Here is a 144179-nt window from a genome sequence, read left to right as displayed (position 1 = left end):
TGATAATGCAAAAGAGACAAGGGAAATTAGAAATATGGGGGAAATTATTAATCTTGTTGGAGAAAACAGAATGGCAATGAGGAAGGCCATCACTTTGTTACTTATTACCACAGATGTTAATTTAGTTCAAGGAAGGAAGATATCAATGAATTGGATATACAGACACACACATTCAGATGACTTGAAGCATTTGAGGAATTATCTTAAATATTATTAGAACAACAAACTGTAAATTTGCATAAAGATTTATCCTGAAGAAACTAGAATTTATTTCTGTAATCAAGAATATATTGAAATGTAACTAAAACCTTTGAAAAACAGTGAACTTATCTATTCTAAAAAGGATATTTTTGTCAATTAAAGCTCAAATTAAAACAGTAGTACAAGTTTTTTGTTTTTTGTTTTTTTAATCAACCAAACACTAGGACTTAGATCACAGTTTTCCAACATTCAGATTTACTTAAAGTAATCTGAGAAATTTTCCAAAGAAATGTCATGTTAAGAAGCTTCAATAGATTGAGTGTTAAATCACCCCTTCGCAAATTCATATGTTAAATCTTAACCCTCAATGTGATGGTGTTTGAAAGTGGGACCTATGAGTGATGAATAGGTCAATGGGTGTGCGGATTCCCCATGAATGGCATTAGTGACCTTACAGAAGAGACCCCAGAGAGCTCCCCAGCCCCTTCCACCATGTGAGGACACAGCAAGAAGACAGTTTTCTCTGAATGAGAAAGAGGGCTCTCACCAGACATGGAATCTGCTGGAGCCTTGAACTCGGATTTCCCAGCCTCCAAAACTGTGAGAAATAAATGTCTTGTTTAAGGCACACAGCCTACTGTATTTTGTAGTGAAAGTCCAAATGGACTAAGAAAGTAGCCATATAAATTAGCATTAGATATGCTTGGTGTTACCAAAAATCAAAAGAGCCATGAAGGTTAATTTCCATCTTATGTAAAATTTGATCAGGAGGCAATTCAGGACTGGTTTGGTGCTTTTGCTCTATGAATTATGCAGGGAGTCAGGATCCTGCATTTCTTTCCCCTTTCTTCTTCACCCTGTCTTGAATTTGGGCCACATTCTACCAGTTCCCTGGGGAGCTTCACCTCCATCCCCACATCCCAAGCAGCGTTGCGAACACTTCCTGGGAATTGCACAGAGAACTTCCCCATCCATTGGCTGTAACCTAGCCACAGCTAGATGTAAGGAATTTTAGAAAATGCAACATGGCAGAGGGTACCAATATGCCACCACAATTTTTGGTTTGATAAGCAATCAGAAATACCTAGGGAACTAAGAGATCAATGAAATAAATATTTGGATATTTGAACCTGTTTCTCTTCTTTTCTGTGTATAAGAATATTCAGTTTGAAGGATGAGCTCTAAGTTTTAAACATAGTAAAAGAAAGATAATTCTCCAAAATTCTCATTTAACTGATAATTCTATTATATGTATAGCATCCACAAATAAAATTTTTAAAAATGTAAAAAGAACAATTTTTAGCTTCCATTTCTCTATGAAGCTATTTCTCTTATACTAGGAATGAATATATTTTGAGTAAATAAAATTTTCTTCATAATACTGTTTTTGAAATTAAATTACAAGCTTCAATTTTTTTTTTTTTTTGCATTACGCGGGCCTCTCACTACTGTGGCCTCTCCCGTTGCGGGGCACAGGCTCCGGACGCGCAGGCTCAGCGGCCATGGCTCACGGGCCCAGCCGCTCCGCGGCATGTGGGATCCTCCCGGATAGGGGAACGAACCCGTGTCCCCTGAATTGGCAGGCGGACTCTCAACCACTGTGCCACCAGGGAAGCCCCAAGCTTCAATTTTTGAATAGAATACTGGGAGGGTTTAACTGATCAAATTTGACTAGGTTATCTATGCCAAATTAAATGTGATGATTTGGCAAATGAAAGGTTATCCATGAGAAAGAGAAAGTAAGCAAGAATTACTTTTCCCAGAATTCCCTTCCCTCCATGAATTGAGCTCAGGTTTGGCCTCAAGGGAAATTTTCAGAGATTGGGAGACAGACGCATCAGTGATTATGTTCTGAAGGTTGTTTTTGGAGAGACGCCATGAGAGACAGATGCAGATGGGGTCCCGTTTTTTTCCCATTTCTCTTCTCTAGCATCTCCTCCAGCTCTTCTTGAGCTTGACCTGATCATAAGGTCCAGACCAACCACCAGAGTCTCTGAACCCAGAGACGGAGGGGCCACACCAGCCCCTGGACTAGCAGCAGGGAGCACCTACTGTCCAGCAGGTTTCAATTAGTTCTTACTTGTCAGGGCTGCTGGGTGTCATCTCGGATCCTTCGTAGTTCTCTATTTCCTTAAATCCTCCCACAATGATGTAAGCTCTAATTTCTATAACAGGTTTTTATTTCATAATATTCCATGATATTCTCAACTTTCTCATTCTACCAATGTTTTATGCCTGACTATTTTCATGTAAAATATATTTTAAAAATATTCATTTTATGTAATATAGAGATTACCATGTCATACGGGTGAAGGTAGTCTTTTAATTGAAACAATTTTACAGTCATTGATTCTTATTACTTTACTTTGTATGTTAAGTGAATTCAGCACAGATATCTATTTCTTATAATAGACAATGGAGCATAATCTTAGAACATTGTTTCTATTTGTCATAAATCAGCAAATAGGTTATTTTATTTTTCTTTACTTTTCCAAATATCCAGCTGCTTTATTTACTCAGAGTCATGCATTTTATAATATAACATCTGGATATACACATATTATACAGCTTGATGATCTGCTTCATAGTTTCTGTTCACTCAGGAAATTAAGTGGCCTCAAGAGAAGATGCTCCTTTCTCAGGGACTGTAATGGTCAGGGTAGCCAGTGTTATACTGTGGTAACAATAGACTCAATAATCTCAGTGGCTTTCAACAAAACATTGTTCCTCACTCCCACTAGGCATCCATAACTGATCGGCTGCAGCTTTGCTCCATGTTCTGCCCCCAGGCTGATGAAGCAGCCTCAGTCTGTAGCAGAGGGAAAATAGTGCTCATCAAGTTTCTGCCAGGGAGAAAATAATACCTGCACTTCTTTTCATTAGCCAGAGCAAGTCAGAAGGCTAAGATTGATGTCGGTGAGATGGGGAAGGGAGGGGAAAGGATATTTTTGGTATAATAATACACTGGAGTCTATCTTTCTAGATATTAATTTTGTATCCCCCCCTCCGCCACCCATGGAATGCAGGGCATTCACGTTCCTCATCAAGAGTATCAAGCCAAAATCCTAACAACATCCTCCATCACATGCCAATCTCTACATCCAGCCTGGAGCTGTGTCCTCTTGCTAAGGAGACCCATGAACTAAAGCCAAGTTAAATGCCTCACTCACTCTTCGTATTCAATGGAGCAACAGGAACACTATAACTGCAATAAAAGCTCCCGTTTGGAAACAACCAGCCATCACTGGTCTGTAGTAATCCCCCAAACCTGTTTGGCAGTATTTTGAGAAGTTCCTACTCTAAGGGTGTGTGATGTTTAGACCTTGACTGTACACATTGGGAATGGTCACTCCCTCTCCCAGCCTGCCCCTTGCCCCACACACCGTGGCTCTTTTCTCTACTTTTGGAGGTGTTCTTCCTTTTTCACCATCTTACTCTGTAACATGTGAGAAGGGCATTGGCAATATGCCCTCTGTGGGGACTAAGATAGACTTCTCATTCTGCTCCTTCTGCTTTGAGGTTTGGAAAGCTAATACTTGTTTTACATTCTGAAGGGTCATACTCTCTTTGGGACCATACTGATGACTATTAGAAATACAACTCCCTCAAAAACATAGTTATGTTTTCAATTTTTCCTGGAAGAGGAAGCAATTTTTTAACCATAATACAGTGTACACTGAGATGGAGCTTATATTGTATGTGTGTGTATATATATTTTACAGAGAGCCCCTGATGAACTCAACTTAAGAGCTGTTTCTATCTGTCTTTTATATTTCACTTTATATGAGATAACATTTAAAAAGCACTTCAAAATCAAATTGTGCAGCCAAGGTTTCCTGTAGACACCATTCCTTACCAAATGGTCACTTGACCTATAAATGAACATAAACAATGGATGATGTCTCACAGCCTACTAAATCTGTTCACTAACAGTTTTACTCATCAGCGGCTAGAAGATGTATCAACCTTCCACTGGATTTCACACATCTTTCTTCCTCTGTCTACACAGCAGTGCACAACAAATATAAGCCATCTTATAAGCCATCACCAACCAGTCAACATACCTCCTTACTGTGAGCCAATAGTATTGCCTGTAAAACCAGAAAAAACTTTAGTTACTAAAACTATATTTTCATATAACATAATTTCCCGCATTGTTCTTTCAGTGTGTTCTATGTAATTTGACATTTTAAAGTGTGTATTAACAATTAAATGCAAATTTCTAGGCACCCTTGGATTCCTATAGATGTCCTCATTTTAAATAATTGTTCTGTCATATTTTGAAGATTATGCATTCACTTTTTTCCAACTGTATTCCTGAATTAAGTTTGAAAGGAATTATCTAGGTCTCCTACTTTTTAACTATTCATTTAACATAATTGCTATATATCCTTGCTTCTAGATATGCCTTTTATATTTTTATCCACATGATTGATAAAATTTTGAAAAGGACAGGCCAAGGATAAAGCCAGTGGCACCCTACTGGAAACCATCTTTACACATTGACATTTATCCATTAATCATCTCTTTGGGTTGAGTTTTTCAATCAGCTACTAATCCATCATTTTGATCTGGCACTTTTCTAAATCTTGTCACAAACGCCTAGTCTGACATGATTTGTTCTTTGTGGGTCTGTATTCACCTCCTTCTCTAAGGAACCATCTTTCAATGTTAATGATGTGTTCCTTAGAAAGGAAGGCAGTGTTATGCTACAGGGCAGCAGTAAGCAGAACCTTTGTCCAACGTTTTGAAGTGCAATCATAATTTGTCAAACTTCAAACTTGTAGTACTTCTAAGTTTCACCAAGTTTCCTCAAATGTTTTCAAGAATATGCTCATGAACTCATTTGCAATTTTCTGAGTAACTTGAATATTAATCCATGTGCTTTAGCAGACATTCAAAATAGCTATGTGTATTACTAAAATTCTCTTCACCTACCCCAGGTCTCAAAGTCTTTTTTAACTACTGCTCATTTCTATTTGTCTCTGAGAATAACTCTAAAAACTGATCCTCATTTTTTCAGGCTGTTATCAATGGAACAAACCTCAAGCCATGTGTTTTCCAGTCTTTGCTGCAATTATATCTAAAACAGCCATTATTTCACATTGTCATTCTTATAGTCAGTTTATTTGCTGAATTTAGGTTAAACTAGAAAAGCATGCACTTTAAGATTTAGATGTCACAATGCTTTCATTAAATTTAAGAAGGGAAGACAGGTCTTGTCCCAGAAAGAACAGTAAATGTGGGTTCACATACGTTCAACCCCAAACTTTCTAGTTTGGTGTCATAAGATTTTTTGACCTATAGCTTATTCTGTTAGAATTATAATTATTTTCTAATATAGTGTGCAGCACCAATGGTAAAACAATGTAAACTATGTTAAAGTACTGTGTAAATGGAGAATATAAACATATTGTTATTGTTATTACTTGGTAATATATAGTTGATATAAGAAACAAGAATAGGAAAAGGGAAATGAAAGCAGCATATTGAAAATTGAACGACTAAATAAATTTTATGTACTGAGACTGTATGCCATTAATTTAGCCCATTATGTAATTAACATTTAGCAATAGTCTATTCATCCTTCTTTAGTAATTAAAATACATTAATGATAAAAGAGCCAAAAAGAGCCAACAGTGGCATAAATTGAGTGTGAAAGTTAGAAAATTTTGTAGTGTTAATATGTTACCAGTTGGCACTGTGACAAAAATTTCAGTAAGGTTCTTTTAACATCATAAGTCACATTTTAAATATTTTTGTAGTTTCTCAAATTTAAAAAGTTTAATTTGATTCCACATTGAAAATATTTGTGACCTGAAACTGAGACTATGTTTCCTTTAATCACTGTTTTTTGAATAATTGACATCAAAATTGACTTCACAATGAATTACAGATTATTGAACAGGCAGAGGTTATAGTTTTATTAATTTTCTTTATGTTGATTACTTATAGGTATGATTATTCTTAAATTAAAATCTTAAAGTGAGAAGTCACAGAAATTTTAACCACAAAGGTTTTTATTAAGACAGTAATTTGGGTACCCAAATAATTGCAAATTCATGTTATGCAGTGGGAAAATGTCTACATAAATTGTTACCTACTTTGTTCAGTTTTGTGTGAGCACTGAGTACGTAGTGCCATCGTGAAATAGCTTTTTTCTTTTAACAGCTCAATTGAGAAATAATTCATATAATGTGCCTATGTAATCTACTTTTTCCTTACATGTTTATAAATTTTTCATAGTTCTTTTATATTTTATGCATTTTGAAAGATAAGGGAAATCACTGTTAACAGTATTTAAACACATTTGAGACATCAGTGACACAAAATAATAATAACAATGAATACAATAGTATCTTTAACTTACTGTTCATTTTAAATTAATGGCTATTTTATAATTAATAATATTTAAAGACAGTTATTTCTTAAGAGAAAATGTATTTTAATTTCTAAGGCACTTAAACTATTTAAAGAGAAGAGATCTTTAATTGGGAAATTATTACAAGTTAGTCACTTTTTTAAAATATTGCAATGTAGTTGAGTTTTAGTTCTGAAGCCTCTATAATTCCATTTAAATCAGCATTACAATGATACTTGGTCACCCTATCATGATTATTTGACTTATCCAAATTAAAGCCTGTGCCATGGATTTAATACATAGTAATATATAGCAAAACATCATCAACGTAATTCATGACATTCTTTACTCAATATTAGCTATTTGTGTCAGTTTCAAACATTTCTTCCAGAATAACCATTCAAATGGATAGGCAATAGCGAATGCCCACCATTTTTCTATGTGAGCACAGACAGAATGAAACACCTAATGACAGTTGTGTGTGTGTGCATGTGTGTGTGTGCATCCATGCCTGCATGTCCCTTAGTTTAGGACAGCTTTTACAAAAATGTACTTATTTCTTTCTGTTCTGGATACTATGGGGGAAACTTACCAAACCTCCACACCTTTCCTCCCTCCACAGAAGATAAAGGTAGAAGGACAATTATTTTGAATTTTCTTTGTTTCCTCTCTCACTCCTCCCCTAAGATGGACAAGGGTACGCAAGGATGAGGGTTGGAGAGAAGGAGGAGGGACTCTGAGAGCTCTCTTTCAGAGAATTTGACATCCTCTCCCACGTGGAAATGCCTTGTCCATTCAGCTGACACTTGTCCTAGACATAGTAATATAAAGGTCACTTGGCTGCAGACCTAAGCCTCACTCTCCAGTTAGCTGTGATTTTAGCAATAATTAAGCTGATATTTTGTTCGATTTTTATCATCCCTATATCTTACTTTTCAATTGATTCCAAGCTATTAGAAGAGAGAGGAGTGTAATTAATTGGCATTTCTAATATCATTTGACAAAACTGTATCTTCTCCTTCTTAGTATCCCTCACATTAAAAATTTCTGATTGAGAACTGGGTATGTAACCATATAAAGCCCTACTAGAAACTTATTTACCAGAGCATTTGGGTAGAAAACAATCTTTCCACTACTACTGCCATGCCAGGAGATTAGGAGATGTGGTTTTCAGTGGAGCTGAGCTTACACGAGAGAAAATGAAAGAAGCAGAATCTCCATGAACACAGGTCAGGGCCGTGTACACTTCTGTTTTTCCTGTTGTTTCCATTTACCTGAGCAGATGAGTTTCTATGCTTTTGTAGACTAGCTTGAATTGGACTTGTGTTATTTGCAACAAAGAGAGGTTTCTAACAGAAATAACTGTGAACAAGGAATGCCAATGCCAGAACATGAAATTGGCTGTGTTGAAGGGAATCCTTGAAAATGAGGATGTCTTTATTTCCAGCTAAATAACTGCATATTTATGTTTTTCAGTGACAAACAGCTACATGAATTGTTACCTACTTTGTTCAGTTTTGTGCATTTATTCAGTACTCAGTGCCATTGTGAAATAACTATTTTTTAAAACAGCTCTATTGAGAAATGATTAATATAATGTGCAATTTGCTCATTAAAGTATACCATTCCCTGTATAACAAGTGTATGTCAATATATTTAAGGTTATGTTAAGGTTTTGACTTGCATTTCCCTAACGGCTAATGATGTTGAACGTCTTTGCATGTGTTTTTTGGCCATTTGTGTATCATCTTTGGAGAAATATCCATTCATATCTTTTGACCAATTTCTATCTTTCTTTATCTTTTAATTATTTAGTTGTAAGAGTTTATATGTATACTCAAAATGCAAACCCTTTATCAAACATATAATTTGTGAATAAGATAAATTTATTTTTTCATCATTTTAAAAGATGAGTTTTAGTTTTTTAAGGCACCTCCATGATGTTCTCCCTGGTGGCTGTATCAGTTTATATTCCCAACAACCGCGCAAGAAGGTTCCCTTTTCTCCGCACCCTCTCCAGCATTTATTGTTTGTAGATTTTGTGATGATGGCCATTCTGACTGGTGATGGCCATTCTGAGATGATATCTCATTGTAGTTTTGATTTGCATTTCTCCAATAATTAGTGATGTTGAGTGTCTTTTCATGTGTTTGTTGGCCATCTGTATGTCCTAGCATGTGACACAGCAATCCCACTCATGGGCATATACACCAAGAAAACCATAATTCAAAAAGACACATGCACCCCAATATTCATTGCAGCACTATTTACAGTAGCCAGGACATGGAAACAACCTAAATGTCCATTAACAGAGGAATGGATAAAGAAGATGTGGTACATATATACAATAGAATATTACTCAGCCATAAAAGGGAATGAAAATGGGTCATTTGTAGAGACATGGATGGACCTAGAGACTGTTGTACAGAGTGAAGTAAGTCAGGAAGAGAAAAACAAACATTGTATATTAACATATATATGTGGAATATGAAAAAATTGATATAGATGGTCTTATTTACAAAGCAGAAATAGAGACACAGATGTAGAGAACAAACATATGGCTACCAAGGGGGAAAAGGGGGTGGTGGGATGAATTGGGAAATTGGGATTGACATACATACACCGTTGATACTATGTATAAAGTAGATAACTAATGAGAACATACTGCACAGCAGAGGGAACTCTACTCAGTGCCCTGTGGTGACCTAAATGGGAAGAAAATCCAAAAAAGAGGGGATATATGTATACATATAGCTGATTCACTTTGCTGTACAGTAGAAACTAACACAACATTGTAGAGCAACTATACTCCAATAAAAATTTTTTTAAAAGTCAGCCAATAAAAAAAAAAATGATTGACTGTTTAAAGAAAAAATTGTAACATATGTAGAGGTATAAATGTATGAAATGCATAACATATGTAGAAATAAAATAGTACAAAAATAGACAGAATAAAAGTATAATATTTGTTTCCCATACTATAGATGAAATTGTGTATATTTTGAAGAAACAGTCATAAGTTAAGATTTATAAAAATACTAGAAAATCCTCTTATAGCGTCCTATAAATAGTAACTCAATAAAGTTAACTCAATAAATAACAATAAATAAACTAAATAAATAACATGATGGAGTTATTAAAATATATCAATTTAATGCAAAGAAAGGCAAGAAAAGAAAAAAATGAGTAAAATTATGTGGTGTAGTTGATTTGCTTTAAAATGCTTAGCCAAAATTAAAAAGATAGAAAGAGAAAAGAGAAAGAGAAAAAAGGAAAAGCAAAAAGAAGCAAGATGAAACAAGTATGGTAGTTGTACTGAGTTCTGGGGTCTGGCTGATGGTTATGTGGTGAAAAGTTTAATGTTGTCTCTATTTGTGTGTGTGTTCAATTTTTTAAATAAAATGCTTAAAACACATAATTAGGGCTTCCCTGGTGGTGCAGTGGTTGAGAGTCCGCCTGCCGATGCAGGGGGCACGGGTTCGTGTCCCGGTCCAGGAAGATCCCACATGCTGCGGAGCGGCTGGCACCGTGAGCCATGGCCGCTGAGCCTGCGCATCGGGAGCCTGTGCTCCGCAACGGAAGAGGCCACAACAGTGAGAGGTCCGCGTACCGCAAAAAAAAAAAAAAGAAGAAGAAAACAAACAAACAAAAAAAAAAACGAAAAAAACCCCACATAATTACATGGTTTACTTTTTGGTTTGCCTTTTTTTTTTCCTTTGTGATACCACAAATTATAGATTATTTCACAAAAGCTAAAATAAATTCCAGCAGACCAGCAGAGGCAGGGGAGATGAAGAAACACAGCTGGGACTCACGAGGTACTGGTGATTATGCAGTACTGGGAGCCCTATGACCCCAGGCCATCCCTCCATAACAATGCCAACAATTACCTCCAATTTGGAGTGCTGTTCATGGAGGCCAAGGGGAAGAACTGAGTATGTGCCATTTTCTGTGATGACTGAGGAAGAAGAACCTGTAACCCTCTGGCCACATGGTCTCAGAGTGCAAGCCTCCTCAAATCAGGAGGGAGCATCCTGAGCTAAAGCTGGCTCTCAAGAAGACCAGGCATAGCCAGTGATCAAATGACTCCCGTGAGTATCTTACATTTGATTTTACTCACTAAGTCTGAGCAGAATTTTCTGTCGCTTGTAAACAAAATCTCCCAAATGATACATTTTCAGGGACCAGTTCTAGAGGAAGCCAAGTTGATTGACTAAGGGAGCCTTGAAATCTTTGTTCTTTAAGTCGTCAATGTTTGTGGAAGAGTGAATGCAGTGTGTTGATTCCTCTTTCTGCAATTTACAAGCAACAGTTTTTGTTTTATTGTTTTGTTTTATTTTTAACTGCAGCTCTCCCGTATCTCTTCTATGCTGCATTCTGAATGCCTTGCGGTGGTAGTTAAATGTATTGTTTGTTTTAATTGCTGGACCACAAGAGGTGGCATGTTGAATTAAAGAATGCCTAGCAGACAGAGGGAAAATACACACACACTCGCACATGATAGTTTCTTTTTTATGAGCAGGAGACATGTTTGAGATTTTATTTGGGGAAGAGGGTGGTGACTTGGTGGCAGGTGGTGACTTGGTGGCACTCCCTCTCTCTGTGTCTCTCTATCTCTTATGACAGAGATGAGCAAGGCAATGAGTCTTGATGTACCAGAAAACTCCATCCCCTTAAGCAAAGTGACAAGGATTGACACATCCCCTGAAAAAGACCATTCTGAAATATTTTACTGGGAGCTTCAAGAGATCTGGAGAAAGGATCCTTCTTTTGTGAGAATTTCTGATCTGATTGGTCAGATCTGATTTGATGCCTGGTGGTCATGATACCATGTCTGATCTGGAGAAAACATATGTGACAGCAGGAGAGAAAATGGATGCCTCTGACTTAGAAACACCTGTTGCCACCATTCAAACTATATCTGGGTGTTTTGGTCATTTTATGGCTTATTGCCATTTATGCTGAGATTGTTACTTACCAGAAATTAACATCTGAATTATACAGTCATTTTCTGGAAAGGTTTGGGGAAGAGATTGTGGAATGTGAACATCAGATAGACCTGTGTGTAGCAGTGAGATTGTAAGGCTGCAATGTTTGGAGACTGAAAGTGGGATCCTTCCCTCTCTGTGTTCCTTTCAGTTCCTGGAATGTCTACCACCTGGGTTAGGATCCCAGGTAGAAGACTAGGGAAACTGACCGGGTCAAAGTAAATACTCATAGACACTCACATGTAGTCTTCCCATAATGACTAGACTTAACCCAGCATACTTTCATTTGTCAGCCTTATGAAAACAGAGCTTCCAATCAGCTTTACAAATACCTCACTCTTTAGATATTAATACAGAGATAAGGACTCACAGACATTTAAAGAAATATACTAATGTCAAGAGTGTCCTCTAAAAGAAAGGGGGAAGATGAAGACAGATTGAGTGGCTGCTCAGAAAAAAATAGAATGCAAGGAGAATTTTTAAATATTCCACTTAAAAAAACATTAATAGAATTGTAATTTACCTATGAAAGATTCAAACAGGAAGAACACAAAATGAATGCAAAAAGATGTACACCAAAGACACACACACACACACACACACACACACACCCCAGGAATTTTAAGAGAATATTCTGTCAGATCTACAAACATAAAATAAATCACTTAGGATGAACTAAGAATCAGATTGACACCAAAAGGTAGGATAGCAGCATTGGAAACCAGGATACAATGAATTCATCCTTTTAAAATTCTAATAGAAAATTATTTTCAAATTATCAGTCAAGAGCAAGGTTAGAGTTTTCAGGCATGTTAGGGTCAGAAAATTGACATCCCACTTACCCTTCCTCACCAAGCTATTTGTGTGGGGCTTCCCTGGTGGCACAGTGGTTGAGAGTCTGCCTGCTGATGCGGGGGACATGGGTTCGTGTCCCGGTCCGGGAAGATCTCACATGCCGCGGAGCGGCTGGGCCCATGGGCCATGGCCGCTGAGCCTGCGTGTCCAGAGCCTGTACTCCGCAACGGGAGAGGCCACAACAGTGAGAGACCTGTGTACCGCAAAAAAAAAAAAAAAAAGGATGTTGGGGGAAGTGGTTTGGGTCTTCAAAGGGAAGGAAAGCAATTCACACAGAGATGGAAAACAAATGTTTGGTAAATAAATGTTTGCTGGGCCCTCAGAGGCAATGGGAACCAGAGGGGACTCTGAACTCTTGGTCCTGCCAAATCTCACCCACCACATCCAGTTCACACTTTTTTGCAGATAGCTGTATTCTAGGAACAAGACCTTTATCTAAATTCTTTTAGGCAGCTAAGGGTGCAGTAACAATAGAAACTTCCCAAGTCTTCTGTTTCCTAAAAATAATCAGCTCAAATGAATCCTCATGCCTAAGAGACACATTTTGGGGCAGCAAATTTTGCTTCCCTACATGATGATGAGAGAAAATGTGGCAGCGAATGTTGCTATGTTTCCAATGAAAGAAGCTAGAATTTGGCAAAATGATTAATAAAGATAGAAAGTCAAGGAGAAGAAGCTAAGAAGGAGTTGATTTGGGAAAATTTTTAAATAGGTTAGAAAGATTGTAGAACTCTGAAGTTAGTGAGTAGAAAGTTTGAAATTTTATATCAGTAGATCAGTAGAACAATTTCGCCCAGTGGCATGAATGAGGAAGTCATTTGTGATTAGATTACAATTGAAATGAATAAGTGAATATCATTGGATGAATAAAGTCTTTGGAGAGACTATATAGATTAAAGCCATGTTACCAAACTTAGGTTTGGCTGCTCGCTGTTCAAAAGCCAATAATCGCGACGCAGATGCCATTGGAGAAGAAAGATGCTTTAATCAGAAAAGACAGCAATTTGGGGAGAAGGTGGACTGATGTCCTGAGACCAACTCTGAAGATTCCGCTCTGTCATGACGGCTTTTAAAGAGGAAAAGGGGGAAGAATCTCAGTGAATCATGGAGACAGGAGTTTGGGTTCTGCATCCTTCTCCATTGTGTTCAGACTGGCTGATTCCCTCTTCAGATGTTATCTTGCCTGCCTGATCTGCCTACAGGATTGTTAAGGTGGCTCTTGAGAGTAGAGAGCTAGTCATTCTTTACTTAATTCTTCATTCTTACTTCTTTTAATCTAGGAAAAGAATCAACAGGTTAGGCAAGGCATGGTGTGCACTCAGGAGAGCATAAGTCAGGAGTTTGGTTAAATTGCCTAGTGATTTTATTCCTATGATTAGATTCTTTTAAGGTTAGAACAGAAAAGGGAAAACAGGAAGGGGGCAAAAGAGCTGCTTTCAGGCAGGGTTGGAAGATGTAGGTAAGATAACAGCCACATTTAATGGGTGGGTGCCAGCTAAGGAATCTGAGAAAGAGTGGTTATAATAAAGAAAGAAGAGGGTGGTGTCACAGAAGTCAAGAGGAATGTAAGGATTCTCATCTCTATAGTTTGGGAAGGTGACAAGCACCTCAAGATGCTGAGTAAACATTTGTGGAGGGAATGGATTAGTGGGCGAATCAGTCATTACCAAACAACAGGGAGAGACCGCGTGGACAGCAGGCATGGAATCATTTAATAGTTGTGCTGTCAGCAGCGGGGTTTATGCACCAGGAAAACTGCAGAGAAGATAAACTAAGAAAGTGAAGGGCAGTGGATTCTCGTGGAAAGCAGGTCTGATTAGTCTGATTGAGCAAAACCATAAAAGAGTACAGTTAAAATAGGAGGGAATTGTTCAGTTCTCACTCCACTGAAAATATCCCAGTTAAATCTGATCATCTCCTTTTAAATTATGAAAAGTTTACATATGAAAAGTGTATGTAAAAATCCAGTTTCAAAAATCAGTAAAGCTTACATGTTTTCTAACAAAAAGGGAACATGCAACTCTATATCGAAGAGCAGTTTCTTATATGACACCACTGGGACGAACAAGTATCTAACTTCTGTCTTTTTCTTCTTCTGCAGGAATCACAACTACTTACAACTCCCAGGCAGAGTGTACAAAGGCAATGGATTCATGATGAATAAAGAAAATTAGCACAGCATCTCTGTGCACATTGTCGACCAACAAATGCAGAAGGCTGCAAATAAGAAAAAGTGTTTTTCTGGGGTCTTAAGAACTGCAATTTTGTAGGCACTGAGGAATTGAGTAGCAATGCAAATATGCTGAGAGGAAAACAGAAGAGGACGAGGGTCTGTAAAGTCAGCAGTGGAAGGTGTTCCAGAGAAGTGACACAGGTTACTTTTTACAGAACTGTGAGGGTGCCTACAGGCATTCTGTCACCTATGGCAGCAGATTTGTTGCTAAGCTGTGGTCTCTAGGGCATAAAGAAAACAGGTGGTCCCAGGAGGGCTGGGTCAAAAGTTTCTACTGCATCCTGGGGTGGGTATGAGAAAGTTTCTTCATCCCAGCCCTCACTCCCTTTTAGCTTGCTTTGACTTTTGACCTGAGCGATTCCGTTTTGTGGTTCATGGTCCACAGCATCAGAGAGTGTGGTCTTATCATAACCATTAAACATATAACTGGCACTTGAAATGCTTAAAAATTAATAGAAATTAATACAATGAATGAATCAAGCAGAACTCTAAACCTCATCGTTATATAGTTGATGTGCTAATTGTATAATTTAAAATGTTTTGGCAGGTATTCAAAATATAACCATATAGTACAAGCAGATTTTTTAAGACAAGAGAATTGTTGGCACACCAACTCAAAATAGTGCAGTCGATAACATTTTAAGCCCATGGATCGAAAACAAAATAGGTCACTTAAGCACAACATTTCTGGTTGATCCCTAGCTCCCCACTTGAGTTGTGAAAGCTGAAATCAGTAATCAAGTTCTCAGTTCTGACAATAATAAAGACATGATGCTCCTCAATGAAATCAGTCCTTCAAAGGAAAGACCAGTATAATAGTGTAATCAAATGAAGAAATTAATCAAAAATTTTAAAGAGGAGAAATGTTTTGAACAAGACTTTAACTGTATTCTCCACTAGGAAAGATACAGTTAAAACAATGTCATCCTTGCAGAAACGTAACAGGAATAATACTTTCACTAATGATTATGAGGGAAGGTGATATTGCTGTGAGATTTGATTTAATAATTACCTATGAGCTCTTTATAGGGATTTAATACTGAAGTTTAATTTTATATTTAGTTATTAGAGGGATTTAGCAGTGAAGTTTAATTTTTCATTAAGTTATCTAACTGTTTCTTTAGGCTGTATCGCGTTTGTCTGCTAACAGTACCCTTCATATTGCTTCATACCAATTTTCACAAACTGAAAGTGTGTATTTGTATAGGAATTTGATTAATACCTAGTATTGACAGAGAATTTTCTATGGGGCTGTACATTTCTGCACAACTTTTCAGCAGAGGCTGTTACTGCCTTTGTTCTCACCTCTGTTCACAAGGATGTGTGCAGAGACTGAAGAACCTTCTTCCCATGAGGCAGGAGGCAGGCAGGCCTAAAGTCACCAGTTTTACTAAATTAAAAAACAGAAGCCCAGTTATTTGAATTTCAGATTAACTATATATATTTGCTTAAGTATGTCCCATGCAATGCAATGTTTGGAACATATTTATACTAAATTATATCCTTTGTTTATCAATAATTCAAATTTAGCTGGGCACTTGTATTTTACCTGGCAACCTACTAGCTGCCTATTGTTGCTGAAATAGAAACATACAATATAAAACTTGTGAGTTAAGTTTTATCTGGGGAACTTACTGAGGACCATAACCCAGGAAACAGCCTCTCAGGTAGCTCTGAGGAACTGCTCTGAAGAGATAAGGGAGAGGCCAGGACATAGATGAATATTTTTGCTAAAAAAATATAACATGTAGTTGCATCTTAACTGTCTAGGGGCCAGTATAGCCAAAGTGCAGAGTGCTTCCTGTTTTTCTCCCTCCTGAATTCCCCTCATGGTGCACTATCAATGGGTGACTGCAATGGCTAATGGCTTGATCCTTGAAGAACTGGAATGGTGGGCAACAGTTTGTTCTTTGTGTCATTATAGACAATTCATTCTCCCTAAGTTCAGGTTCCTCTCCAGGAGCACAGGCCACTGCTTTGCAGCCAGCACCTGGCCCTCTCACAATTGCCTTGTGGCAACTGCCCCTCAGGAAAGCCATGCAGATGCTGTTATTGCCGTGACAGAAAGTCTTCCATCTCTGACCACAGGTCTCAGCATCCACAACACTGATATAGGCTGTCTTAGCTTAGAAATAGTTTAAAATCTCAGACCCAGCATGGCTCTTGACAGTCATCTCCCTCAGTAAAATATAGGAGCCTTTGACAGCAGAGACTAATTTTGTTTTGTTTCACATTTATGTCTGGCATATTGCCCAGTACCTCTCACTGGATAAATAATTGTTGAAAAGGTGAATAAAAGAATAATTGAATGAGCTATCAATTGAGTTTCAGCTGCTAAACACTGTGAAACTTTGTAATGCAAATTAGACTATATTTCTTTGTGTCCCTTTCTCTATCTCCATCTTTCCTCCATCTTCTCTCCCTGTTTAAGCTCCATTTTATCTTCATCATCATCTCAGGCTCATAGTTCCCTCCAGCCCAGCTCTAGTTCTACCTTATAGCCATTCTTGCATTTAAAAACCAACAGTGTCTGAATGGGCCCAACAGAACAAGTATTTGGTGGGAAATACTAAGAAATCTCAGAGTCTAGACATATTCTGAAGCTATGCTTCAATTCTGACATCCCTATCCTAGCTCTCTTGTATAATACTTCACTAGCATACTTTAGGAACATCTAGAACTAATAAATGATACCTACTAATTAATAGATTAGTATGGCAATGACTGACTGACTGTATAATCACTCAGTCCATAATTGAGAGCTAATTTCCTTTGTAATAATCTGGTCCTAATCCTTTATTGCACTGAAAAGATACAAATGAGCCTTGAATTGAGAATGTACTTATATTCACAAATCTAGCGATCCAGAATCCTAACTTAATGCAGACAGTCATGCACGGTTTTTTGAGATACACTGAGATGTGGTATTAAAAAACAAACAAACAAACACAGTATGAACATGGTCTATCCACTTGGGTTACTTGAGAATACATCTCTATTTCTATATCCTTCCATCTCAAGGTCTATCCATGTGTTGTTAAGGTCACTAAAATGCATGATTATTTTTCAGATGAACATGCAACCCCAAAGAAATTGTCTACTAGTTGTATTCCACTTCAGAATAAACTCCTCCACCTGATGGGGTCTTCATCACTTTCCTTTACCTTAAAGTTTACTCCAGGAACAAACAAACAAAAAGGAAGCTTGGTAAAGACTGACTAATTCCTGTGCTTTCTTCTGCTCTGCTGAAGGTTTTCTGTATTTCTTTTCTTCCTATCTTCTACTGTCCTTACACAGAGTCGGCCTATTGCATGAGAATGTGAGTTCTGAGGCCAGGATGTCCAATGTATTTTCATGGCAAACCATGGTCTAACAGTCAGAGCTTTAGAGTCAGAGTAACCAAGACTTGAATCTTTAATTAGGTACCATTTGTTTAGTTTTGTTTTTATTTCCATTACTCTAGGAGGTGGATCAAAAAAGATCTTGCTGTGATTTATATCAGAGTGTTCTTCCTATGTTTTCCTCTAAGAGTTTTATAGCGTCCGTTCTTACATTTAGGTCTTTAATCCCTTTTGAGTTTATTTTTGTATATGGTGTTAGGGAGTGTTCTAATTTCATTCTTTTACATGTAGCTGTCCAGTTTTCCCAGCACCACTTATTGAAGAGACTGTCTTTTCTCCATTGTGTATCCTTGCCTCCTTTGTCATAGATTAGTCGACCATAGGTGTGTGGATTTATCTCTGAACTTTCTATCCTGTTGCATTGATCTACAGTCCTGTTTTTGTGCCAGTACCATACTGTTTTGATGACTGTAGCTTCGTAGTATAGTCTGAAGCCAGCGAGCCTGATTCCTCCAGCTCTGCTTTTTTTTCTCAAGATTGCTTTGGCTATTCATGGTCTGTTGTATTTCCATACAAATTGTAAATTTTTTTGGTCTAATTCAGTGAAAAATGCCATTGGTAATTTGATAGGGATTGCACTGAATTTGTAGATTGCTTTGGGTAGTATAGTCATTTTCACAATACTGATTCTTCGAAACAAAGAACATGGCATATCTCTCCATCTGTTTGTGTCATCCTTGCTTTCTTTCATCTGTGTCTTACAGTTTTCTGAGTACAGGTCTTTTGCCTCCTTAGATAGGTTTGTTCCTAGGTATTTTATTCTTTTGATGCAATAGCAAATGGGATTGTTTCCTTAATTTCTCTTTCTGATCTTTAATTGTTCATGTATAGGAATGCAAGAGATTTCTGTGTCTTAATTTTGTCTCCTGGAACTTTACCAAATTCATTGATGAGCTCTAGTAGTTTTCTGGCAGCATCTTTAGGATTTTCTGTGTATAGTATCATGTCATCTGCAAACAGTGACAGTTTTACTTCTTCTTTTCCAATTTGGATTCCTTTTATTTCTTTTTCTTCTCTGATTGCTGTGGCTAGCACTTCCAAGACTATGCTGAATAATAGTGGCAAGAGTGGATATCCTTGTCTTGTTCCTGATCTTAGAGGAAATGCTTTCAGTTTTTCACCATTGAGAATGACATTTGCTGTGGGTTTATCATATATGCCTTTAGTACATTAAGGTAGCTTTCCTCTATGCCCACTTTCTGTAGAATTTTTATCATAATCGGTGTTGAATTTTGTCAAAAGCTTTTTCTGCATCTATTGAGATTACCATATGGATTTTATTATTCAATTTTTTAATATGGTGTATCACAATCCTTGCATGCTTGAGTTAAATCCCATTTGATCATAGTGTATGACCCTTTTAATGTGTTGTTGGAATCTGTTTGCTAGTATTTTGTTGAGGATTTTGTGTCTATGTTCATCAATGATATTGACCTGTGATTTTCTTTTTTTTGTGATATTTTTGTCTGGTTTTGGCATCAGGGTTATGGTGGCCTCTTAAAAAGTGCTTGGGAGTTGTTCACTCTGCTGCAATTTTTTGGAATAGTTTGAGAAAGATAGGTGTTAACTCTTCTCTAAATGTTTGCTAGAATTTGCCTGTGAAGCCATCTGGTCCTGGACTTTTGTTTGTTGAAAGTTTTTAAATCACCGTTTCAGTTTCAGTGTTTGTGATTGGTCTGTTCATATTTTCTATTTCTTTTGTGTTCAGTCTTGGAAGTTTCTACCTTTCTAAGAATTTGTCCATTTCTTCTATGTTGTTAATGTTATTGATGTATAGTTTCTTGTAGTAGTCTCTTATGATCCTTTGTATTTCTGTGGTGTCCATTGTAGCTTCTCCTTTTTCATTTCTAATTTTATTGATTTGAGTCCTCTCCCATTTTTTCTTGATGAGTCTGGCTAAAGGGTTATCAATTTTATCTTTTCAAAGAACCAGCTTTTAGTTTCATTGATATTTGCTATTGCTTTCTTCATCTCTATTTATTTCTTCTCTGATCTTTATGATTTCTTTCCTTCTACTCACTTTTGGTTTTGTTTGTTCCTCTTTCTCTAGTTGCTTTAGGTGTAAGGTTAGGTTGCTTATTTGAGATTTTTCTTGTTTCCGAGGTAAGATTGTATTGCTCTAAGCTTCCCTCTTAGAACTGCTTTTGCTGTATCCCATAGATTTTGGGTTGTAATGTTTTTGTTGTCATTTGTCTCTAGGTATTTTTTCATTTCTTCCATGACCCATTGATTGTTTAGTAACATATTGTTTAGTCTCCATGTGTTTGTGCTTCTTACAGTTTTTTTTTTTCCCTGTAATTGTATTCTAATCTCATAGCATTTTGGTTGGAGAAGATGCTTGATATGATTTCAATATTCTTAAACTTACTGAGGCTTGATTTGTGACCCAAGACGTGATCGCTTTCAGATGGAATGTCCTATAAATATCAATTAAGTCTATTTTGTCTAATCTGTCATTTAAGGGTGGTGTTTCCTTATTTATTTTCATTTTGGATGATCTGTCCATTGGTGTAAGTGGGGTGTTAAAAGTCCCCCACTATTATTGTGTTAATGTCAATTTCCCCTTTTATGCCTGTTATCATTTGCCTTATATAATGAGGTGCTCGTATTTTGGGTGCATATATATTTACTTGCTATATCTTCTTCTTGGATTTATTTCTTATAAATCTTTGCTATGCCACCCATTAGTCTGTGACCCCATGGGAGTTACTTAAGTCGTCCAGTCTGAGTTTTCTTGACTTTAAATAAGAATAATGTAAGGATAGCAATTATGAAGATTAAATAAGATTATACATATGAATGGTTTGCCCAGCAAGTGGCACAAAGAATAAGAAAAATAAGTCAGAGAACATATTATTATGTGAGTTCAGATCAAACTGGTGTGAGTTACACCAAGGGCCTAGATGTCATCTTGTTCTTCCATGGAACTGGCAAGTTATTTCCAAGAACGTTTCACAGAAGAAGTTAGGAAAATCAAGTCAGCACTGGACTAGTAGTATCAGGCATCAGATGTCTGAGATAAGTACAAAGCTGGAAACATGATACAAGAAAACAAGGAAGCCAAGGAAGAATACAAGGTACAAGGAAGCCAAGACATAGCAGGATGTGGAAGTGTCATGAAACGAAGTTCAATGTGAGATAGTTCCTAAAGCCAGCAAAGGCTGTGAATAAGCCAAGGATGCTGAGGGCTGGCTCTCACAGGATGTGGCTGTGTGCCATGATTGAGGGTGGGTAGGCAGGTATCAGACCAAACTAGCCTGATATATAACAACATTGACTCTTTTGTACTATAGGAAACAAATGGTAAGAAAATAATTTTAACAGACTCTCAGCAAAGCACAGTAGCATTGAAGCATTTTAGCCTTTAAAACCCAAGGCAATTTTCAACATAATTTGTTGTTATCTAAACTGTGTTCTTTAGAGTGCCAGGATTCAACACAGGCACATCAAGGACAAATGTGAGAGCAAGACATGACACTTACATATTTCAGAATAACATTGAGATTGCACATCTGGAGAAACACATGACATAAAAATCAAAACCTTCCCACCATTGGCTTTTGCATGCATCAATCTGCCTGACAGGGCTATCTAAGTTATTATATTTCTGACTGGTTTGTTTGCACAAAAGAGCATGATACAGTCACTCTACCAACAATTTGCTGGTCCTAGGACCGTCATTCTACAACTTGTCTCTTCCTGATTCCTGAGGGCTGAGCCATATTTGCATTACAGTTCAACATCTATTGTGAGCATATTTTTGTAATATAACCTTTGAGAACCAAAATATACAATTATTTTAAAAATATTAGTCCAAAATGAGCTTTAAAATATGAAATATTATGCTATGCTTTATTCTGGGATTTTTTTTTCTAAGCTTATACCAAAATTTCCATTTTGCCTTTTAAAAATGTAACTAGTTGTGGCATTTGGGCTCTTAGTTGCATCATGTGGGATCTAGCTCCCCGACCAGGGATTGAACCTGGGCCATGCTGCAACTAAAGATACTACATGCCACAACAAAGGTCCTGCAGTTGGCAACAAAGATCCTGCATGTGACAACGAAGACCACGTGCAGCCAAATAAATAAATAAATAAATATTTAAAAATATATATATATACATCTAATTGGGTTTTTGAATCTAATAATTATAGTTTTTGTTGTGGTCGTTATTTTGAAAACATGGAGACATCTTGCTCTTTATCACTATGATTTTAATATTTGCTTAATGTACTTCATGCACTTAAATTCTTTGTGAAAAGGTAACAATTATTCAGAAAAAATATACTAAGACTTAAGTAATTTCTTAGAATTATCTTAGAACCATGTTAAAACCATTTTTTCAAAAAATGTATAATTTAGGAAGAATTAGATTCCTTTTCAAATTTCAAAAGTGGTAGAGAAGAAAAGAAAACATACTGGAAAAAATATTTCAGTTCTAAATTAAGGCAGTCACATTTTTCATAAGAACATACAGAAGACATGACAGCAGGCATTCCTCTCAACCTACTTTCCCATCTTTCAAAATTTCACTAGAAACCAATGTGAATTTTTGGATAATTACATATGTTATATATTTTTAAAAAATATATTTTCCATTCTTTTGAATAATTCATAGAAAAATAATTTAAAGATAAAACAATAAAGAAAAAACAATGCCACTTCATAAGTTTACCTACAAATATGCCTTTAAACTGTGTTTCTTAAAATTCCCCAGAAAATGACTTTGCTTCATTCACAGCAGAATCTAGATGGAATAAACTTATTTAACAATAAGATTAATGACGTCCATAATCTGTCACCTCTCAGCTTTTCCCCTAATCTCACCTACAAATCACAGGCAAGCACAGAATTCCATAAGCCATAACACATCTTTAGGGACCAAATGTGCTAGTCACACAGCACCATTTACATAACATTTTCCCTGGGAATTTTGTGGTAGGTTTATCATGAGCACTTAAAAATAAATGTTTAAATCTATTATTTGTTATGTATTATCTGTGATGTGGAGTCACTTTAAATCTTTTTCTTAACTGATCTTGAATGACTTTGTCTTAGAATTTAAAATTTTTAAAAGGACTGTGGTCCACAGATGGATTTTGGGCTTCAGCTGATCACGAGCATTTTTATTTGCATTTCAAGGACTTTGAATAGATTGTAAACACAGAATTCTTCCTATTATTGTTATCAAACCAAACTTGGGTCCACTCACCCGTGCACAGTAAAGTCAATCTACTGACATTGAGTTGTGAAAGAAAGTGAAGCTTCAGTATACTGCAGGGTGCCAAGCAAGGAGTCCATTGCAGCTAGTGCTCAAAACACCAGAACCCCCTGACAGGTTTCAGCAGGCATTTTTAAAGGCAAAGTGAGGGAGGGGCATCCCAAGGTATGTGATCAGCTCGTGAACAGTTATCTGTTTGGTTGATGGTGAGGTAACAGGGTGGTGTCACAGGGGTTAACATTATCAATCCTCAGGTGCCAGTAGGTCTGGAAGCTATCGCTCATGGTCATCTAGTAGTTTGTTTCTTCCATCTGGTGGGGTTTTGGTATCTGTAAAACAACTCAGGAAATGTTCATCAGCTACTATTATCTAAGAACTTCAGAGAGGAGATAAAGCAGAGGATATGGAGAATAGGTCTATCCTGGGAAGGCCGCATAGGGTCCTGTTTGGTTACATTATTATTATTTTAGCTTATGCTTTAATAAAATGATGTTAGTAACTGTGTTAATTCCACACACAAAAAACTTTAAATATCTTAATATTCTTTAAAAAGAAACATAAGCATAATTACCTTTTATTGTTTTAATTCTCAGTGTAAGTTTTGAGTTCATTGTTTTAAATAGTGAAAAATTTATCATGTAATATTTAATAAAACTAATTTTTAAAGATGAGAATTAAAATTAAAAATAACTCATACTGAAATAGTTTTCAAAAAATGGCCATAGTCAGGCATAATAATCTTTGCAAGATTTATATATATATTTTTGTTTGTTTGTTTGTTTGTTTTGCGGTACGTGGGCCTGTCACTGTTGTGGCCTCTCCCGTTGCGTAGCACAGGCTCCTAACGTGCAGGCTCAGTGGCCATGGCTCACGGGCCCAGTAGCTCCGCGGTATGTGGGATCTTCCCGGACCGGGGCACGAACCAATGTCCCCTGCATCGGCAGGCGGACTCTCAACCACTGCGCCACCAGGGAAGCCCTATAATTATGTTTTCAATGCTGAGTTATTTTATTATAAAAGTAACACTTATTTGCCAAATGGTCCATTGATCTTTTCCATTTCTGACCAAGTGGTAACATTTCATTTTGAAATGTTTAGAAAGAGTTATTTTTATGTATAACATTTAAACTATTTTATCTGTATTATTATCCTCTTGTAAAATTTGGTAATATCCACACTCTAAAAGAAAAAAAAAAAAGTGAAATCGAAGTATAAAACAAATTGGCTCATCTTAGTCTTAATTATTAGAAGAAAAGACTATTTACTCTTTGAAAAGTAGTTTGTTAAATCATTGAGACCCTGTTACCGAACTCAGGTTCGACTTCTTCCTGCTCAAAAGCCAATAACTGAAGAGGCAAGTGTCAGTAGAAAGGAAAGATACTTTAATCAGAATAGTCAGCAATCTGGGGAGAAGGAGGACTCCTGTCCAGAGACCAGCTTTGAAGATTCTGCTCAGCCATGAAGGTTTTTAAAGGGAGAAAGAGGGGAGAATCTCAGTGAATCATTGAGGCAGAAGGTTGGGTTCTGCATCATTCTTCATTGAGTGAAGACTGGCTCACTCGTTCTTCAAATGTTATCTTTCCTGTGTGACATACCTGTTGGTTTGCTAAGGGGGCTGTTGAGGGTAGAGAGCTAGTCATTTTTTAATTGATTAGTTCTTTATTCTTACTTCTTTTTGTCTAAGAAAATAACAGGCTAGACAAGGCATGGTATATATTTAGAACAGCATAGGTTAGGAGTTAGGATAAACTGCCTAGTAATCTCATTGCTATAATAAGGTTCTGTAAAGGTTAGAGGGGAACAAAAATGTGCAAACAGGAAAGGGTCAAAAGAGTTGCTTTGAATTCCCCACTGTCAAACATCATTCCATTTCTATGGGACTAGAGGTGAAAGTCCATCTTCTGTAACTTCTTCATGCTGACAAAGGGTGCCATATTCTCTGAGTGGAAGATGTCAACATGGGTCTGTAGCATCTCTTTGCTGACAATTTTAGAGCAAGCTACACTTATTTTGAAGCCCACAAAGATATATTTAGATTATTATGAGCAATAATGTTAATTCCCTTCTCTTGAGGCCAGTTCTTGGAAGTGTGCTAGCTATACATTCAGTGCTTCTCAAGATGGAGCACATTATGTCATGGCTACAGTCTGGTCATCATGCAATTACCTTTTTTCTCCTCTGGTGTCAGTTATAGTATCTGTAAAACAACTCATATGTGTGCATCAGATACTGAGTCTGTGACTTTGTTGTCCTAATCTTTAACTGCTCAAGCCTTCTCTTTTGTGACTCAGGGAGGCCTTGGAAATTTCAGTTTTTCTACAAACAAGAGGCAGGGGACATAGAAGGGCTTTTGTACTTGTGGGTGGGGACCGTGCAGGGTTCTGCTCAGTTCCAACCCTACTGGCCAGGTAATTGTTATTAATGATATCAATAATTTCATGAGGTTTTTTGAGGTGTCCTGGGATCCTAGAGTGGAGAAGACTCATAAGGAGTAGAGAAGTGTGTTTCTTCAATCTGCTCTGGGCTGCAGAGCACCACCTGCAGTCCTGCTTCAAAGAGGAGCACAGCTGCTACATGGACATGGTGGTCCCACTCATTGAAATTACTAGTTGTAAAATAATGAAAACTTATTTTTCATTATAATCTTATATCTTCCAATATATTAGTACACCAATAAGGACAGCTTTGGTTGTTTACTATTTACTAATACTTCTTCTTAGAAGACTGGATTTCTGATGTCTTAAAATTAGGCACCAAATACAGAATGCTAGTTAAATTTGAATTTCACATCAACAACACTTTCTAAACCTTTAGTATATTTCAAATATTGTGTGGATCTTACTTACCCTCAAAAAATGTCTGCTTATGTTTATTTGTTAAGGCTGGCAGCCCTATCTTCAAATACATACACTGGGAAGAAAAACTCTTTCTCTACTGATGTAGATCTGACAATAGATAGATTAACAGAGAGAAGCTTATTAAGTGTGTGGCAGCACTTGGATGAAAAGTTTCCCTGAACAGTCAGGGATGAGGGCTTATATGCCATGCCAATTTAATAGAGGAAAGGGGCAGGGTAGGGCTTCTACGGGATACAAATAAGATTTTTAGGGGGCACAATTGGGCTTTTAGGGGAACAAAGAGAGGGTAGGACAGTTTGTGGTAATGTGTGTTTATGCACTTTCTCATCCCTGTGCTAATGGTCAGACTCCTTCTTGTCTGGAAGGAGGCTACATATATACAGAGGCTACATATACCAAATTCTTACTATGTGTATAATGCTTATGTGCATTAATGCATCTATTCCTCACAATGGATTTATAAGGTTTGTACAATTCTTATCTTTATTTATTTATTTATTTAGTGAAACAGTGAAACATAAGGAGAATGTCACTTGATTAAGTTCACACAGCTAGGAACCAGAGCTTAAAGATTCAGAAACTTCTCAACCTGTCCCTGATCAACTACCACAGCAGAAACCAGTGTTAGCAGGGCAGACAGCAGCCACCTAGAGCCTTGGAGGTGCAGTCCTTATCCTGCAGAGCCTTGGGGTTGTGACCCATGCCTGAAGGAGCTACAGAGACAGGACTGCCACACTAATGGACCCTGAAGGTGGGGCCATCATCCCAGAAGGCAGGGCATCAAACAAAAGGGGAATAGTCTTATGTTTAAGATCTAAGATATTTGCCTTACCTGGCACCCATTTTCTTCCTTTTGATTTCTCCCTTTTGAGGTAGGAATGCTGTCCCTTTCATTCTGGACATACACAAGTTATCTGACTTCACAAGGTCACAGATGAAAGCGGAATTTTACTTCAGGATAAATGAAATGTCGTGTCACCCATATCTGATTTAGATAATATTTAAATGATGCTTTGAACTGTAGACTTTAGAGTTGATACTGGACTGGGTAAGATTTTGGAGGCTGTTGGAATGGATGGAATGTATTTTTCAAGTGAGAAAGACATAAATTTTGGAAGGCCAAGGGCAGAAACTTATAGATTAAATATTTGCCCCCGTGAATTCATATGTTGAACTTTAACCTTCAATATACTGGTATTTGGAGGTGGTGCCTATGGGACATAATTATTGTTAGATGAGATCATAAGGGTGGTTTCCCCACGATGAGATTAGTGTCCTTATAAGAAGAACAAGAAGGACCAGAGTTCTCTCTCTCCTGCATGTGAAGATACTTCCATAAGAAGGCAAGCCAGGAGGAGGGCTCTCATCAAGAAACAAATCCATCAGCACATTGGTCTTGGACTTCCCAGGCTTGAGAATTATGAGAAATAAATGTGTGTGCTTTTAAGCTACTCCGTCTATGTTATTTTGTTATAGCAGCTTGAGCTATATATGCTTTAGTGTATTGACACCATTTGAGATATTTGTCTGAGACATGATAGCAGGAAATGGTTTTAAAAAGAGTCTGTTCAGATACTATTTGGCTTTTGAGAGGGGAAAGAAAACAAAACAAAAAACAAACAAACAAACAACAGCAACAACAAAAAATACACTGAACATCATTAGCCTCTAGCCAGGCTAACTAAGGAATAAAGAAAGAAGATAAAAATTAATGATGTCAGAAATTATAAAGGAGACATCACTACCATTCCTATGGACATTAAGAGGAAAATAAAGGAATACTATGAACAACTCTAAGCCCACAAAGTTGATAACCAAGATAAAACAGACCAACTCCTTGAAAGACACAATCTGCTGAAATTCGCACAATAAGAAACAGACAATCTGAATAGGTTTATATCTATTAAAGAAATTGAATCAACAATTAATAACCTTTAAAACCAGAAGGTACCAGGCCAATATGGGTTCTTTGGTGAATTCTACTGAACATTTAATATCTTATCATGAAATATAAGATATTTAAGTTATGGGATATCAAACAGAAGGGTAAACACAAAGTACTGTACCTTTTCTTCTTTGGAAGGGGTTAGTGTGATTCAGTTGTACACAGGATAGCTATATCATGTTGGACAGAATAATGACCTCGTTATTGTCTTTACTTAAACATTAAGTATGTTTTAAGGAGATGCATATGAGTATCGAGTTGACAACAGGTGGGCATGTGATGGTTAATTTTATATGTCAACTTGACTGGGCCAAACAAAGTAGAGAGTCCAAAAGTTGACTTGTACAAAAAGGGTTAATCGATTTTTAACAAAGGAACAAAGATAACTCAAGGGAGAGAGGATAGTCTTTAAACAAATGGTGGTGAAGCAACCATATATCCATATTCAGGGCAGTAGATTTAAATCCATATCTTACAATTTATATAAAATTAACTCAAAATGGATTATGACCTAAATATATGTAAATGATAAAACTGTTATTAGAAAACAGGAGAAAATATTTGTGTCCTTAGGTTAGGTTAGGCAATGGTTGTAAGCTGCTACAATGTGACACAATTCATGAAGGAAAAACAATGAATAATTAGATTTCAAAAAATTAAATAAAACTTTGATCTGTGAAAGACACTGTTAAGAGAATGAAACAAAAGGCCACAATCTGAGAGGAAATATTGAAAGTCACATTAGATAAAGAATTTGTAACCAAAGTATTTAAAGAACTTCTAAAATTTAACAAGGAGATAAAAACTTTTGAAAAAATGGGCAAATAATTTGAACAGAACAAAGAAGATACACAGATAACAAATAAGCATGTGCAATGATGCCTGACATCATTAGTTACTAGGAATGTGCAAATTACAACCACAATGAGATACCTCTACACACTTTTTAGAGCTGCTAAAATTAAAATTATTGACAGTATCAAGTGTAGACAAGTTTGCTGAGACCTGGAAATCTCATACATTGCTGGTTGCAAAGAAGAATGCCATAGCCACTTTGGAAACTACTTCAGTGATATTTAAATAAAGTTAAATACATACTTATCATATGACCCATCATTGCCACTTCTACATATTTCCCCAGGAGAAATGAAAACTTACATTTACACAAAAGATTGTAATGAAAATTCATAATAGTTTACATATAATTGCCAGAAACAGCATAAATGTTCTTTAATGGGTAAATGGACAAACTGTGGTACATTCGTACCATGGAATACTATTCAGCAGTAACAAAGAACAAACTGCTGATATATGCAACAACATGGGTTAATCTTAAATGCATTATACTAAGTGAAAGAACCCTAGACTCAAAAGGCTGTATACTCTGTGATTCCATTGTATGACATTCTGAAAAAAGGCAAAAGTATAGAGACAGAAGTTGCCAGAGGTGATGAAGTGGGGTGTACAATACAAAGGCTTAGTGGGAGGGAGTGAGGGAACTGTTCTATGTCTTGACATGGTAGTGATTCCGTGATTCCATGTATTTGAGAGGACCAAAAAGGATTAATTTTACTTTATGTTCATGAAAATAAAATAATAATTTTATAAATGGGTGCATGAGAGCTAAAAGTTTATATCATTTAAAAATCCTTGTCAGTGTCAATACCTTGGAAAAAAGTGGGAGCATTATAAGGAAGAACAGTCCACTAAGCTGTACACTTGATCAGCACTGCAAGGTTTTCAAATGTTTTTGGATTTTCTTTCTCTGACATCAAGAATATTGTTTGAGTGCTCTCCAATATATAGGATAAATGATCAGATATACTTCACATGGTTTAAGCACTTTACTTCATAAGAGGGAGATTAAAAACAAGTTTTTTATTTAATGAGGAGAGGAGGGAGAAAGTGTCTTCTAATGGTGAATCCTTTTCTAAAATAAGGTAATGAAGTAAATAGAATAAAGGAAACCACACTTCCTAAGGATATTTTTCAAAGTATTGCATATTCTAAATTTTCTGTAATGCACATCAGTTACTCTTACAAACATAAAAAATTCACATTTATTGTCATAAAATAACACTTCTATGTAAAACAGGACACTTACTGCTTTGTTTCAAGTCTTACTATTAATAAGGCGTGTGAAAATGAGATTTCTGATCCTTTAGGCACATCTTGCCTTATTGCTTAACACTGAATCCCACATATATCTATCCTTTAAAGTATTCTGTTTTATAATCTATCACCTACAAATTTGAATGTAAATTATTTTACTTTAGAACAATGTATAATGGTATATCTCTCAGAGGATAGCTTTTATGCTTCTACTATGTAAAAATACTAGCTTGCTTTTGACTTTTAAAAAGTTTTAGCATTTCTTCCTATATCTATATGGCAAAAATTCTTCAAAATCAAAAATTATAAAGCTGAATTTAGCATATATTCAGTAAGAATGAAGAGTAATCTGGAAACCTAATTTCATTTAGGAACGTAAAATGTAAGTTTTGCTATAAGTTGTAACATTGTCAAACTAATATTGAAAAGGATGTCTGGTCTGTTCTGTGTCCACGGATGAAGGACTGTGCAGTGTTGTCCTCAGAGCGCAGTGGACATCCTCTTTTTAAAATTATAGTATGATCCATCACTGCTGTTTTTTTATCTCATTGCGATCCAGCATTTTAGAGAATATATATTAAATAAGAATTCATGATCTTCAACTTCAGTAAGTACTTTCTGCTAATCAATGTGTAAAATTCAATTTCACAAGTTATATGGGTTTTTATGATAAACTGGACTGTATCACAGGAAATGACCATTTTTTCAATAAGAAAATAAGATATCCTAGTGGATTCTAATTTGTTACTTTATATAAAATAACTACTGATTTTCAGACATATACAGTCAATGTAATTTAACCATTTTGCTGATGAAGAAGGCATTTGAAACTTCACCTGACCATTGAACAATGTGAGAGTCAGGGACACTGACCCCAACAGTGTAGTTGAAAATCCACGTATAACTTTTCACTCCCCCAAAATTTAACTACTAATAGCCTGTTGTTGACCAAAAGCCTTACTTGAAAACACAAATAGCCAATTAACACATACTTTCCATGTTATATGTATTATATACTATATTCTTACAATAAAGTCAGTTAGAGAAAAGAAAACGATTTAAGAAAATCCTAGGGAAGAGAAAATATGTTAACAGTACTTACTGTATTTATCAATACCATATGTTTACATCATCTGCTTCTAAAACGAATAATCTGTCAGTTCATATGTCAATATTGTCTTATATGATACAGAACATCATAGATGTTCTACATATTACTGATAACACTGGACATCAAAAGTGAAAAGATAATGTGAGAAAGAAATTCATATTTATTTAGAGGTGTAACAATTTATGTATTGATAATGTAGAAGTACCAGTCATTGCTTTATGTTATCTGAGTGTAAGCCATACAATCACTTTATGATAGACTAGCCTATACACTAGTGAATGAGTCATTATAATTATTTTGTGGCATACAGTGTTATATACGTAATGTATTATTAGTACCGGAAACATTGTTACTTTTCCATTGAAGTATAGTCGATTTACAATATTATATTAGTTTCAGATGTACAATGGAATGATTTGATATTTTTATAGGTTATGCTCCAGATAAAGTTATTATAAATTATTGGCTATATTCCTTGTGCTACACATCACATCCTTTTAACATGCATTTTAAACCTAGTAGTTATACCTCTTAATCTTATCCACTTGTTTTGTCCCTGTATCCACTCCACTCTCTGCTGGTAACCACTAGTTTGTTCTCTGTATCTGTGAGTCTGTGTCTGTTTTGTTATATTCATTCATTTAATTTTTTAGATTACACATTTAAATGAAAAATACAGTATTTGTCTTTTTCTGTCTTACTCATTTCGCTAAGCATAATACCCCCCAAGTTCATGTATGTTGTTACAAATGGCAAAATTTCATTATTTTTTTATGGCTGAGTAATATTATATATATATATATATATATATATATATATATATATATATATATATATCTCACATCTTCTTTATCCATTCATCTGTTGACTTAGGTTGCTTCCATATCTAGTCTATTGTAAATAATGCTGCTCTGAACATTGGTATATGGAACATATATCTTTTCAAATTAGTGTTTTCATTTTCTTCAGATAAATACCCAGGAGCTGGATCATATGATTGTTCTATTTTTAATTTTTTTAAGGAAACTTCATACTGTTTTGCATTTCCATAGTGGCTGAACCAATTTACATTCCCACCAACAGTGCACAAGGCTTCACTTTTCTCCACATCCTTGCCAACATTGTTATTTGTTGACTTTTTCATAAGGCCATTCTGACAGGTGTGAGGTGATACCTCTTTGTGGTTTTGATTTACATTTTCCCGATGATTAGTAATATTGAAGATCTTTTCATGTGCATGTTGGCCATCTGTATGTCTTCTTTGGATAAATGTCTATTCCATTCTTCTGCTTAGATTTTAACTGAGCTGTTTTATTTTTCTTTATATTGGAGTATAGTTGATTTACAATGTTGTGTTAGTTTCAGGTGTGCAATAGAGTGATTTAGTTATACATATTCATATACCTATTCTTTTTCAGATTCTTTTCCCATATAGGTTATCTAAAAATGAGTTGTTTGTTTTTTTGATATTGAGCTGTATGAGTTCTTCATGTATTTTGGATATTAACACATTTATCAGACATGTCATTTGCAAATATCTTTACCCATTCAATAGGTTCCCTTTTTCTCTTTTTGATGGTTTCCTTCATCATGCAAAAGATTTAAGTTTAATTAGGTCCCACTTGTTTTTTGGGGTTTTTTTTGTTTTTGTCTTTTGTTTTCCTTTACCTTCCTTGAGAAGACAGATCCAAAAAATATTGCTAGGATCAATGTCAAAGAGCATGTTGCCTATTTTTTTAAAGAAAATTTATGGTTTAGGTCTCACGGTTAGGTCTTTAATTCATTTTGAGCTTATTTTTGTATATGGTGTGAGGATAGTTCTAATTTCATTGCTTTGCATATGGCTTTCCAGCTTTCCTAGCATCATTTATTGAAGAGACTCTCTTTTCTCCATTGTATATTCTTGCCTCCTTTGATGTGGATTAATTGACTACATGTGCATGGGTTTATTGCTGGGATGTCTATTCTTTGGGAGTGGGGTATGGGCTCTTTATTCTGCTGCATTGATCTATGTGTCTATTTTTGTGCCAGTATCATACTGTTTTAAATACTGTAGATTTGTAGTGCACTCTGAAGTTAGGAAGTGTGAAACCTGCAGCTTTGCTCCTTTTCTCTCATGATTTCTTCATTTTTCAGGGTCTCTTGTGGTTCCATACAAACTTTAGGATTATTTATTTTAGTTCTGTGAAAAACTTTATGGGTATTTTGATAAGGATTGCATAATATCTGTAGATTGCTTTGGGTGGTATCGGCATTTTATCAATATTAATTTTCCCAATCAAAGGACATATCTTTCCACTTATTTGTATTATCTTTAATTTTCTTTGTCAATGTCTTATATAGTTTTCAGAGTATAGGTCTTTCACCTTCTTGGTTAAATTTATTCCTAGATATTTTATTCTTTTTGATGTGATTGGAAATGGGATTGCTTTCTTGATTTCTATTTCTGATAGGTACTAGTATATAGAAATGCAACAGCTTTCTAGATATTAATCTTGAATCCTGCAACTTTACTAAATTCATTTATTAGTTCTAATAGTTTTTGGTAGACACTTTAGGGTTTTGTATATATAATATCATGTCATTTCCAAATGACAGTTTTTTTACCATCCAATTTAGATGTCTTTACTTCTTTTTCTTATCTGATTGCTGTAACTAGGGCTTCCAATACTATGTTAATTAGTAGTGGTGAGAATGGGCATCCATTTCTTGCTCCTCGTCTTAGAGGAAATAGCTGAAGCTTTTCACTTTGTATTATAACTTTAGCTGTGGGTTTGTCATAAATGGGTTTATTATGTTGAGGTATGTTTCTCTATAAAACTTTGTTGAGAGTTTTATCATGAATAGATGTTGAATTTTGCCCAATACTTCTCTCCATCTACTGAGATGACCATGTGTTTTTTGTCCTTCATTTTGTTAATGTGATGTATCATGTTGATTGATTTGTTGGTACTGAAGCATCCTTAAATGCCTGGAATAAATCCCACTTGATTTTAGTGTATCATCCTTTTGATATATTGTTGAAATTCCATTTGCTAATATTTTTGTTGAGAATTTTTTAATCTTTGCTCATCAGGGATTGGCTTGTCACTGTCTTTTATATAGTGCCTTTGCCTTGCTTTGGTATCAGGGTAATGCTGGCCTTGAGTTTGAGAGTGGTCCCTTTTTTTCAAGTATTTTAAATAGTTTGAGAAGAATAGGTATTAACACTTAAATGTTTGGTAGAATTTCACTGTGAAGCTATTTCCTGGACTTTTGTTGGGTGTTTTTTGATTACTGATTCAATTTCAGTACTTGTGATTGCTCTGCTCAGATTATCTATTTCTTCCTGACTCAGTTTTGAAAGATGGTATGTTTCTAGGAATATAACCTAGAGGTTGTCCAATTTGTTGGCATATAAGTCTTCATAGCATTCTTTTATGATTTTTGGATCTCTTTTATATCGGATGTCATTTCACCTCTTTTATTTCTTATTTTGTTTGGGTCTGCTCACTTTTTTTCTTAAAGAGCCTGGTTAAAGGCTTATCAATTTTGTTTATCAAAAAAGAAAAAAAAAGCTCTTGATTTCATTGATCTTTTCTATTATTTTTTGGCCTCTATTTTATTTATTTCTACTGTGATCTTTATTTCCTTCCTTCAGCAGACTATGGGCTTTGCTCTTTTTCTATTTATTAAAATTCCATTATATGGTAGGTTAGGTTGTTTATTTGAGATTTTTCTCATTTCTTGAGGTAGGCCTGTATCACTATAAACTTCCTTCTTAAAACTGCTTTTGTTATTTCTCATAGATTTTGAAAAGTTGTGTTTTTTTTCTTGTCTCAAGATATTTTCTGATTTATTCTTTGATTTCTCTATTGATCCATTGTTTCTTTTAGTAGCATGTTGTTCACTCTCCACATGTTTAGATTTTTCCCATTTTTTTCCCTAGTTTTGTACCTTTGTGGTAGGAAAAGATGCTTGACACAATTTTTACCTTTATAAATTTACTTAGACTTGTTTCGTGGACAAGCATGTGATATATTCTGGAGAACACCTCCCATGTGGACCTGAAAAGAATATGTATTCTGCTGTTTTGGAATGGAATGTCCTGTAGATATCTATTAAGTCCAACTAGTCAAATGCATCACTTAAGGCCACTGTTTCCTTACTGATTTTCTTTCTGAATGATCTGTCCACTGATATAATTGAGGGATGGAAGTTCCCTAGTAATATTGTACGATTGTCAATTTCTCCCTTTGTGTCTGTTAATATTTCCTTTATATATGTAGGCACTGCTATATTAGGTGCATTTATCTTTACAAATGTTATATCCTCTTTTTGTCGTAATTGTTTATTATTATATAATGCCCTTCTTTATTTTTTGCTATACACTTTGTTTTAAAGTCTTTTCTGATGTGAGTATTGCTACTTGAACTGTATTTTCATTTCCATTTGTATGAAATATCTTTTTTCCATCTTCTCACTTTCAGCCTGTGTGTCTTTAACTCTGAAGTGAGTCTCTTGTAGGCAACATAGAGATGGGTCTTGTTTTTTTTTATCCAATCAGCCACCCTATGTCTTTTAATTGGAGCATGTATATACTTACTACCATTTTATTACTTGTTTTCCACTTGTTTTTGTAGTTCTTTTCTTCTTCTTTTTGTTTCTTCTCTTGTGGTTTGATGGTTTGATTTAGTGTTATGCTAGTTTTCCTTTCTCTCTTTTTTGTTTATCTGTTATAAGATTTGATTTGTGGTTACCATGGAATTCATATATGTTAACCTACAGCTATATCTACTTGTTTTAAACTGGTGGTCATTTAAATTCAAACACATTTTAAAAGACCTATAATTTTTACTCCCTTTCCCAACATTTTGTGTTTTTGAGGTCATATTTTACATCTTCACATCTATCCCTTAATTGTTTATTGTAGTTATAGTTGATTTAACACTTTTTGTCTTCTAACATTTGTACTGCTTATTTTATTGCTGATCCACAGCCTTTACTATATATTTGTCTTGTGAGATTTTTCATTTCCTATAAATATTTACTTCTTATTGTAGTCTTTTCTTTTTCATTAAAATAAGACCCTTTAATGTTTCTTGTAAAGTTGGTTTAGTTTTGATGAATTCTTTTGGTCTTTGCTTGTCTGAGAATCTCTTTATCACCCCTTCAATTCTGAATGATAGTCTTGCTGGGCAAAGTATACTAGGTTGTAAGTTTTTCCCTTTCAGTACTTTAAATATATCATGCCACTCTCTTCTGACCTGCAAAATTTCTGTTAAAAAACCAGTGGATAGCATTATGGGTTTTCCTTTGTATGTGACTCTGTTTTTCTCTTGCTGACTTTGAAATTCTCTCTTCAAATTTCACCATTCTAATTATGATTTGTCTTGGTGTGGGTCTCTTTAGATTCATCTTTGTTGGAAGTCTCTGTGTATCCTGTATTTGGATATGTTTCTATCTTTAGCTTCAGGAAGTTTCCAGTCTTAATTTTATGAAATATATTTTTGTCCTCTTTCTCTCTTTCTTCTCCTTCTGGAACCCCTACAATGTGAATGTTAGTAGGCTTAATGTTGTCCCAGAGGTCCCTTAACTATCATCACTTATTTAAAATTTATTTTTCTTTTTGTGTTCTGATTCAGTGAGTTCCACTATTCTGTCTTCCAAGTCACTTATGCATTCTTCTGTATCATCTAATCTGCTCTTAATTTTAACTAGTATATTTTTCATTTCAGTTATTGCATTCTTCATCTCAGACTGGCTGTTCTTTTATATATATTCTAGTTCTTTGTTGAAATTCTCATTGTACTCCTTTATTCTTTTTCCAAGCTCAGTTAGCATTCTTATTGTTATTGCTCTGAACTCTTGATCTGGTGAATTACTTATTTCTGGTTCACTTAGATTTTTGGTTTTGTTTTTACTTTTTCTTTAATTTGAAACACATTTGCCTGTCTTTTGTTTAACTTTTTCTGTTTCTATGAAGTTAGGTAAAACAGTTACCTATCTCAGTCTTAAACAGTTGTCCTTGTGTGGGAACATCTGAGTTGGGGCCAGAGGAGTTGGGGCCTCACTACTGAGTCAGTTTTGCTTTTGCTGGTAATATGGGTATCTGCCCTGATGTTAGTTTCATTCCTCCTAAATGCAGGCAGGGACTTGTGTGTTGACAAAGACTGTCTACACCCTTGCCAGAGGCAGGGTTGGGTCCCAGCTGGTTCCATTCTGAGCCTCTATGTGTGTACACTTGTCAACAGTGCCTCAGACCTTAAGGAAACAATGCCAGAGCAAAAGGTGCTGGAGCAGGCACCCAATGCATGCTGGGATGTGTGCTGGGGTGGTCCCAGCTAGTTGACCAGAGCTCTAGGCAGTTTCCAATCTGCTGCCTCCACATTGTGACCATGAGTAAGCAAGTATGTGCATGCAAGTATGTGCATGCATCCAAGGACTCATGCACTGGTAATGGTTGCCTCCACCCTGTTCACTGGCAGAGTCAAGTCCATTCCTTCTATGTGTGCATACCTCCCTTGGCCACAGCAGCCTCTGCTCTAGTGGAGAGCAGTGCTGGGGCAAGAGGGGCCGGAATAGGTGCCCAGTGTGCACTGGGTGTGCACTGAGTCAGTCCCAGCAAGCCAGCTAGAGTCCCAGGAAGTTTTCAATGTGCTGCTTCCATGTTGTGACCCAGAGTAAGCAAGCTTGCATGTGTGCTCTTCAAGAGCAGAGTATCAGTTTCTTACAGTCTTACAGTAAGTCCCAACAGTTTTCAAACCAGTTAAGAGGGCTCATCTTTCTGGTGTCAGACCCCAGAGCTGGGGTGCCCAATAGGTGGCTTGAACCCCTTGCTCCCCAGGGAGTATCCCCAAGCCCATTATATCCCCCTCCTCTCCTGTGTCCCCTTCTGGGGTGTGGGTCCCTATGAGATTGCTTCTCCTCCTTTCCTATCATACCGCGTGTGTATCTTTCTTTACAGCCTTGGTTGTAGAAGAGCCTCTCTGCCAGTCTCCAGATTGTTTTCAGTGAGAATTGCTCCACATATAATTGTACTTTTGATGTGTTCATTCGGAAGGTGAGATCAGCATTATCTCCATCTCCACCAGCTTTTTAAAATGTGTTATGTTCTTAAAAGGGCACATATAATTGGATTATGGCCCACCTGACTAATCCAGGATGATCTCATCTTGATAGTCTTAAATTACTTATATCTGCAAAGACCCATTCTCCAATAAGCTCACATTCACAGGCTGTGCATAGACATATCTTTTGGGAGCCATCATTCAACCCACTACAATTGCTAATAAAAAAAGAAAAACTTACATTCAAAAAAATATATTTGTTCAAAGTTTTAAATACTTATAACAGTTACATGCTGTGGTAGAGTTACAGAGGGAGGTACAGAAAACAGAGCATGCTAGTGAAACAGTAGTCAATGTTGTTTTTCTTATTTTACAAAAAATCAAGGCTGTTGTGATATGAAACTGAAGATATTTCAGACAAAATTTTTAAACATTATCTGTTGAAGCTTCTGACTCTTGATGCTTTTATAGAGAACTATGAACTGTATAGTTGAATCATGGTTTATAAAAAGGAACAAAATGAACCAAGATTGGTGATATTTGGTGATATGAAACTGAATATATTTTAGACAAAATTGCACTAATTTTTTTTTTTTAATTTTTGGCTGTGTTGGGTCTTTGTTGCTGCATGTGGGCTTTCTCTAGTTGTGGTGAGCAAGGGCTACTCTCCATTGTGATGTATGGGCTTCTCATTGCGGTGGCCTCTCTTGCTGTGGAGCATGGGCTCTAGGCACACGGGCTTCAATAGTTGTGGCTCACGGGCTTAGTTGCTCCGCAGCATGTGGGATCTTCCCAGGCCAGGGATCGAACCAGTGTCCCCAGCATTGACAGGCAGATTATTAACCACTGCGCCACCAGGGAAGTCCCTGCACTAAATTTTGAATATAAAGTTTTCAAGCATACAAGCTTTGTGAAAAAAGAAAAGAAAAAAATGTGCATTTTTAATTTCTGGAAAATTGAAATCAACTTTTCTCCTTCTACCATATCTTATCATGCAGGTGTTTAATAGCTAAAACTATTGAAAAGGTAAAAAACAAAACAAAAAAATGAGAAAACCATTATACGTCATTCTTGGATTTTTCAATGACTTCTATGGAATATAAAAATATTATTTGTGTATCTTTGTATATAGATATCCCTCAAATTTACAATATAACTTAAATTTCATGATGAATCCTGTAATCAAAGGTATTAATATTTAAAGAAATATTGGAATACCTTAACTATAAGAACCATGGCCAGAGAATATAAGAATATACATATATATATATGTGTGTGTGTGTGTGTGTGTGTGTGTGTGTGTATGTATATATGAATATAAGAGTATAAGGATGGCCAGAAGACCTTCATTCTGAGTAATATGTATTTGTGTCTCATGTAGATGTATCAAGAAAAAGTCCTATTTTGGAGAGACAAGGAATTCTTATGTCTCCGAAATCCAATCCATACAAATAACACAATTAAACATGTATTTCCGATTATGTCAGGGTTGAAAAGACCTTAAAGGTGATGGGTTATATTTGTAGATATTTGTAATCTTCTTTTATAATAATCAAATTTAAGTACCTTCCTTCTCTAGCCCTGAACATGATTTCTTTTGTACAATCCCAATTACAAGCAAATCATTGTTTCTGGAGTTTCATCAATATTGGATTAGATCTTGCTTGATTAATTCTTGAGGCCTATTTTCTGTAGAGACTGCTTATCGATCTGCTGGTACCTTTTGGGGCCAAATAGAACCTTTTCTACATGCCAGCCTTTCTAATAATCTACATTTCTAATTTTCTGCCCATATTCTCCTCTTTTCCAAGCCATATACACTCAGGTCATTTTTCTGGCTATTTGTTTTTAAATATATTCTAGGGTTAATATTCTCTTTAAAGAGTAATATTCAAAACAGAAAACCAAACTCCAGTTATGGAGAATTGTAATTACCCATATAAAACTGAATTTAAATTTTATACTTTTGACAATGGCAGTAGCTATTTTTAGTAGTCATATGATTCTATTATGTAATAATTTTCTTACTGCCAATTGTCTTTTCCATGATTTCTTTCTGTAATTTCTATTGCTAACCTCCATGGCCTCATCCTATTCTTGTGTACTTATTTGATGCTCATCTGCAATACAACTCACATTTTTCCCTAGATTTATTCTAATGTTGTAATTCCTTGAGATATTATGAATTTATTCTTTTGTCATCCCAAACTTGGGCCCTTATACATAACTTCAAATAATGAACATATTTGTTAAACATACCTTGTAAGTCTTCAGCCAGTTTTATTGAAAAAAAGATGCTTAAGAAGGCAGGTTGAAAACAAAGTCCTCTTCTATGACAAAATTGATGAGCAACTTTTAATGTAAGCATTTCAAACCATTACTAACTCCCCTAATTGAGCAGAAGCAAGGCCATATTTCTTCACCATTTCCACAAAAATATCATTTACCTTCATACTATATTTCACACATCTTATTACACATTTCCATTGTTTAGCAGGCAAGAAGCAATGCCAGAAATAAGATTAGTGTGATATAATTTATTCTTAGTGAACAAAAACCTGTTTTAGGATAGACATAACACTCCTTTAATCGTGCATTAGACTATTTTTCCAGTCTCATTTCAAGTGTAATTTTTACAAAGTGAAATTAATAATCATTCTACTTTGATAACAGGAAAACACCACTGCTGTTTTTTTGTCTTCAAGCTCTCTTTTCCATTCTACATTAATCTCCAAAAATCACTTATAGCACTTAAATTCTATTATTAGGATTTTTCAAAATGTATATGGACAAGAGTCTTTGACTGCATTCATATGTGATCTCTTAGATTATTCTTTTTTTTAACTTGGCCTTCAGCCCACAATTGGTTCCACTCTTTAAAAGAACATGATCTCTTGAAAGAACAATGGCCTCTTGGGTTAGCAGAGAAAACTAAAACAAGAGAAGTTGGTTCTGCCCTTTTTATTACTATGCACAATTGACCCTTGAACAATATGGGCTTAAACTGCATGGGTCCACTTACATGTGAACTTTTTCCAATAAATATTGGAAACATTTTAGGATGTTGGCAACAATTTGAAAAGAAACTCAGACAAACCCCATAGCCTAGAAATAAAAAATAAATAAAAAATTAAGAAAAAGTTAGGTATGCCATGAATGAATAAAATATATGTAGATACTAGTCTATTTTATTGTTTACTACCATAAAATATACACAAAGATTTATAAAAAGTTAAAATTTAACAGAACTTATACACACAGACTCTATGTGATCCCACTCACAGTTGAGAGAAATGTAAACAAACAAAGATTCAGTGTCAAGTCAAAACTGCACAAAGTTAACTGTAGTACGTACTGAACTACTGTAATAATTTTGCAGCCATCTCCTGTTGCTATTGTGGTGACCTCAAGAGTCGCGTGTACGTGCTTAAAATGCCATTTACATGAATCACCTCCACGTGAACAGTTAGTCACTCCAGTAGATTGTGTATTGCAAAAAAAGTGATCTCTCACAGTTCTCATGTACTTTTCATTGTGTTTAGCAATACCATAAACCTTAACAACATCATGGGACCCATGAGAAGTGCCACTAGTGATGTTGGAAGTGCTCCCAAGCAATGTCATGACATTACAAGAAAGAGTTGAATTGCCATAGATTGAGGTCTGCAGCTGCAGTTGGCCACCATTTTAAGATAAATGAATCCAGTTTAAGGACAACTGTAAAAAAAAGAAAAGGAAATTTGTGAAGCCATCGCTGATACTACACCAGCAGGCATGAAAAACTTGCACATTTTGTGAATACCTTTTTACCTTGTATTGAAAATGCAGCTTTTACATGGATGCAGGATTGCTATAAGAAAGGCATACCTATAGACTGTACTATGATTTGAGAAAAAGCAAAGTCAGTATACAACAACTTAAAGCAAAAGGAGGGTGAAGGATCTAAGGTTGGAGAACGTAATACCAGCAAAGGATGATTTGATAATTTTAGAAAGAGGTTTGGTTTAAAAAATGTCAAGGTAACAGGAGAAGCAGCTTCTGAGGACTAAGGTGCAGCAGATGAGTTCTCAGACACCATTAAGAAAATCCTCAAGGAGAAAGGATATCTGCTTGAACAGGTTTTTGGTGCAAATGAAAGTACCCTATTCTGAAAAAAACAAAAATACCACAAAGAACATTCATTAGTAAGGAAGAGAAGCCAGCACCGGGATTTAAGGCAGGAAGGGATAGGCTAAGTCTACCGTTTTTTATAAATGTGGCTGGGTGTAAGATCAGGATGGCCCTTTCCCTGTATCTGCTAACTTCTGAGCCTTGAAGGGAAAAGATGAAAACAGTTGCCAGTTTTTTGTTTTGGTTTTTTTCGTTGTACAACAAAAAAGGCTTGGAAAACAAGAACACGTTTTCTGGATTGTTTCCATCAAAGCTATGTCTCTGAAGACACAAAGGACCTTGCCAGTAAGGGACTGCTTTTTAAAGTTATTTTGTTATGGGACAAAGTCCCTGGACACCCAGAACACTTTGAGTTCAACACTGAAGGCATCAAAGTGGTCTGCTTGCCCCCAAATACAACACTTCTAATTCAGCCTCCAGATCAGCGGGTCATAAGTTCTTTTAATTCTAATTACACACACTACTCTGAGGAAAGGATTGTCAACACTATGGAAGAGAACCCTAATAGAGAGAATATCATGAAAGTCTGGAATATGCCATAGCTGTTATAGAAAAATCCATCAAGCCTAAAATAACAAATTCCTGCTGGAAAAAATAATCACATCCAGATATTGTGCATGACTTCACAGGATTTATGACAGAGCCAATCAAGGAAATCATGAAAGAGACTGTGGAAATGGCAAAAAGGGTGGGAGGTAGCAGTTTTCAAGATACAGATCTTAGAGATATTCAAGAGCTAATAGACACCACATGAGAGGAATTGACAGAAGACAATTGATGGAGAAAAGCACTTCCCAACCTGGGCCAGACGATGAGGAAGAAGATGAGGAAGAAGCAGCGCCCGGAAACAAATTGTTGCTGGACAACCTGGCAGAAGGGCTCTGATTACTCATGATTGATTTCAACTCCTTTACAGCCTGGACCCTCTATGATATGGGCACTGAAACTAAAGCAAACAGTGGAAGAAAGATTGGTATTGTATAGAATCGTTTTTAGAGAAATGAAAAAGCAAAAATGTCAGACAGAAATTACGATGTATTTCCAATGAAGCTACATGCAGTAGGTCTGCCTCTCAGCATGCGCTTCCACCTCTGCCACCCCTGAGACAGCAGGACCAACCCTCCTCCTCTTCCCCCTCCTCAGCCTACTCGATGTGAAGACAGTGAGGATGAAGACCTTTATGATGACTCACTTCCACTTAATGAATAGTAAATCATCATCATATCATACAGTTAATAACCTTACCTGTTGTGTATGTGTGTGAATGTCTTTGCATGATAATCTGTATAGCAAGAACTGTAAGAGACATTTTTTGTGTGCATCGTCATCATCATTATTGCCTGAGTATTCACCCTGTAGAACATCAGGTGCAAGACTTGGACTGAAGTGGATAGCCTTCAGATATTTAATATAAAATTAATAATGTGTTATTAATAATGTTTCTTACTATGCTATAACTTTGTGTAGAGGTTAAGAATGATCCTCAGAGAATTCAAAAGGGGGTGTGGCTTGCAAAATTTTGTTTTCAGACTTGTGGTCTTCAGAACTGTGAGAAAATAAATTTCTGTTGTTTTAAACCACCAACCGGTGATTTATTTATTTTTAAACATCTTTATTGGAGTATAATTGCTTTACAATGGTGTGTTAGTTTCTGCTTTATAACAAAGTGAATCAATTATACATATACATATGTTCCCATATCTCTTCCCTCTTGCGTCTCCCTCCGTCCCACCCTCCCTATCCCACCCCAGTAGCCTTAGAAAACTAATATAGCCATCATTTGTATTTAACTAAAACCTTACTTTTAAAGTATGAAGATTCCATGTTCATGGCTCAAAGAGAAATAAATACAAGAGAAAAATCAGCCAATGATCTAGGTTGCTTGACACAGTAATTACTGTACTAGAAAGTTAAGAAAGTAGAAATTAGTAACACATTATGAAAAAACTCTTTTGTCTCTTTACAGAGACTAGAAGCTGTTCAGTGGCCTTTTAAAACTTTTGACCCGAGTGATTTCCTATGATGGATGATTTTAACTGCTTATGTCTAAGCCAAATTATGAACTGTAAGATCAATGTATGTAAAATATGTTTAAAAATAACCTCAACTTCTGGTCCTGGAACAACAAAAAGCAGTCTTGACTGGTAGTTTACTTAATGTGCGAGACATGTGTCAGCTAATCCAATTTTTAGGTAAAGTAAGTGAAATTCAGAGTGGTTTAAAGAAGCTACTTCAGGTGTGTTGCTATTTAAAAAAATATACATTAGGCAGGTCTGAGGGTTCCAACCCTGTGGTCAGTAAACTATCACACAGCTGCCACAACCCTTTAAATATTAAAATGATGCAACATGAAGTAGACATGCCATGAAAATAAAATTGGCAATAACAGTAGGAGAGGAATAGGAATTGCTCTAGCAACATATACAAATTTTGTCAGGCATGTTGATTGTCCAAATGAGATTGAAGGCCATTAATTTATAAGAACACCCAGCTACTGGTTTGAAATTTGAAGAGAAACATATGGTAAATTTGAAGTTAAATTATTACTAATGCTCATGGAGAATTTCAAAAATAATTATATGGGAATTTTATATTCAAGACTTATAACTAGGTCAAGGCTGCTAGATCAAAAATTTTATATCTATGGTTTCTTATTAAAAACACATGATCTGGGCTTCCCTGGTGGTGCAGTGGTTGAGAGTCCACCTGCCGATGCAGGGGACACGGCTTCATGCCCTGGTCCGGGAAGATCCCACATGCCGCGGAGCAGCTGGACCTGTGAGCCATGGCTGCTAGGCCTGCACGTCCAGAGCCTGTGCTCCGCAACGGGAGAGGCCGCAACAGTAAGAGGCCCGTGTACCGCAGAAAAACAAAAAACAAAACATAAAACAAAACAAACAAACAAACAAACAAAAAACACATGATCTTAGATGATAATTTAGATAAACACATAATGAGGGTATGGATATTCTTAGGCATTTTTTTCTTACAAATAAATTTTAAAATCAGTATCTCAAGTCACTGTGTGTCATCACAAATAAGACTGATAGTTTGATTGGCATGTCATTGCATTTGCAGATCAACACTTCTTTCTTCACTTCCTAAGAATATTTGCTTAAAATCATAAGTAGATTTTGAGTTTTATCAAGTAGGCTTTTACAACTATCAACATGTCATTTTAATCTTTTCCCCATTAGTCTAATAGTTTGATAAACTGATGGAGAACATTTGCCTTGGTAATATATTATATATATATATATGTATGTGTATATATATTATAATTTTCACTACTAGAGAAAAATTGCACTTATGGTCCCATATGAAATAAAATTCTACTCATATTTGTTCTATATTTGTTTTAATATCAGAGCTTTTCTGGATTTATAAAATGACATTTTCTATATTCAACAACATTTATTGTTTCTGAGGAACTTAGTTACAGGTGTGTTAGAAAGAACTTATAAATAAAACTATTTAGGATTAGATCTATGAACTTTGGGACAATTGTAATTTATTGCATTGTCATATTGTTCAATTTTTATTTTAACAATTCTTTTCAGGCAATTTTGATCATTAAAAATATTTTAGAACAATTCGCCTTTGTTGATAGTTTCAAAATAGTTAACATGTACATGTATTATATAAGTGCTCATTACAAATCCAAACAAAACAATTTCCTCTCCTACAGGAGCATCCTTGTTTTTCCTAAATAAATATTTCTGTTTACCTTTATTTTAAAGATATTTATCCATAAGGTTGTCTATATTTAAAAATAAGGTGTCAATTCTGTTTTTTTCAAATATTCATTGTGGTTATTTTACTAAAATTTAACAAACATTATTTCTAATTTTTCTTTTTACAATAAAAGAATTATTTTGTTCAGAATGTTTTTTGCATGTGATCACACATTTGTTCATGTTTTATAAGTACTAACGGGTAATATTCTTATTGCTGTTATGTTTTAAATATTTTGTAAATGAAAGTTAAAGCTATGCAGCAGCTTCCCACTAGCCATCCATTTTACATTTGGTGGTGTATATATGTCAATGCTACGCTTTCATTTCATCCCAGCCTCCCCTCCCCTCTCCAGGTCCTCAAGTCTGTTCTCTAAGTCTGTGTCTTTAAAGTTATTTAGATGCACATTTTGTTAAATTCCAATTTGTTGAAACAATTTGGTTTGAAGATTTTTTTAATGCATTATTATTCCAATGACAAATATGGACTTTGGTGACTGATCTGCATTCGGGTTCTGGTGGCTGGCTAATGAAATCTATTGACATCTCTCACTTTGCACAATGCTTGATACATATGTAGTACTCAGTAAATGATGCTACCATTAGTAGTTCTTATCTATGTTATTATTACTTTTATTATTCCCAAAGACTATCATCTACATGATATGCTCTCTCAAAATTATTGACATTTGATTTGTGTCTCAGGATGTAAACATATTTATGAATATTCCAAGGGTACTTGTGGAAAAGGCATATTATATTATTGTAGTACAGGCTGAGTTAAAAAATACTCATACTAACACTATTGCAGTAACTATTCCTAGAACACTCTTCCTATAACTACTTTCCTTTTTTAAAAAATCTCATTATGAGAGCTTGAGAAATGTAAGAGTTTCTCTCACTATTTTTCTTTAAGTTGTCCAGTTATATGATCTTCACATGACTTAAGTGTCTTTCATTCCAATGATTTTGCTACTCTTGTTTATTTCATTATTTGTTACATGGCTCAAAAGTTCCATAATAATGGTACATAATATGAAAAGGATACGTAACATTTAGTGTGAAAGATACTGTTACAGAATACCTTGTTTCATGTAATTTTCTTCCTCACTAACATATTCACAACTGATGTGGAGCATTGTTCTAACAAATTTAATGAATTTTTAAAGGAAGACATTCTTAAGTGAGGAAGTTTAAATATATATGTATTTTAAAAGCACTTGCCTTAAAGAAACATGATTGACATATCTTGTTTCATTACTGATGCTATGAGAAGAAGGTACAATAGCATCCGATTTCACTACGAAATACATGCTATGAAACAGGAAACTCAATTTAATTGCATTAATTGAAAATTTGTAGCTTGGAATATGTACTAACATAATGCTAATGCTTGTAGTGCTACATATTTAAAGTAATATTCCCTAAATTCAAAATTATTTCAAGTGGGCTGAAAAGTGTTTTTTTTTCAAATAACAGAAAGACCCACATTTGCTATGTTACTATAGAAAGTACATACCATTTGACAGTTTCTACTGTGGGATAGAATAACATTTCTTTCTAATGAACATTACTGATTGTAAGAAAGTCTTTATATAATGTGCTATCAATAACATGAGAAGATTATGATATGAATAGGACAATCTTAAAATTGTTTATCATTAGAAAAAAAGTTTCAATACCCATTTTATTAGAAAGAGATTTAATCTGATTTAAGGAAAAGATAAAATGAAATAATGTTCCTTGATCTTGGTGCAGAGCAGTGTGGGTGATGGCCCATAGGATTACACAGCAAGAGGTGATCAGTGCAAAAATTGGAGGAAATTTTCTTTAAGTACTATTCCAAAGTTGTTTCCAATTACTTGCTGAAGTAAATTTGGAAACTAACCACAAAATAACATTGTAATTACATCTAGTTGAATTCGAATGCATATTGCTGATAATTTGCAAATTGATATTTATTTCTGAAGAGTATAGCAAAGTGCCTGTTCATGGTGGGATCCCCTCAGGAATCACACATTATAATTACTTGTCCAAATATTTAGTCTCATTTTTAAGCTTAAACATCTATACCATTTTAATTATTAGCAGGCAAAAATGGAAACTTTTTCCATCCAAGGCAGTTAACTATGCATTGGTTTGAACTCACTTCTGCCATCTAGAGTGAGTTTATTTATCCTCAACTATGCACTTTTGTATTTTACTTATGAAATTCCCGAGGAAGAAAAAATTACCTCTAGTTATTGAGAGGCCTGAAAAAGGTGGTCTCAACTAATACTTCCTGCCAAGATTTAAGTGTTCACACCTGACAGAGCAGGTAAGCAAAACCCCTCTCCAAGAACAATGCTCATTTGGCGACATAACGTCAGGGGGTGTACGACAACATCAAGGTTGCACTGGGACCCTGATTTCCTTAACTGCATAAAGAACCAGCACAGAACAAAAACTCTCTCCAATTTTGAATCTCTTACCCTTGCACTGTATGTAGCACACTCAATAAGTGTGCTCCAAGCTGGTATGGAAAATGTAAGAGGGAAAATTCCACCTGTGCGCCCTGTAGGACTGAGCAGTCTCCTCCTAGGGCTGTCTGAGGACTCCACAGCCCTGGAGCTGCTGGGAACAATTGCATCATCAAATAGGCAGAAAGGGAAGGATATTTTCTACCTAGCTCCCCCACCTCTTTGAGAGCTGACAGGACTTCTGTATAAAAACAAACAACAACAAAAAAACCTGGAAGAGTTTAGCCAAGGAGTCTTGGAATCCTATCTTCTGCTATGCTTGATTTGGGGCTCCTTAGAAATAATAAAAGATTACTTACAGTGTAAAAAGACTAAAATATAAATATTCCTCCAAAATAGTTAAAATACTTTCACACACATTTGCTGAAAACAAGAAACAGTTAAGTTTGTACAGATTGCCTTTCTTGAAAGATAATTACCAGATATGCATTTTGATGTTGTCAAATATATATTATGCAAGAGGTGGAGGAATGGGATGAAAAGTGTGAAATCACTGCAGTTACTGAATTCATTTATTTTGCCTTATGCACATGGGTATATGGGGATAACATTTGTGAAAATAGAGTCTTATAATTAGAAAGATGTTTTGTAATCATGAAAGTGTCCTGGCAAGCACTTTGTTTTAAAGAAAAAATATTCTTGAGGGAGTAATACATCATTAAACCTGTGCAGTGTGTTGGGGTTAACAGTTTGCTTTATTTGGCTGGTCATTCAATCAACCGAATAACATACTTATGGACTCAATGAGGAGTTTTTCTCTCTTGGGGCTGCCTTCCATTTCCTAGGAAACAAACAGTAAGCATCAATCAACTGAGATTGAAATGCAGTAATAAAGAAATATATGCATCCCAGAGAATGCATATGCAGTGCTAAACTGAGGAAACTCATGGGAATAAAATTTAAGTAGAAAAGGCGATGTAAGCATAATTTCAGAGATATTCAGTATTAAATCTATAAAAAGATGCATTAACCAATGCTGTCATTTTTAAGTTTATGGCTTGTCCTTCATTTTCATGGAAAAGATAAGAAAGGAAAATAGTTTGTCTTAAAAATTCAGCCCATAAATTATATATGAATGTGGCATTTCTACACTTTGACGTAGCACACTTTATCAGGCACACAAAAATCATATCTGAGTTTTTGTTACTTTGTTGCTTGGTTGATTTATTTGTTTTCAGGCTAAATGGAATTCAAGGCAATAGTATCAAAGGGAACACAGGGCTGTTCCTATTGTAAACCACAGGCCACTGTGGTGTTTATGGGAAAGTATAACATAAAATATTTGAAATAAAATATTCATGGACTTGAGATTTGCTTTGATAAGTCCATGAAAACCATGGAGCCCTTCCTGAAAAATGTATATAAACATATAGAGTTCACATAAGCACATACAAATACAATGTTTCACATAATTTTTAGGAGGGCATACAAAGAAATAATTACAAAAGAAAAAATAAAAAAATCTTTTGGAAAAGCCTAACAAAGTATATGTGGAAAGTACATGATAAAAAAATAGTAAATGTTGTAACAAGAGATTTTAAAAAGAAGAACTATAACCTGTGTCTGAATGTTTATGTCTTTGCCTGAATACTGTTAACAGTGAAAAATTTTACAAACTAATTGCTCACTGTAAAAATTTTAAGAAAACATTTGAAATTTTATAAGAAGATAGAAGTGTTAACCAGAAGAAGAAATGTGAAAAATGCTAAAACCCAATTAAAAAAATTAATTGATGAGGTCAAAATATGCTAGAACAAGAAAATTAACTTCTAGTTTTCTGAGACTGTGTTATGTGCCAGGAGTTATTTAAATACTTAACACATATGAATCCATTTGTTCTTCACAGAAACTTTTGAGGCAGAAGAAGAAATTGAGGCATGGAGATGTATGACACTAGAAATGGGATTATCTGGAGGTGATATAAACACATAAACTGTACCAGAACCAGAACTCAGTATATTATTCAGTGTATTATATTACCTTTCTGTATAAAATTATAGTAATTAAAATGGAAACTGCACAATTAATAACAGGTTGATGGGCAGAAAAAGTACTTCTGAAATAGAACTGCTTATATAAAATAACACTTTGTATATGAAGAGGGAGCCTCATAAGTAAATCAACGTTATTTGAGCACCACAAGGACAAAATAATCAGATTATTTAAATAATAATATCTTAAGTAAAAGTCAGATTTATTACTTCTTTGTTCAAATCTTATGGTTTCTGATCTCACTCAGTGTTTAAGACAAAATTCTGCAAAGGTCTTTGTAAGATCTAAATCAACTGGCCCTCTGTCAGACTCTAGGAGTTTTCTTCCCAGGATCCAATTCCATTGCTCCCTTTCAGCAATAGAACCCCTGAGGGTTTCCTGGACAATGGGCATCCCATATGGGATTATATTTCCCAGCCTCCTGTGCAGCTAGGATCGCAATGTGGTTAAGGTTTAGCCATGCTGTGCAAGAGAACATACTGTGTTTTCATATCTTGGCTATTGTGAATAATGCTGTGATGAACATGGGATTTCAGTTATCTCTGAGATTTGTTTTCATTTCCTTTGCATATATACCCAGAAGTGGAATAGTTGTACCTTAGGGTAGTTCTATTTTTAATTTTTGTAGAACCTCCATATTGTTTTTTTTTACAGTGGCTGCACCAATTTATATTCCCACCAGCAGTGCAAATGGTTCCCTTTTCTCCACAGCCTTGCCAATACTTGTTATTTTTTTGTCTTTTTGATATAGCCATTCTGGCAGGTGCGAGGTGATATCTCACTGTGGTTTTGACTTGTGTTCCCCTGATTAGTTATGCTGAGCATCTTTACACGTGTATGCTGGCCATCTGTATATCTTCTTTGGAAAAATATCTATTTAGGTACTTTGCACAATTTTAATCAGGTTACTTGATTTTTTGCCATTGGGTTATAGGAAATTCTTATATGTTGTGGATATTAACCCCTTATCAGATATACAATTTGCAAAATTTTTTTTACCATTCCTATGGTTGTTTTTCATTTTGTTGACGATTTCCTTTGCCTTGCAGAAACTTTTTAGTTGATATAGTCTCACTTGTTGGTTTTTGCTTTTGTTTCCTGTGCTTTTGATGTCATATCCAAAAATTATCACAGGGCCAATGTCAAGAAACTTTTCCCTATGTTTTCTTCTAGGAGTTTTCTGATTTCTGATCTTACAGATCAGTTTTTAATACATCTTGAACTGCATTTGTGAGTGGTGTAAGATAGGGGTCTAGTTTCATTCTTTTGCATGTGGCTGTCCAGTTTTCTCAATACCATTTATTGAAGAGACTGTCCCTTCTCTATTGTTTGTTTTTGGCATTCTTGTCAAATATTAGTTGACTGTATATGCATAGGTGTATTTGGGGCTCTCTATTCTGTTCCACTGATCTATGTGTCTGTTTTTATGCCAATTCCATAGTATTTAGATTGCTATAACTTTGTAGTATATTTCAAAATCAGGACATGTGATGCCTCCAGCTTTGTTCTTCTTTCTCAAGATTGCTTTGGCTATTCAGTGTTTTGTGGTTCCAAATTAATTTTAGGAGTGATTTTCCTATTTCTTTGAAAAATACCTTTGGAATTTTGATAAGGATTGCACTGAATCTGTAGAATCCTGGGTCATATGGATATTTTAACAATATTATTTCTTTTAATCCATAAACACTGGCTATCCTTTTATTGATGTCTTCTTCCAAATTTATCAGTGTCTTACAGTTTTCAGTGTACATGTCATTCACCTCAGCAGTTACATTTATTCCTAAGTTTTTAAAATTCTTTTTGATGCTATTTGAAATGGAATTGTTTCTTAATTTATTTTCCAGATAGTTTCTTCTTATAGTTTGCATAGAAATAAAACACATTTTCATGTTAATTTTGTATCCTGCCATTTTACTAAATTCTTGTATTAGTTTTAACAGTTTTTTGGTGGAGTTTTAAAGGTTTTCAATATATAATAAGTTCATGCCATCTGCAAACAGAAATTTAAAATTTTTCCTATCTGATTTAGATGACTTTTATTTATCTTTCTTGCTATGATTAGAATTTCCAATACTATGTTGAATAGAAGTGATGAAAGTTGGCATCCTGTCTTGTTCCTGATCTTGGAGAAAAAGCTTTTTGCTTTTTGTGTTGAGAATGCTAGTTGTGAGCTTCTCAAAGATGACCTTTATTACTTTGAGGTACATTCCTTCTTTTCCTCATTTGCCAAGAGTTGTTATCATGAAAGGATGTTGAATTTTGTCAAATGCTTTCTTGCATCTATTGAGATGATCATACGATTTTTACTCTTCATTATGTTAATGTGATGTATCCTGCTTATCTATGCATATGTTGAATCATGCTTGCACCCCAAAGATAAATCCCACTTGATCATGGTGTTTGATCCTTTTTATGTGAGATTGAGTTCAATTTGTTGGTATTTTGTTGAGGATTTTTGCATCTATGTTAATTAGGGATACTGGTCTATAATTTTTTTTTTTTCTTGTGTGGTCCTTATCTGGCTTTGGTATAAGGTTGATGCTGGTCTCACTGAATAATTTTGGAAGTGCTTCTTCCTCTTCAAATTTTTGGAAGAGTTTGAGAAATATTTTTCTTTAAAAGTTTTGTAGAATTCATCTGTGAATCCATCTGGCACTGAGCTTTTGTTGAGAAATTCTTGATTGCTCTGTCAGTCAAACTTGTTAGTGTATTATTGTTAATAGTAGTCTCTTATGTTCCTTTGTATTTCTGTTCTACCAATTGTTAAGTAACCTCTTTCACTTATAATTTTATCTATTTGAGTACTCTCTTTTTCTTCTTGGTTGGTCTAGCTAAAGGTTTGTTGGTTTTGTCTATCTTTTCCAAAACCCAGCTCTTAGTTTTGTTGATCAATTTTATTGTCTTTCTAGTTTTTTTTTAAATTTCTGCTCTAATATTCATTATATCCTTCCTGCTGCTAACTTCAGGCTTAATATTTTCTTCTTTTTGTAATTCCTTGAGGTATAAAGTCTGGTCACTTATTTGAGATCTCTCTTTTTTTTAATTAGTGAAGGCATTTATATCAATATACTTACCTCTTAGAACTATTTTTGCTACATTCCATAAATTTTGGTATGCTATTTTCCCATTTTTGTTTGTTTCAAGATTTTTTTTTAAATTTTCCTCTTGATTTTTTTTTTTTGGACCAATTTGTTGTTTAAAAGTGTGTTTAATTTCCACATACATGACTTTTCCAATTCTCCCTCTGTTACTGATTTCAGTTTCATGCTGTTGTGATGATAAAAAATATTCACAATGATTTCAATGTTTTAAATATGTTAATACTTGCTTTGAGGCCCAACATATGATCTATCCTGGAGGATGTCCCTGTATGTTTAAAAAGAATATTTATTCGGCTGCTATGGAATGTAATGTTCTATATATGTCTGTTAGATCTTTTTGGTTTATAGTGTTAATCAAGTCTGCTGTTTTCTTATTGATTTTTTGCCAGGATAATCTGCCCACTGATGAAAGTGAGTATTGAAGTCTCTTACTGTTATTTTTGGTGTCTGTATCTCCTTTCAGTTCTGTTAATATTGCTTTATATATGTAGATGTTCCAATGTTGGGTGCATATATATTTACTATTGTTATATCTTCTTGATGAATTGACCTCTTTTCCATTATATGTTGTCCTTCTTTTTCTTTTGTGACTGATTTGACTGAAAGTATATTTTGTCTGATGTAACTAAAGATACTCCTGCTCTCTTCTGATTATAATTTTCATGGAATATCTTTTCCCATTCCTTCACCTTCAGCCTATGAGTGTTCTTAAACTTAAAATGAGTCTCTTGTAAACATCATATTGTTGAAACCTGTTTTATTTTATCCATTCAGCCACTTATGTCTTTTGATATGAAATTTTAATATAATTTTAATTAAAGCAATTATTGAAAGATAGTGTCAGTCATAGCCTTAAGTATTTGTTGCTAAACACAAAGTAATAAAAATGAATGAATTACATTTCCAATGTAAAGAGCTAGAAAATAAACAAAAATAAATAAACAAAAATAAAGCTCAAGAAAAGAAATAATAACAGTAAAATAACAGATTAATTAGGCAAACATTTTTAAAAATCAGTATATTAAAATACTAAATAAAATCCTCATTAAAAATAACAAAATTAATAAATCCTTTAACTTAATCAAGAAGAGACAGGATAAAACACAAGTAATAAAGTACTAAATGATGAGACTACAACTATCAATAAAACGTTTAATATTTTTGAAACTTTTTTGCACACCTCTGTACAAATTAATTTGAAAACATACCTGATATGAGTAATGTCTTAGGTAAATATGCCTCATCAAAGTTGAAACCTATAGGGGTAGCCTAAACAAAGCAAAATTTATGTAATAAAGAGAGAAAATACTCAAGGAAGTGGTTTCAGTTAATTTCCCAGAGACATTCCACAAATTTATGTAATTGCAAAATATTAATAACTACCTAAAGGCCCCCAAACATAGAACATTGTTTGAACAAGCTGTGATATATTCATGCAATGGACTACTGTGTTGCCATAAAGAGATTGTGGGACATCTCTAGAAGGGGATTTGTAAACTGCAAGAGAGTTTATAGAATGCTACATCACATATTACCTAAGAAAGAAAGGGGATAAGAACACATAAATGAATCTGCTTATTTTTGTAAAGAAACACATGAATAAAGAATTGGTTAACTAGAAAAACTGACTAATGTGTTATAAGTTATTGAGTAAAATAGGTTCCAGGAGTCTATATTTATAAGTAATGGATAATAGCATGCAAATAAATAAATAATAAGTAAATAATCACACAAATAAATCTGCTGAAGAGAGGAATCTTTCTTACTGGAGAATTTCAAACATTGACTGACAAATGTGAATGGCTGCTAGAGTTGGAAAATGACCATTTTGCAAGCATTATAGTAAAGACTAACTTATCTGAGAATCATCAATATATGTTAAAACTGGGGTAGGTTTGGAGCATGTGATTTGACTACATGCAAGCTATTTGGATAGTCTCAAAGTGTCAAAGTGTTACAATACAAATTGTATGGTATTTGTAATAGATCAAAAAGTAAATACAAGTCAAAAAAAACATGTACCACAAAACCTTGACAAGATCATCAAATACAATATATCACCTCTAAATGGCAAAAGTATACAGATGCCTCTGGATACTGGGAAGACATAATTGCATTTTTGTAGTATATCCATGGGGGTCCATAACCTGGATCCAGTTATGAGGAAAACCTCAGAGAAACCCAAACCAAGAGATGTTCTACAAAATAAATGGCTTGTGCTCTTTAAAGGTGTCAGTATTATGAAAGACAAAGGCTGAAAAACTCTCAGGTTAAAGGAGCTTGAAGAGGCACCACAATTAAATGCAATACATAATTCTGAATTCCTATATTACAGGAAAAATATTATATAAGATAGTATGGACCCCTTCAACCCAAACGGGACTCTTAGGGAATACCTTGTGTGAAAGTACTCTCAACTCACGTCCAGTTGATTTCCACTTTCAGACAACTTATAACCAAGGGAACAGTTAAATCCTGATGATACTTGATGTACCCTGCATCTGTGGAATACATGAATAGACAACAAATCATCCCAAACTGAGGAGGTGGACTTTGAGAGCAAGATTTATTATTTTTTTCCCTTTTTCTCTTTTTGTGAGTGTGTATGTGTATGCTTCTGTGTGAGATTTTGTCTGTATAGCTTTGCTTCCACCATTTCTCCTAGGGTTCTATCTGTCCATTTTTTGTTTGTTTTGTTTGTTTGTTTTTCTGAAAAAAATTATTTTCTTAATAATTATTTTTTATTTTAATAACTTTATTATATTTTATTTTATCTTCTTTCTTTCTTTCCTTCCTTTGCTCCTTCCTTCCTTCCTCCCTCCCTCCCTTCCTCCCTCCTTTCTTTCTTTCTTTCTTTTTTTTCTTGCTTTCTTGCTTTCTTCCTGCCTTTCTTTCTTTCTTTCTACTTTTTCTCCCTTTTATTCTGAGCCATGTGGATGAAAGGCTCTTGGTGCTGCAGCCAGGAGTCAGTGCTGTGCCTCTGAGGTGGGAGAGACAACTTCAGGACACTGGTCCACAAGAGACTTCCCAGCTCCATATAACATCAAATGGAGAAAATTTCCCAGATATCTCCATCTCAACACCAGCAGCCAGCTTCACTCAACGACCAGCAAGCTACAGTGCTGGACACCCTATGCCAAACAACTAGCAAGACAGGAACACAAAACTACCCATTAACAGAAAGGCTGCCTAAACTCATAATAAGTCCACAGACACCCCAAAACACACCACCAGACGTGGACCTGTACACCAGAAAGACAAGATCCAGCCTCATGCACCAGAACACAGACACTAGTCTCCTCCACCAGTAAGCCTACACAACCCACTGAACCAACTTTAGTCACTGGGGACAGATACCAAAAACAACAGGAACTACAAATCTGCAGACTGCAAAAAGGAGACCCCAAACACAGTAAGATAAGCAAAATGAGAAGACAGAAAAACACACAGCAGATGAAGGAGCAAGATAAAAACCCACCAGACCTAACAAATGAAGAGGAAATAGGCAGTCTACCTGATAAAGAATTCAGAATAATGATAGTAAAGATGATCCAAAATCTTGGAAATAGAATAGACAAAATGCAAGAAACATTTAACAGGGACCTAGAAGAACTAAAGATGAAACAAGCAATGATGAACAACACAATAAATGAAATTAAAAATACTCTAGATGTGATCAATAGCAGAATAACTGAGGCAGAAGAATGGAAAAGTGACTGGGAAGATAAAATAGTGGAAATAACTACTGTAGAGCAGAATAAAGAAAAAAGAATGAAAAGAACTGAGGACAGTCGCAGAGACCTCTGGGACATTAAATGCACCAACATTTGAATTATAGGGGTTCCAGAAGAAGAAGAGAAAAAGAAAGAGACTGAGAAAGTATTTGAAGAGATTATAGTTGAAAACTTCCCTAATATGGGAAAGGAAATAGTTAATCAAGTCTAGGAAGCACAGAGAGACCTATACAGGATAAATCCAAGGAGAAATATGCCAAGACACATATTAATCAAACTGTCAAAAATTAAATACAAAGAAAACATATTAAAAGCAGCAAGGGAAAAAGAACAAATAACAGACAAGAGAATCCCCATAAGGTTAACAGCTGATCTTTCAGCAGAAACTCTGCAAGCCAGAAGGGACTGGCAGGACATATTTAAAGTGATGAGGAGAAAAACCTGCAACCAAGATTACTCTACCCAGCAAGGATCTTATTCAAATTTGATGGAGAAATAAAACCTTTACAGACAAGCAAAAGATGAGAGAGTTCAGCACCACCAAACCAGCTTTACAACAAATGCTAAAGGAGCTTCTCTAGTCAAGAAACACAAGAGAACGAAAAGACCTACTAAAATGAAGCCAAAGCAGTTAAGAAAATGGGAATAAGAACTCGATAATTACCTTAAATTTAAATGGACTAAATGCTCCCACCAAAACACACAGATTGGCTGAATGGATACAAAAACAAGACCCATATATATGCTGTCTACAAGAGACCCACTTCGGACCTAGAGACACATACAGACTGAAAGTAAGGGGATGGAAAAATATATTCCATTCAAATTGAAACCAAAAGAAAGCTGGAGTAGCAATTCTCATATCAGACAAAATAGACTTTAAAATAAAGACTATTAGAAGAGACAAAGAAGGACACTACATAATGATCAAGGGATCGATCCAAGAAGAAGATATAACAATTGTAAATATTTATGCACCCAACATAGGAGCACTTCAATACATAAGGCAAATACTAACAGCCATAAAAGGGGAAATCGACAGTAACACATTCATAGTAGGGGACTATAACACCCCACTTTCACCAATGGACAGATCATCCAAAATGAAAATAAATAAGGAAACACAAGCTTTAAATGATACATTAAAGAAGATGGACTTAATTGATATTTATAGGACATTCCATCCAAAAATAACAGAATACATATTTTTCTCAAGTGCTCATGCAACATTCTCCAGGATAGATCATATCTTGGGTCACATATCAAGCCTTGGTAAATTTAAGAAAATTGAAATTGTATCAAGTATCTTTTCCGACCACAATGCTATGAGACTAAATATCAATTACAGGAAAACATCTGTAAAAAATACAAACACATGGAAGCTAAACAATACACTATTTAATAATGTGATTGCTGAAGAAATCAAAGAGGAAATAAAAAAATACCTATAAACAAATGACACTGGAGACACGACGACCCAAAACCTATGGGATGCAGCAAAAGCAGTTCTAAGAGGGAAGTTTATAGCAATACAATCCTACCGTAAGAAACAGGAAACATCTCAAATAAACAACCTAACCTTGCACCTAAAGCAATTAGAGAAAGAGGGAAAAAACCCCCAAAGTTAGCAGAAGGAAAGAAATCATGAAAATCAGATCAGAAATAAATGAAAAAGAAATGAAGGAAACAATAGCAAAGATCAATAAAACTAAAAGCTGGTTCTTTGAGAAGACAAACAAAATTGATAAACCATTAGCCAGACTCATCAAGAAAAAAAGGGAGAAGACTCAAATCAATAGAATTAGAAATGAAAAAGGAGAAGTAACAACTGACACTGCAGAAATGCAAAAGATCATGAGAGATTACTACAAGCTACTTTATGCCAATAAAATGGACAACCTGGAAGAAATGGACAAATTCTTAGAAATGCACAACCTGCCAAGACTGAATCAGAAAGAAATAGAGAGTATGAACAGAGCAATCACAAGCACTGAAATTGAAACTGTGATTAAAAATCTTCCAACAAATACAAGCCCAGGACCAGATGGCTTCACAGGTGAATTCTATCAAACATTTAGAGAAAAGCTAACACCTATCCTTCTCAAACTCTTCCATAATACAGCAGAGGGAGGAACACTGCCAAATTCATTCTACGAGGCCACCATCACCCTGATACCAAAACCAGACAAGGATGTCACAAAGAAAGAAAACTACAGGCCAATATCACTGATGAACATAGATGCAAAAATCCTCAACAAAATAGTAGAAAACAGAATCCAAGAGCACATTAAAAGGATCATCCACCATGATCGAGTGGGGTTTATTCCAGGAATGCAAGGATTCTTCAATATATGCAAATCAATCAATGTGATAAACAATATTAACAAATTGAAGGAGAAAAACCATATGATCATCTCAATAGATGCAGAGAAAGCTTTTGACAAAATTCAAAACACAGTTATCATAAAAACCCTACAGAAAGTAGGCATAGAGGGAACTTTCCTCCACATAATAAAGACCATATATGACAAACCAACAGCCAGCATCATCCTCAATGGTGAAAAACTGAAAGCATTTCCACTAAGATCAGGAACAAGACAAGGTTGCCCACTCTCACCACTCTTATTCAACATAGTTTTGGAAGTTTTAGCCACAGCAATCAGAGAAGAAAAGGAAATAAAAGGAATCCAAATCGGAAAAGAAGAAGTAAAGCTGTCACTCTTTGCAGATGACATGATACTATACATAGAGAATCCTAAAGATGCTACCAGAAAACTACTAGAGCTAATCAATGAATTTGGTAAAGGAGCAGGATAAAAAATTAATGCACAGAAATCTCCTGCATTCCTATACACTAATGATGAAAAATCTGAAAATGAAATCAAGAAAACACTCTCATTTACCATTGCAACAAAAAGAATAAAATATCTAGGAATAAACCTACCTAAGGAGACAAAAGACCTCTATGCAGAAAATTATAAGACAGTGATGAAGGAAATTAAAGATGATACAAGTAGATGGAGAGATATACCATGTTCTTGGATTGGAAGAATCAGCATTGTGAAAATGACTTTACTACCCAAAGCAATCTACAGATTCAATGCAATCCCTATCAAACTACCACTGGCATTTTTCACAGAACTAGAACAAAAAATTTCACAAGTTGTATGGAAACACAAAAGACCACGAATAGCCAAAGCAATCTTAAGAACGAAAAACGGAGCTGGAGGAATCAGGCTTCTTGACTTCAGACTATACTAGAAAGCTACAGTAATCAAGACAGTATGGTACTTGCACAAAAACAGAAAGATAGATCAATGGAACAGGATAGAAAGCCCAGAGATAAACCCACACACATATGGTCATCTTATCTTTGATAAAGGAGGGAAGAATATACAGTGGAGAAAAGACAGTGTCTTCAATAAGCGGTGCTGGGCAAACAGGACAGCTACATGTAAAATAATGAATTTAGAACACTCCCTAACACCATACACAAAAATAAGCTCAAAATGGATTAGAGACCTAAATGTAAGGCCAGAAACTATCAAACTCTTAGAGGAAAACATAGGCAGAACACTCTATGACCTAAATCACAGCAAGATCCTTTTTGACACACATCTTAGAGAAATGGAAATAAAAACAAAAATAAGCAAATGAGACCTAATGAAACTTCAAAGCTTTTGCACAGCAAAGGAAACCATAAACAAGACAAAAAGACAACCCTCAGAATGGGAGAAAATATTTGCAAATGAAACAACTGACCTAGGATCAATCTCCAAAGTTTATAAGCAGCTTATGCAGCTCAATAACAAAAAACAAGCAACCCAATCCAAAAATGGGCAGAAGACCTAAATAGACATTTCTCCAAAGAAGATATACAGACTGCCAACAAACACACGAAAGAATGCTCAACATCATTAATCATTAGAGAAATGCAAATCAAAACTACAGTGAGATATCATCTCACACCAGTCAGAATGGCCATCATCAAAAAATCTAGAAACAATAAATGCTGGAGAGGGTGTGGAGAAAAGGGAACACTCTTGCACTGCTGGTGGGAATGTTAATTTGTATAGCCACTATGGAGAACAGTATGGAGGTTCCTTAAAAAACTACAAATAGAACTACCATATGACCCAGCAATCCCACTACTGGGCATATACCCTGAGGAATCCATAATTCAAAAAGAGTCATGTACCACAATGTTCATTGCAGCTCTATTTACAATAGCCCAGAGATGGAAGCAACCTAATTGTCCATCATCAGATGAATGGATCAAGAAGATGTGGCACATATATACAATGGAATATGACTCAGCCATAAAAAGAAACAAAATTGAGCTATTTGTAATGAGGTGGATGGAGCTAGAGTCTGTCATACAGAGTGAAGTAAGTCAGAAGGAGAAAGACAAATACCGTATGCTAACACATATATATGGAATTTAAGAAAAAAAAATGTCATGAAGAACCTAGGGGTAAGACAGGAATAAAGACACAGACCTACTATAGAATGGACTTGAGGATATGGGGAGGGGGAATGCTAAGCTGTGACAAAGCGAGAGAGTGGCATGGACATATATACACTACCAAACATAAAATAGATAGCTAGTGGGAAGCAGCCGCATAGCACAGGGAGATCAGCTCGGTGCTTTGTGACCACCTAGAGTGGTGGGATAGGGAGCATGGGAGGGAGGGAGACGCAAGAGGGAAGAGATATGGGAACTTATGTATATGTATAACTGATTCACTTTGTTATAAAGCAGAAACTAACACACCATTGTAAAGCAATTATACTCCAATAAAGATGTAAAAAAAAATAGTATGGAGACAATTTACAGAAGCTGAAATATAGACTATAGATTAAATGAAAAAGTGTTCTATGACTCACAGGCTTAGAGAACAAACATGTTTACCAGGGAGAAGTGTGGCGGGGAGGGAGACATTGGGAGTTTGGGATTGACATGTATACACTTCTTTACTTAATTAGATAACCAACAAGAACCTACTGTACAGCACAGGGAATACTCTGCACAATACTCTGTAATACCCTAAATGGGAAAGGAATTTGAAGAAGAATAGATACATGTATATGTATAACTGAATCACTCTGATGTACACTTGAAATTAACACAACATTGTTAATCAACTATAGTCCAATATATAAAAAAAATAAATAAATAAAAGAAAACATCTTTGGAAAACAAAACAAAAAAGTTATGTCAATGTTAACTTGTCTGAGTTTGGTAACTGTACTTTGATTACACAATATAATTTATTAGGTAAAACACACTGAAGTATCAATATTAAGGAGAAAACAGCATGATGAATGCAACCTAATTAAAATAGGTATATTTTATTGTTTAATAATTACTATATCTACATCTGTGTATTTACCTATTTATATACCTATCTATCTAGAGAGGAGGTTACAGCAAATTTTGCAAAATATTAAAATTTGGTGAAACTGAGTAAATAGTTTTCTGTATACTTGCAGCTTTTCTATAGATTTAAAAATATTTCAAAATAATATAGTGAATATAAAGCACAAAAATAAGCAACAGAACCAATTTACCAAGTTAATTTGACCTAAATTTGTAAATATTACTAATATATATTGAGCTTTCACTGTTCTAGGAGTTTGGATACACTTATAGCAAAGGAAATAAATGACATGAATGGAGAATATACAAAAGAAAAGAAGTCAAATACACATAAAATCATGTTTTTTCCCTGTAGAAATTAAATCATATTAAAATCAAATACATTTTCATCAATAAACTAGTTAATTTGTTCTTCGTTTTTTTTTTGTTGTTGTTAATGCTGAGATAGCAGGAAAGGCTCATGTATGTAACACTCGTTGGAGCCTAATTGCTGCAAGTTCTGAGAAAAGCAATTTGACAATATTTATCTGGGTCATTAAAAATGTTTATATACTCTAGTCCATTAATCCTGCTTCTGTAATTATTTCTTAAATGAAATGATCTAGAAGACAAGCAAAAGTTGGTATATAAAGATGTTCATTGCACCGCCTTAGTAAGATGGAGTAAATGAATATATACTACATATCTTGATGTTGATAGGTCATCTTATTAAGCTGTTCTAAAATAATGAAATATTATGAATATTCAAAAATGACAACTTTTGGACATAACTCAGTTATTAATCCCATTATCAATTTATCTTTCTTTGTCAAATAAACAGCTTAGTGTAAGTAAACTATATTTGTACCTCTATTCATAGAGGAGCTGATTGGAAAGAAATTTTGTTTCACTTAAGACAGAAGTATCAAGAAAAAAATTAAATAAATAATATCTATGTGAGATTGGGAATAGTCTGTATATTTTGTAGGTAGAAATATAAGTCAAATGGTTCCAAAGGACATATATTGTTATCCGCAAATAACCAGGTAAGGGGAAGTGGATACTGAATTATATTAGCATTCTTGCAATTGCAATTGTGAGTATAGCCAAGAGAACAGGTGATATTCAACCAAATGGAGTAAAACGTCCCACTAAGATGAATCTATAAAGATAATACTTCTGGTTGCCATGATGTATGCCCTACTCCTCATATCATTAATCACGTAGTGTGCAACAACTTGTAAAACAAAGTGAATGGTTTAGGAGTAGATAACCCTGGGCAGAGTCAGTCTCTCTTGGAGAAATTGTCAGATAAAGAGTGTGGGAAGAGTTAGTGCAGTAGACAAAAAATAGGACATGAGACAATGAATGTGCATTTTAAGTAAGTGATTGCATTAAGTAAGGCAGTAATTTTTGTGTCAGAGACTTGGCTGGCCAGATGGCATCAGTGTTATTTAGGGCAGGGAGGGCCACACCTAGATCAATAATGTGATATAGGGTAGAGGATCTGGGTAATACTGTATCAGACAATCTGGAGACTAAGATCAACCATGTGGGCAACGAATCAATTATACTTATAAAATGGAGCCCCAGTAAAAACCCTGAACAGCAAGTCTCAGGCGAACCTCTCTCTGAGCAGCACTCCATGTGCAGTAGCCCACAGAGAGCAGGAATGCAGTGCATCCTGATGCAACGGGGACACATTCAGTGCTTCCTCCCTGACTGATTTAATCCGCAACTTTTCCCCATAATAATCTATAACCATGAGTATCATCACTCTCAGTGAGTTCTGTGAGTCTTTCTAGTGAATGATCAAAATTGAGGAGGGTTTTGGAAACCCCTTGTGATGGTTTATTTTTAATTGCATGTGTCATCCTGGCTAGGCTGAGTACCAGTTATTTAAGCAAACACTAATGCAGGTTTTATTGTGAAGGTATCAATATTTTGTACTTGTGGTTAGCATCCATAGATTGATTTTAAGTAAGACTGTTACTTCAGACAATGTGGGTGGGTTTCCTAAATAAATTGAAAGCCTTAAAAAGTTTCCTGGCGAAGAAGAAATTTTGTCTCAAATGCAGATCAAAGTATGCTTGAGTTTCCACCCAAATTAGCCTTCCTACAGATTTTAAACTTGTCAGCCCCTGCAATCATGGAAGCCAACTATTTAACATAAATCTCAGTCATAAAGAAAGCACTAAAATTCTATGGCATAATGTGGCAATAGAGATAAACAAATTATCACCATTATGTTATCCTAGCCAAATACTTATTAAAAGGCAAGGATCTGTGTGAACATATATTTCATACCTTAGAATGTGTTTGTCAAAATAATGAGTATCATGAAATTGGCTAGTTGCTTCTAACTACACTAGAAGAAGTGGAGAAAAAAAGGGGTTATCAGGGTTTCAAATTCTCAACTTAAACTTATGCCATGCCTGTTACACCTTAATTTAGTCTGCAGGGACCTGATCTCCTTTTCCTTCCATAGGACATCACACTGATGCATTACATCAGGGGTCCCCAACCACCGGGCTGCGGACCACTATCTGTCCGAGGAGGCCTGTTAGGAGCCAGACTGCACAGCAGGATATGAGAGGCGGGGAAGAGAGCAAAACTTCATCTGCCACTCCCCATCGCTGGCATTACCGCTCGAACCACTCCCACCACTGGCCCCCGCCCGCCGTCTGTGGAAAAATTGCCTTCCACGAAACCAGTCCCTGGTGCCAAAAAGGTTGGAGACTGCTGCATTACGCTGATGACATTATGCTGATTGGACCTAATGGGCAAGAAGTAGTAACTGCTCTAGACTTAGTGGCAATACACTTGCATATCAGAGGATGGAAGATGATCTGACAACAATTCAGAGGCTTTCCACCACAGTGACATTTCTAGAGGTCCAGTGGTGTGGAGCATGTTGACATATTCCTACTAAGATGGAGGATAAGTTGTTGCATCTGGGTCGCCTCCTACTACCAGTTAAGAGACACAATTTCTAGTGTTGTGTGCTACTCCAGCCCATTTACTAAGTGATCTAAAACTTGCTAGTTTTGAATGGGGTCCCTTCAGAACAAGAGAAGGCTCTGTAACAGGTCCAGGCTGCCTAATGATCCAGCAGATCCAATGGTGCTTGAAGGGTTCCTGGTAGAGATTCTGCTTGGGGGCTTTGGCAGCTCCTACAAGTCAATCACAGTGTAGGGCCTTAGGATTTTGAAGCAGATACTTGCCTTCCTCTCAGAAAACTACCTTCCTTTTGAGAAGAAGCTCTTGGCTACTGAGCCTTAATGGAGAATAAATGCTCAGCCATGGGCCACCAAGTTACCATGAGACCCGAGCTGCCCAAAATGAACTAGGTATTGTCTGGCCCATGAAGCTATGAAGTTGGACATACACAGCTTCCATACACAGCTTCCATCATAAAAGTGGCAGCATTTGGTTATGACTGAAATAGACACTTTCTATGGATACAAACTGACCTTCCCTGCATGCAATGCTTCCTCAAAAACTGTGATCTGTGGACTTATAGGTTGCCTTCTCTATGTCATAATATTCCACACAGCGTTGCTTCTGATCAAGGAGCTTACATCACAGCAAATGAAGTGTGACCAAGGGCCCGTGCTTATAGAATTCAATGGCCTTACCATGTTCCCCATCATCCTGGAGCAGCTGCCTTGATGGGATGGTGGAATTGCTTTATGAAGTTTCAGTTACACTGGCAGCAAGGTGGCCATACCTTGCAAGGCTGTGTCCAGGCTCTCCAGAAGGCTGTATATGCCCTGAATCAGGGTCGAACAGATGGTGCTTTTGCCAGATCTCGAGGATTCAGAGGTCCAGGAATCAAGAAGTGGAAATGAGAGTGGCCACACTTACTATTTCCCTTAGTGACCCACTATCAAAAAATTTTACTTCCTTTCCCCATGACCTTATTCTCTGCTAGACTAGAGGTCATACTTCCAAAAAGAGGAATACTTTCACAGGGAAACAACACGACAATTCCATTGAACTGGAAGTACAAATCCAAATTACTTTGAGAATTAGTGTTATTATTTCCAAAGTAATATTTATTAATAATATATATCACTTGTAAACCATATCTCAGACAGAATACTTCATTTACATTACAAAGCACTAAAGAAAACTTCTGACCTAACACTGTTATTGAGTTCTGTGTATCCTTCTAGTGAATTATAAAACCTGAGCAGGGGTTTGGGAACCCCTCCATGAATGTTAATTTGTGTCAGCTTGGGTAGGCTATAGTACCCTGTATTTGATGAAACACTAATCTAGGTTTTGCTGTGAAGGTATTTGTAGATGTGGTAAATACTGGTAATCAATTGACTTTTGGTAAAGGAGATAACCCTTCATAATGAATGTGGGCCTCATGCAACAACACTGAAAAGATATATCAGTAAATAGCTTCAAAATAACTTAAAGAGTTATGTTCCAGTACTCTCCAATATTTTCTTTAAGCAGCCTGAGCACGGTAACCCCAATGACCCCACATCATCTCTCTGCCCCTTTGAAGTCCTTAGCAGTTGCAGTGATCCTGGCTCCTACCCTTCAGCTAACCATGTCCTTCCATGGCCTGTCCTACCAGCTTCTCTCCCAGCCTGGGTTTTGCATCTGGAGGATGCCCTTCTTTGACATGCCACCTTGATTTGGTGCAGTCACATCCACAGGGGATCCTCTCTTCCTGTATCTCTGAAGTCAGAGCCCCAGAGTAGGTAAGAATGTGTGTGCTTCTTCACTGGAAGCGGTGCTCAAACCAGAGCGGGAGTGGAGCCCCACCCCGCTTCTGCAATCCTGGTGCACCTGCTTCATATTCACCGGTAGCCTGAGCACCGCATTGCTGAAGCCCTGAAAGTTGTCCCTGCAGTTCTCTTCCTATCTTTGGTCATAGTTAAGTTCCTTATTCTGCTTCCCTTCGCTGCAGTGACCTTCCTGCTTGCCGTGGCTCCTCCAAATCTGGGCGATGATTGGCTTTGTAGTAGTGGCTGACTTGGGCATGTGAAGGTGCAGCCCACTCACTGCTGAGCTTTTCCTTATGAGCCATGGTCTTCTATCGCTGTGTCTTTGCCTTGTCCTGGGTGGATAATGGTCAAGGAAACCTCTACCAGGAGCCAGGAAATGTGTGAAACTAGAGATTTACATTCTATTTTTCATTTTTTTCTCTACAACATCTTCTAGAGTCTTCTTCTTTCTCTTTCTTTCTTTCTTTCTCTTTCCTTTTCTTCTTTCTTACCATTTTTGCATCAAAAAATCTAGCATTGTCATTTATCATATATCTTTCAGAGAAACAGAAATCTTGGGGAGGCAAACTTCATCTGTGGTCTGTTATCTTAGAGGGGTCCCTTGAATATGTTTCACGGGACTTGAGTGCCAAGCACTATTACTTAAAATGTTGTGAATTCTCCTGGTGATGCAGCCCTTGGACACAATCTCTTATTCAAAAAAATTGCATGTCTCCCAAAGTTAAGCTCATTTAGTATAGAGAACTATGACGCTTAGAAGACGTCAGTAAGAAGTTTTAGAAATCATTATTTTACTGGGTTTGTTGAATAAAGGAACTTACTGTGTTTTTTTTTGCAAAAATATAGGTTTTATAAGGTAGTCTCAACATAATCCTTCTCCATTCAAATTAGACATATTTAAATTTAATTTGTAAGAGGTTTGATTGTTAATTTTTAAATTTGAATTATCCATCATTTAACTAACCACTACTATTTAGCATTTATAAGTGGTTTTTAAATGAATATAATTTTTTAATTACAATTTTTTCATTCAGTGAAATTGAAATTTTATGTAAAATTCTAATATATTGACCATATTACCATTTTATAAATTCACTATGCATAGTTATGAAGACAGGAGGAGAGAGTCCTTCCTCCTGGCCCCAGAGAACAAAACAGGAGGTGAGGAGGACGTTTCCCATAGAGGAAATATTTAGCTCCACAAAATTGCAGAATCATAATGTTTAACCTGGTCTTCCTTTTATTATTTCCTTTACTTATTCCTGTGGGTTCAGAAGTGGAGGGGCCACCTGTTTATATACAAAAAAGCAGTTAGCAAAAATGTATGTATGTACATGATTAAAACCTTATGAAGTATTTGCTTTGATCATTTAATTCTCACTCTATGAGTAAGTGATGTCTATATAAAATTAGATTCTAGAAGGCCTTTTTGGGTCAGATTAATTAGAAGAAAGAGATTTTATACATGATTCCCTAAACATAGCCCTGCACATACAGAGCTTGTCTCTCTCTTTGCAGGACCCCACTAAGAACCAGATTTGGCAACCACTATGAACCGGCAAACTCTCATCACTATATTCACATTGCTCCCAGTTCCCTTGCATATTTAGAATTCAAGGGATTTTTGTTTCTTGGAATTCAATCCTGGTGATTGTACATCAGCTCATAAGCTAGTTCCTATATGTGGTGGATTGATTTGTCACTTGCAGAGATCGTACATGTCTCTAGGGAGACAGTCCATGCACGTATCTGTCCTGCTGTGGTCTCCTATTTCAGGATTCTTTTCACAATTCGGGCTTTAAGGATTTTTGCCACCAAATGCTTATGTTCACACCTTTTTGATAGCAGTTTTAGATCCTCCGGCAACTGGTCAAATGCTTGTTCTGGGTTTTATCTTCAAAAGTGGGTTCTTTTTTCAGTAATAAGGAACCCAGTGTTACATGTACACTAGGAGCAGAATTTCTTTACCATTAATAGCCTTACAAAATGATAAGACACACATACACACACAAACACACACACACATGAAATTTGCAGTAGCTCTGAATTACCAGAATGTGTTTGACTTTTATTATCATTGTGATATTTTTAGTGATCTCTATAGAAATTGAACAGATGGATTCATGTTATAATGGAATACCAATTATCATTAAATGGGTAATGATCTACAACATGAGAGAAAGAGAAAAAATATATATTTTTATAGTTTTCCAGGAAGTTTCTTCCACATATAGGTAACAATTCTGTGTACTGCTCTACACTTCTTTTGGAAAAAAAAAAGACAAAACACCAATTAGAAATACTTGTATAGCTTTACTTAAACTGGTGTGTTTGTCCCTAGACGCATGTGCCTCAAGCACCAAACTCCACACCCTGTGTGACATTTTCCCTCCAGCTTACTTCTCAGAGTCATGTGAACTAACAAGCACTGGAAAGTGTGGTAGACCCTGAAAATTCTTGTACAAGGTGTAGCAGCAGCACAGAAGAAGAAATCAACTCTCTTAGAGGTTCCAGACTGGGAACAAATCAAAGAGTGAAGTTTTGCAAAAAAATTGGAGTCAGCAAGTTTGAAGAAATCAGTGTGTGAACATTTAACCAAATCAAGCTCAGCCATAGCAAATAGCCAGGTGTTGTTCTTGGAGCATAGAATATAGTGTTACCAGCAGATCTGGGGAGAAAGGATGAGATGATTCCAGAGAAGCAATTCCCTCCCCCACATTATTCTGGGCTTAGAGACGCCCTTTCCTCCCCCACCTCAACACACATGTCATCTCTTGGCAGGTCTCTCTGCCTAATTCTTGCTATGGGACCCCTTGAGGTCCTAGAGCTCTCAGCCACTGCTACTGGCCAGGAAAAGTATTTGTGTGATGCTGAAAAGATTAGCATTCAGGAAGAAGGAAAGACAATTCATGGAGCCTAGGAAAAAATATTAGATTTACTCAAGTGATATATTTAAGGTCATGCCTCTTACATCTGTAATTTTTGGTCACTATTGCAAGAATTACATACTTTCCAGGGACTACTCATTTTAGCTTCATATTAGTCTGAATGCATAACCCTCTTTCTCATTTCTCATCTCTAGACATATCTCCATATTTCCATTCTGTCCTCTGGAAGATCCATTCCACTCTAAACTAACTTCCCTCACCTTTCACCTCTAATAAACACTGGACATATCTCTTCACCTTACCTGAAATGTTATTTTGACTAAGATACTTTACTTGAAAGGAGTCTGCCTTATCTCACACTCCATTTACCACTTGGTTAGGAAGTGGTACTGGCATCGACCAAGTAGTCCTTGACCCAGTTGGGAATTATTCAGGCAAGCTCCTGCAGAAAGATCACCTTCCTGCACTGACCATTGTTTTCCCTTGTTCCTACAGTGTTTGCTTGTTTGTTTGTTTGTTTGTTTCTTGATGATTGTTTTCCATCTACAGTTTTCTTCTCCACTTCTATTCTTTAATAACCTTTTTGACCTAAATATTTAACATATCCAACTTGCAGAATTCCTTAAGTTGCACTTTAGAAACTCATTTCCGTAGCCACACTCTGGATCTTGTTATTCCATTCTGTTCCACCTCTTTGATCTTAAATTCCTAAACATTTCAGTACTCTAATTCTACCTTCAACCTTCAAACTGTAATCATATTTCAACACATTCCAGGAATTCATCAAGACACCCATTCCATTGCATCTGTGATTTTTTTTCACTTTCTTCCTCCACAAATTGGTCTTGCATAATCTGATATCCTTACCACTTTTGATGCTTTTACAACATATGTCTTAAAACCTAAAAATTTCCAGGAGCTAAATGTTTGTGGAGAAACTGGAATAGCAATTCAGTCTTGGCTAGTGCAAATTCTTGACCCCCAATCTGAGTTGGGCATACTTGTCTATTTATAATTTCTCTGCAGTACTATCCGTTCTTCTCAGCTGATAATCCCCAACATATTTGACTCAAATTCCCTACAAAGTGTCACCTTTTTCACAATGACCAAGATTGGGAAAAGGAGACCATTTGTTAGGAATGATTTTACCTGTACCTATTCCTAATCATCAATTTAAAAAATGGTTGGTCCAATCATTATTGTTCTTTCTTGTATCAGAAGGATAATAGCTTATTCTACTGTTCTAACATGAGAGCTGGATCACAAGAGGTGCTGAGCTAGACTTATGGAGAGTCATCAGAACATTCTCAGCAGCACAGCAGCTTAAAGGAATTATGCCATGGTTTGATTTATACTTCAAAGGTATTAGTGAGCCAGCAGTAGTGTTGAAGGGAGCTTGGTAACAATAAGGAGGAGTCCCTTATTCTGAGAAGTTCATCATAATTAAGAGAATAGCTAAATACTACCAGAGAGGGAGTGCTAGCAGTGAGAAGCAGGACTCTCTCTCTCTCTCTCTCTATATATATATATATATATATATATATTTTTTTTAACATCTTTATTGGAGTGTAATTGCTCCACCATGGTGTGCTAGTCTCTGCCTCACAACAAAGTGAATCAGCTATACATATACATATATCCCAATATTTCCTCCCTCTTGCATCTCCCTCCTTCCCACCCTCCCTATCCCACCCTTCTAGGTGGGAACAAAGCACCGAGCTGATCTCCCTGTGCTATTCAGCTTCTTCCCACTAGCTATCTGTTTTACATTTGGTAGTGTACATATTTCCATGCCACTCCCTTACTTTGTCCCGGCTTACCCTTCCCCCTTCCCATATCTTCAAGTCTATTCTCTAGTAGGTCTGCATCTTTATTCCCCTCCTGCCCATAGGTAATTCTGACCTTTTTTCTTTCTTTTTTTGATTCCATATATATGTGTTAGCATACGGTATTTGTTTTTCTCTTTCTGACTTACTTCACTCTGTATGACAGACTCTAGGTCCATCCACCTCACTACAAAAAACTCAATTTTGTTTCTTTTTATGGCTGAGTAACATTCCATTGTATATATGTGCCACATCTTCTTTATCCATTCATCTGTTTATGGACACTTAGGTTGCTTCCATCTCCTGGCTATTGTAAATACAGCTGCAATGAACATTGTGGTAATGACTCTTTTTGAATTATGGTTTCCTCAGGGTATATGCCCAGTAGTGGGATTGCTTCAGACTATACTACAAAGCTACAGTAATCAAGACAGTATGGTACTGGCACAAAAACAGAAACATAGATCAATGGAACAGGATAGAAAGCCCAGAGATAAACCCATGCACATATGGTCACCTTATTTTTGATAAAGGAAGCAAGAATATACAATGGAGAAAAGATAGCCTCTTCAATAAGTGGTTCTGGGAAAACTGGACAGCTACATGTAAAAGAATGAAATTAGAACACTCCCTAGCACCATACACAAAAATAAAATCTAAATGGATTAAAGACCTAAATGTAAGGCCAGACACTATCAAACTCTTAGAGGAAAACATAAGCAGAACACTCTATAACATAAATCACAGCAAGATCCTTTTTGACCCACCTCCTAGAGAAATGGAAACAGAAACAAAAATAAAATGGGACCTAATTAAACTTAAAAGCTTTTGCACAGCAAAGGAAACCATAAACAAGATGAAAAGACAACCCTCAGAAAGGGAGAAAATATTCGCAAATGAAGCAACTGACAAAGGATTAATCTCCAAAATTTACAAGCAGCTCATGAAGCTCAGTATCAAGTAAACAAACAACCCAATCCAAAAATGGGCAGAAGACCTAAATAGACATTTCTATAAAGAAGATATACAGATTGCCAACAAACACATGAAAGAATGCTCAACATCATTAATCATTAGAGAAATGCAAATAAAACCTACAATGAGATATCATCTTACACCGGTCAGAATGGCCATCATCAAAATATCTAGAAACAATAAATGCTGGAGAGGGTGTGGAGAAAAGGGAACCCTCTTGCACTGTTGGTGGGAATCTAAATTGATACAGCCACTATGAAGAACAGTATGGAGTTTCCTTAAAAAACTAAAAATAGAACTACCATATGACCCAGCTGGACTATATTGAAATAATTTTAAGAGTTAGTGTTAGAATCATTAAAATGTGGTGAGTTATAGTGAGATTAAATGAGGGAATACTGTGCAATCATATTTTGATTTCTCTGTTGAGGTGCTAGGATGTCAGTCATGGGAACAGGAATCACAGGTTCAGTAGCCTTTCCAAGGAAAGATTCTGAGTTCTCCTGGATGCCGTTAATTAAAGTGTTCCTTGTAGGCGCACAGTAGTCAATCATAGGTGCTTAACAGATAATTCTGGTTTCTGTATAGAGGACTGAGGTTTATCATAGTGACATGTGGCTTCATCTAATGGATGAAAGCAAGTTCACCCAAGAGCTGTACATGGAGTATGATTAAACAGAACAGCTTAAAAGAGATCCCCATAGATAACTACCATTTAATAGTTGAAACAAGGAAAAAGACCCCATGAATGAGACAGAAACACAATAGGATTAAAACCAAGAAAAAGCAGTTTACAAAACTGTGAGATGAGTGAGTTCAAGAAACAGGTTTACCTGTACAGAGTTTAATTCTGGAGGAAAGAAAATACTCTTGTTCAGGGCCATGCTTAATTTTAGGTACCTGTAAGATATGTCAAATGGAAATATGAAAATTCAGTTCTAGAATATCAGGTTTAAATGGACTTTTAAAAAACTTTTTATTTTGAAATAATTTGAGGTTTATACAAGTGTTGCAAAAATAATTGAGTTCCTGTAAATACTTCAGCCAGCTTTCCTGAATGTTAACATCTTACACAATCAAGTTATTATATTTATTAAAATGAAGAACTTAACACTGGCACAATACTATTGAAATACTATAACTTTTATTCACATTTCAGTTTTCCCAATAACATTCTCTCCAGTAATTCCCCTTTTTATGTTCCAGGATGCAATCAGGATAAAGCATCATATTTACTTGCCATTTTTCCTTAGTCTTCTTTGGTCTGTTAGAGTTTCTTGTCCTTCCTTTTTATTACTGTGATATTTTTTAAGAATACTGATCAGATATTTTGTAGTGTGTCCCTCAATTTTGATTTGTCTAACATTTTACCATCGTTAGGCTGAGGCTATCAATGTTGGGGAAGAACACCACAGAAGTTAAGTGTTCGTCTCAATACATCTTATCGGGGGTAAACAACAGCAACATGTATTTTCACTGGTGATGCTAACCTTGACCACTTGATTAAAGTGGCCTTTTCTAGCTTCCCTCATTGTAAAGTTACTCTTTTTTATTTTGCATGCTCTAGGTTTTGGTATCAATTTACTAAGGAAAAGAATGTTATTCAATAGTCTCACCTTGACATTATGGAATATGAGAGCAGGAACCAGGAAACTTTCTAAATGTGAAGATCCAGGCAGATCTCTGGATTAAAAAAAAAGAATACAGAAAAATCTGGAATTAAGTGTTCAACTCTGATGATGGAGATTAAAATCTTGAATAACAAGGAAATCTTGAGTAACACAGTTTCTTTCAGACACATGAAGGCTTGCTCTAGTTGAGGAAGGAGAACGTCAGTCGCCTCATGAGACACTATAAAATGCAACTCAGTGGAATCAATTAAATGAATGCTGTCCAAGCCTTTGGAAAACTGTAACCAAGTTTCTCCAGGGAGAACCACAGAGAAATAAAGAATGAGGCCATAATACCAAATAGATGTGCCAACTCTGGTAGCATCCAACTCGTTTTCTTTCTCCAGCTGTCTTATTCCCACATTTCACCTCTCAGTTAACATAGAGAGCTTGTTCAATGCTGTTCCCTTAGGTGAAGAATGACAAAGAGAAAAAAAAGAAAAGTAATAATTTTTCTGAGTCTCAGGTAGTTTTCATTATTCTTTGATGAAGAGAATGTTCTTGAAAGCCATGACTTTCAAATGAGAGATCCTGAGAGAAAAAGCGTTGATTTCTATCAATTACAAAGGCTTGATTTTGCATATTAAGAGGTTAATAATGAAGAAGTCAAGCATACTGGGTACAGCAAGATCAATTTGCTAACCAAATGTCAGTAAGTTTAACTATAAAGTTGAAAGAAGGAAATCAGAGATGATGTGACTAAGGTTTAGATACTGGTAGTTTCCTGCGAAGGAAATTGATGCCAGTTCCTATTATGAGAAGAACTGCAGACAGAGAAAAAATGACCAGGATTTGCACAAAATTGTAATTGTAAACACAAAATGTGAGTTTACATTGCGTCTGGGCAGTAAAGAGGCAGTGGCTGAAGGAAGATGAAAAAGCATGTGGTTCTGAGGACAACTTCCTGGGGTCCTGTAAATCCCAGTATGCTATGACAAGAGCAGGGGACTGTCTCTAAGTTCCAGAGAATGATGATAAAGTGGCATCAAGCAGGCTTGCATGGATGGGAAGAGGATGAGAGAGTGGAGCAGGGACCCAGGACCTATTGCCTTGACAAATGGAGGTGACCATGAAGCCATAGACACCAGGCTAAAGCAGCCGGCACCTGTGTTTATTCCAATACCTTGACCATAACCCAACAGAGGATGCGAAAAGAGGATGACTAAAGACAAGACAAGCGTCTCCACCCCTGATGTTAAGGAGTCCTCTCCTGAAATAAGAAGCAGCCAGGAAAAAAAAAAAAGAGGGCAAGAGAGAGGAAGAGAGAATCCTGAATTGACTAATGAGTAATTTAAAATAATTTTAATGGAAAGAGGATCAAAGACAGTACCAGGTACTCATTAAAAGTGGCAAAGCAGATTTTCTTCACACAACTGCCGCAGGGGAGAGATTCCGGTGTAAGCTGACCTCAACTTCAGCCAGCAAAGGTGACTGAGGTTTTTAAAGAAAGAACAGAGAAGGAACAAAAAGAGATTAGAAAGACTCTGGGTAAACGGATCGTTAGAGGAGGATGATCAGAAAGTTACTGAAATAGTTTAACTACATGGGTTGGGACAAAGTATATGGAGTATGGTTCGGCAGATTTGCATTTTTTTGAGCAAAGACTTAGCCCAGGGGATGGCAAAAGTTAACCAATTCCCATTGCAGTGTTTGGACAAGTCTTTTGTGCTTTGTGGGAGTTCAAAATTTCCAAGGAGTAGTAGTCCCATAATTTTCCAGATTCAGTTTTCAGTTATCAAGCAAGAATGGGATTTCTGGGGTTTGTACAATTATAAAGAAACAAATGATATGTTTTTATTTTAATACCTGAGATTATTTTCATACCCGAGTAGTCATATAATATTTAACACCACTACAAACTAGTGACATTAAAATCTCTCTACCACATCAGTGAGGGCTGAGGAGAGGGCTTGGATGCCCCTGGGGAAGAGCAAGTTCCATTCCAATTCCTTTGCCACCACGAGGCCTCTGTAAAACAAACAGCAGGGAAAGCTGTAGACACCAAGCCACACACTATGGAAAGATAGAAGCACAAACTCTCTTAGTAAGAAAGATTCAATTTGGGAGACACCTTGAACTTCTCCAGATAAATGAAGTAAATGCAGTCCTTACTCTGTAAAATTCCATCTGGTGCTCTAATAATAGACACACTGGGAATTGCTGATTATGCTTCATTCACAAAGTAGATGGGAGTCACCCTGGAAGATGCTAACTCTGAATTCAAGAAGAATTAACTGGACCTGAGCTTGAGTTCTGGAAGGTTTAGGAATATCCTGTCTTTTCTGTCACCCTCCCATGTTTGCACAACCAAAGCTGATTTAGCTGGCTCTAGGCAGCCATCTCTTTAACAACAATCCCCTAAACCTTGGTGCTGTTGTCTGAGCTTATACCACTCTCTCCTAGCAAAGAGAAATCTCACAATTTGGTATGTTTGCAAATATCTGTCTTGTGCTCACAAACTGCTACTTCTGTCATCTTTGGTTCTCAGATTATTAATTCTTTACATATTAGGACAAATAGAAATGGGGAGATGAAGAAAAACATATATGGTTATGAGTTATATGATATAAACATTAATTAATACATTCAACATTTTGTCATTTTGGTAAATAAAACAATCTAGTAAAAAATATTTTCTTGTAAATTTTTTTCAGAGAAAGTACAGAGATAAACTTGGTTTCTAAATTTGAATGATATTCCCAGTTTCTGAATAAGCAAGGACACGATTAGTAAGATATTAGGATAGTTACAGAAAGTATCCTAATTATTTGGGAATTTTCACTTGACTAACAATAATAATCACTATTTACTTGTAAAATACACAAGGGTGGATAATTATTCATCTTTGGAATTATTTTCAGGAGAGTTTAAAACTTACGTCTATCAGAAAGGATTTGAAATTTAAAATGTGACAGTATTTCTCAAAAAAATCAAATCGAATAAAAAGCAAAACATTTTGAAAGAAATAAATTAAAAGATATATTTAAAACAATAGGAAATAATTATTAATATTAATAATGAGCAGTTATTAAGGATTTTGTCTAGGGATTGCTGCTATATAAATATTTGATATATAACTAATGAAATTAATTAACTAATTCTAAATTTCTTTGTATCACTTGGTTAAATGACATTTCTATTTGAGGACTGAGTCACTGCTCCTGTATCCCCAGTTGCACACTTCATAAAAGTTGGGATGGGAAATCTAGAGAGTGATTTATTAAGACGTCAGACATTATAAGAAAAGAAAATTATAGGTCAATATACCTGATGAGCAGAGATACAAAAATCTTGAAGAAAATACTGGCAAACCAAGTTCCACAGCACATTAAGACGATTGTACACCATGATCAAGTGGGATTTTTCCCTGGGATGCAAGTACAGTACAATACATGGAGATCAATAAATGTGATACACTGCATTAGCAGGATGAGGGTAAAAATCATATAACCATCACAGTAGATAAAGAAAAAGCATTTAATAAAATTCAACATTCTTTATGATAAAAACTCTTAACAAATTAAGAATAGGAGTGTACCACTACATAATAAAGACCATATATTGCAAGCACAGAGCTAACATCATACTCAGTGGTAAAAAGCAAAACATTTTTTCTCTAAGATCAGGAATAAGACAAGGGTGTCCACTCTGATAACTTCTATTCAACAAAGTACTAGAAATCCTAGCCAGAGATATTAGGCAAGGATAATAAATAGAAGGTAACCAAATAGAAAAAGAAGTAAAACTCTCTGCATTTGCAGATGACATGGTCTTATATAGAGAAAATCTTAAAAACTGCACAAGAAAACTAATACAACCAATAAATGGATTCAGTAAAATTTCAGGATATAAAATCAACATAAAAAATTAGTTTTGTTCCTATACATTAACAATAAGCTACCTCAAAAAGAAATTATGAAAACAATTCCATTTACAATATCAACAAAAGAATAAAGTATGTAGGAATAAATTTAACCAAGATGGCAAAAGACCTGTACATTGAAAACTATAAGATATTAATTAAAAAAAAAATGAAGACATAAATAACTGGAAAGATATCCCATGTTCATGGATTAGAAGAATTAATATTGTTAAAATGTCCATATCACCCAACATGACCTGCAGATTTAATTCAATCTCTGCCAACATTCCAATGGCATTTTCCACAGAAATAGAGAAAAAAAAGTTCTAAAATGTATTTTAAATCACAAACCTCAAGTAGCCAAAGCAATCTTGAGCAAGAACAAAGTGGAAGGCACTATACTTCCTGATTTTAAAGTGTGTTACAAAGCTATAGTAACTAAAACAGTATGGTCCTGCATAAAACAGACATATAAACCAATGGAACAGAATAGAAAACACAGAAACAAATGCATGCATACACAACCAACTAATCTTAGAATAATACGAATAATAATATTATTATAATATATGGTATCAGTTATATGTGGAATCTCATTAAAAAAAAAAAAAAGTTGAACTCATAGAACCAGAGAGTAGGATAATTGTTTTCAGGGACTGCAGGGATGAGGGAAATGGGGAGATGTCAGTCAAAGGATACATATTTTCAGTTATAAGATGAATAAGTTTGTAAGATGTAATGTACAGCATGGTGACTATAGTTAATAATACTGTATTGTATGAGAGAGAGTAAATTTTATGTGTTCTCGTTAGAAAATAAAGGTAACTATGTGAAGTGGTGAAGGTATTAACTTGATTTTGGTAATCATTTTACAGTGTATACATTTCACATTTACACTTAAAGTATATACAGTTTTACTTTTCAATTATACCTCAATAAAGCTGGAAAAAAATAAAATAAAAATTTGAAATATGTATGAATGATGGAGTTAAAATTAATACAGCACATTTTAGTGTAGGGATGAGAACCATCTGATCTGCAGGTATTATTCGACCTCCTTGATGTGGTTTACTCCATCTACTTTTCAGTGAAATTACCAATTCAGCTAAAAGTCAATTGTGACTTGAGGGACTGTATAACTGGCAAGGGTAACACACAGTTTAAACTATTTGCTCTTGTTCAGTACATACTAACTGATAATGTTGTCTTTTGGATACATGTAGTATTTTTTTTAATTTCTGAAAAAAAGTCTATCAATATGAATTATTTTCATTATTTCTCCATAATTAGACATAAGAAAACATAGGAACCTACTACTGAGCACTGGGCAATGTTTCTCAAGTCCCTAGTACAAACCATCCAGTCAAACTGTCTTTACATTCTGGACTATCTGCAAATTTCTAGATGAAAGTAAGATCAGTATTTTGTCAAAAACAATAATTCAAATATTGATGCTATTTAGAATTATTGTTTAATAAAACTTTGCTTAAAATAAAATACTACATTTATATTTGTAGAGACATAGATGGACCTAGAGACTGTCATACAGAGTGAAGTAAGTCAGAAAGAGAAAAACAAATACCGTATATTAACACATATATGTGGAATCTAGAAAAATGGTATAGATGATCCTATTTGCAAAACAGAAATAGAGACACAGACATAAAGAACAAATGTAAGGATAGCAAGGGGGAAAGGGGGAGGTTGAGAGGAATTGGGAGATTGGGATCGACACATATACACTATTAATACTATGTATAAAATAGATAACTAATGAGAACCTACTGTATAGCACAAGGAACTCTATTCAGTACTCTGTGGTGACCTGAATGGGAGGGAAATCCAAAAGGGATAGGATATATATATATGTATGGCTGATTTGCTTTTCTGTATAGTAGAAAATGACACAACATTGTAAAACAACTATACTCTAATAAAAATTAATTTAAAAAATAAAATATTACATTTATAAATTTTAGAAAGAAATTTCCATACTTCCCTATCACTACTCTGTGGATTCATTATTCTTTGTTTTATATTATGATTTTAGCTTCATTTTCCTATTCCAGTTTTATTTCACCTATTAATAATTATTTCTTCTGCCTGCATTTATGTTTGCAAATCATCATGGATCTGTTTTTGATACAAGATGCATTATAAAAATAAATGAATAATAAGGTATAGTTACATAGATATTGACATTACTGAATTCATTTAAATCAATAAATTCTGATAAGATTGTGTTAATTTATTTTCTTCTGAGAAACTCGCAAGTCAAATTTCTCATCAAGGAGAAGTTAATTTAGTTCCCTGTGGCTACGTTTAATGATCCAATGACTTTGGCTTTAACGTTATGGGTACATACACTCAAGGTTTTCAAAAAGCAGTTTTATTTTTTATCATTCTGCTTACATATTGAGTAGTAAGAACTAAGTAAAAATCTTGTACTCTAAATGAACAGATTGAAGATAATTTGGAATGTTCTATGCAAATAGAATTTCTAGAAAAGTAACAAAATAAAAATATAATCTCAAAATTATTCATATAACTAAAACTTTTTGGTTTTGTTTGTGGTTTTGTTAAACATACTCCTTTATTTTAATTGAAGTATAGTTGACACATTATTGTGTTAGTTTTAGGTGTACAGCACAGTGATTCAGTGTTTTTGCAGATTATATTCCATTTTAGGTTATTACAAGATAAGGGATATAATTCCCTGTGTTATGTAGTATATCTTTGTTGCTTATATATTTTATGTACAGTAGTTTGTAGGTGTTATCCCATACTCTTAATTTGTCTCTGCCCCTCTCTCTTCCCTTTGGTAACCATAAGTTTGTTTTCCATGTCTGCAAGTCTGTTTCTGTTTTGTATATAGATTAATTTGTGTTATTGCTCTAGAATCCTCATATAAGTGATATCACATAGTATTTGTCTTTTACTTATTCTCTAAGTCTGCCCATGTTGCTGCAAATGGCAGTTTTTTGTTCTTTTTTATGGATGAGTAATATTTCATTGTATATATGTACACCACATCTTCTTAAGTCAATCATCTGTTGATGGGTACTTGGGTTGCTTCCATGTCTTGGCTATTGTAAAGAGTGTTGCTATGAACACTGGCGTGTATGAATGTTTTCAAATTTCTTTTTTTTCTGGGTATATACCCAGGAGTAGGATTGCTGGATTATATGGTAGCTCTAATTTTAGTTTTTTAAGGACCCTCCATACTGTTTTCCATAGTGGCTGCACCAATTTACATTCCTACTAACAGTGTAAGAGGGTTACCTTTTCTCCACACCCTCTCCAGAGTTTATTATTTGTAGACCTTTTGATAATAGCCATTCTGACCAGTATGAGGTTATACTTCATTGTGGTTTCATTTGCATTTCTCTAATAATTAGTGATGTTGAGCATCTTTTCATGTGCCTGTTGGCCATCTGCATTTCCTCTTTGGAGAAATGTCTATTTAAGTCTTCTACCCACTTTTGATTCAGTTGCTGTTTCTTCAATATTGAGTTGTATGAGGCATTTGTATCTTTTGGAAATTAAGCCCTCGTCAGTCGCATCTTTTGCAAATATTTTATCCCATTCTGAGGATTGTCTTTTTGTTTTATTGATGGATAAAAATAGTTTAGTAAAATTAAAATGCACAAAAAAGAGAGACAGAAAATGAAAAGATTAAGATTTATTATAAGAAGCCTTAAAAGCAAGATGTAAGAGAGGAATGCATTAACCTAAACACTCATAATTATGACTAGGACATTTAAAAAGGAAATACAAATACTATAAATCAGAACATATGTATTAGCATTATATACAGTCACTGCTCTTATAGCAAGTTGATAATGACTAAGAGAAGTGATTAAACAAAGTGAGCAGATGTAAGAAAATGGGTTATTTCATCTTCTACCTGCGGAATTTATAAATAAGTATATCCTTTTAGGAAGGCATAACAATGCATTAAAATAAATGTGTTTTTTTGAAAACCAATTTATGTCCTAGGCATTTATCCAAATAAAATAAAAGCAGTTGTGCTGCTTTTATGGAAAAATAATTTTCCAATATTTGCTTTGAACTGCGATTGCACATTGGAATCTCCTGGGAAGCTTTAAAAATTGTTGACACACCCAGAGCTTCTGATTGATTTGGGCTGTTCTCTTCCTTAAGGGCTTGTAACAATTCTCACGTGATTCTAATTTTCAGTCAAGGTAGAGGACAGTTAATCTAAAATTGTGTTCAATAAAGTCTGGCTTATACTAATGGGCTATTTTGAAATAAACTAAATCGTAGGAGAATGGCTAAATGAGGTAAAGTATTAGTATGATGACAACTTTGAATCATTAAAACATAAAATAGCTAAGAATTAGTATAAATTGTTTTAAATCCATATTCTACTCTACAAATTATGCCATATTTACATTATCCAATACTTTAACCCAATAATATGGTTTGTCACTCCATTTACTAACCTCCTTTTATACACGCAATAAAGCGATATTCATTCCTTCTTAAATAGTCCATTTATCTTGTTTATTATTATTATTTATTACTTTGTTAATTCACATGGACTCTTTCCCCCCCAACAGCTCTCAGCTGATTATTGCTAATATAAAGAAAAGGTATTGCATTTGACAAATAATTTGTACATTATTACTTTCAATAATTCAGTTTATACTTTTCAGTGAATATGTGCTTTATTTCTTTTTGTGTTCCTTATTTCTTGACCAGAAATTTTAAAATGACTTTTGTTTGAATGGTTAAATGTGGTTTGTTGTCATGATTTTGAAACAAATGTATTTTAAGGAAATATCTATATATTTCATATTTTGAATTTGAATTTTTGAATCAGATTTTGAATGTACCATTATTAAAAAAATATACAAATTACTGCAGACCTCTTTTTAGATGGTGATTTCTATATTGATCATTTTATACAATACCAATTATGCTAAATATTTAAAATTTTCAACCTTGCATTTCTGTAACTAAAAGGTAGTTTTTTTGGTGGATAGTTATTTTAATTAATTTAATTTTTCCATTTAACTTACTGGCAAGTTGTTTTTTGTTTGTTTTTTTTTGTTTGTTTTGTTTTGTTTTGTTGTGGTACGCAGGCCTCTCACTGTTGTGGCCTCTCCCGGGCCTAGCCGCTCCGTGGCATGTGGGATCTTCCCGGATCAGGACACGAACCCGCGTCCACCTGCATTGGCAGGTGGACTCTCAACCACTGCGCCACCAGGGAAGCCCCCACTACGCCACCAGGGAAGCCCTACTGGTAGGTTTTTAAAAATTTTAACACATGTTTATCAGTGCAATTTTCTATAGAGTTAATTTATCATGCTTACTATGTCAATATTTTTTTAAATTAAGCATTATAGTTTTATTATTGATATATTTGTAATAATTAAATTGAGAAAATTTGAAGATGTTCACTTTTTAATCGTTTTTGCAAAGATTCTATAATGACCCCTTAGCATAAGTACCCTTATTTCAGGAGCAAGTGGTTCCCATATGACTTATAGTAGTACCTCATGGTGTTTCTGGAGCTGGGAAGTGTCACTAAATGCAATATGAATCTGGTCCCTTCTGAATGTTTGGTCATATATTCAGTCTTCTTATACCTACTGATTTTCTGACTCAGCAGGCCAGACCTCTTCAACTGTCTGGTCCACGTCTGACAGAAAGATGGATGCCTCCAATATCTTCTCTGCTCTGCATGCCTCTATCATGTCCAGCCTATCTTGGAAAGTTTTTTTAAATGTCCTCTTCAAAACCTGAAGAAAAGATGGTGACTTTGTCCATCTACAAACCATACACTGAGGTAAAAACTGTTGCCTAAGGAGCCATAATTGTTTTTACACAATTAAAATATTCAAAATATGAATTAGTTGTATGACAAAACTGAAAAGATATCTTTTTTAATGATGAAATCAAAGTAGGAATCTGCATGGCTGTGATCAAACCATAAACATTTTCCTCTACAATAAGAGTGCAGTTGATTCATATTTGAGAAAAAGGAGAAATTATTTTTTATCTGAATTTTAGAGAATGCAGAGTTTTTTTTCAAGTTTGATATTTCATTTTTATTAGATTCATAAGCAACATTAATGATGGACCAGGTTGCTCTACTACTCCAGCTAGAAATCCCTCAGGCATCTCAAGTGTAATATTTAAAGCCAGGTTGTTTCAAATGATTGGGGTTTTATTCTGTTTGTTAATTTGTTTCAGTATCTTCATTGCATGGCTCGGGTTTAGGTTGAAAGACTGAGGTGTCCGTGGGTAAAATCTCTCTCATTAGCCCTACCTCATCCTTTTTCTTTTCCAGTTGTATTGTCAATTTTTATTTTTTATATTTATCATCCTGCATGTCTTTTAATGTGAACTTCAGACAGTATTTATCTAGCAAGATGTTTTAAACTGGAATTAATTTGAGGCCTGATTCAGATTCTGACTTCTTCCTGAGATTGTTGTATGTCTACACTGTTGGGTCCATGAAACAGTCAAGAAGCCTCAAGGATGAAAGATTGATTTCTACAACCAGTGGAGTGCACCTGGTACTTACCTGACAGACACTTGGTACCTGAATCTATTTAGCTGATATCAAATGTTTTGCATAGTTTAAAATAGTTCAAGAGGGATTTTTATTTACTGTGTATACTGAGATAAACCATTGACCCTCTCATATTCTTTAGATTCTGAATATCAAAGTGAAAGTTGAAGACTATTAAGAAACTCGAGGTAGTACACACTTCATTCAATATCAACTTTACTCTTTCAATAAAGTAAAATTGCTACTGGATATTATAGTAAATGATCCCTTACAATGTAGGCAAAGTGAAATGGAAACAGCAACATTTAGAGAGTGACTTTAGGGTTTCAGGGGTCTTTTCATCATAATAAAAAAATTCAATTTTATTGGGTGGAAAGATGAGGTCAAGCATATTTATTTAAGCTAAGTTTGGAGTACAAAAAGATCATCTCAAATGTTTTAATCCATTTCAATATAATTTTTTATCCTTGTCATGTCCTCTTGGGCCTTGTTTTATTTGACACAAAGAGTCGCTTACTGGTCTTAGGAGACTTGATTTTGCTTTATGAGTTGGTAAGTTCGGATGTTTCTCCAACTTCCTATTTTCTTCCATTCTATTAAATATTCTTTCCAAAACTTATTTATGTTTTATGCTAAGATGATTAAATTATTCACAGCAAATAATGTTAAAAAATAAGTGGAGTGAATGCTTCTTTAACAGCAAAACATAATTTAAATAAGCAAAGGTAGAGGAGAACATAATGGCAATTTACAATTCTTTGAAAGCTGAATACCACAGCTTTAATAAATAACAAATCGTAGTAATGACAATTACAATGCAGAGGGATTATAAAAATGAAGAGTAGAATATAAATTTTAGTTAGTAGTATATTAGTTTCCTATTACTGCTGTAACAAATTACCACAGACTTAACAATAATAACTTATTTCTTCTCTTACAGTTCTGAAAGTCAGAAGTCTGAAATGAGCCTGGTGGGATAAAATCATGATGGTGGCAGAGCTGTGTTCCTCCTGAAGACTCCAGGGGAGCCTCTTGCCTTTTCCAGCTTCTGCCCCCATTGCTTCACTCTTATAAGGACCCTTGTAATTACATTGAACTCCCTCCTATAATCCAGGGAATTGTTCCCATTTCAAGATCTTTTGATTAACCACATTTGCAAAGACCCTTTTGCCATGCAAGGTAGCATATTCACAGATTCCATGGATCCACAGGAGACTTTTGGGGGTCAGCCTATCGCACATAGACATTATATACTTTCACATTGATTATAAAATGATATTCTAAGAAAAAAGAACTCATTTATATGGTCATATCATAGGTAATAATTGCATAAAAGTCAGGGGTAAAAACCAACATGTCTACATACCTTCATTTCGAAATCTCTACCATCACTGTTATTTCACATACTTGTTTTACTCTTGGTATGGTTTTAGACTTTTAATTTATAATATACTTGGTGTGTATGTCCTAAGGAAAATAATTGTTTTAACTTGGTCTGATAACAAATGAAAATAGGATGAAAATGAGCATAAGTTAAACATTTATAAAAGACCTAATATCAGTAATCCCATTATTCTTGTTTTTATCTTTAATTTATAATTAATCAGGCTTGCATGTGTTAGTTCCTTTTTTACCTTAAAAGTGGATAGAATATAAATTATATTGAGTAAACAGTGATGTAACCAAAAGTGCAAGGAGAGATTTTATCTTTTTTGATAATTAAAAATTTATTGATTTGCTAATATTTTAACTTATATTTCTTTAATTTTGTTATTTTAAAAACAATTATAGTAGTTCAAATGATTGATATTATTACAGATTTACCTCTTATTCATTCAAACTTCAGGATCTAGTAAAGTACCGTGTACATCTCAAATAGCCAAATACCTGTTGGGACAGTGAACATGAGCTGTCCAAGGCAGAGTTTTTGACTTCACTCCTACCCCTTCATTATTCCATCCTGACACCTAAGACAATGTATGGAACTTAGTGCTCAAAGACGTGAATTGAATAAAAAATACTAAATATGATGATAATTCTGCTAGAACATTTTTTCCTCAGTTGTTTATTATTCATTTGGCATAATTTTTTTTAAGTCTGCATTGATGAATGCATAACTATCTCCTTGAGAGGAGGTACTTTTACTAGACAAAACAATGACATATCTAAAGGGTTTCAATATAAATGTCATGTGTTGGGTTAAAATAACGCATCTATTATTGATCATACTGCTGATCAAAGACTTGGTATATCATTAGTACATTTACAACAACACCACATTTTTCTAAAAATTGCTGTTGAGGTTTCAAGATATAGCTAAAATGTTACTGTAGTTTACTCAATGCCATTTTAACCTTTCAATGGCAAAAAACAAATAAAAATTGGGAACTGATATTAGTGTTTGCAGTGCATTCTGTTTTTTGATAAAGATGCTATCAAATTTAAGCAGGAACCCTCCAGCTATGACCCGTTATCTGCTATTCAGCAAAACATTTTACTACTGTCAAGACACTTGACACATAAAATAAAATGTGTCAATGTCTGTCGTTACCATGCATAGACTCTTCTAACAACCAAAGACAAATGTTAATTTCAGAAGGTTTAGATGAGTATATTTGTTTACTCTCATAAGCTATGATTCAGCTATTCTGAAACATTTATTTCATGGAAACTTTGTCATTTATGTGTCTTGTCTCTCAAAATTTGGTACATTCTAACACACTGTCAAAGTCTATCCTTGAAGAGAGAAATGTAGAATATATAAATGCACTTGGTATTAACCAAATAAGCAGAAAATTAGTGTGGCATACTTTTCTAGGCTTAGTAGGAACATCGCATATCATATTAGTAGCTGAATGATGTAAAGCGAAGCATCTTTTAGTGAATTTGGTAATTATTGCTATATGAATTTAGGATCCACACTATTCAACTGTGCAACAGAAAACTGGGTATGACAATTTCCCTTAAAATAATTTATTGCAGAAGATCAGATAGTAGTTTCTTGATTCCTATTTTTAAGTAACTATTATATCTCCTAGAAAATGTAAGTAAATAAGGATGAAATAAATTTATGACAAGTATATTGAGAAGTAGAGAAGTATGGGCTTCATCTGTTCATGGACATTTTTAGTAAATTTATTACGTTCTGATGTTTTTCCACAGGACAAACTTTGAATTTATCTGCAGTTGCAGTTCACCAATTATCCAATACACTTGGAAATTAGCTAAAAATTCTAAGAGGAATTTTGATAGCAAAATAATTCTATAGAACACTTTGGCATTAATTCATGAGTATTTATTATATATATTCAGTATGTGGAAAATATACATGAAATAAACAATTACTAAGAATAAATTTGTGGTATTTTCACCTGAAAAGTGGCTTTCTATTTCATTCTATTTATAAAGTAATAATAACATGTTGGAAGATGGACAATTCTGTCCTCAAACATTTAATTTTTCAACAAAATAAACATGTTTTTTAGCTCTGTTAATAAAGTTGAATCTGTTAAATATTACAATACCTTGTACACATAAATTTTGAGAAACAGTATAGTAAACAAGGATCTAGGGTTAGTAATGAGAGATCCAGAAATTTGCAGTGCCCTTGGACAAATCATTTTAATAGTAGTCCACAGGCACACAGTGTGGTGCTGCTGGTGGTAGTTGTATGGGTATAAACTGAGTGTTTCTATAGTAAATACTTTCAAAACGCTTTATACATAATGTTTCATTATTTAATCTTTAAAAAAAAGTGTGTATTAGACTCCCATTTAAGAAATGAGGAAACAAATACTCTGAGAGGCAAAGCAACTTGGACAAGACTCTAAACCAGATTTTTAGAGCACATCCAGAGCCTTTATTATAATTTTGAAGGTATTTACCATTCTTCGGTTGCAAAGGCTTTACATTCAAATTAACTATGCTGACATACAATAGATTAATTTATTGGATTAAATAAGTAACATCTGGAGATGTATGTTAGAGATAAAAGTCAGACTGCCAAGACTCCCTTTCTCATGACTGTCCCTTTTCACTGCTTTTCTCGGCATGTGTAGTTCATACTCTCCAGTCCTCTGTATCCAGGACACCAGAAGTGGGATATGTGAGGACCCACATGTCCTGGATATGTGAGAACATATCCAGGACATGTGGTCTCACATGACCCAGCTTGACCACATGACCATCTCAAGGTTAACCACTGATGCCTGTCAGAATGGTTGTCTCCCTCTGTGTGTCAGTGCCATTTTTCTGCCATGGGACCAGAGAATGTGCTGTCGTAGTTTTGAGTGAATAAAGAGGGGTTTTCTAAGAAAAAGGATGTTCTGTCTGGACATGAGAAGAAATAAGCACTAAATGCAGTCAATTCTTGGCTATCTGATATCCGCACACATACACACACATATACAACACCTTTTTATATACAATATCTAAATTCATTCCTTGTTATTATACAAAAATGTTACATACAATCAAGGACACACCTACTCAAAAACAACAACCAGTCACCTGACTAGACTTTAAGTTTGAAACTTCTGGATCTTTTCTATTTCTCTCCATTTAAACCTCATGTGGCTTCTCATACATGATTGAAATCTATGAACCAACAGAAAGATTCAGTTATTCCTAACATTCCCAATTCAAAATGGTAAATGAGACATAGGATGTCTTCAAAGAAAATTGCCATTTAGAATAGTGGAAATGATAAGGAACTTGTGTGAATCCAGTCCAGATCTTATGCCAAATCACTCATTCATCCATTCAGTCATACATGTAAACAAATAACTATTGAGCCTCCTATGTGCCAAGTACTATTCTAGGCACTGGGTAAAGAGTAGGGAGGAAAATAGCTAAGGTTTCTGTTGTCATGGAAACTCTAGTAGGGGAAGAAAGCAATTAAAGACTGACTAACTGAATACAGAAGACCATAAAACATTATGAGGACAATAAAGCAAGGGAGTGATGGAGAAAGTGACTGGGGTGGGATGCTATTTTAGATATCATTGGTGATCAAGAAAGCTCTCTGAGAAAGGGACTTGACTGATGAGGAAAAGCCATCTCCATAGAGATCCTTGAGAAGAGCATCCCAGAAAGAGGAAGTAAACTCCTCAAATCCTCAAGTTTTGTGGAGTCAAGAAACAGAGAAAAGGCCAGTGAGTATCAGTGCATCATAAGCTGAAGCGAGCTAGCAGTGATGGTCTGAGAAGTAGGCAGAGTGCTCACAGTTTTAGGTTTTGTACACCGTATGTTAGCACTTGGACTTTAAGTGTAATTTGCGAAGCCAATGGAAGAACATAAGCTGAAAACAAATGTTTGTTTCATATTTCTAAAAGGTTAATAGATTATTGTGGTCAAGTGTGAAGGTAGGCATCTGTTGAGGAGATAAGCTAGGCTAAAATATATAGCTTCTAAGGCAGTAGCAGTGACAGATGGAACAGAAGCAAATATTTGCTGTATAACAATAAGACCTGCTTAAAGATCGAGCTTGTTGGCTGAGTGATTCAGAGACCAACCATAGGTTTGAGACCTAAAGTCTTTAGTGAATGGTGTCATTTAAAGGGACATATATTTAGGAGCACAATAATTTCTCCATGTCAAAGTAGAGCAAACCAGAAATCAATTGCATATACAAGCACAGGTTTCTTAAAGGAGCTACAAATGTTAGAGGTATGAAGTTGGGAACTATTAGCAAATACATTTGAATTTACCTAGAGGGAGGATATAGTCAAAGACACAAAAGCACCCATGACCTAGATGGAGAATATAGTCAAAAACACAAAGGCACCCATGACCACATATGAGAACGTATTATGAAGTTCCTCGTTTAGGTGTCTGGTAATGTAGCAGCTGAATCCTAGTGGTTTCTAGACACTAATCATACTCGCAAAGCAAGGCCAGTATAAGAAGCTGAGCAATGGGGACAGTAAGCCATGAAGTTGAGGATGTCAAAAGTTGAAATTATTCATGCCTGTTTAAAGGTTTATGTTCTAAATACAAAATTTGTTTCTGCCTCCTATTATACTGTTTACAGTATATAGATAGATAGATATAGATATATAGACATATGTATGTTGCTTTATTGTCTCAGAAGAATGGTATCTAACTCAAGATACCTAGTAAACACATGTTAATTTGACTTTTCAGTAGGAGAACATTAGTGTTGTCCCATTATCACTATAAATTTAGATGATCTAAGGTTTAAAATTGAATAATATAAATCAAGGATATTATGACATATTATCCATAGTCAAGGCCACTAGGGAAATGGCGTTGGCTTGGTAGAATCCTAAGAGTCGTTCTTGACCTTGGGTTGCCCGTCTCCAGAAAGCATGTCCAAACTGAACCTGGCTCTCCTAGTGACTGTCTCAAAGGAACTATAAGTTTCAGAATAATTATTACCCCATAATCCTTTATGCCTTCTTCCCAATTCAAGGTTGTAAGCATCCAAGTCTGTATGATTAGGGAGTGTGTGAGGAATGGGGAGTTTCCCTTACCAGAAAAGCTATTTTGTGACTTCTACAATTTCCATTTTTTTCCTTAGAGGACATTGATCATTTTCTGTTCAGCTGAGATTTCTTGTTTTATGATCTACACCATCCATTTATAAATATTGAAAACTGTAGCTTTACTTGACATTTTGAAGCTACAGGCTAAACCATGATAATTATAAATTTACAGAGAATAAACATTCTTTTTTTTACATGTCCAACCTTCTTTACAAAGTATTGCAATTGGGCCAAAGTCAATTAAAAAAACATAAGCTGTTTTGTAGATGAATTATTATTCAAACCTATCCCATTTTGAGATTTCCTGGCATTGACTTGGTGTAAGTTGCAAATTCTGAACATTTAGTGCTCTCTCTAAGAGTCCATATCTGACCTCTCTATGGCTATAAAAATGATGACTCATCAAAAAGCCAATTACATTTTTTAGAAAATTGTTAATAGATTAGTTACTTAGCAATAATTCTGCAGGTCTGCTAAAGATCTTTGGCTGGAGACAATGTGGTAGCCAACACGGTATCAATCTCCAACCTCCAAATGCCTAAATCAGATAGAAGCAATAAAAATAACTGAAATATATTACTCAGAATTTATCATGTAATTCTAAATGTGCTAATGGAATTGAACATGCCTGCTCAACAAGAGGAAAGGGTTCTAGAATATCATGGCAAAATACTCCAGGAAAATGGCCAATGAAAGAAGCTGTTGGAAAAGCAGATAGATCACTGGAGGAATATTACTTTTATGGATCCAGGCAGAAGTCATCTACCTAGGGTAACTGTTTAAAGAAATGTGTCACCTGAGAAATACTGGGATGGGCTAGCTAGTATCCTACTCCCTAGATTTAAAGACCAGAATCAAATATTTAATTAGTCAACTAAATAAAAATGTTTTAAATTGTGTGCATAATGAAAAGAAGTATATGCATATAAAATGAGATCACCCCTGCAGTACCAGGAGAGACAAAATATCCTGGGTTATTATTAGACTCAACTCAGAGACTATGCTTATACTCAAGAAAATTCAAACATCTCACACTGGTTCTGTTTTGTAGTGCTCACTGTTAAGAATATTTGCTGTTTTAAATTCTAACCTCCCCCAAATAAAATCCCAATTAAATATCAGCTTATTTGTGTGTAATTAGACAAAACGTGTATTTTTTTTAAACATTGAAGTATATACAAATAATGATAGCCTGAAAATATATTTGAAGAAGAGATTAAAATATGGGAAACTAACATAATTTATTAAAACATACTCTAAAGCTCTGGTAATCAAAAAAGCATAGCCTTTTCAAAGAAACAACATCAAATAAAATAATTAAAAAATAAATTCATAGGTGCAAAATAATTTAAGATATGATGAAGTCAAATTTAAAATAATTCTAGACATATATATTATTTTATGAATTGTGTTGAGAAAAATATTGAGAAATTATTTTAAACACATATACACAGGATCAATTTCCTTAAAGTTTAAAAGTTCTATAATGAAAACTACTCTGTAGAATAATGAACAAAAAATATAAGTAGTACACAGATTAAAAAAGAAATATAATTAGCTAATAGGTATGTTAAAAATAATGCACAGCATAAAAACAAATATAAGAATTAAAATATCAACAACATTGAATATTTTATGTGTCAGTTTGGGAAAGATTAAAAATTATGACAATACTGATTTGTAAGGAAACCCACTGTTTACTAGTTTAAACAGTTCCAAAATTTGCTATAAGTACATATATCCATTTTGTTTTCACTATCTTTTCTTTACTTCCTTTATTGTTTTATTCAGCATTTTATGGACAATGGGCTTCCAGACATGAGAAGATGTGTCAGGAATAGTGAAGCACCTGGTATTGACTAGTCCATGACCTGTGGTAGGTTTACCTTTGCAGGTTGCTCAAAATTCCTAAAGAATTTTAGGGACTTCACTACATATGAACATCTATTATTTAATTTTCACCATTGCTGTTACTGATGGGCAAAGGAGACCACTTAGGCTTTTCAAGGATGTCTAGAATGCCCATCTTGGGAAATGAGATGATTCATAAATGCTAAATGTGAATGGTTCCCTGAAAGTCTTGTTCCCCTTGACTACGAAGTGTTGTATTCCTCAATCACCATAGAGGTAAATTCTAGCAATGAAAGGAAACAATTTTAAAGGAATTCAGAATCAGTTACTCTGATTTGTTTCCTCAATTGTTCAAGGTTACTGACATTAGAGACATGGCTTATAAAGAACAGTGTACTCATTTCACATCTCTTTTTTGGAAAGGGTACATAAACTCTATTTCTGATACTTTTTCCTTAATTATTGTTTCAATAAGTGGATATAGGGAAATTATTCTCTACGGGTCTCTAGGGGTCTCTTCCCATCTTGTGAGCAGAGGTACTGGCTGCAGTTTATCCTTTCAAGGATGTTTGCATAGTGAGCAGTCTTGGGATGGCGAGAGAGGAGCAAAGGACACATTTGTTTGCTCTCCGATATGATGAGTATAAACATAATGTCCCTTCCAAGACAAAGGCCAGGAAGACACCCCTCTCCATTATGAAGGATTCTAGTCTTAAGCCTGGGTTCCCTTTCCTGTGTGACTCAATGCATCTACAGATTTTTCCTGACCTTCTTTATGTCAACCAGAAGGACTTGGGGCTTGAGGAAACAGTGCAAATGCTGATATTCAACTACTGCTCTGTCTGTATTAATCTGCCCTTTGTCTCTGACTCAGAAGTTTTGTATCTTCTACCAGAATCCATAAAGCTGTGACAGGTTAAATTATTAGTTTGCAGATAAGGAAAATTCTCAGACCTTCACAGTTTTTGATAGTGGATATTGTCAATAAATCATAAAGTAATTCATTAAATTTTAACCTGATGAATCCTTGATATTTCTTATCAAAAGACTAGTCCTCAGCATGAAGAAATTCATTTTAATTTAATATTGGTTAATACAAAGATAATTTCGGTGATATTAATTGAAATCTATATGAAAATGCATGGCCACTATCAGTTCTTTTTGTTTTAGATCAAAATCTGGAACATGGAGGAATTGATTATATAAAATAAAAGTTTCTTCTCTCTTGTTAACCCCTTTTCTCTTCCTTGCTCTGCCCAGGTGAACCCAACTCACTTCACCAAGTACTTGAAAGTATGAATCTGGACATCAGAGTCTGCTCTTAGAAGTAATAATAAATTCATACAGGTGGAAATGACCCCCAAGAGAAGGGTACAAAGGAAAACTGCTCATGCAACGAATCTGGGGAATTCCTCATTTGGGGACAAAGTAGAGGAAACACAGTTACGAAAAGAGACTGAACATGAACCTTTTGAGAAAAGGACTGGAGTAGGACAGTGTACTATCAAGGAAACAGAGAGAAAAGGGCATGAAAAAATGTGGTGTATAGTGGGGTCAAACACTGCAAGAAGGACACTTAGCACGAGGACTCCAAGGAGGCCAATGGGTTTGGCAATTAGGAGGTCACAGATGACATTTAATCTTCAAGTCACCACATAAGTCAGCTAATGAAGACAAAGCTGTCTCATGCCCTCAGTGTATCATCATGTCAACCCTACAGTGAATGATATTATCCACAGGGTAACACTTAATGATGAGTACTGTTGTGATTAAATTGCTATAGAGTACCAATGGGAGTGTTCATTGCAACCCTTTAAATACCAGCAGCATGATTAATACTGTAGAACAGACATGCCAGAAATAGATAGTGGTTTGCCACTTACATCACTGTCAAATTTTATGTCACCCTTAGGAGTCTATTGATGTGAAATGAAGCACATTTATTCAAATAGAGTTAGTTCTGCTTTATAAGGAATAAGAAACTATTAAAGTGGGCTTGTACATACAGAAAATAGTGGAAGTGTTTTCTAATATGCATATGTTGTTGCTGTTCTGTAACTGCTAAGGCTATTGTTTCTATAATTTGGAGTATATTTAAAGAAGAACTAAAATGAGTGTTGTCATGTCAAACGTGTCTTTAAGAAAGGTTACCTTTTAGATGTATTAAAGATGTATATCCTATTATAGGCATTTTCTGTATTAAGAAATTCAATTTTATGTAACTCTGTTGTTCTTCTATTGTGAAAGCATATTTTTCTCTCAAAAATGTATGCATTTCTAGATTTCCTAGACTATCTTATATTTTTTCTTACACTTTTAAAGAATAACCTTTAAGTGCTAGACCCATAGTATACAATAATATAGTAAATTGTTAAAACTTTATCTTCTTGGTTAAAATTTGCTTTACATGTCAAAGAAGAATGTGTGTATATGTACTTATGTGATTGTGTGTGTGTGTTAGACCAGGGGTTGACAAATATTTTATGTGATAGAAAATGCTGTCAACTCTGCCAGCCAAAAAGTCTCTGTCACAATTATTCTTATTTTCCACTATAGTGAGAACACAGTCACAGATAACTTACACACGAGTGGGTGTAACGGTTTTCTAATAACACTTCATTTACAAAAACAGGTGTGGAGGGATGGGGGTGGATGTGGCCTGAGAGGCTGCAGTTTGCCAAACTCTGTTATAGATAGATGCAATTGGTTCATTCATGCCGATCATTGTTATTTAGAGTAAGATGGAATCAAGTGTGTGTAAAGGACACCAAAACCTTTAAACTAGGTAATAGTAAAAGATGTATAATTTTCAAATTACAAAATGACTCAAAAATAGCAAATTAAATAATCCATATACATATTACAACAAAACGAATGTACAATGCAGAAAGCATCAGAAAGATGACAGAAGTGAGACCAGCCTCTTCAGTTAAGTTTTCTTCCTAGGGAAGAAAAATACACTGTGGTTATTTATGCTTTGAAATCAAAGTTATTTCTAAGAATATAATATATGGAAAACAGAGACACATCAATTGTAAAAGTATAAGCATATATCAATTAAATATAGCTAGATAAAAAATTAAATGACAAATTAAATTAAATAATGATATTAGATTGTAGAGCAAAGAAAAACAAGATAGAATGAAGGAATACATTACTCCAGAGAAAAATGTCAGCAATAATATTTGTGCACCAGGTGTTGTGAGAGCTAATTATTCTTAAATGTGAAAAATAAATTTACATATGTAAAATGGATATGTGAGCAATGAAATAAACTTTAAAGAGGAAAGATAATTTATATATTTTACCTTTTAGAGAATATTCTTTACAATTTACATTGGACACTTGCAAGAATGGATTTTATACTAGACTGCCCGAAATTCTTCAATAGTTTCATAAAATTCAATTTTTTTGCTTTCCCCTCTAGATGATGTGTCTCTGTCCTCATCTGGTCTTTCTCTCTGCCTTAAGTTCAATCAGGAGGCTGGAGGTGGAGCCCTACCTGGGAAGCCTGTTGTGATCAAGGTGGGGTAAACAGGAACAGGACGGTGGCAATCTGGACCTTCTATGAGGCTGCTTCCCTAGCCTTTCTGTCATTTCAGTCCTTCGGTTCTGTAAATCAGCTGAACGAATAGACAAGCAAACAGCAAAAATTATTTTTGGTTGACCTATACCAGTGTGCCGTGTGCTTCATCCCAAAAGTTGTGATGCATGACTAAAACACTGTTGGAGAGTTTTGTTTAAGTTCCATTTGCGGTGGAGATGGAATATTCTGTCAGCACCACACATTTACATTTTGACGCTGTACATGGATTAAGCTCAAGGAAAAACCAAGCCTACGGGTCTTCCTGCCACCAGCTCTGCTTTCACAGGTCGACTTGAATGGATGTGTTCTCCCTGCCGGGACACAGACCAACAAGGCCAGACACCATCTCCTCTTTTTTCATGAGAGTTTTCTGTTACTTTACAGCCTCAGGATGGGGGTATCATGAGAGCTGTGGTGCAGCAGCTAGATCTCCAACCACCTAAAAAACTACATGTTTACAGGCATTGTGTGACTAGATTCAATCTCAGTTGCTTTGGTTACAAAGGTCTTGCATATTTAAATCAAGGAGCAAATAATAGGGGAGGAGTGAAGGATTGCACTGTTCAATTGCAAGCAATAGGATTTTCTTTTTTTCTAGACATGTGTTTCCTGTAGATGAAAACTGCATTATGCATTCCAATTCTGTCATAGGTAGTTGGTGAAAAATTTCCCAGATGTGGGCAACAAGTTGATAAATTGCTCTGTTTTTTGAATTTTTGTATGATTCTTTAAATTTCCATTCAAACTTTAGGGGCACTAATAGAAATTATCAGGTTTTCCTGGTCAGACATCATTTCTAAATTTACCATTTGACCCAGCAATTCCACTCTTAGGTATATACCCCAAAGTAATGAATACATTGGAAAATTTCTTCCAAATGTTCACAGCAACAGTATTTATAATACCCAAAATGTGGAAAGATTTCAAATGTTGATCAACTGATAAATGTAGAAATAAAATATGCTATGCCTATACAATGGAATACTATTTAAAAAATACTGCCTCATGCTACAGTATGACAAACCTCAAAAACATTACGCTAGGTGAAAGGAACTAGATGCAAAGGAACACGTACTATATGATTTCATTTACACAAAAATATCAAAAAAGGAAAGTCTATGGACTCAGAAAGTAGATTTGTGCTCATTAGTGCTGAGGGTGAGAACAGGATTGACTACAAATAGGCACAAGGAACGTTTTTGGGTGATAGAAATCTACATCTAAAACAATGGCCATTGAACTGTACACTTAAAACTTATGTATTTCACAGTATATGAATTATACTTCAATAAAGTTGTTAAAATGAACATTACTACAGTAACGTTTCTTTCTCTACACAAATATTTTGCATGCTATCTTGCATGGCAAGTAAATATTTCCCCGTGAATTATTTTTATTGTAAAGTTGGCTGTGATCTCTTTGAGGACAGAGACTCATAAGGGCACTTCACTTCCTGGTCTTCCATGTGTTAGGTTCTTACATGCAATAGTTTCAATTATTGGCCCGTTACTATTTGTGGAGCCATGGGGTAAATCATGGCAGACTGGTAACATTCCAACACAGGCTCAGCAAATTATCGAATTGGGCCACTTTGATAAAAATCTAAATTGAGATTTAAACAAAAATTGTAGGGATAAATAAAGATGTGGCATCTGATTTTGATATAAAGCTAAAGATTCATTATGCTAAGGGTATACCCCTAGGGTGAGAGCAAATCTTCAGTTCTTAAACTGTAAGATAAACCCAGGGATGGCACGATGTAGGAGGAACAAATAGACAGGATTCAAAAGCAATGGTGGACATGATCCTCACATTCTCAAGTTTTTCCAGGCCTGAGAGGTTCCAGGTAGCAAGCCCTGAGAATTTGATTAAAGGGCAGCGAGCACTCAAGGACAGCAATTCTGATCCTTGAGAGCAAACTGGAGTCCTGTTACAAAGGATATGGTTCAAATAACAGGTGATTTTGGTCAGAAAGTCTCAAATTCCAACTCCATTCTTACTGGTTATGTGATCTTAGACAAGATACTTAGTTTCAAAATCCTCAGTTTCCTCATGTGTAAAGTGGTTTTGACAATACCTCACAGCCAAAACAATTTGTACAATATAAAGCACTTACAGAGTATCTGATATGTAATCAGTAACCATTTATTATTATTATTTTTTACGTCTTTATTGGAGTACAATTGCTTTACAATGGTGTGTTAGTTTCGGCTTTATAACAAAGTGAATCAGTTATACATATACATATGTTCCCATATCTCTTCTCTCTTGCATCTCCCTCCCTCCCACCCTCCCTATTCCACCCCTCTAGGTGGTCACAAAGCACCGAGCTGATCTCCCTGTGCCTACCTAAGGAGACAAAAGACCTGTATGCAGAAAATTATAAGACACTGATGAAAGAAATTAAAGATGATACAAATAGATGGAGAAATATACCATGTTCTTGGATTAGAAGAATCAACATTGTGAAAATGACTATACTACCCAAAGCAATCTACAGATTCAATGCAATCCCTATCAAACTACCACTGGCATTTTTCACAGAACTAGAACAAAAAATTTCACAATTTGTATGGAAACACAAAAAACCCCGAATAGCCAAAGCAATCTTGAGAATGAAAAACGGAGCTGGAGGAATCAGGCTTCCTGACTTCAGACTATACTACAAAGCTACAGTAATCAAGACAGTATGGTACTGGTACAAAAACAGAAAGATAGATCAATGGAACAGTATGGAAGGCCCAGAGATAAACCCATGCACATATGGTCACCTTATCTTTGATAAAGGAGGCAGGAATGTACAGTGGAGAAAGGACAGCCTCTTCAATAGTGGTGCTGGGAAAACTGGACAGGTACATGTAAAAGTATGAGATTAGAACACTCCCTAACACCATACACAGAAATAAGCTCAAAATGGATTAAAGACCTAAATATAAGGCCAGAAGCTATCAAACTCTTAGAGGAAAACATAGGCAGAACACTCTATGACATAAATCACAGCAAGATCCTTTTTGACCCACCTCCTAGGGAAATGGAAACAAAAACAAAAATAAACAAATGAGACCTAATGAAACTTCAAAGCTTTTGCACAACAAAGGAATCCATAAACAAGACCAAAAGACAATGCTCAGAATGGGAGAAAATATTTGCAAATGAAGCAACTGACAAAGGATTAATCTCCAAAATTTACAAGCAGCTCATGCAGCTCAATAACAAAAAAACAAACAACCCAATCCAAAAATGGGCAGAAGACCTAAATAGACATTTCTCCAAAGATATACAGATTGCCAACAAACACATGAAAGAGTGCTCAACATCATTAATCATTAGAGGATGCAAATCAAAACTACAGTGAGATATCATCTCACACCAGTCAGAATGGCCATCATCAAAATCTCTAGAAAGAATAAATGCTGGAAAGGGTGTGGAGAAAAGGGAACCCTCTTGCACTGCTGGTGGGAATGTTAATTTGTATAGCCACTATGGAGAACAGTATGGAGGTTCCTTAAAAAAACTACAAATAGAACTACTATATGACCCAGCAATCCCACTACTGGGCATATACCTTGAGAAAACCATAATTCAAAAAGAGTCATGTACCAAAGTGATCATTGCAGCTCTCTTTACAATAGCCAGGAGATGGAAGCAACCTAAGTGTCCATCATCAGATAAATGGATAAAGAAGATGTGGCACATATATACAATGGAATATTACTCAGCCATAAAAAGAAACGAAATTAAATTATTTATAGGGAGGTGGATGGACCTAGAGTCTGTCATACAGAGTGAAGTAAGTCAGAAAGAGAAAGGCAAATACCTTATGCTAACACATATATATGGAATCTAAGAAAAAAAAATGTCATGAAGAACCTAGTGGTAAGATGGGAATAAAGGCACAGACCTACTAGAGAATGGACTTGAGGATATGGGGAGGGGGAAGGGTAAGCTGTGACAAAATGAGAGAGTGGCATGGACATATATACACTACCAAACATAAAATAGATAGCTAGTGGGAAGCAGCTGCATAGTAACCATTTATTATTGCTAGAGGTTTGGTCTGATGGAAACAAGGTCAGAATCTAGTTACTGGGGAAATCCAATAAAGAAATTAGTCAGTCTCTGAAGTGGAAGAAGAAATCTGATTATTTGGAAGATGGATAAAATGTTAACATGTTCCCCAGCATCAGGATTGAGCAGCAAGTCTCACAAACATGCATGCCTTCAGTCTTGGGTCCTACAATATGAATAATCAGTGATACTAAATGGATGCATATTTCATAGCAGCATTAAAGGGTATCATTTGCCTTTATAGGGCAATGACGTGTATTGAACCTCAATCTTGAAAAACTTGCACATGAATGTTTATTGCAGCTTTATTCATAATTGCTAAAGCTTGGAAGCAACCAAGATGTCCTTCAACAGAGGAATGGATAAACAAATTGTGGTACATAATGGAATATTATGCAGCACTAAAAAGAAATGAACTATATCAAGCAATGAAAAGACATGGAGGAAACTGAAATGCACTTAGTGAAAGTAGCCATCTGGAAAAGCTACACACCATGTGATTCCAACTATGCAACATTCTGATAAAAGGCAAAACTAGGAAGATAATCAAAAGATCAGTGGTTGTAAAGGGTTGGGAGAGGGGAGGAATGAAAAGGCAGAGCACAGAGGATTTTTAGGGCAGTGAAAATACATTGCATGATACATTAATGATGGATGCATGTCATTATACATTTGTCAAAACACATAGAATGTATAAAACCAAGAATGAACTCTATTGTAAACAATGGGATGCAGAAAAAAATTGATTTGTCTGTGTAGGTTCATCAACTGTGGCATGTACCACTCTGGTGTGGGATGTTTGCAATGAGGAGGCTGTGTGTGTAGAGACAGGTGTATATGGGAATTCTCTGTACCTGAAGCCAGCAAGGTTAGTTTGTTATAGCAGCCACAGGAAACTGATAAAGCTTACAAAATTGTTTTGAAATTAAATTCTATAATGCTATTGAACCTAAAATGAAGGTGCTGAGCTGACCCCTCCTTTCTACCCCCAATTTTTTCTTTTGAAGGAACATGTATAGAGACAGTATTCTTCTAGGAAAAGGATTTCATAGTATTATGAATCTATCATAAGTAAATTCACCTCAGTTCTCTACCAGGTTGGTCTTAAATCATGCCTCAATCTTTGAATCTTGAGGTTAGTGGTGTGTGTGTGTGTGTGTGTGTGTGTGTGTGTGTGTGTGTGTGTTTTCTGCTTCTCTGATTTACACTGCTGGGTCAACATAGGACTCTAGTGCATGTAGAAAATGAAATGTATGTGTAGTGTAAAGACGCTCTTGCCAAAGGAGTCTTTTCTATGTACACATGCTCTTTAATGAGCATTTACTCTCATTTATTTGAGAAGAGTAATAGAGACATCTTTTCAACCCTTGGGCATTTTTTTTCAGTCAACTAAATCAAATCCTATTCGTATCTCCTGGTTTTTCAATTATTTTTATTGTTTGTTCTACTCCTCTTTCCAATTTATTTTTTGCCCATTTAAAATTGGGAAATTAACCAGTGAATTTAGCCTGAATTAGTTTTTGACTGCAGCATACAGATGAGGCATATAGCTTGCCAATATCATTGGAGAAGTCTTTAGTTAGTTTGCTTTGTTTGATCAGTAATAAGACTTGATTTTTAATTAATCCTAATAGCACATACACTACTGGATAGTTGTTATCCTTTAAAATAGTTACAGCAGGTAGGTAAAATACTTTTTCTGATATTTGCACTGCTCCAAACAATTTCACATTTCCTTTACAACAATTGCCTATAGAGTTAGTTTTCAGGTTTAACAATAAAATGAGCATCTCACTATTTGCAAGTCTGGATTCATTTCACTTCAGACAAGAGCAATATCTAAATTTATCAACCATGACTTTTTATCCATTTATAAAATTTTAATCTGTAATTTGGGGGTTTTATTTACCACATTTGAGGATATTTTAAACGAAGGTTTTATGTTAAAATGATCTAGTATTTCTTCTGGTAGTGGTTAAATAGAAACAGCTTTCTCATGCAGGAAAAGTCCTTAGACTCAGGCAGGGAACCCTGGTCCTGGGGCCTCAGGGGAGCTCTGGGCTTTAGAAAGGCTGCCTGGAATTTTCCAAGTCCCACCTCATATGCCTGGGGCTAGTGGTCCCAGTGCGGTCTGGACAGGGAGCTCTGAGCACCTACCCAGGCGCGTGTGCCAGGCCCTGGTTTTCCCAGAGGATTACTCTCTGTCTCTCCACTCCCACCTGATATCCAGATGCTCAGGAGATGGCGAGTTGGCACCTGTGGTCTGGCACCCCACCAGCGTGGTGCTGAAACTCTGGTTTGGGGTGACACTGTTTACCTCGGGGGCAGGTCCACCTCTGGGCACTGGGCCAGAGTCTTGTGTGCAGGTGGGCGCATGGATACTCACCCACAGTGCCGAGGTCAGCCACTCTCTCCATGAGCTCTGCCCACTGTCAGGCCAACCTGAATCTTTTGATCTGCAATGTCAGCAGGATCCACAGTGGTGCTGACATGGGGCTCTCCTATGGTGGTCTGAAGCCACCTGAAGATGAAAGAAAGACTTGGTTCTAATTGTTCTGTCCGTGGTTCTGCCAGCCTTCCCCACTCTGGGTGTATGGATGCTGGTGGCCTCAAGGTTGAAAGAAGGCCTGCGGCAGCCTACAGAGTTCAAGAGGAGACATGGTTGGAAAGTGTGTTTTTCTATGTTTACACTCTGAAAGCTGGATAGAAAAAATTAACATGACAAGGAAACAAATTACTATTCACATTTTAATGCATATTTTGGACAGGACTTGCACTTGGGGTCATCATTAACCAAGAACAGTGACAACCTTTGAGAGAGTCATTGCTGCACAATTGACAGGATAGATGAGGTGTCAGTGTAACAGTGCGACCAGCACTTAAATAAAAGTCCTTGTGAAAATAAAGGGCAAGAAGAGCTACACTGTTTCAATAGAAACAGGGCCAAATAAGCCAGGAAATGAGTAATAGGAGCACTACCATTTTTTCTTAGGGGGAACACGTGAAATTATGAAGAAATGGTGCATTTGGCAAGAAAAAAACATGAAGAGATGGTCCCTGCCCCCGACAAAGAGGAGATGTGCTTGGACACTATGAATTCCTCATCTACACTGATTGGACATTAAGCAAATATGTAAGAAAGCACGCTTTCTTTACACATCTTTTTAAATCTTCATTAATAAATCACTATAATTTTCATGAGGCCACAGATTTTGTAGAATCTTTTATCTTTTAATAAAAGTGTTTATTTAGACAAGGACCCCCACACACAGAAATATTCGGTCATATTCCTACACACCCCTTGGGCATAGGTACTTGTCTAGAGTACCCCTGTACTCTAGACAAGTACCTATACTGACTTCTGATTCACATAATAGTATGTGTGATTTGTACTGTAATTCATTCATCTAGTAAATAGTTGTTGAGCTCCAAGTAAGAGCCAGAAAATGCTTGCTGGGGACAGTATATTTTACAGGAACATCCTCTCTGAAGAAGTGGCATTCAATTTGAGGTTTTGGTGAAGTAAGAGTAAGTGATGCAAAAATCTGGAGAGAAATTATTTTGGGTAGAGGAGCAGAAAGAGCAAAGCCCCCCAAACTTGCAGCAGCATATGGTCAGTGTGGCTAGATCTGAATTACCCTGTGGTCTGAGCATCAGCCTATCACATTGGGCTGGTACCTCCTTGTAAAGAACATATATATATTTGTTTTCCTGAGTAAGATGGAAAATCACTTGGATATTTTGAACAGTACATTTCTATGATCTGATTTATATTTTCAAATGGTAACTTTAGTTATTGAGTAGAAATATTGTGTAGAGGGGCAAGAGTGGGAACAAAGAGACCTGCTGGGGATTCAAGGTGGGATTCAACTTTGACTTTGAAAAGGGTGGTAAACTCTAAATCATTGATCAAAGGCAGACCTGAAAATAACTTGGTAAGTTGGATGTCAGATGTGAGAGAATAAAGAGGAAAGGTAACGTCTTCTAAGATTTTTCTCTGGAGCAATTGAATAAATTGAGTGCCATATTCTGAGAAATGTGAAACTGGGGGAAGAAAGGAAGCAGGCTTTGTGTTTGTTTATTTTGAAGGGGAGGAGACTTGACAGTACTGTCTTGGAAATACTAAATTTAGCTAGCCTATTAAACACTCAAGTAGTGATGAATAAACAGTTAAACTTTTCAAGTCTAGAGTTCAACTTAAAGACCAATGCTGAGGATCCTTTGCAAACCAATGTGATAGAAGCCATAGGGTGTCATGAGCCCACCTAGAGAATGAACACTAAGGCAGGAAAGGAGAACAGTGAGCAAGTCCCAGGTAACCAAGCATTTAGAGGTAAGACACGGAGATTCAATAGTGACGACAGAAGGATTGGTAGGTCTTGTACAAGGATTGCAAGGAAGAGCCTTGGATGTCAAGTACAGAAAGAATTTCAGAAAAAGAGAGCAATGAACTCTGTCAAAAGCTGTCAGAAAATCAAGTAAGATAAGTGACAATGGTCATTGAAACTGGAAACAGAAATTTTTAGTGTCCCTGAGCAATAAGTGTTCACCTTGGTGGACATAGGAGTGTGATTTAAATAGCTTGACATTGAATAGACTTGAGGAAGTGGTGACAAAGCATAGATGCATAGAGTCAAATGAGATATAATATGGTTTTTATATAGAAAAAGTGACTAGAGATGAAGACAAGAATATGAGTAAACTAGAAAGAACCTAGATTCTTAGTAGGTATATTATGCATGGAATGAATATACATGCACCATACATACCAAAACATTAATACTTTGCCAAATATTTAATATATATGATAGGAAAGGTTATTGTAGGTGAACTCTATTTTGGAAACATTTTGGGGGGGGATTTGATGTATTATAGTGAAAAGAAAAGAGGGTATCTTTATATTTTGAGGTGAAAAGTTTCTGATTAAATTTTAAAAACTTCCACACTACATTCTAAAATGTAGATGACAGATATTACACTTCAAGTTTCTAGATTTCAAGTTGGAGAGAGATTGCCAATTGAAAGCAAAATACCTATCATATACTCTTAGATCTGTAGGTTCACACTCTCAGGAGTTTCCCAGATGAAATTTGGAATGGCCTCCATATGCAGAGGACAAGGAGACACCCAAGAAAGAGCCAGACTCTCCAGATTGGGAGGTGGCAGGTTTAATAAACAAGGGAACTTACTTACGAGGCTTTTCTTGTTAGATCTCTGTGCCACTAGTCAGAGTCTTAAGAGTCTATATAGAGGGCTTAACTGGGTTCAGTCATGTACTGTCCAGGTGGTCTCGCAGCTCCCACTGTGGAAACAGTGGGCAGATGTACATTCCAAGGACGGGGAAGGGGCTGAGGGGTCTCAAATTTCTTGGGTCCAGTTCCCAGGTCAACCAGCGGTCACTCATGTCCTCCCCATGACCTCTTCCAACAAGATCAGTACTTTCTATACTGATAATAGCACACATGTGTTATGCTAATAGTAAATTAATGAGAGTGTTTACAGCTGAAATAAATTGTATTGACTAAAGGATGAAGATCCTATTCCAGAGAACAAATCTTCATTAATTAAGATAAAGTTAAACTAACAAGGGTGGCAGTTCCCTCTCTAATCTAGTAACCTCAATTATAAATAGTCCCATCAGGAGGGACACCCGTTGTGAGGGATTTACCAGTGCAGAATAGAGCTGGAATGACTAACCTCCCAATTATTTTGTCTAAAGTTGGGGGTATAAGTAGAGACAGGTTGGGACTCCAGCAACTCACTTTCTGAATCCTGATTTTCCACATTATGCCTTAAGTTCCAGTGTTGTTTCTGTTTTCCAGAAAAATAGCCAAGCTATGAGAAACTATACTAGAAATCTTTAGCGCATACATTCTCTGCCACCATCCTAATAAGGATCATGGTTATATGAGAAAGACATCGTATCTTTCTGCCAAGGGATGAGGCCAGGGGCAGGTGGGGCTGAGCTTGCTGTCCTGCCTCATATCACTCCATCCCTAGTATAGGTGTCTCTCCCCTCTCAGGACAGAGGTGTTTTGTATCTTGAAGGCAGGTTAACCAAATAGGTTAGCTAGAAGAGGAGGGCAGAGTGGTTTGTTGCTGGATCATTTAGGTCTTTCTAAATCAGTTCCAGGATTTGGGTGTGGTGAGGAGTAAGATACAGTTAGGCTAAGTTGTCATGCATTTGATGGAAGTAATGTATACCATGGGATCATGTGATCCATGGGATACTTGACTTAGTACAGGACTTTTACACAGGTTGGGCAACCTAGTAAACTATGACACATAATTTATTGAGTTTCTCATATGACCCCTATCTTGCTAAGAATTTAATTGCATCTTTCTCTCTTTGAGCCAGAATCCTATTTCTACACTTGTCAGTGTGGTACATTTTAGAAGGCAGTGAGGAACTAACAACATACACCATCACAACACAGGTACCACACTGAAAACATACCAGGAGTTAAGTCTCTTCAGTATGGAAATAACGGAATTAATGCTTGGGACAAGAGCAAAGCAAGTGCAGACAAGAATATTAAAATGGTCTCTAGGCCCTTTTGTCTGGTCAGCTAATTACGCAGTACCAAGGAATAACCTGCACTTAGCTGTCTGGGGCTTAGAGAGGAGGTCTTGGATGGGGATATAAATTGATGAATTGTTGGCATAGAGGTGTTATTTGAACAGAAGTTCCTACAATTAGAAAGGAAGTGCCTACACAATGATTTTAAAATGAGCATCCAAAGTGTGGGAAAGAAATCAGGAAAGTGTGCTATCCAGGAAGCCAAAATGAGTGTGTAACAATTAGTGACCTCTCTACTCCTAGGAAGGAGGAAAGGTGAGAGCTCTTCTGGCATAAGAGGCATGATGTTCCTGTCATGAGGAAGAAGCCAAGGGCCAGATTCTTGCTTCAAAATCAGAGGCTGGGGCTTCCCTGGTGGCACAGTGGTTGAGAGTCCGCCTGCCGATGCAGGGGACACGGGTTCGTGCCCCAGTCCGGGAAGATCCCACATGCCTCGGAGCAGCTGGATCCGTGAGCCATGGCCACTGAGCCTGCGCATCAGTCGGGAGCATGTGCTCCGCAGCGGGAGAGGCCACAACAGTGAGAGGCCCGCGTACCGCACCCCCAAAAAATAAAAAAAAAATCAGAGGCTGCTTTAGGGCTTCCTCACTTGTACAAGTTGAAGAAAAAGATACAGATTTTATGCAATTACCCTCTAGGGGAACTGAATGACACAGATATACTCTCACAAGCAGGATATGGATCCCTAGTTTGCTATCAGCTCTGTACTACCCCCAATATAACCATTTAGCAAAAGTTCTAAACAATTATACAAATATTTGTTCTCAGAATTGAGTGGAGATACCTATAAAGCAACCAAACTAGAAAGGAAACATAAAAAAGAGCTTAAAATTTAAAAGAAACAACAAAATAAAGCAAATAATAATGCTTACTAGCTATATTTTCAAACAAAATTTTGAAAACATTTAAAGAACATTAACACTAAAAAAGAAAGCTACTAGCATCCACAATGAAAAGGTAAATTCACCCCAGATCAAATGAAATATTATTTTAAAAACTAACAAAACCTTAAAATAAGTATGTTCAGGATTCTCAAAGAGAAAAAGGAAGGAAAATCATCCCAAAATGGTAATATGAAGTTATGAAAAAGGCAGAAAATGACGAGATGAATGGATAATAAAATACTTTATAGAATCTAAGTAAATTGTAACCACTGAATTTTTTTTTTACATCTTTATTGGAGTATAATTGCTTTACAATGGTGTGTTAGTTTCTGCTTTATAACAAAGTGAATCAGTTATACATATACATATGTTCCCATATCTCTTCCCTTTTACGCCACTGAATATTTTTAAAAAGTAATTGTCACAGTAAACTCCATGCAGAATTGGAAATAGTCTGGCATGTTAATCAATTGCAAGATGATACAGAATTAATCACTTGGCATTACAAAACGACAAAGGGATTCAGTTATTAAGAAAATTAAAAGAAATACTAGCAGGCTCTACTTCAGGCTGGAATAAGTTTCCCAAGGATGAGACCTCAATTATTAAAGGCTAGTGCAAGCAAATATTAAGTGCAACATACAACTAAATTAACTGTTGACTATAAAAACCAGGCTAGTGTTTTGTGTTTAAAAGGCAGAACTACATCTCTAGACAACAATAACACAGAAAATTATTTCAAAGACCATGTCTATAAGAAGTTAAATTTTGCTAAGGGCTTTGGTTTATTCAAGAAGAGGAAAGAGTTGTTGAATTTTAGTCTTTGTTAGAAAACATTTAAAATTTAATTAAGCATATTAAAATTTTAAAGGTAGATAAATAATTGAAATTTTCTCTATACTTTCGAAGTGAGCAGAGAAAATAAAAATAAAATATAAACACTTAATCAATCCAACCTTAAGCAAGAGAAACATAAAGGAAGCTAAGAAATATGAAGGCAAATAAGAACTACAGACTATTATGTAAAAAATAATCACAAATATATGGGTAAATGTAAATATGATATCTCACCAATTAAAGGAGGCAGATTGCATTAAAAATTAAAATGTAGCTAAAATGCTTACAAGAGACATAACTAATAAACAGATTGAACGTTAGAAAGTTAAAGATTGAAAAATATATATCATATCAATAGTAACTGTGATGGTTTATTTTAGGCATCACCTTTGTTGGGCTCTGTTGCCCAGATATTTAGTCAAACATTTTTCTGGATGTTTCTGTGAAAGTATTTTTAGATGAGGTTCACATTTAAATCTGTAGACTTTGAGTGAAGCAGAATGCCCTCCGTATTGTGGGTGGGTTGCATCCAAGTAGTTGAAACCCTAAACAGAGCAAAGATGGATCTCCCCTGAGCAAGAAGGAATTCTGCCAGCAAACAGCCTTTGGACTCAAACTCTAGTCTTCCTCTCCCATCAAATTTTGAACTTGAACCTCCACAATTACATGAGCCAATTCATTAAAATAAATCTCTCAATTCTCTCTCTGTGGAGAAGCTTGACTAACTAATACACTAACTAAAATAAAACATAAAAATAAAATAAAACACATATATCCATAGTAAATTATGGGAAAATATTATTTGAAAGTAAAAGTACCAGACAGTCACTAAAGATGAGTTAACAAAAACCAATTTACAACTCCAAATTGTGGATCATTCAGGGTTCAACCAGAGAAGCAGAATTATTGCTACCAATGTATTCATATATACAGAGAGAGAAAGAGGGACAGAGCTCACTTACAGGCTTCCCCTTGTGCGATTCTGGGCACAGGCTAAGCAGTGTGTCTAAGGCTGTTGTCTTCATGTCTGATGCTGGAGCTTGAAGCCCTCAGGGCAGGCAGGTGGGATAGGAAGTTGGATGTAACGTCGGGGAGATCAAGAGCAGGTGGAACCTGGGAGTATGAGCTGGAACTTCATAAAGATAGACTCAGAAGCTCACCTCAGTTCCCGTTTCCTCTGACCTAGGCGGTGTGGGCCTCCTGCAGAAACTGGACTTGCACACCTGGTGCTAAACACACATGCTGGAAGGAGAAATCTGTTAAAGGGGCACCCAGGGCCAGGTAGAGCACCTGAGACCCAGCTGCTGCTTCAGACTATCAGGCTGAGTCAGCAGGTGAGCAGCAGGTGGGGGGTACAGGTGGGAAGATGGGTACAGACTCCTCAGACTCCACAGTGGGAGGAGCTGGGGGATGGTCACGTACCAGCCTTATGAGAAGGCAGAATAGTTAAAGTTCTCGAGAAGGTAATTTTCCTTTTCCAGACAAAAAGGAAAAATTTCCCAAGATAAAAGCACTTTCCCTTGGTCCGTTTGGACTCCTGTTTGTTGCACATGCCTCCTGCCTGGAATACTGATGCAAGTCAGGATGCTCAGCAATCATTTTGAGATTGGAAGGCAAAAGTCTGTGCTCAAAGTGAGTCCTTAATAATATCTTTGAGAAAATACACTGCTGGTGGCCTATTCTGGATTTTTTTTTTTTCCAGAGAAAAATATTCCTGACTCTTTTAGCCAGAGTAATTTGGACTCACTGCTACCTGAAACCAAACTCATTCTCCTCTTATTAACTCTATTATCTCAGTGAATTACAGAGCTAGGTAACACCTCAGAGGGAGGAATGGGGTAAGATGTATCCTATTTTTAAATGAAAGAGAGAAGACTGACACAGTCTAGAGGATCAGGATAAAATGGACTAAGGGATTACAATACAGTTGCTGGACGATATTAAAAGTCCTTTTAATGTGGCTGGCCGTGATTTCAAGGGGAACCAGGCAAAGATGTTTGTATTTTTCAAATCCAGAGACCTAGAAGCAAATGGTCAGGGGATATACTGCAGTTTCTAACTGGATAACAACTAGAGTAGTCGTGTTAAGTTTGTGACATAGGAGACATGGCCACACCTCTGGCATTGGTAATTTGGATTTCCCAATTTCTCTTTCAAATTATGTTAGTTATTAAGACTTGGGATCTTTTTTATTTACCCCCTTTTACGCAGCACTCACAAAGAAATAAACAGGAAAAAACGATGGCAATATCTCTCAATAAAAGATAAAAGATACACCCTTAAAGGCAAAGAGTTAAGACAACAACTCTTTGGTATTGGTCTCACTACACAAAGCACTGTAGCTGCCCATGGCTCATCACTCCTGTGATCGATATTAGATCACAAAGTAATTGTGCATCACTTTCAGGAACCATTTAAGATACAGGACTATATACTTTGAGATCTAAAATCAGTTATACTAAAATTAACAAAATATTATTAAGAAAACATAAACTAAGGGTGACCCAAAAATGGAGATGGGTGTAGGAATTGGTTACAAAGGAATATGAGGGGATTGTTCTGGATGATGAAACTGTTCTATGTCTTGTTTTTAGTGAAGGCTTCATGACTGTATGTTTGGCAACACTCAGTGAATTTGTAAACTAAAAAGGGTGAATTTTACTCTATGTACATTGTGCGTTAATAAAACTGATGAAAGAAACTCTTCTGTTTGAAAGCTAAAAGGCAACCTTAAATAATGAATTGGGTACAAGGATGAAAGTGTGAAATGTTTATAATCACACATTAAATAAAGCATATCAAAACTTGTGGAAGAGTACTAAAGTGATACTTAGAAATATATTTATCTCTTTACGCATAATTGATCAGAAATTTCTAAGGGAAGACTAAACATAAAACTAGAAGTCAGAAATTTTTTTGGACGTAACCATGCTGAATTCAAGATGGACATACACCAGCAAAAGTAATCTGCAAATATAAAACGAAGATAATAAGGGGACAAGAATAGTTAATATAAGTAAAAACTGAATAAGTTGGAAGAAGCTGCCTTTTCAGATTTGAAAATTATTCATATTCAATATCAAAAATTATTACAATGAAAACAGTTTGCATAGGGGCAGAACGGTATAATAAATCAGTGGAACCTTCTACAGAGTCCAGAAACACGCCACACCTAGAGGACGCTTGGTACGTCAGTGAGATACAGTCACAGATCAACTGGGAATTAGACCAAGGAAATTTAACAATGGTTGTCAGTTGAGTATCAGCATGACCCCAAAGATCTATTTCTATCCTTAACTTATTTCCTATAAAATAAAGATAAATGAGTCATTTAAATCTGAAAAACAAAACTAACACAAAAGCTTTTAGAGAATTATAAAGAAAATATTAATGAGTATGATTATATAAAAATATAAAATATTTATATACAACAGACACCTAGATTAATATTTTAAGTCATAAACTCATCAAAAAATCAGATCCCATAATATGTAAATCAATCCTAGATTTAGACAAAGACATACAACCTGACAAGTGGAAAAGTAGGCAAAAAAGTAATTCACAGAAAAGGAAACTTAAATCCTCAGCATATGAAAACATGTCGATCATAATATTAATCAGGTAAATGCAAATGCACTTTACACATATTGGGCTGGCAAACATTTCAAAAGTCTGACTGTAACATATGTTGTTTGTCTGAGGGAGGAAAGTAAACCCTGTTACTGGTGGTAATGTAAATTGATAAAACCAATTTAGAGAGCAATTTGACAACATCTACTTAAGATGAGGATAAGTGTAACCAATGAGCAAGTAATTCATATCCTGGATATTTACTAGAACTGGTCACACGTGTACTTAAAGAGACAAGAAGGTGGATTTTCATTACAGCATGATTTGGAATAAGGAAAAATAGAAACATCTTTACATTCCATCTAAAACAATAGCCACAACATGAGAGCTTCATTCCATGGAAGAGCATCTTAAATAAATGTTATAATTCTATATAGAATGGTGAGGATAAATCCACAAAGCTTAGAAACTACAATGTGCAGCACACATACTATATACTGCACATGGAACTAAACACATGTAGTAAAAGTATAAAAATGTAGGACTAGACTAAAGTAGAAAAAAATATTAGTTAATTTTAGAGAAAGTTGTGAATCAGGGAAGGATGCACTGGCATTTCACATGATAAAGATTTAATTTATTAAAAAAATGAAAGTCTTAACTATTTTCAGAATAACAATTGTGAAATCTCAGTAGGGCAAAACAGTTGGCATTTACATGCTCATCTGGATTTTTCTCTGTGAGTGAAATGCTTCAAAACGAAGAAAAAGAGTAAGAACCTGCAGACTGTTGACTTAGAAAATATTTGAGGATTTGGGTGAAGAAGTATATTTTTATGATTAAGGGGAATGTGGAATAAGGGGTCAATTTTTCATTTTTATATTTCTTTTGATTAGAATATAGTGAATTATCTAACATGTTTGGATGCTGACGAGAACCAGCCAGGAGAGAGAAAGATGTTGAAAGTGTGAAGTAGGATGGGGCATCCCCTGGAGCAAGGCTGTGAGAAAGTGGATAAAGGAAGGATGTTGTATACTGGGTAGGGGTGGGGGAGCATGCTGGTCCTTGACAGAAGGAGAGATGAGGGTCAGTTTTGCAGACACAGTTACCAGAAGATGAGGGAGATCCTGAATTATTTTTTTTTGATTTTGTAAATATTAAGCATAGGCAAGACTGTCTTCTGAAGAAAGGTTGCAGAGTAGTTATGTTAAATTATAAAATAGTCATGGAAGATAGTGGGAGAACATATTCATTAGAAAAAATTTATAGGTTTGCCAGTCAACACTGAGTGCAGACCTGAGGTTGTAATCGTAAGTGCTACCATCATCACATTATTCATTTATTTATTTGTTCTAACAGTAATAGATATATAGGCAGGAATGAGGCCAATGAGTGAATATATAAATCACTTCTTACAGCGTTTTTATACTTTATAGTGAAGTATTTGTGCGAATGATTTTTTGCTGTGAATGCTTTCCTGTATTTATTTTTAAAATTGGCTCTTTATTTAAAGTAATATATGCTTTATAATTAAATTTTAAATCCTGAATTTTCTGAATATCCTCCTCTGCTCAAATTCATTGTTTATTCACACACATAATTTATTTAGCACAATATGCTTATTTATCCTTTTGAAATTGTGTGTCTTAATCTTGTGTGGATTTAGTTATTAGACTAATTGATTTGTTTTTGCATTGCTACTACTTAAGCAAATGATTATTGACAATTATAGTGGATTAAGCAAGTGGAGAGTTTGACTAACATGCTTCCCTATGTTCATGTTACATGTTTTAGTAAAATGTGCATGTAGATTTCTTATGTCTGGCAGAAGAGATGTAGTCTCAGTAGGGCTTTGTGTCAGCTGAGTAAATAAAACTCTTCATGTCTAACCAAACTGCAATATCTAATAGTACTTTATAATTATAAATAAATGCATTAAAATGTACCGTAAAAGTGCACTTTCTACAAATAATCCTGGAACTATTGCCCAGGATTTATGGGTCCTGATGTCATTTACTGTGACTGTGCAGGATAAAGTCAGTTTCCCCCTTCTAAGTTTCAATTCCTTGCCTGTAAAGTGGGCTAACTCAGGATGAGACCACAAGCTTGATGGCTTAGAGGTTAAGAGTAAATGAACTGTATGTGAAATATTTTTAAAAGAAGTTATGCAAGTAAAATATTTTGATTATTGTTGTCAAATCTGTGAAGTAGTATACGATACATTAATCGTGTTTGAAAGTAAATATTCTTGTATAGTCCTCAGAAGTCCCCACATTTTGTGAAATGCACAGTCATAGTAAAAGTATAAGAAACTAATTGTGGTAAACTTTACATGGTACACTTATTGGTTTTATTTTCATCATACTTTTTCTAAATTTTCTAAAGTTAACATGTGATACTTTTATAGACAGGAAAATTTACACACAAAAAAAGTTGATGGCAGCATCAGGGGCCTAAATTACTTTTGTATTAAAGAAACACATAAGATTGGATTATCATTGCAGACATGATTTGAAATATATTTGGATAATTCAGTTAATGTTAATACGAGAAGTATGTGATCATCTCTCCAAAGCACAGGGGAAGTACAGAAAGGAATGAGGCTCACTTCTGTCCTCCAGAAGGTGCACGCTCTCAGAGCACTTTCTGTTTTAAGTCTTTCCACTTACGCAGACATCAGATTCATGGTAAAAACAAATCATCAGTATCGTAACAGCCACAAACATGCCTGAAATGTAGCAGATGTCTACCAGCAGCTACCATATGGAGCTTGCAAACTAATCCATATTTTTTCTTTTAAAGAGAAATTTCAAAGTTATGAACCCAAACTGATCAATAAAGACCCTTATTCCATTTTTAAGGAGAGTGTTTGAACCATACAAAAGATAACAACTGCTAAAATAATGAAGATTTTAACAACCCACAGGAGTACTCAGATATTTCTTGAGAATAACCCATGCTCAGCTTCTGGAGCTAGGGAATGTTTTTAACTTTTTACTTAGAAATAATTTAGACACTAAAAAATGTTTCAAGTACAAGTTCAGAGAGTCGATGTGTACCCTTCACCCACCATCCCCTAATGTTATCAAACTACAGGGTTACAGTGCAAGCATCAGAGCAAGGAGATTAGCGTCCTCATGCCCCCTTTATCTTCTTGTTGAATTGCTTTCTTAAAGGGATTCCTTTGTTTTTTTTTTTGTTTTTTTTATCCATAGTGGGCAGTCTCTGACAACTTGCTTCTTAGGTAGAGAATGGCTCAAAGAGAAAAACAATAAATTTCAGACCAGAGTCAAAACCTAAATCTTCCTTCAGAGCATAGACAATGATCTTCATATCTGTGAGTCGTGCTCTGTCTATTGATCTCTCTGAACCCTGATCCCCAAACTTAAATGTAATTCCATTTTCCACAGTATGAAATCTGGTTTCCTTTATTTATCTTCAATCTATTTACTCATTTTCTCAAGGTTAGATACAAAGAAAACAGTTTCAGAACTGCTGATTCAAACCACTGTAGAAAGCAAGTTTACAATCTAAAGGTCAATATATTTGTAGTACTATTTTTTTAGAGATACACTTAATAAGTTTAAAATTTTCACACATTGTAAATGTATAATTTGATGTCTTGACAAATTTTTAAACTTAAGTGATACAATAACTGTCTCAAGATAAAGAACATTTTCTTCAACCCAGGAATTGCAACTTTGCAGTGAATCTTCTCACCCTACCAGGATCAACCACTTCTCTGAACAAATGGTGTTCAGCTAAGATTGTGGGTTTCTGTATTTCTCCCTTTAACTTCTGTCACTTTTGCAGCATCTACTCTGAAGCTGCTATTACACACATGCAAATTTGACTGTTTTCCTAAATTATCTTCCTAATCAACCAATTCTTTTGTCATTATTAAATATCCTTTTGTATCAATACCTGTGCTTATGCTCTTTGTCTTGAAGTCTATTTTTTTTCTGATGTTAATGCAGTTACTCCACTTTTATATTTATTGGCATATAATGTACCTGCATTGTTTCACTTTTAACTTAAACCTTTATATTTGAAGGGTGCCACTTGAAGACAGAATATTTTGGATCTTACTTATATATCCAATTTGACAGTCTCTAATTCTTTTCCATCTATCTATCTATCTTCTCTCTCTCTCTCTCTCTCTCTCTCTCTATCTACCATCTATCATCTATCATCTATCTAAAATTTTATTTTGATAAGAACACAACATGAGATCTACCCTCTTAACAGATATATGTGTCCAATTCCATATTGTTATCTCTAGGCACGATGTTCTGTATCAAATCTCTAGAATAAATTCGTCTTGCACAACTGAAATTTTATATACGTTGGTTTGCGACTCCTCATCAGCCTCTGACAACCACCATTCTATTCTTCACTTCTATGAATTTGACTATTATAGACAATTGACATAAGTGGAATCATGCAATATTTGTCCTTCTTTGACTGGCATATTTCAATTAGCATAATGTTCTCCAGGTTCATCCATGTTGTCACATATCGAAGGATTTCCTTCTTTTATAATGATGAATAATATTCCGTTGTAGGTATACACCACATTTTCTTTATCCATTCATCTGTTTATGGGAATTTAAGTTGTTTCCATATCTTGGCCATTATGAATAATGCTGCAATAAACATGGGCTTGGTTGAGATCCTGATTTCAATTATTTTGGATAGGTACCCAGAAGTGGGATTGCTAGATCATATAATAGTTCTATTTTTAATTATTTTGAGGACACTTTGTACTGTTTTCCAGGTTGGCTGTATTGGTTTAGAATCCCACCAAAAGAGTACAAGGTCTCCAATTTTGCCACGTCCTCATCAACACTTCTTATCTTTTGCTGGTCATTTTGGATAGCTATGCTAACAGGTGTAAGGTGATATCATTATGGTTACAGTTTGCATTTTGCTGATGATTAGTGATGCTGAGCATCTTTTCAAATACGAGTTGGCTCATTTGCATATTTTCTTTGGGAAAATGTCTGTTTAGGTCTTTAGTCCTTTTCTCTTTTTTTGGTTTATTTGTTTTTGGGTTATGGCAATTTCTTATATATTTTGAAAATTAACCTCTTATCAAATATAATAACTGCAATATTTTCTCCTATTTTGTTGGTTTCATTGCCTTTTAACTCTGTTGATTGTATCCTTTTCTCGGGAGAAGCTTTTAAGTTTGGTGTAGTACCATTTGTCTAATTTGCTTTTGTTGCTTGTGCTTTTGATGTCTATCCATGAAATCATTTCCAAGACCAATGTCAAGAAGCTTTTCCCCTAAGTTTTCTTCTAGGAGTTTTACAGTTTCATGTCTTACATTTAAATGTTTAATCCATTTTGGGTTGGTTTTTGTCTATGGTGTGAGATAAGCGTCCAATTTCATTCTGTTGTATTTGACTATCTAGTTTTCTACCTGAAAAGGCAAGTAGGATTACAACCCCATTTACAATAGAATCAAAAGAATAAAATATTAGACATAAACTTAACTAAAGAAGTGAAAGGCATGTACAGAAAACACTGATGAAAGAAATTAAGGACTTAAATAAGTGGAACACATCCTATGTTCATGGATTGGAAGACTCTGTATGGTTAAAATGTATATACTACCCAAAGCAATGTGTAGATTCAATACACTTCCTACCACAATTCCAATAGCATTTTTCAGAAATAGAAAAATGATTCCAAAATTTATACGGAACCACAAAAATGTTGAACCGCCAAAACGATCTTGACAAGAAGAACAATGCTTGAGGCATCATACTTCTAGATTTCACAAAGCTACAAAAATAAATCATTATGGAACTGGTGAAGAGAGACATATTGATGAACAAAGCAAAATAGAGATCTGAAAAATAAATCCACACCTGTATGATCAACTGATCTTTGACAAGGATGTTAAGAATGCACAACAGGGAAGGATAATCTCTTCAACAAGTGGTGCTGTCTTTAAATATAATTGAACAGTCTAGTCTATTGATATTTAATTTATTGATATGTTGGATTTATGTTTATCATTTTGCTAATTGTTTCTATAATTCTCCCTCTTTTTTTTCCCTCTGTTCCTGCATTTCCTGCCTTCTTCTGGGTTAATTATGTAGTTTCCTAGCATTCCAATTTTAATTTCTCTAGCTATATTTTTCTGTTAAAAATTTATTTTGTAATTTACATACAGGTAAATCTACTTTATTTCTTGTATGAGTTTTGAAAAATGCATAATGTTATAAACCAACCACCACTATCAAAATACAGTTTCATCATTCTGCCCCCAATTTTTTATGTTACAACTTTGTACCTACCCTACATTCTTATAACCTCTGATCTATTCTATATTTTATTTTTTTAATTGGGTTATTTGCTGTTTTGATGTTGAGCTGTATGAGCTGTGTATGAGCCATTTTGTATATGGTGGGGAGAATATTCTAATTTTATTCTTTTACATGTATCTGTCAAGTTTTCCCAGCACCACTAATTGAAGAGACTGTCTTTTCTTCATTTTACATTCTTTCCTCCTTTGTCATAGGTTAATCGACCATAAGTGCATGGGTTTATTTCTGGCCTCTCCTGCTCCATTCATCTATGTGCCTCTTTCTGTGCCGATACCATACTGTTTTGATTACTATAGCTTTGTATTATAGTCTGAAGTCAGGGAGCATGATAATGTGCAAATGATATGATTGATAAGGGATTAATAGCCAACATATATAAACAGCTCATATGATTCAACATCGAAAAAAAAAAACCCACCTGATTAGAAAATTGGCAAAAGAACTGAATAGACATTGTTTCCAAAAGAGGAAATGTAGATGGGCAACAAACACATGAAAAGATACACAACATCACTAATCATCAGGGAAATCCAAATAAAAACCACAGTGAAATATCAACTCACATCTGTCAGAATTGATCTCATCAAAAAGAACACAAATAACAAGAATAGAGGAGGATATGGAGAAAAGGGAACTCTTGTGCACTGTTGGTAGGAATGCAGATTGGTGCAGCTACTGTGGAAAACAGTATGGAGGTTTCTCAAAAAACTAAAAATTGAACTACCATATGACCCAGGAATTCCACTCCTTGGTATACGTCCAAAAGAAACAAATACACTAATATGAAAAGATACATGCACCCTAATGTTCATAGCAGCATTAGTTACAATTGCCAATATATGGAAGCAACCTAAGTGTCCATCAACAGATTGATGGATAAAGAATATGTGATACACACAATGCAATACTACTCAGCCATAAAAAAGACTGGGTTTTTTTTTGTTTGTGTTTTGTTTTTTTATATGACTCCTTGCCAATCCAACTGAGAACTGGGATGTGTCATCTGGTGAAACCCATACAAACACTATTCCTAGTGCCATTCCCTTAAGTGTCTAAAGCCTTTGGTTCCTACATCTGTTTTAACTTTCTAACATTTTCATGTAGTTATTTTTCAAGATGTACAACTGCTGTTTATTAGAGACAGGGCAAATTCAATGTAGCCTCTACTGCCAACACTAAGAGTAGAACACCCTGCTGCCAAAATTTACAAATCCAGCTTCAATTTTCAACTAGGTTGTTCTGTATTATTTTCTGCTACCTTGCTTATGTGATCACCTCTATAGACTAAATCCCATAGACAGTTATAGACTTTGTAGTTCAATTGTACCTTGGACCACATCTCATATTTCTGTGTCATTGGTTATTAATTGACCTATTTTTTCTTCCTGAACCTAGACAGCCAACTAAATAATATGCGCTCTGTAATTTCCAAGCCATATTCACAAATGGAATAACCACTCAGAACTCTAAGCAGTATACATTAGGGTATGACAATGCTTCTTCATCCGACCTGAATTTAACCTGTCCTATGCTCTAAAAACTGCTTTAAACTACACAACAGCCACTTCAACTGTGCAGACTTTCTCATACTCACCCTTATAGCTAACTTGTATAGTTAATGGATGAAGGAATAACCTCAAATAAGTAATAAATATATTAAAATGTTATATCGTTAATTTATTTTCTAATTATTTCTGACATTCATTACATGATGTTACATAATGGAGAAATTAATTTCAGAGATTAATTTCAGACATTCCCTTGAGATATAATTTACTAGAGATAGAATGTGTATAAAACAATCCGTGGTTATGGCCAAAGTAATGAAATTCATGGTTACACTTCACTTTTATTATCGATATAGAATAGTGGCCCGATTATAATCCTGAGATATTAACAGGGATACTGCCCCTGAAAACATGCACAGAAAGTTGTCAAGGCATGATGAATTTGAAGTTATTTTTTCTTTGAAGCTACCTCAATATCATATGGGCTTGAAACCCAAGGAGTAGGATGTGTTACAATCTTTCTAGTGTATTGTATAATAAAGAATTTCAGGAATAGAAAGAGTCTTTTCTGAATGCTGATAAAACCTGAAAAGTGATTTAACATCAGAGCTGTTTTCTGTTCTCTAAGATTCACTTAACTATTAACCAAAGTTTCTAGATGTTTTGTCTTTTCTGTTTTGTGATATAATGAGCTAGTTGCAGGTGAAAAGCACACAAGAGACTTCTTCAATAAAATACATGGTATGCAGTTCCAGAGAGGATGTGCAGCTCAATAGATCACATAAGCCTCCCTCATAGCCACCTGCACTTGATTTCACTGTCTACAGTTAGTACAAAGTCTGAGTCTATACTTTCTTCTCCATTTAGTAAAATTGGAGAGTGATCAGGCTGTGAAATTTTGTAAACCAGCTCTTCATTTATGTTTATGAATCTTATTTCAGCATTTATGAGAATGGTTAATCTGTCCTGCTTATGAAATGAGGCTTAAAAATCTAATCTACTCAAAAGCTGAAGTTGGACCTCCACCCACTCCTACTCACAGAACTACAAAGAAACAGTTAGTTACCTATAATGGCCTTATTTTCTCCAGTCTAGCATAACCAATAACCCTGATGACTGTTTTTATTCTGGGAAAAATAGTTAATAGTACACAGACACAGTAGGGAACAAGAATTAGTCAGGCAAACTCATCTTCTCAGAGACTCTTAAGGGAATGAGTTTTCAAGTATCTCTCTGGATATTTCAAAGGTCAAAGTTTTATGTGTGCCAACTCTTCTGCTACATTTTTCTTACTAAAATATTTTTGTACAATTCTTATCCACTTTTGACCATAGTAAAATTGATTGTTTTGTACATATACCATTCAATATACTGCTTTGAAATGCAGATAAAAATGCTGTTATAACACTTAATTGTAAAATTAGTAAATAGTACTGCAATTGTACAAGACAATGTAACTATTTTGTAGGATAATTCTAAATTCTTGTTTATATGGGAAAGGTTTCAGCTCTTTGGTCATCTGTGACGTTGAAGCTTTAAGCAAATAAACACACAAGACATACTCTTTTTCATTATGATTATCTTCGACTTTTTTACATTTCTGTGAAAATGTAGTGTGACATAATATTAGGCTTACTCTTCATGGTCAGTATAGCATTTAGTATCTCTTTGCCTTCTATCTTTTTGCACGTGTCGAGTGTACCTTAAATGTACACTTATGTGTTCCTTATGTGTTCTTCATTTTTTTCCCTAGGAAGCCATATGTAATTCTTTAATTTATCTGTTGAGGACACTTAAAAATCAACCTTCCTCTGTGTCTTAGTTCTTATTCCCTTCCTTTCATCCTTCCTTCCCTCTGTACTTTTGATACCAGAAAAGCTTTATCAAAAGTCCAGGCTCTTGTTCAACCCATCCAAAATAATTTGGGTGAGGACCACAAAGGAAAACACACAAACGCACACATTGGGGCTGAGGAGCAAAGAGAACAGGAAGCAGCTTATTTAAGGCAGAAGCGAAAGTTACACACTCAAAGAAGAAGAGTTTGGGTGTCCTTGTGAGGCTGGGTCATGTGCAGGGCTTTTTGATCCCCCTTTTATCTTATTTTTAACCTTTTGAATGGATGGGGTCTTTTTCATTAGGGGTGGACTATTCATTGAGGGGAAGGTTGAGGTGTGGCCTGGATTGCACCAGGTTTCGTCAGCTCCAGGTCCTGCACATTTGTCTCCTAAAGCCACTGTACATATTCTCTTAGAGCTGTTTTCCCTTAAATTTTCCCTTACTAGTGGAGAACCACACATGGAAGGTCATACAGGGTCATCAGCAACCTGGGCATTTTTATTGTTCATGCTCCATGGTTTTCATGGTCAGAGTTTCTTGCTCAGATGCTGCAAAGTTTCTGTTTTAGAGATCATTCCTCCATGGGTCATGGCCTTATTAAATGCAAAACAAGGAGGTGGCTTTTTCTTCTGCCTAATGCCTATGCATGAGGAAGCTGTCCTTGGGTCCAGCCCTGTCTTTTCCTGCCTCACTTTCTCCATTCTTCAGACTTTATTTCCTTTTAGAAGAAACATAAATTCAAGGAAAGAGTAAAAACCACCCAAACCACCATCATAGGTAATCAAAATTTTGAAACTTGTAGGTGTCCTTCTCTTTCACATCTGTATAATGTTACCTCATGTATAGTATGACAGCAGATTGAAATTATAAAGGAGTAATCATAGTTCAGGCATACAGATGAGGGTCAGGTGGCTATTGAGGATCTGGTTTCAGACACGTCTCTGCACCATTGAGAACTTGATTCTTCTGTGAAGTGTGCTGAATCCAAGTGAGGTAGGAGGTTAGATAGGCTTCAGGCTGAGCAGCTGCAACTGGTCTTCTGCTGACACTTCGAGATAAGGTACCAGCAGGAGCATTGGGCCCTGATTAGCTGAAAGACAGAGTGACCACAACTTACTCATTCTTGTGGTCAAGGGAATTTCCCAGCCTGACACATGTGCAGAACAGGTCCTCAGTCCAGGGGTGAGGGCCAAAGGAGGAAGGAGATGCCAGCCCATAATACGTCCTGCCAACTGCCTAGAAACCTTTGCGCTGGAATCCATCTTGGCTGAGAGATGCATGCACACACTCAGGAAGGACCCTGAGTCAGACCAAATATGGGCACAAGAGAGGTGACTGGCCTGAGACAACCTGGAAAGCTACCCCCATGTGAGCAGCGTCAGCCACCTCTACTGCATGCATCTCACTCTGAGTTTGCTCATGTGCTCTTCCACACGTAGTTTGCTTCTAATAAGCACTGTCTTTATTCCACAATCTTGGTCTCTTTGCTGAATTCTTTCTTCAAATAAGACAAGGACCGAGGTCCTTCTTCCAGCTGTTTCACCCCCAGAATCACAAGGACACCAGCCATTTTTAAAACAACATCTGCTAGCTGCCACCTAGCTTCTTGCATCTGTGTCTCTGAGGCTACAGTCCTAACAAATCCCAAATAAATAACTTTTTATTTCAATCTGGTCTTCATTTCTGAAATTTTTGTTAACTGCACACCATACATACACACATACATACATATACACACATATGATATAAAATTGTATTTGTGTTCTGCCAGACAACAAAACAGGGGGGACTTATCAAGGCAGAAGCCACAAAGTTATTATTATGTGAGGTGTTTATCAAGAATTATAATTGGAGTTGGCCAGAAGTAAGGGGCACTTGTTAAGTAAAGATTGTTTGGGTCTGAAAGAGTTGCATAGTTACAAGGGAGAACAACCTTGGGAAACAAGGTTGCAGTTAGCAGAAGTTGTTTTAAAGATGACTGGTGTCCTTGGGTTAGAGATAGTTCACAGAAAGTTCAGGTTCTCAGTGGTACAGAGACATGTTTTAGATCAGATCCTCAGTGGCTGCCCAACTCCATTTTTGTATGCCTGAACTATGATTACTCCATACAATTTGTCATCAGTGGCTATGTGTAATACTGTATTGTGTTTTGAAAATTTATATAAATGGTGTGACACAGTACATTGGATTAATATCTTGAAAGATAAAAAAAAGAAAAAAAACCTTTAAAAAAGGTATCCATCTTGAGTCTCTTAGCCCAGTTCTATCATTTTAGATGCTGTCTATAAGCAGTGTTCAAACTGTGGTTCTTAGGTAGTATAAAAGAACTGTGTTTCCAGATCCTCAGCATCATTGTATGCACTTCCTAGAAGTAATCCTCTTGCAAATAAGTCTTCGATTAAGGTCAAGGTGTTCTTTTGTCAATTATTTTGCTCCTATTTTATAAAAAAATTACAAATGGTTATGTAGAAAAAAAGTATTTGTTTGAATCATTAGTTTCATTTTTTGCTTTCAACAACATTGAAAAAGGAACTAATTAAGCTGCCAGGTATTCACTTGCTAAAAGTAATGAATGATAATAGACCACAGTGTCACTTTTGGCATATAACTCAGAAGGAATTAAAAGAATTGAATGACAAAACTCCTCACCTGCTCATTTATTGCTCATTTATTAATTTGCAGGAACATAGATACACTGCCTATCTCTAAGAATGATGATGAAGTCTTAGTCGAGCACAAGTAGTACTCACTCAGAGGCACAGGAACACAATGTGAAATAAATCATATTGCTGCCCATTGAGATAAGCATATAGAGTTAAATTATATTTCTATTTTTATGTTTAAGATTTATCAAAATTTATAACACATTTCTCTAGTTTGATCAACTTTTAGTAGTAGCATGGTAATTAATCAATCCAGATTATTTATTAACTTGGTAATATACAATTACAAAGACTTTATAAAAATCAATTTTCATATATAACTTTATAGTACAGATATGATGGCGAGATTAATAAAATAATTTCAAGTATAAAGTATATTATACTGGGATAAAATTCTGTGAGAGAAATGAAATTGAATCACATTAGAGGAGAAAAGGTAAAATGTAAAATTGTAAAGAATGTATATTTTAAAGAAATACTTGCACATTATGCAGTAATCTACTGTTTAGATTTTTTTGCAAATATTTCGAAGAGCGGTCTAACAGTTCTATTAATAAATGTTAATAAATGTTAATCAGATTGGAAATTTCATCCACGGTGACTCTCTAACATTTGGATGAGATAATTTTACCTGTCAGCTGAAACAAATCCAAGGTAGTACATTGAATATAAAAATCCTTTAATATTAATAAAAAAACTGAGGAAAACTGTTCTATAATATTTATTTTTATATTGTTAATGTATGTCAAGGATTCAAGATTTTTTAATACAGTTTATCATTTTCTTGCTCATTATAAAATTATTTTCTATCATATTTCAAGTTCCCATATTGAAGTGATTTCATTCTGGGCTCAATAGTTTTAATTGGCCTACTTTGTATTTCTGTATCAAAATATGCTCTTTTATTTTTAAGTGTCACTACCTGATGGGTTAACTTCTCTTTATTCTTCTTTAATAGTTTCAATTATGCTTTCATGGTGCCTGAAAATATACAAATTGGTTTGTATAGTTATGTGGCAAAAATGGCTCTCAAAATTTTGATTGAATTTTAAATACATTTTAGAAAGAATTTAACTCTGCTATTTTACAGTTTTTCCCTCAGTGGGTATAATCTACCCCTCTTTTAGTTAATTTTTTATATCCTTAAATAATATTTCATACATTTTTCTTTAGTGTTTTTAACCTCATTTATTGGATTCATTTCTAAAAATCTTACAGTTTGTTTGCAATTGTAATTAAGGCTTCCAAAATGTTAAAGTTACCTCATTTATTTTTCTTGGTTACTACAAAGTTGATTTTTTGTTTACTGCTGTACATCCAGCAATCTTACTTAACTCTGGTTATTTTAAATTGTTTTATTTCCATAGTTTCTCTTGCATTTTCTCTTTAAAAAATCGTATTATTAGGAAGGAAAATTTAATAACTTTTTCTGTTCTTAGGCATATCTTTCTTTTGTGTTTGTTTTCCAATTTTACTGATAAATAATTGATATACATCATTGTATAAGATTAAGATGTACAACATGGTGGTTTAATTTACACCTATTGTGAAATGATCACCACAGTAGGTTCAGCTATCATCCGTCTTCTTGTATGGGTACAATAAAAAGAAAAGAAAGAAAATAATAAAGGAAGAAAATTTCTTCTGATGAAAACTCTTAAGGTTTACTCTCTCAACTACCTTTCTGTACAGAAGTTTTAGCTATAGTCATCACATTGTACATACACCTTTGGTACTTTTTAAATGTCTTATAACTGGAAGTTTTACCTTTTGACCACCTTCTTCCAATTCTCCCTCTCTCCACACTCCACCTCTGGTGACCACAGGTCTAATCTTTTTTCTATGAGATTTTTGCTTTTTTAAATTTCACATATAAGTGAGATTATATAGTTTTGTCTTTCTCTGTCTGACTACTTATTTCACTTAGCAGAATGCCTTCAATGTCCATCAATGTTGTCACAAATAATAGGATTTCCTTGTTTTTTGTGACTAAATTATATATCATAACTTTTTAATCCATTTATTCATCAATGGACTCTTCAGTTGTTTCCATGTCTTTGCTATTGTAGATAATGTTACTATAAACAGAGGGGTAGAGATACCTTCTCGAGTTAGTGTCTTTGCTTCCTTTGGGTATATTCCTGGAAGTAGAACTGCTGGATCATATAGTAGCTCTATTTTTAAATTTTTGAAGATCGTCCATACTATTTTCCACAGTGGCTGTACCAATTTACAATCCAAACAACAGTGCACAAGGGTTTCCTCTTTTCCAAATCCATAACAGCATTTGTTATCTCTTGTCTTTTTGATGATGAACATTCTAACAAGCGTGAGGTGATATCTTACTGTGGTTTTGATTTGCATTTCCCTAATGAAAAGTGATGTTGATCATCTTTTCATGTGCCTGTCGGCCCTTCACATATCTTATTTGGAGAAGTGTCTATTCAGGTTCTTTTCCCATTTTGAATTGGGTTATTTGATTTTTGCTGAGTTGTATGAGCTTTTGTTGTTGTTTTGGATATTAACGCCTTATTAGATATATGGTTTGCAAATATTTTTCCCATTCAATAGGTTGTCTTTTCATTTTGTTGATGGTTTCTTTTGCTGTGCAGAAGCTTTTAATAGCTTGATGTAGTCCCACTTTTTTATTTTTAAACTGCTGCTTGTGCTTTAGGTGTCATATAAAAAAAAAAAACCTTATCAAGACCCACATCAAGAAGTTTTATTCCTGTTTTTTTCCTAAGAGTTTCATAGTTTCAGGCCTTACTTAAGTCTTTACTCCATTTTGAGCTAATTTCTGTGAGTGGTATAAGAAATGGATGCAGTTTCATTCTTTTACGTGTGAGTATCAAATTATCCTAGCACCATTTATTGAAAAGACACTCTTTTGTCCATTAAGTATTTTTGGCTCCCATAGCAAATATTAGTTGACCAAATATACTTAGGTTTATTTCTGTTCCATTGGTCTATTTGTCTGTTTTCATGACAGTCCCATACTATTTTGATGACTATAGCTTTTTAGTATCGCTTGAAATCAGAAAGTGCGATACCTCCTGCTTTTCTCTCCTTTCTCAGGATTTTTTTTGGTTTTTAATGGTCATTTGTGTTTTCTTATAAATTTTAGGAGTTTCTTGTACTTCTTTAAAAACTTCCCTTGGAATCTTGATAGGGATTGTGTTGACTCTCTCGAGTGCTTCTGGTAATATTGAAATTTTTACATTATTAATTCTTCCAATCATAAACACATAATATCTTCCCATTTATTTGTGTCTATTTCTTTCAGCAATATCTTGTAGTTTTCAGTATAGGAATCTTTCACCTCCTTGGTTAAATATATTCTTAATTATTTTATTGTTTTGATGCTATTGTAAAAGGGATTAATTTCTTTAGCTTTTTCAGAAATATTGTTGCTAGTGTATAGAAACACTACTTATTTTTTTGTGTTAATTTTGTATCCTGCAACTTTACTGTGATCATTTATTAGATCTAAGAGTTTTTGGATTTTCTCTATATAAAGTCATTTTGTTTTCAAATGGGACAATTTTAATATTTCATTTCCAAGTTTGATACATTTAATTTCTTTTCTTAGCTACTTGTCTAACTAGGACTTTCAGTTCTATGCTGATTAGGAGTGGTGAGAATGGGCATTGATGTCACATTCATGACCTTAGAAGAAAAGCATTCAAACTTTCACCATTGAATCGGATGTTAGCTGTGGGTTTGTCATATATGGCCACTAAAATGTTGACTTAGGTATCTTCTATGCCTTATTTGTTAAGAATTTTTATCAAAAATGGATGCTAATTTTTCTTGAATGATTTTCCTTCATCTATTGAGATGAATGTATAATTTCTTTCTTTTATTCTATTAATGTGATGTATCACACTGATTGATTTACCTATGTTGCACTAGTCTTGAATCCCAGGGATAAATTCCATTTAATGATGGTGAACAATCCTTTACTGTGCTGCTAAATTTGGTTTGCAGTTATTATATTGAGAATTTTTGCATCTATATTCAACAGAGATATTGACTTGTAGTTTTCTTATTTGGAGTGTCCATTTCTGATTTTAATGCTGGCCTCATTAAACAAGTTTGGGAGTCTTCCTTCCCGTTTAATTTCTTGGAAGAGATTGAGAAGGATCAGCATTAATTCTTCTTTAAAAGTTGGGTAAAATTCATCAGTGAAGTCATTTGGTCCTGGTATGTTTTTCCTTGGGAGATTTTTGATTACTGATTCAATCTCCTTACAAGTAATTCATCTGTTAAGATTTTCTATTTCTTTTTTATTCAGTCTTGGTTAATAGTGTTTCTAAGAATTTTTCTATTTCTTTTAGGTGGTCCAGCTTTTTGGCATACAGTTCATAATGACCTCTTATTATCCTTTGAATTTCTGTGATATCCATTGTAATGTCTGCTTTTTCATCTATAATTTTATTGATTTGGCTCCTCTTCCTTTCTTCCTTGGTTAGTCTAGCTAAGTGTTGTCAATTTTTCTTTCTTTTTTTTTTTATCTTTTCAAAGAGCCATTTCTTACTTTGGTGAGTTTTTTTTCCTATTTTTTATGTTTTCTATTTTATTTATTTCTGCTCTAATCATTATTATTTGTTTTCTTCTGCTAACTTTGGCTCAGTTTGTTCTTTTTTCAGTTTCCTAAGGTGTAGAGTTATTTATTTGACATCTTTCTTGCTTCTTGATGTAGACATTTATTGCTATGTACTTCCCACCTTAGAACTGATTTTGCTGAATCCCGTAATTCTGATACGTTTTATTTCTACTTTTGTTTGTCTCAAGAAACATTTTTTATTCCCACTTTAATTTATTCTTTTTTTTTTTTTTTTTCGATACGCGGGCCTCTCACCACTGCGGCCTCTCCTGCTGCGGAGCACAGGCTCCGGACGCGCAAGCCCACCGGCCATGGCCCACGGGCCCAGCTGCTCCATGGCATGTGGGATCCTCCCTGACTGGGGCACGAACCTGGGTCCCCTGCATCGAGAGGCGGACTCTCAACCAGGGAAGCCCTAATTTATTCTTTGATCCACTGGTTGTGTTCTTGATTTCTAGTTTCATGCCATTGTGCTCAGAAACATACTTGGCATGATTTAAATCTTCTTGAATTTTCTAAGACTTCTTTCAAGGCCTAACACATGGTCTATCTTAGAAAATATTCCATGTGCACTTGAGAAGAGTGTGTATTATGCTGTTGTTGGATAGAATGTTCTATTTATGTCTGTTAGGCCTATTTGATCTTTAATACTTTTCACATCCAAAGTTTTCTTATTGATTCTCTCTGTCTGCATGATCTATCCATTTTTGAGAGTGGGATATTAAAGTCCCCAACTTTTATTGTAATAATGTTTATTTCTCCTTTTAGCTCTCTTATGTTTTTAGGTGCTTTGATTTTGGAGACATAAATATTTACAATTATCATATCTTCCTGATAGATTGACCTCTGTCATCTTTTTACCATTTTTAGTTTAAAGTCTATTTTGTCTTTATAAGTATAGCTATACCTGCCTTTTCTTTTCTTTCTGTTACCATTTGCTTGAAAGTGATGGGGTTACCATTGCATTACTCTCAGACAATGCCTATCTTTAAGGCTTAGTGAATCTCTTGTAGGCAGCATCTTTTTGAATCTTGCTTTCTTATCCACTCAGGCATTCTATGTCTTTCTAAAAAAATTTCTTGGCGTTAGTTGATTTACAATGTTGTGTTAGTTTCAGGTGTACAGCAAAGTAAATCAGTTATACATAAACCTATATCCACTCTTTTTTTTTTTTTGCGGTACGTGGGCCTCTCACCGTTGCAGCCTCTCCCATTGCAGAGCACAGGTTCTGGACGTGCAGGCTCAGTGGCCATGGCTTACGGGCCTAGCCGCTCCGCAGCATGTGGGATCTTCCCAGACCATGGCGCGAACCCATGTCCCCTGTATCGGCAAGCGGACTCTCAACCACTGTGCCACCAGGTAAGCCCATATATCCACTCGTTTTAGATTCTTTTCCCATATAGGTCATTACAGAGTAATGAGCAGAGTTCCCTGTGCTATACAGTAGGTCCTTATTAGTTATCTATTTTATATAGCAGCGAGTATATGTCAATCTCAATCTCCCAATTCATTCCTCCCTCCTTTACCTCCTGGTAACCATAAGTTTGTTTTCTACATCTGTAACTATATTTCTGTTTTGTATATAGGTTCATTTGTACCTTTTTTTTTTTTTAGATTCCACATATAACTGATATTGTATGATATTTGTCTTTCTTTGTCTGACTTACTTCACTCAGTATGACAATCTCTAGGTCCATCCATGTTACTACAAATGGCATTATTTCATTCTTTTTTATAGATGAGTAATATCCCATTGTATATATGTACCACAGATACCATAGGGAAGCATGGTACCAGCTGAGCCTGAGGATCCTGGCAGCCTCTAACAATGTTAAGGGATATAAGACCTCAGAAGAAATTGACCAAAAGCTGATACAATATATGATGGAACCAACCACAGAGATGAAAGAAGACCTCAAGGGGAAAATAATCACCAGAAATGTGATGAATCTCTAGAGCCCCAGGTAAAAAAAAAAAAAAAAAAGTCAGAATAGATGCTCATTCTGAAATTGTTAATGTAGAAAAAATAGATAAAAAGTGATATAAGGCCAACTTTTATTATCTTCTCAGATTGAAAGAGTAAAAACAGAAGCACTGAGAGAAAATATAAAAAACATAAAGACTAAATCCAAATGATCCAATATTGAGTAAATAAGGTTTTAGTAAGAAAGAAGAAAATATGGGAAAATGATGATCAGCTGAAAGTAATTTCATTGAGTTGAATAAAGACTTGATTTCTTGATTCAAAAAGGTAAACTAACTTATGGACACAGTGTTTGAAACAAAACAGCCATAATAATATATACCCATGACATTTCTAAATGTCACTGATAAAAAGTCATAAAACATAAATACGTTTAAGGAGAATAACATTCACAATCTTTTCATGTATAAAATAACAAATAATGCTATAATAAATTAGAGCAACATATACAAAAAGGAGAAATAGGTTATGAGTCTGGAATTATAATTCCAAGATACTTCTATGTTTGAGAAAGAAGGAAGTATATTTTTAGGTATACAAAAACTAAGACTTATTATCACTGTTATAACACTTTAAGTAAATAAAAAAAATACTGTATATGTTAAACAAAAAGTGTCTTAAAAACTAAAGAGGAAACATTAAATGTCTTCCCTTTGAACTGGAAGAAAATTCAAAGTGGTTGATATGACCACTTCTAGTCAGTATTGTTTTAGAAGTTTGAATAATAAAATAAAGCAATAAAAAATGAAAAAAGGATAACACAAAACTTTCATTATTGGTCAATGATGTAATTGTGTATCAAGAATATCCAAAAAATAAATTATTGGAATAACTTATTACAATGAATAAAAAATTATAGCAAGTTTGTTAGATAGAATGTCAGTAAAAGAGGTCAATTGTAATTCTATAAACCCGTAACAAAGAATTAATGCTCTTTAAATATGTCGTCTATAATAGCAACAAATTAAATATTTAGAAATAAATACAATAAAATATATAAAAGAGCTTTATGCAGTAAGCTACATTATAGTGTTGCATAAGCTAAAATAAGAATAAATAGAAAATATTATGTTTACATGGATTAGGAGACTCAGTAAAGCTGTTAATTCTCTCCACATTCATCTCATATTAGTGACTTATCAATGAAATTCCAAATAAATATTTTTTTTTAAATCTGACTAGCTAATTTTGAAGCTTACATAGAAACATCAAATGGACAGGAATAGACAGACTTTCTTGAAAGGCAGAAAAATGTAGAAGTAGCTCCAATATATCAAATTTATTTCAAACACCACATTTAAGACTTCAAGTTCTGCCAAGGAGCAGTAGTTCCATTCTTCCTAGGCTCTCCCCTTACAGCTAAGGACCCTGGAGGCAACACAATAAACACAGAAGTTTATGAACTATGGAAAGAAGGAGGAGAGCTGCCTCCTTCTCTGGAACTTGAAGAATGCCTTTTTCCTCCCATATATCCTGAGCAGATGCTCCAGAGGCTTCTGTCCTGGGGCCTACCACAGCAACAGACTAGAAGAGTTTTACAAAAGCCTGATCTTTGAACCAAAGGTTGAGGAAAAGAATGGCCTGGCAACAAATTTTTTTTGGCAATGCCAGCCTTTCTTCAGTCATACACCAATGGGAAAACCACCACTTTCCAAGGTTTCAGAGGAGGCCTTTTGGGAAATTGATCTAGCACCATCCCACAACCTACCACTCCACCCCACCCTTAAGGAAGCAGGCAATGGTGCTCAGGGTTCTGCAAGTGGTGTCAGCAAGTGAGTAGGGAGCTGATCTTCTATCCCCTACACAATGGAAACAGGGGGTGCACCAACTGTCCTCCTGGATAGTGGTGGTGGGGCTAGCAAGGAGCTGATTTTCCACCCACTCCTGAAGGAAGCAGATGGCGCTCAGGAAATTCCAGAAGGATAGTGTTAGCAGAGTCCAGTGTCAAGCTGAACCTCCAGCTCCAATTAGCTACAATGAGACTCAACTGAGGAGGAGTAAGGTCACGCTCATAGCCACTAAGCTTCCCTACACCCCTCTCTGTCCACTGCATGTCATCCAGCTGCTACGGGTGACAGCCTCAGTATACACCTGGCATCAACAAGACTGAACAAGGTGGTGCAAGCACCATTAGAGAAAGCACTCTAATTCCCCTCCACCCTATTTCATGTCACCGAGACTCAGGGGGAAGCTGAATGTCCACTTCCAGCTGACAGCAAAGACTGAAGAAGGCAGTATGAAACAACAAGAGCTATTGCTCTGTTCTTTCCTTCAATCCTTGAGGTTAGCAAGTCCAAGAAGGAAGGTCAGACCCTAAGACAACCTAGCATCAATCAGACATAATGAGGTAGAAAATGGTGGAGTAGTCAATATTCAGCTTCCAAACATCCTTGATGGCAGCAGGGCCCAATGGGGAGATGTGCCCAAATTCCAACCAGCATTAATGAGGCTGAGGTGGTGGGAAGGGGCACTTGGCACTCTGGGCTTCCCTACCTCTCCTTTTTGGGAGTTAGAAGGATGCACCAGGTAGCTATGCTTCTGGCACCACATTACAGCAACAAATCATTGTGAGTATTCCCTATGTTTTTACCCACCCTGGTGAGATTGGGACTCAGAAAAGAGCTGGTGTTACCATCTCACTTGGAGGAAAAGAGATGTGACTAAGCCAATACTCCACATTTGAGATGGTGCTTGTGGGGCCCAGAGAGAAGCTCATATACACACACATGTGGCCCTCATGCTACACTTCAACAGAGGCTCCAAATTCTTATAAAACAACCTAAATGTCCAGGACACAATTAAAAATTACTTGTCTTTTCAAGAACCAGAAAAATCACAAAAAGAATGAGAAAAAAGACAATCAACAGATACCTACACAGAGATAAATTAAATGTTGGGATGATCTGAAGTGGACTTTAAAGCAATCGTCATAACAGTGTTTCAGGAAGCAATTATGAGTTCCCTTGAAACACATGAATAACTGGAAAATTTCAAGAAAATAAGTTACAGAAAAGAGATAAATAGAAAGTACAGAACTAAAAAATACAATGACTAAAATAAAGCACTTGCTAGATAATCTCAATAGTAGAAGAGAGATAGCTAAGGATACATTCAATAAATTTAAGACAGATACATAGAATTTATTCAGTATGCATGGTTAAAAAAAGACTAAAAGGGCCTTTCAGACTGAAGGGTGTGGATGGCCACTGAGTGTGCAAGGAAGACATTGCTTTTCCAAGTTCCTCACTTCCAGGCTCGGTCTGCTGGTCAGTATGGCCCACTGAAATCAATGAGAACTTGCCTGCCAGAAAAACAAGAAGAAATCCCAGGAAATTAGTAAAAGTGCACACACATTTTCTTGCTCCTGAAGCAGGGCAAAGAGGGAGGATTGAGACTGCATTAGTGGCTGGCCAGTTTCCTGTAACTGCTCTCATAAGTGCCCCAGCTTAAGCTAAGTAAACACTCCAGCCCTGCTTGCTTCATGACACATCCCCACATTGGGATGAGGTATTCCATGGCTGAGGAAAGAGCTTGGCTATGAGATACAGAGGCAGCTAAGACCCTAAGAGGCCTCTGAGCTGAGTGGGGGCAGTCATTACTGGAGTCACACAGGCTGTGCATCAGAAGCAGTCTGGGTTTCTGACCTGAGGCTGATGGCCACAGCCCACACCCTGACCCAGGCAAAGTGCACAAACTAGCCCCTCTTGCGTCAGCACCTCTGGGGCAAGGATGCCATTGCTGGTATGGGGGAGAGCATATAAAAGGAATGGAGCCAGCTCAGACCTGATCCTTAGGGCTTTGGCACCAGCTACTTGGGATCTGTCCCCATCCTCAAGACACACACAGTATGAAAGTGAGAGGATGGAAAAAGGTGTTTCATGCAAATGGAAATGACAAGAAAGTGGGGGTAGCATACTCATAATGGACAAAATAGGTTTTGAAACAAAGTCTATAACAAAAGAAAAAGAAAGACATATAATGATAAAGGAATCAATGCAAGAAGAGGATATTACACTTGTTAAAATAAATGCACCCAATACAGGAGCACCTAAATATATAAAGCAAATATTAACAGACATAAAGGGAAAAATTAACAATAATATAATAATAGTAGGAACTTTAACACCCCACTTACATCAATGGGTAGACCATCCAGACCGAAAATCAATAAGGAAACAGTGGTCTTAAATGACATAATAGACCAGTTGGCCTTAATAGGTAACTACAGAACATTCCATCCCCAAACAGAGGAATATCCATTATTTTTGAGTGCACATGGAATGTTCTTCTGGATATATCACTTTCTAGGCCATAAAACAAGTCTCACCAAATTTAAGAGGATAGAAATTATATCAAGCATTTTTCTGACCACATCAGTATGAAAGTTGAAATCAATTACGGGAAGAAAAATGGGAAAAGCACAAAAACGTAAATAATCAACTTTCTACTCAAAAACACAATGGGTCAATGAAGAAATCAAAATACCTCAAGACAAATTAAAATGGAAACACAAATTTCCAAATTCTATGGGATGCAGCAAAAGGAATTATAAGAGGGAAGTTTATAGCAGTACATGCCTACTTCAAGAAACAAAGAAAATCTCAAATAAATAATCAAACCTATAATCTAAAGGAATTAGAAAAAGAAAAACAAACAAAACCCAAAGACAGCCAAAGGAAGGAAAAATAAAGATCAAAGAGAAAATTTTAAAAAGAATCAATAAAAAAGATCACTGAAACTAAGATGTGGTTTTTTGAAAAGATAAACAAAACTGATAAACCTTTAGCCAGACTCACCAAGAGGAAGAGTGAGGAGACAAATAAATAAAAGAGGAAATGAAAGAGGAGAAATAACAACTGGTACCACAGAAATATAAAAAATCATAAGAACATACAATGAAGAGTTATATGCCAACAAATGGACAACCTAGAAGAAATGGATAAATTTCTAGAAACATACAATCTTCCAAAACTTAGGAAGAAATCAACAATCTGAACTGACTGAATATTTGTAGTGAAATTGCATTTGTAATAAAAAAAAATTCAGCAAGCAAAAGTCCAGGGCCAGACAGGTGCACAGAGGAATTCTACTAAACATATAAAGAAGAGCTCATACCTATCCTTCTCAAACTACTGAAAAATATTGAAGGGGAGGGAATACTCCCAGATTCATTCTACAAGGTCACCATTACCCTGATATCAAATCCAGACAAAAACACTACAAAAAAGAAAATTACAGGCCAATATCTTTGATGAATGCAAATGCAAACACCCTCAACAAAATATTTGGAAACCAAATTCAACAATATATAAAAAGAATCATATGTCATGATCAAGTGGATTTTATACCAGGGATATAAGTGTGGTTCAATTTTCTCAAATTAATCAATGTGATACACTCATTAACAAAATGAAGGATAGAAACACATGATCATCTCCATAGATGCAGAAAAAGCATTTGAAAAATTCAGTATTCATTTATGATAAAAAAAAGTTGGTATAGAGGGAACATATCTCTAAATAATAAATTTTATTTATGACATATCCACAGCTCACATCATACTCAAATGTGAAAAGCTGAAAGCCTTTCCTCGAAAATAAGGAACAAGACAAGGATGCCCACTCTCACCACTTCTATTTAACATAGGATTGTAAGTCTAGACACAGCACTGAGACAAGAAAAATAAATAAAATCCTTCAAATTGGAAGGGAAGAAATAAAACTGTTATTATTTTCAGATGATATAATACTATATATAGAAAATCCTAAAGTCCCCACTGAAAAACTATTAGAACTAATAAATGAATTCAGGAAATTTCAAGATGCAACATTAATATACAGAAATCTTTTGCTTTTCTATGCACTAATAATGAACTATTAGAAAGAGAAAATAAGAAAACAATGTTGTTTAAAAGTATTAGTTGACTATTCAATTGTATCACTGCTCTAGGAAAAAAAAAGGCTGGTATATTCCAGTAGAGAGAGGTAAGCAGATTCATTTATTCTATGGTATAGCTTCTTTTAGCCAGTTCATAATGGCACTGCTTTTCTCATGCTGAATAATAACAAAAACACACTAGAGGAAATTACAGTAAAGCCAGGAATCTACCATACTACTGTCTATCAGATCTAAGAAGTTCTCAGTCAAGTATTACCTTCTCTGGGGTGAGGTGGTTGTCTTTAATATGTGCTGTAAATAATTATTTAAATAAATTATATTTGCATTAACTGTTACCTGTACAGAGAGGGAAAAGTGAAGGAGATTATAGTTCTTACTATGAGAACCTTGTGAATTTCTTACCATGGTGTTGAGAAACCAATCACTCTCATGGCATACTAGAACCTCTGTTCAGCTATTTTAGAGGGAAGGGTGGGCAACAAAAAGTAAAAGACATCTTCAAAATCCAACAAAATGAAAGTTAGTATCAGAACTCTCAGTTATAGAAAACTTCATAGAAGATCAACATGCTGCATAGAAAATATTTCTAAAGAAATAAAAAACAATAAAAGACTAAATGCTTTCCTTGTTAGATTGGGAACAAGGTAAGGATGTCCATTCACAACCCTGTTCTTCAAGGTAATGCTGGAACTTTTAGCCACTTCAAAAAGGCAAGATAAAGAAATAAGTGACAGGGATTGGAAAGGGAGGTAGAAAAAACATCTCTGTTTTTTCCATTTGCAAATGCATGATTCTGTATGTAGAAAATTCCAAAGCATCAGAATTAGCTCACTAAGTCTGCTAAAACAAGTACCACAGACTAGGTGGCTCAAACAGCAGAAATTTATTTTCTCATGATACTGGAGGCTAAAATCATCCCAAGCAGGATGTGTTTTTTCTGCGGCCCCTTTTCTTGTCTTGTCGATGGCTGTTTGCTCAAATGGCCTTACTCTGTGTGTGCCTGTGTTCTCATCTCTTCTTACAAGGACACCAGTCACATAGGATTAGGGCACATTCTAATGACCATGTTTTTACCTTTATCACCTATTTAAAGGCCCTATCTTTAAATACAGCCACATTCTGAGGCACTGGGGGTTAGGACTTCAACATATGAATTGAGGGGGAGTCACATTTCAGCTCATAACAGCATCTAAAGTAAAAACCCTTAAAACTAATACATGTGTGCAAAAAGTTCACAATATAAAAAATTAACACTCAACAATCAACCACATTTCTATATACTAATAATGAATATATAAAAACAAAAATTAGACTCACGATGCAATTTAAAACCATTCCATAGAATGTGAAATACTTAAGTACACACTTAAAACATGTAAGGAATCGGCATGCAGAAAGTTACAAAAAGTAGATGAAAGAAATAAAAGGCCTTAATAAATGGAGATTCCATACTGTGATCATGGATTTGAAGAATCAACATAGGAAAGATAGAAATTCTCCCCAAATTGATCAAATTGATGTTGAAATTTATTGCAAATTTTATTACAGTGTTTTCTTTTTTTTTTTTATACATAGGCAGAGGATTATTCTAAGGTTTATATAGAAAGCAAAGTAGCTGGAATAGATTACAATTTTTTTGAAAAATACAAATAAAGTAGAGAATCACTCTACTTGATTTCAACACTTATTATATAGCTTCAGTAATTAAGATTGTGTGTAATTGGCAGAGGTATAGACTCAGATCAATAGAACCGAACAAAGAACACAGAAGACACATGTAAAATGTCCAGTTGATTTTGGGCAAAGGTAAAAAAAAAACAGCTCAAAGGCTGAAGGATACCCTTTTCAGCAGACAGTGCTGGACTAATTGGATAACCACAGGAGAGAAAGAAAAAAAGAAACTTGACCTATAACTCATACTCTATACAACAATTATCTCAAAATGCAGCAGTTCTGTGATGCTTAATTTTACATATCCACTTAGCTGGGCCATGGTGCCCAGATATTTCACCAAATATTCTGGGTATGAGGGCTTTGGGGATGAGATTTTCATTTAATTTGGTAAAAGCTGAATAAAGCAGACTGCTTTTGATAATGTAAGCCGGCCACATTTAATCAGTTGAAGGTCTAACAAGAATAAAAACTGACCACCCCTGAGCAAGGGGGAATTCTGCACCAGAAGCCTTCAGACTTGAATTGCAATGTCAGCTCTTTCCTGGGTCTCCAGGGTGATGGCCCGTCATACAGATTTTGGACTTTCTAGCCATTGTAACCAAGGGAATCAATTCTTTAAAATAAGTCTCTTTCTTTATATATCCATATTCTACTGATGACATTTCTCTGGAGAATCATGGACCTACATACAATACTGAATTAGTAATCTTTCAGGTCAAAAAATAATCAGAGGGCTTCCCTGGTGGTACAGTGGTTGAGAGTCTGCCTGCCAATGCAGGGGGCATGGGTTCGAGCCCTGGTCTGGGAGGATCCCACATGCCGCGGAGCAACTAGGCCCGTGAGCCACAACTACTAAGCCTGCGCATCCAGAGCCTGTGCTCCACAACAAGAGAGGCTGCAATAGTGAGAGGCCCACGCACCGTGATGAAGAGTGGCCCCTGCTTGCCACAACTAGAGAAAGCCCTCACATAGAAACAAAGACCCAACACAGCAAAAATAAATTAATTAATTAATAAACTCCTACCCCCAACATCTTCTAAAAAAAAAAATTAAAATAATCAGAGACTATCTTCAGGATCTAGGGCTATAGGAAAAAGAGTTCACAGACCTGGCACTAAAATTATGATTCATAAAAGGAAAAAAATGATAAATCAGACCTCACCAAATTAAAATGCCATTAACAGGATACAAGTCACAGCCTGGGAGGAAATATTTGTGAACCACTTATCTGACAAAGGAATAGTATCTAGGATATATTAAGAACTCTTAAAATGCAACAATAAAAAAAAACAAAAACTAAAATAAAAAAAATATTAACACTACCAAATACTGGTGACAATGTGAAAAAAAAACAGATTGCTCATACATTGCTGGTAAAACTGTAAAATTGCACACACATTCTGGAAAACTGTTTGGAAGTTTCTTATAAAATTAAACATTCAACTACCACATGACCAAGGAATACTTATCTCAGAGAAATGAAAATTTTTTTTTTTTAGAAATCTTAGGTAGTATCACGTCCTTAAACTTTTTTTTTTGTTTTAAGAAGATGTTGGGGGTAGGAGTTTATTAATTAATTTATTTATTTCTGCTGTGTTGGGTCTTCGTTTCTGTGCGAGGGCTTTCTCTAGTTGTGGCAAGAGGGGGCCACTCTTCATCATGGTGTGCGGGCCTCACTATCACGGCCTCTCTTGTGGAACACAGGCTCCAGACGCGCAGGCTCAGTGGCCATGGCTCACGGCCACAGCTGCTCCGCAGCACGTGGTATCTTCCTGGACCAGGGCACAAATTCGTGTTCCCTGCATCGGCAGGAAGACTCCCAACCACTGTACCACCAGGGAAGCTCAAGAAATGAAATTTTCTGTTTACATAAAAGTCTATACAAGGATGTTCACTGTAGATTTAAACAAATAATACTTTAAACCTGGAGGCCCCAAAGGTTCCTTAGCAGGCGAATGGTTAAAGAAACTGCTTTGTATCATACCATGGAATACTACTTAGCAATAAAAATAAATACATTGTTGATACATGTAACAACCTCAGTGAAGCTCTGTAAAAATATGCTGCTGAGGGAAAAATCCAATCCCCAAAGGTCACATACTGAGTTACTGTATTTATATAATACTCTTGAAATGTCAAAACTATAGAAATGGAGAACATTAGTGGTCCCTGGATGATAGAGATGAGGTGGGGGAAGGAAGATGTTTGTGGCTGGGGACAGGCAAGAGCAGAAATCCTTGTGGTGATGGAAATGTTATCTTCACTGTATCAATGTAAATTTCCTGGTTGTGATACTGTAATATAGTTTTGCCAGTTGTTCCTTCAGAGGCAACTGGATAAATGAAGGTATATGGCATCTTTATTATTTTTTTACAAACTGCATGTGAATCTTCAACTATATAAAAATTTTAAAAATGTAATTAAAAAGTTACATTAAGACAAAAACTGGCATTTTTCCAGGATTATGTTTACTAACACATTTAAAAATTGATTTATGATAAAGATGCTACAGAGGAACATTAAGGAAAAGACAATCATTTTATATATTGGTACTAGCTTAATTGCAAAAACAGGGTAAAATGAAACTTGGCCCATTCTTCACCCCATAAATAAAGTGAATTTTAGATGAGTTATGGTCATAAGTATGAAAAGTCACACAATAACAATTTTGGAAGATAAGGTAGGATTATGTCTTCATGGACATAGAAAAGAATGAAGAGTAGAAAAGAATTTCATTTTTTAAAATTTTATTTAAGTATAGTTAATTAATAATGTGTTAATTTCTGCTGTAGAGCAGAGTAATTCAGTTATATTATATATATATATATTATTTTTCATATTCTTTTCCATTATGGCTTATCACAAGATATTGAATATAGTTCCCTGTGATGTACAGTAGGACCTTGTTGTTTATCCATCCTACATATAATAGCTTGCATCTGCTAATCCCAAACTCCCAATCCTTCCTTTTCCACCCCCCCCAAGAATTTCTTAAACAAGATACAAAAAGTTATAAATTCAAGGAGAAAAATGATGTATTTAATTACATTAAAATTGTGAACTTCTGTTTATCGAAATACAATTTGAAGATAGTCAAGGCAAGTGACAAAAGTGGTGAAGATATTTTGTATGTGTATTCTGATACTGAGATCATATCTACAGTCGATGAAGAACCACCTACAAATCCGTAAGATAAAAAGATACATAGGGATGTAGAAAAATAAGAGGGATTAAAACAGATATTTCACAAAAGAGATATACAAATAGAAAACAAAGTTATAAAATAGATGCTCAGAATCATTATAATCAGAGGAAAGAAAACTAAAATGAAATAGCTGCCTCTGCACAGCATACAGAATATCCACAATTAAAAAGACTGAAGTACTACGTGCTGCATCTCTATGGATGCCACCATTTTGGAAATGAACTTAGTACCTATTAAAGTAGGAGCCATAAATTTCACATGTCAGTGTTTCTTCTCTTTGGCATATATATTTAACAGAAATGTGTACATGGGTGCCCCAAAATATGTGGATTTAAATTTTATTTGAGAATTATCTTTAAGGTACAAAACCAGGAAATGACCAAAATATCCATTAATGTGTAATGCATGAAAAAATTATGGTATATTCATACAAAAATTATATTAAGCAATGGAAGTGAATAAAATATGACTGTCTGCAAAACACTCTGAAACTTAAGACGTTATGTTGAGTGAAAAATGCCGGATACACCAGAATATCCTGAATATACCCAGTTCTATTGTTTATAAACAGAACTTTAAACTGCAGTGTATAGGTGTGAATACAAAAATGATTCAGTTTCAAAGAAAAAAATTGTTTCAAAGAAAAAACAACTTCTAAAATTGTAAAGATAACAGTTACCTTAAGGAAATGAGAGGAGAGTTATTATTGTCAGAGTATATACACATCATGGGCTTCTGATGCGCTGGTAAATTCTAGTTCTTGACTCAAAGAATGATTATATGGGTCATTTATAGTAATTCTTTATGCTAGGTGTTTTTGTTCTAGATATATTTAAAACTTATGAAGTTAAAGGAATTGGTAAATAAAAATACAGTAAGCCACGAAAAGTAATCAGTGAGAATAAATTAAATAATTATATAACATGAACTTTAAAAAATAAACTATTCAAAAAGATTACTCCATCTTTGAAAATAGCTGTATATTACTGTATTGTGTGTGTGTCTGTGTAATTATTTATTTGTCTTCTATTGGGAGGGGGTATTCAGGTTGTCTTTAATTCTGCCTGTAGTATGAGAATTCAAATAAATTGGTCTCTCCCTCTCTGTCTTCTTCCATGATACAGCTT

This window comes from Monodon monoceros, unplaced genomic scaffold (assembly GCF_005190385.1).
Source record: "Monodon monoceros isolate NGI ecotype Baffin Bay Population unplaced genomic scaffold, NGI_Narwhal_1 Super_Scaffold_2, whole genome shotgun sequence".
Taxonomy (NCBI): Eukaryota; Metazoa; Chordata; class Mammalia; order Artiodactyla; family Monodontidae; genus Monodon; species Monodon monoceros.
Note: the sequence above shows the minus strand (reverse complement) of the source record.